Genomic DNA, 144,179 nt, shown 5'->3' with positions numbered 1-144,179 from the left:
GCGAGCGACGCGATGCGCAGAAACCACATAGCTACTTGGAAGCGGGACGTTAATGTTGGATCCTATTTTCTCTATTAATGTCATCAAATTTTCGCCCTTTGCTTCGGGAATCCCATGGATGTCTACATTGCATATTCTGCTGCGCTGCTCCATCTCATCTTGTGCATCTCGGAGTGACTGGACTTCTTGCCGGAGGTTTGAGTTTTCTTCTTGGAGAACGCTCACACATCCCAGAATTTTTGTGTATTGGTCCTTCCACTCGTTAGATAGCGCATCTAATTTTAACTGAACAGCGTCAATTGCTTTCTTGTTTTCAGTGCGCATGATTTCAAGTTTCGACTCAAAAAAATTGATTAATGAGTCAGTGTCAATGTTAATCATTGACTGATGCGCCGACGGTGAATCAATAGGGCCAGACGTGGTTGCTAAAGGTGAAGATGTATCTTTCTTTGCACTGCAAACCTTGCGAGTTTTAGACATTTTGGTTGATTTATATCTTAGTTTGTAGGTAGGTTTCTTATAGTTGTTCAGAAATACCCCTTATTGAGTTAAAATTAATTTAACTTATTTGTCTATGACAAAAAAAAACCTCTTCACAAATTCAAAAAGATTTCAAAAATTCAAAAACATAAATTGTCTGTGGTTATAGCTTACAATGACAGTGAATTCGTTATGCGTAATTTTTCAGGGCAATATGTAAAGTTGTTTCGCACTGTCAACACGAAATACACTATTATTTTGATTAATTTTTCACTAGTTTATATGTTTCAACTTTGATTACTTGCTAAATTTGCTTAAATTTCACTACTTTTGTCATTAAATATGGATCTGTCAGAATCAGCTGTTGTTTTCACTTGTCCATAGACAACCTGAATTCGGCTGAATTCAACCTGGGTTCGGCTCGGTAGTTAATTAACCTAATTAACATAAGGGAGATAAAACTATTTCTTAGAGACCTGTTGCGTTGAGCTGTTTCCAAAATCGAACAAATTAGCCTAACGGGTTAAGTAAAATAACAATGCTGATAATTAATTGATGAGTATCGACTAACAATGTAATGCACATTCGTTATTGGAATGTAATTCTATAAGTATAAGTGTGGCAATAGGGATTCAGGGATGTAGGGGTTTAGGGATGTAGGGATGTAGGGACGAAGGTATGTAGGGATGTGGGGATGCAGGGATGTGGGGATGTAGGGATGTAGGGATGTAGGGGTGTAGGGATGTAGGGACGTAAGGATGTAGGGGTGTGTGGATGTAGGGATGCAGGGATGTAGGGACGTAGGGATGTAGGTATGTAGGGACGTAGGGATGTAGGGATGTATAAGTGTAGGAATGCAGAGATGTAGGAAAGTAGCGACGTGGGGATGTAAAGATGCAGGGATGTAGGGATGTAGGGATGTAGGGACGTAAGGATGTAGGGGTGTGTGGATTTAGGGGTGTGTGGATGTAGGGGTGTGTGGATGTAGGGATGCAGGGATGTAGGGATGCAGGGATGTAGGGATGTATGGGTGTAGGGATGTAGGGATGTAGGGATGTAGGGACGTTTGGATGTAGGGGTGTGTGGATGTAGGGATGCAGGGATGTAGGGATGTAGGGATGTAGGGGTGTAGGGGTGTAGGGATGTAGGGATGTAGGGATGTAGGGACGTAAGGATGTAGGGGTGTGTGGATGTAGGGGTGCAGGGATGTAGGGATGCAGGGATGTAGGGATGTAGGGATGTAGGGATGTAGGGATTTAGGTTATTGGGACGTAGGGATGTAGGCATGTAGGGGGGTAGGGATGTATAAGTGTAGGAATGCAGAGATGTAGGAAAGTAGCGACGTAGGGATGTAGAGATGCAGGGATGTAGGGATGTAGGGGTGTAGGGATGTAGGGATGTAGGGACGTAGAGATGCAGGGATTTAGGGGTGTAGGGGTGTAGGGATGTAGGGATGTAGGGACGTAGGGATGTAAGGTTTGTGGTGATGTAGGGATGTAGGGACGCAGGGATGCAGTGATGTAGGGATGTAGGGGTGTAGGGGTGTGGGGGTGTGGGGGTGTAGGGGTGCAGGGATGTAGGAAAGTAGTGACGTAGGGATGTAGAGATGCAGGGATGTAGGTATGTATGGGTGTAGGGATGTAGAGATGTAGGAAATTAGCGACGTAGGGATGTAGAGATACAGGGATATAGGGATGTAGGGGCGTAGGGATGTAAGGTTTGTGGTGATGTAGGGATGTAGGGATGTAGGGATGCAGGGATGTAGCGATGTAGGGGTGTAGGGGTGTGGGGGTGTAGGGGTGCAGGGATGTAGGGATGTAGGGATGCAGGGATGTAGGGATGTAGGGATGCAGGGATGTAGGGATACAGGGATGTAGGGATGTAGGGATAGAGGGGTGTGGGGATGTAGGGATGCAGGGATGTGGGGATGTGGGGATGTAGGGATGTAGGGATGTAGGGATGCAGGGATGTGGGGATGTGGGGATGTAGGGATGTAGGGATGTAGGGATGTGGGGATGTAGGGATGCCCCTGTGTTATGGCATATGAAGTTTACAGATTGAAGATTTTCAAAATATGTACAATAATAGTTAGTAAATTATACAATTCCGATTCAGTTCATAGACAAATAATAAGTTAATAATTAATTAATCATTGATAAGTATTATATTTTATATGAATAGAGACAATTGGGAATGTGAGATATGTGGAGGGAGATTGGGGGGTTAGAGTGTAGAATGTATGGGTGGTGTGATTGAAATATATTGCAGATGTTAGGATCCACAGAGTTATTGTGTTTTGAAAGTATGGAGTTGAATTGAAGTTTTTAGGATATCAGGGAGAAGGTTGAAGGTTTTGGGAGCAAGGTAGGTGAATTGTCTTTGTGCTGATGTAGTATGAAGTTGAGGTACAATGTAGTGTCGGTTGGTTATATTTAATGGTGTGATTGTGTCGTAAGTGTCTTTTTTATTGTATTTGTACAAGAAACCTGTTAAATTTAGTTGACGTATATTTAAAAAATTATACTAGATAAAGAGTCGAATAGAAGAATATCTTGTCCATCGCTTGTTGATAACACGTATTACCATTTAAGCGCTTTTTGCAGAGGATTAATAATAGTTTGAGCACATCCACCTCAAATGATGATGCAGTATACTAATATGGATTGTCAATAATATAACAAGATACAGAAAAACAATCGGCCACAACTAGGAATCGAATTCAGGATCTCTTGTCTCTTACCGAGACAGGCGTCTTAAGGCGATGCACTACGTCGTGTAATATTTTGAATCGAGCCGCCATCAATAACACACCTTACGTAGATGGCGATAAGGCTTAAATTCCCGCTTAACACCATCCAGCTGTTTTGATTTAGGCGAGAAGAAAACATGGCCAAAAAGTGCCTTTTATTTTATTTTGTGAATGTTCAGGCATAAATATTTAAATGTTTTCCGATCATTTTATAAATAACTTAATTTACCATATTATACAATAAAACCATAACCAAAAATGGGTTCGTAAGTAGAAAATTTTGAACTTTAAAACAGTTTTCATAGACCTTATAAATTATTTTTTTCTGGGCTTTTACGTAGTAATGCAAAATCATGTGTTTTTGGTTTGAAAATTTGGTCGCCTAGAAATGTTTCAGATGCTTTTATTAAATACTGCGAGTAGAATATATCTTGGCCTTTGAAATAATCGAGTATTTTTTAGATAAGTCTTTTTATAAACCCAGAAAAAAATAATGTATAATGCCTATGAAAACTGCTTTAAAGTTCAAAATCTCCTACTTACGACCCCATTTTCGGTTGTGATTTTATTGTATAATGTGGCAAACTAAGTTATTTATAAAATGATCGAAAAAAAATTAAATATTTATGCCTGAACATCCACAAAATAAAATAAAAGGCACTTTTCGGCGATGTTTTTTTCCTGCATAAATCAAAACAGGCGGATGGTGTTAATCGGGAATTTTAACCTTATCTCCATATACGTAAGGGTTGCTATTGATTGGCGGCTCGATTTGAAATATTACACGACGTAGTGCAACGCCTTAAACCACTCGACCACTGGGACCTATTTATTAAGCGTCATATTAGTCGATCTCGTATTTATAATTCATAATTAATAAAACAGAACAATATCATCTTGCAACTATTTTATTCCTATATTTATTGTAGCTTAATTTTTAATATAAAATTTCTACTTAAAAGCAAGCTTGTAGTTTTATCATATTCGGATAAAATCGAATGTAAAAATTAATGAAAATAAAAAATACTATCAAAAATTTCCATTTGTAGAAAGATATGGGTGACCCATATCCCCAAGTGTGTCATAGTAACCCGGAAGTTTTTTTTCAGTTAATATTTTAATAAAATTACATCAGCTTTATTTTAGCAGCGACTTCAAGAAATACTTTAAACGTTATCATTATATATCGTTATATACCTTATACACATTTACAGAAAGTAAACAGTGATAACGTTAATTGCTTTTTTTGCTGAGAACTAATTACAGAATAACTCAAGTTATAACACTAAAATATGTAAAAGAAGTTGATTATTATTGCTTGGTGTAATCTCTTGCGCGAATTCCTCATTTTTTTATTCAAATCTTTTTAAGCTATTCTCTAATCCAGTGTTCCGCAAACTTTTTGTGTTCAAGGTACACCTATCAAATCAAGAAATTTTAGAGGTACACCCACAGACATAGGAATTAATAGACGAGAAGATAATGGCGAGGGGTAAAATCAACTGTTGAAGAACGAAGGGAGAGAAGCTGACTGTGATTCGTCAATAAATCAATCTGACAGTAAATAGGCATCTCGCATTATAATATCACCATTTACTTCTTAAAAGTAAAATCTGCTTTTGAATGAATAGACATTTTTACATGGGAGCGCAAATTACTCGCCACGTTATGAACAAATTTGCAAAGTCCAAATTCGGCAAAAAAATTCGGTTCTTTTTTCAGAGTCGAATATTTCGTTTAAGTATTTAGTTAAGACACTTTTATAAATGTTCATAATTTACTTCCCAGCAACCAACCAGCTTTGTGTTTCGCGTCCAGACGTTTCTCGATGTGATAGTAACAACTGATTCATATTATACGATGTGAATATGCTTAAAATAAAGTAAAATAATGCTTATATATGGAATGTAATACGACAATTGGGTTTATTCTCTTTTTCACATCTATTTTTACAAGTTTTCATAGTACAAGTCAACATTTTTTTCGTTTATCGTTTTCGTTTCGTTTTTCATTTATTTCGTAAAATGAACCGATGATGCCTCGACCATAGTTCGCACAAGAATGATGACGTCACGTTTTCAAATTTCACTTGAGGCCATACGCGAGCACAGCCGGCTCCAATGGAACCGGTATGGGGAGTGGGGATAATACGCTTTTAATCACTTAGGGCAGGTCTACTAATATTCATATGTCTATGGGTACACCAAAGAAAAAAGCAAATTTTCATTTAATATTTATTTATTACTAAAATCAATATACCTAATATGAAAAGATGTTAAGTGAGAAATGTGAGCCTGTTTAACTGAGCACAAGCGATAAAAATTTGGAGCAATCGTTGATAAGGCTGCTCTCATCTCTTCATTGATCGTTCCCAGGCGTTCTCTTTTTATTGATTTAATAGTACTGAGAGTTGAAAATCCCAATTCGCATAAGCAGGTTGTGGCAAATGGTAATATATTTTTTTAACAGCACGCTTTGAAAGCAGTGGATACTCATTTTTTATATGCAGCCAAAAATGTGCTAGCTCTACTTTGGAAAATTTTATTTTTAATGTCCGATCAGTTTTTAACTCTATGAATTCTTCCTGCTCGTTTATCGGTAAGTGTCCAAGGGAAATGTTATCCGAGAGTGGATTTCGTAACCAGTCCATAGGTTGTAAGTCACACTTAGGAAAATAACAGTTCATTTTTTCTGCTAATAGCTCCAAGTGTTTCACTATCAAAGCCTGCACTTTGTTTCTGAATCGGCAGCCATGACATTTGGAAACAATTCATTACTACCACTGAGAGCATGGCTGATCCATCATACCAATTTTGTCCGAAGACGTTAAAATATAAGAATTCCTGCATTGCATTTTTCTGTTGAGCCATTTAAATGAGCGAATATGTCCGCCAGATATGCAAGTTTTACTACCAATTCTTCTTTTTTTAAACACAGAAGCAAAATCTGAACCCTGGGCCTCTAAAAACGTCTGGGACTCATTTTTTAGCTCGTAAATCCGAAATAGCATTTTTCCGCGAGAAAGCCATCGTACTTCTGTATGAAACAGAAGTGACTGATGTTATCTCTCATCTGCTCCCATTTGCTTTCTTATTATCTTCACAATACCTAGAATTTTTTCCGCGGCACACCAACTGATGACCACGGTACACAAGTTTGCCGCGGCACACCAACTGATGACCATGGTACACCAGTTTGCCGCGGCACACCAACTGATGTCCATGGTACACCAGTTTACCGCGGCACACCAACTGATGACCATGGTACACCAGTTTTCCGCGGCACACGCTTTGCGGAACACTGCTCTAATCTATTATTTTTAAGCAATAATATCATACCACACTGTTACATTAAAAAATCGTCTTTAATTTGATTCCGTATGTAATTTCCTTGAAGAGATAATGCATAAAGTCTTCGTCGGGCATCCACGACTTCTGCTATCATTCAAAACAATTTATAAACACTCTATAAATACTCCTGACGCTAATAAGAACAATCTTTGAAATTTTCATTGAAATCGTTCAGTCGTTTCGAGTATAATATAAGGTACAAACAAAAAATCATTCGTTTTTATGCATGTAAAATTATGCTTTCGATAAATTGAAAATTTTCCTATCGTTTCGCTTGAGTAGAATACAAATAAAAAAATAAATTACTCATTAAAAAATATAAATGCAAACTGTAAAAAAATAATTTTTTTTCAATGGAAATGTATGAACGCGTAAAGAAAACAACTTTAAAAAAATACAGTATTATAGCTAAGATTATCTGTGACAGTTTCACTTGATTAATTTTTTTGCTTTCTTATAAAATTATTTACAAAATATTGTTTTATTTTTCTCAGTTTTTAGGTTGAAATCGAACGTTTCTTGACTCCGTTTGTCATGCGATATTAATGCCAATTACCGACGATATAAGGTATACCACGAATATACACATTTTTGGTTTGTAGCTTCCTCTTAATTTGTAAAAGTCTCATAAATTAACCGTTGTTTTGTAAATTGAATAATAATATTATTGCATTAATTAAATATATATGTGTGTTATTTGTATGTCATGTACTTACTACAAACGTGATACCTATCAAATATCAAATTCAAAAAAATATTTATTGCACAAAAGTACAGAGTACAAAGGGTAGCTTATAGGTTACATCCTATTTCTTCCAGCTAACCCAACAAATACACATTATATTACATAACACAACAATTACATGTTAACAAACATGTAATTAACAGTATGTAAATAAAAAAATAAAAACATAGGTATTTAATTTATGTAAGTTATTCATTTAAGGTGTAGTGACATTTGTTTGAAAGAAATGTTTTTAGTAATGACTTAAATTTGAGTATGTCGGTTATTTGTTTGACGCTACGTGGAAGGTTGTTATATACTTTAATGGCCATGTAGTGTGGTCCTTTTTGAAATATAGTTTTGTTTGCTTTTGGGATTAATAAGTTTTCTGTGAACCTTGTAGCGTGTTTATGTGTTGAGTTTTTTTGTGGGAACTTTTCTCGAGATCATATTATTAATTACTTATATTATAAATAACTACAGGATTTTCCAATAAGAGGTGTTATTTTGAATAGACTGCGATTTCGGTAGATGTTACTTTTGAAGCTGTCATTTTTTGACATTTGACAAGTAAAAACTACGCCATTAATAAAAATAGAACAATACACGCTTCAACAACGCATTGAAATTATTAAAATTCACTTGAGTGAATCAAATGCAAATCATCTTGAGTGATGAGGCCCATTTCCACCTCGGTGGCTTCGTCAACAAGCAAAATTGTCACATCTGGGGTCGGAAAACCCAATAGTTATTGTTAAAAAGCCTCTTTATCCTCAACGTGTGACTGTTTGGTGCGGTTTATGGTCCGGCGGAGTCATTGGACCTTACTTTTTCGAAAATGAGGCTGGAGCAACAGTTACGGTGAATGGATTGCGCTATAAAGAGATGATTAATGATTTTTCATGGCAGGAATTGGATGATATTGATCTGGATAACGTTTACTTTCAACAAGACGGCGCTACGTGCAACACAAGCAACGAAATCATTGATCTTTTACGATTGAATATCAAAATAACACCTCTTATTGGAAAACCCCGTACAATAATGAAATGTGCATTCCTCTTCAAAACACAAGTCAACGATTCTATGGAAGAGTATTATTCAAATCTCTTAATATGTTGGAACCTAATGTAAATACGATTCTTAATGTAATTATTTTTTTTTACTTATTACTTTTAATAAAAATAAATTAGCCTGAAACACCTACATGCATTTAAAACCTTCCGATAAAAAATACAGGCGGCCGGCGGGAATTGAACCCGCAGATTTCTGATTGCCGGTCAGGTGCTCTACTAATTGCGCTATGTCAACTCATTCAAAATCCGCCAAATTATTCAATATTTACTGGTATTTTTCATTCAACAATTTGGTATTGCTTTTTTTTACTAGAAAATAACCAACTTAATTTTCGTAGGAAAGGAAATCAGATTGCGCCGAGACATATTATATCATAAACATTATTAAAAATAATATTCTCTAATCGTTTATCTTTTTCAGATAGGTATTCTGTAATTAAGGGGAGATTTTGGCTCTAATAAAGAATATGGAATTGCACTTAACCTTAAAATTAACGACTATTTTGTTAACAGTGAATCCAGTTCTCTTGGAAGGCATCGAAAAAGTCGTCAATTTTAAAGTTAAGGACAATTCCTTATCCATAAATTGAACCGGAATTACCCCATTTACGAAAAACCGTTAATTTTATGGAAAGATAGTAGAAAAGGAATCACTCGTAGGTAACGACACGGTAATCGATTTTAAGGTTAAAGGAAATTTCTTATCCTTAAGTAGAATCAAAACTACCATAGTTAAAGAAGAAGTCGTTAAATTTAAGGGTAACGGCAATATAAAATAAGGTTTGACGATTCCTTATTCTTAAGTAGAACAGGAATTGTCCTAGATAAAAAGTATTTAATTTTAAGGTTAAAGCTAATTCCTTATCCGTAATTTTATGGACAATTCCCTATCCTTAAGTATAACTAGAACCACCCTATGTATCGAAAAAGTCATCGATTTTATGGTTAAGGGCAATCTTTTATCCTTAAGTAGAATCGTAATCACCATAGTTAACGAAAAAGTGGTCAAATTTAAGGTTAAGCTCAATTCCTTATCCCTAAGTAGAACCAGAATTGCCCCTAAATAACGAAAAAGTCGTTATATTTAAGGTTAAGGAAAATTCCCTATCCTTAAGTATAACCGGAACCACCATTCTGGGGTTAAAAGGGTTAATCAAAACAGGCGGATGGTGTTAAGCGGGAATTTAAGCCTTATCGCCATCTACGTAAGGTGTGCTATTGATAGCGGCTCGATTCAAAATATTACACGACGTAGTGCATCGCCATAATTAATGTCCTCGAACATTTAACATTTATTGTTTGTAATTCACAAATTTCATATTAATATTGTCAGGTTATTCGTAACCTAAAATTCTTCTAGAAGCATTATAACGGCGATAATGTTTTTTTTCTATTTATAACGAATCATTTGGAAAAATATTGACATCCTAAAGTGAACTATACACAAAACACACTATGTGTTGTGTTGCTGCTGGGTTATCGCCTTCATTAGAGTATTTTCAGTTTCATTAGCAGTTTCCCCAGGCAAAACAATAATATCATGTTTATAAATATAACTATCTGAACCGTTCCCGGCGTTGATCGGGGACTTATGAGTTTTTTTTCACTATTTACATTTTTTAACACCAAACGTGGAGGGTCACTTAATCATTTTAATACAAAATAATTATGTGATTCATGTTTTCCGCGGGCGTCCGAGATTTGTATGCCTTTCACATCATGTAGTATCACAAAATCCACATTGTTACTGTTAAAAAACTACACTATCTACATTGTTACTGTTGTGGCGTCGAGAAGAATCCAGATTGACTAATTAATAATAAACCGCTCGACCTACTTAGTAGCTACTCCCAAGTTACGTACCTGCAGCCGAAATTAAGTAAACAAACCAAAGCAACCTACTTGCTACAAGAACCTGCTTGTCTATCGGCGACAATACTATCGCGAAGTCGGTCTAGCATATTACGAGAACTCGTCAGAAGGTTCGAGTCTACCGCCTATGCATAATTGCCGCGCTGTCGAAGATTCCCAAAAGGCCCAGACTGTGCGAGTGCCTAGGATTTAGTTGCAATTCATCTACCTACTGTTGCCGTCGGCCGTGTAGTATAAATAAGCCCGACGCAGCGAGTCAGTCAGTCAGTCAACAATCTGCCGTCCGTGGACAAATCTCACGAGTGATAATTCGCGAAGGACAATACTCCCGGCTTCGCCCGTACAATCATGGACTCTATTGGGATATCATCATAGCGCTTTGGCCCAGATCGCCGTCCCTGGCCAGCGCTACACGGATTACAGCGCCCTGGTTCCAGCGTCTCTGACCAGCGCTTCATCCACGCTACCATGACCACCACGAGGACACGCAGCATCCTCACTGGTCTACGCAGCTCCCGCTCAACCGCCTACAAGGTCCGCCGCACCTTCGGCCTTCTTGTCAGCACTGGAGTATTGATTCCCCAAATCGCCAGTGCCTGACAGTCAACGAATCCCGGTCACCAGCGCCCGGCGTCGACTCACTGACCCGCGCTTGACCTGCCAACACAGCCAGCATCCGGTGAATAATAATAATAATAATAATACCTGGATGACTTTTATAGCGCCGTTTTTGTGCAAAAACACCTCAAGGGCGCTGTACAAACTTATAATACATTTCTACAGTGTTATTACTTAACTATTTATGGAGAAAATATACAATACAATACTTACCTGGTAGGTCACTTGAGATTAACACTTAATTAACATTATCTAATTGTTTATTGGCGAAATTTAGATACAGGATTTAGGACTTAATTGAATATAACTGGACTTTTTCTTAGGATTGGTATATTTAATTTAAGGGTACGACAGCTTAAAAAGGTAAGTTTTTAGTTTAGACCTGAATTCTGTTGGACTTGTTATGGATCTTAGTTCCGGAGGGAGTTTATTCCAAGCCTTCGGCCCAGATACTCCGAAAGCGCGATCACCAAACTTAGTATTTGGCTTGCGCATAGGTTCTATCAGTCTGCCTACAGCTGCTGATGTTGCTGATCTAAGCGTTGACTGCCTCAGACCAGTCATCGACCAATACATCTGTCCTACGTCAACTCTCGTTACGGCTACTCTGACTCAATAAACACTGAGACCTTCATGACACGTCTTTTATTTCGTGCCTCTCACTTGATCCCCAAACTGTTATAAAACTACACTATCTACATTGTTACTGTTCAAAAACTATATTATCCACATTATTACTGTTCATAAACTACACTATCTACATTGTTACTGTTAAAAAACTACACTATCTACATTGTTACTGTTCAAAAACTACATTATTCACATTGTTACTGTGCAAAAACTAAATTATCCACATTTTTTCCGTTCGAAAAACTATATTATCCACATTGTTACTGTTAAAAAACTACATTAATCACATTATAACTGTTCATTAACTACATTTTTTATGTTAAAAAAACTACATTATCCACATTGTTTCTGATAAAAATGACTTTAACTCGACTCCATACTCATACCAATGCATAGAATAAGTCTTAGCTAAGTCTTCCTAATAGTGCATAGATAATAAGTCTTCCTCGGGAGTCCCCGACTTTCTCCACCATTCACTACTGTATACCGCATTGTTACTATTTAAAATTACATTATATAGATATTAATACGACTACGTATCTCATTTGAAGTGATAGTTGTAGGAACGAATAAACATTTATAAACAAATAAACATTTATTTTTATACATATTAGAAGATAAAAATAGAAGTGATTGTGCTGTATTTTGTTATTGACTTAACCCTAGAAGCCGAGTCTACGTCGATTAGACGTGCACGTCGCCAAATATTCCCTTATATTTCTAACCATCTTTTTCGTCTCGAACCAACTCAGAAGATAGTGTCGTTTAAGCAAGTCCCACTAATTTCGCATTATTATGCTTATGTTCGTCGCAATAGCGTATTGTTTTTGCTATTATAGTCATTTTTTACATACTTATTTTTGAAAGTTAAAAAAAACGTTGGTTTTCATAATAAAGAATAAAAAAAATATGTATCGTTTTCTACCTTATTTCGCCACCGACTAGCCAGCTTCTGGGGCAGGACATGGAACTCAACAAACGTCGTGGACGTATCCGAGTGGATCAGCTTTCCACTTAAGAGGAAGCTACAAGCCAAAAATGTGTATATTCTTGGTATACCTTATACCGTAGGTAATAGGCACTAAAATCGCTTCACAAACGGAGTCTAGAAACGTTCGATTTCAAGCAAAAAACTAGTTTTTATTTATTTTGTAAATAATTTTATAAGAAAGCAAAAAATTTAATCAAATGAAACTGTTAAAGATAATCTTAACTACAATACTGTATTTTTTTAAATTGTTTCCTTTACGCGTTCATACATTTCTATTTAAAAAATATTTTTTTCGGTAGTTACATTTATATTTTTTATTGAGTAATTTATTATTTTATTTGTATTCTACTCAAGCGAAACGATAGGAAAATCTTCAGTTTATCTAAAACATATTTTTTGGTATTCATAATGTACACCAATTCGTTATAAAGATTAATCAAAATAGTGATTTAGCGCTAAGCTTTTAAGACGAGATTCCACTCATTGGATTAAGATGATGCGGTGACCTCCCTGATAATGAGGACGATCCTTTATTTTTAATATAAGTTTTATTTAATTTGACTTTCTTGTTTGATGTTTTAATTTTATGTTTTCATTTTGTACCTACGTATTATATGTTTTAATTTAATCATTTTTTTATTATTATTTTCTCTTTACATAATTATCATGTAATATGACAGATTAGGATTGTACTATCCTCCCAGTCGCGCTGGATTAAAGCTTAAATTAATAAAAGAGTTTTAAAAATTATTTTTCAGTTTTTGAGTATATTATTCACTTAAATTTAATAAAATGATTCTTTATTTTGGTGTTTTTATTAGAAATAATAAATCTAAACTTACCAAAAACAAAATCAACAACAGAAGACAGTTTCCTAGAGTCTTTATTAGAAATAATAAATCTAAACTTACCAAAAACAAAATCAACAACAGAAGACAGTTTCCTAGAGTCTTTATTAGAAATAATAAATCTAAACTTACCAAAAACAACACCAACAACAGAAGACAGTTTCCTAGAGTCTTTATTAAAAATAATAAATCCAAACTTACCAAAAACAAAACCAACAACAGAAGACAGTTTCCTAGAGTCTTTATTAAAAATAATAAATCCAAACTTACCAAAAACAAAACCAACAACAGAAGACAGTTTCCTAGAGTCTTTATTAGAAATAATAAATCTAAACTTACCAAAAACCAACAACAGAAGACAGTTTCCTAGAGTCTTTATTAGAAATAATAAATCTTAACTTACCAAAAACCAAACCAACAACAGAAGACAGTTTCCTAGAGTCTGTATTAGAAATAATAAATCTAAACTTACCAAAAACAAAATCAACAACAGAAGACAGTTTCCTAGAGTCTTTATTAGAAGTAATAAATCTAAACTTACCAAAAACAACACCAACAACAGAAGACAGTTTCCTAGAGTCTTTATTAGAAATAATAAATCTAAACTTACCAAAAACAAAATCAACAACAGAACACAGTTTCCTAGAGTCTTTATTAGAAATAATAAATCTAAACTTACCAAAAACAACACCAACAACAGAAGACAGTTTCCTAGAGTCTTTATTAAAAATAATAAATCTAAACTTACCAAAAACAAAACCAACAACAGAAGACAGTTTCCTAGAGTCTTTATTAGAAATAATAAATCTAAACTTACCAAAAACCAACAACAGAAGACAGTTTCCTAGAGTCTTTATTAGAAATAATAAATCTTAACTTACCAAAAACCAAACCAACAACAGAAGACAGTTTCCTAGAGTCTGTATTAGAAATAATAAATCTAAACTTACCAAAAACAAAATCAACAACAGAAGACAGTTTCCTAGAGTCTTTATTAGAAATAATAAATCTTAACTTACCAAAAACCAAACCAACAACAGAAGACAGTTTCCTAGAGTCTGTATTAGAAATAATAAATCTAAACTTACCAAAAACAAAATCAACAACAGAAGACAGTTTCCTAGAGTCTTTATTAGAAATAATAAATCTAAACTTACCAAAAACAACACCAACAACAGAAGACAGTTTCCTAGAGTCTGTATTAAAAATAATAAATCTAAACTTACCAAAAACAAAACCAACAACAGAAGACAGTTTCCTAGAGTCTTTATTAGAAATAATAAATCTAAACTTACCAAAAACCAACAACAGAAGACAGTTTCCTAGAGTCTTTATTAGAAATAATAAATCTTAACTTACCAAAAACCAAACCAACAACAGAAGACAGTTTCCTAGAGTCTGTATTAGAAATAATAAATCTAAACTTACCAAAAATAAAACCAACAACAGAAGACAGTTTCCTGGAGTCGTCCTGGAATGAGATGAGTGTTTGCGTGGCAAAAACCAATGAACGCTAACGAATTACAAATAAATCACATCCTTTCTGCACATGACAAAAGATGTGCGACTGCGCACCTTCTTTTGCTTGCAGTAATATTATAAAACAATCCAAAAACAGAGTAAAATTTATTAAAAAAAATAATAAAACCACAAAACCGATTTGTACGTCGCATCGACGTATGATTGTGCTTAGCGTAGGTATAAATATTTGATTAGTCTTATATAGTAGTCAATAATTAGGTTATTGACTACGGAGTTCCCAGCAGCTGAGAGTAAAAACGTTCTTATCCCAAACTTGACATGTATTGTTGTTGCAGGTTGTAGTACGCCGTTGATAGCTTTTGCTATAAACATAAGTGCAGCAAGAGAATATTGCCTATTGCTCATCTGACCACAAGGTTCAAAGCCTTTGATAATGTATGTCAGCGAAAGATGATGTTTTTGAATGATTCATCCTTATAATATGGGTGCATGTAGATGGAAATAATGTCAAGCGTACGTTGGTCGCTTGCTGTAATATGTAGGTGAGTTGGTGAATGAATAATTATTACAGCGCTGTAGTGCCACGCTATTTGCTAAGAACTGCATAAGACGACAATCGATCCAGCTCGTCAGTGGTACGTCGTCGGTCGACCAGCCTAAGACCCTTATCATTGTGTAAAAAACATCTCAAAAGGAACACACATGGGGTTGGGTTTGTCCAGGTCTTCGAGATGACATAGGTGACAAACTGACCGCCCGTTTATTAATGTTAAAAAAAACACTTGTAACAAAAGTTGTAAAAAGTCAAATTATGCAACGGAGGTATCAGTCAGGTATGACAAGCAACCTTAGATAAGAGAGGGCACTATACAATTAATTTGAAATATTTAAGTACGTTAAATAATATCTTTGTTTTAATTGGGCTCATCGTTATCAAATTAATTCTTTTACAGATTTAATTACTGAAAAATTTCCATCAGTAACCGGATCCTGAAATAAACAAATGATTTCCTTCTCTAATTAATTCATATTTTACTATATTTGATTATTAATGCCATTTATATATGATAATATTTTTTCAATAAACGCCTGGGTTGCCGGCTATTTAATTTTAATTTTATTTTATATATTTGACGGTCTTATCTGTAAGTTACATTAAGGAAAAACCTATAGATAAGAATAAGTTAAATTTATCATCTTTTTTTATAATTTTTTAGTTGCGAATACGGAAACATTTAGTTGTTTGCAGTGATGTCGTGATGTCCATCCCGGAATATTTCCTAGGAAATATAAATTCCCCAAAATCGGGAAATTATGTTTCATCTATATTAACCCTTTGATGGGCAATGTACTTTTACCCTTTTGGACGGGCAATGAGGCCTGGCCAGGCCATATAAGCAGTGTGGGCTATCAAATTAGTTTTAGAAAGACAGGTGTGCAAATAGTGTGTATAAAAGTATCAATAAGTTGTATATAACAGGACAAACACCCTGCTTGCGCGTACAGCATCAACGATGGCAAGTTCTTTTGTTCATCAGAATTTTTTAGTAAAACAGATATCGCAGTATACTGTTCTTCACGATCAGCATTTGGAAATTTTCCGTTATAAATCCAACACCACTCGTGCACCTTGATTCACTTCACGATCAACATCTGGAAGATTTCCGTTATAAATCCAACACCACTCGTGCACCTTGATTCACTTCACGATCAGCATCTGGAAGATTTCCGTTATAAATCCAACACCACTCGTGCACCTTGATTCACTTCACGATCAACATCTGGAAGATTTCCGGTATAAATCCAACACCACTCGTGCACCTTGATTCACTTCACGATCAGCATCTGGAAGATTTCCGTTATAAATCCAACACCACTCGTGCACCTTGATTCACTTCACGATCAACATCTGGAAGATTTCCGGTATAAATCCAACACCACTCGTGCACCTTGATTCACTTCACGATCAGCATCTGGAAGATTTCCGTTATAAATCCAACACCACTCGTGCACCTTGATTCACTTCACGATCAACATCTGGAAGATTTCCGGTATAAATCCAACACCACTCGTGCACCTTGATTCACTTCACGATCAGCATCTGGAAGATTTCCGTTATAAATCCAACACCACTCGTGCACCTTGATTCACTTCACGATCAACATCTGGAAGATTTCCGGTATAAATCCAACACCACTCGTGCACCTTGATTCACTTCACGATCAGCATCTGGAAGATTTCCGTTATAAATCCAACACCACTCGTGCACCTTGATTCACTTCACGATCAACATCTGGAAGATTTCCGGTATAAATCCAACACCACTCGTGCACCTTGATTCACTTCACGATCAGCATCTGGAAGATTTCCGTTATAAATCCAACACCACTCGTGCACCTTGATTCACTTCACGATCAACATCTGGAAGATTTCCGGTATAAATCCAACACCACTCGTGCACCTTAATTCACTTCACGATCAGCATCTGGAAGATTTCCGGTATAAATCCAACACCACTCGTGCACCTTGATTCACTTCACGATCAACATCTGGAAGATTTCCGGTATAAATCCAACACCACTCGTGCACCTTGATTCACTTCACGATCAACATCTGGAAGTTTTCCGTGTAAATTTGACCTCTCAGCGAGTAGTTGGTATCCGAATCGCAGATCCATCAGACCTTGATGTCATACGCAATAGCCTGTCTAGACCAAATGGTACAGTCCTTGAAGCTTTTGTCTTATTTTTTATTTATTCTACCAACTAAACGCAAACTCATCGGCAATAGCGCCATTCGACACAGCTCTCCGAGTTGTATAATATATATTGATACTGCTTGACAAAAGGTCAACGGAAAAATCACTTTTGAATATCAAAATGGCCCGGATAGGCCATATTTTCCATCGAAGGGTTAAGATAGTTATTTTGACTGAAGTTTAGTATTTTTTTTATTGAACTATTATATGAACTGTATGTATAATGTTTTTTTGTTGAAAATATTATAAATAGTGTCAATAACGACCCACCAACTGTGAAAGTTTCTACCACTCTTGGCTAGCAAAATCAGAAAGGAACGTTGTTGTATTTTCTTTATTCTTCTTCACGACATGGAAATCTTGACACGAAAAGATTATAAGTAATCTAAAGATTGAAGATTGTAAAGATTATGTGTGGATATGTCGTATACATATATAAGGGCGCATCCACAGAATACCCGGGACAGTTTATAAATTCTTCATCGATCGTGAATTTATACACTAGCTTTACAAAGAAGAACTCCAACATTTTGCTAATAATTTACGAGGAACGAAAAATACAAGAATGCTAATATTGAGAATTGGAGAACTGGACATTTTGCGTTTGTGATAACCTCATTTTATAAGAGAACAACGCGAAATTCGCACTCTTCAGAAAAATAACAGTAATTTTCAGGTCAAATTAATAAACGGTAATTCAGAAAAAGAAAAACGTCGTACTTAATGGCTTCGTAATCGTACGAGTGCAGTTCCGCAGAGATGTTCTAAATTTTTTTACGTTAGCTCCATACAGGAGGCCCTGAAATTAATTTCCCTCAGAGCCAATGTCATCTTTGGGGATACTGTGTGGAGGGTCTTTTTAGGGAAATGAAGGCGAATAAGTTCTGGGAAAGAAAAATGTATGATGCGTGGGTTGGAATCTGGTGGTCAATGTGTGTCAATGTGTGGTGAAAAATGATGGGTCGAGAGAGTTCAAAGATCTGGAAAAATATTATCTTATGAACACGGGCACCCCTGCTAAGTGACCAAACGTAGCGAACCACCTGTGGTGACCTATGGCAGGGGTGTTGGTTATCCAATAAATGGTTGCTGGGGCTATTGAACCCTTCCTTCCTTACAAGAACTCCACCAAACTTCTCAATGTCCTTAGCTATTCTACAAAGCAACTTTCTTTTTTTCCATCACGATAGAATACTTCATTGTCGTAATATTTCTTTCACCAGAGTGACACTGAAATGATCTTCCTATCTGGGAACTGACAATTAAGTAAACCATCTCAATAATATATGTTTTATGTTTTATCACAGTACTTGATTAATGTAACGTTGGAAGATTTGGTGACCCACTTTAGCCAGGATTGCCATCTAAATATATTTGCTAGTTTTTTTAAACTACAATATTTATATATTAGAAATTTCATAAACAAAGAAAAAAATTAGAAATATGTCCGAATTTAAGAAAAAAATAACTTAGTGATCCTTCACGCTATCGAGAAATTAGGAGTATTTTGAAATATCAGATTCAACCGAAGGTCTGAGCTATAATCCAAACTAAATCGAATATGCATCTAATGCCCTAATATGTCATACCCCTCCTACGTAAACTATGGTATCTTCAAAATCCCGATTGTTGAAGAGAGTAGTTAAAAGTTTATTTTGATCGCTACACATCCAAATATTAAACTATTTAAGTAAAAATTTCTAAAAATATTTGTATTTTCTACATCATTTTATTGTCAATTGAAACTATGTCAAAAATCTTAACGGTTTTCGAGATAATGCACATACGACTTTATACGTATGACAGAAAAATATCACAAATATCGAAAATTTAAGCTGGGGTTCATTGAATGTGTTTTATTTATTTATTTATTGAATATCAATGGTATAAATATACCATACACCATAATTCATACCACAGAATAACAATTAACTGTGGCATTTGATCATAAAATATATTTATGCTAGGGTAATTTACCCGGACTGCATTTGAAATATTTTGTTATTTACACACCACCATAACAATGTATTCACAGCTATTGCTAGAGCAATCCCGATGAGTTACAAAACTCATTGTAGGACGAGAGGATCTTACAATACATAGGTGGGAGTTAATAGGTACAATTTTACATTGGTATTTTGATATCAAAATTATAAGTTTCACATACGAAACAGTACACAAATAGAAAAAGGGAGGTTAAGTAGAACAAACAAAAAATGAAACAGACAGGGATACACACATAAGCACAGAGCTAAGGTAGGAATTTAGAAGAAGGTACTTACCCACTAATATATTGGTAAAAATAGATTATGTTCGATTACAAATATAGGGGATTGAAAAGGAGAGAGAAAGAAACCTAACTTTTAATTTTTAAATGTTTTTATACATATCTAGAAGAGAGTTATAGAGTGTGTAGGCAATATAGTTAAGAGATTATATTCCATATTTCGTAGTGTCTGTTAGAGGTTTCTTGATTATAATCATATTTGATGTACACATTGACGACAATAAGTGTAAATACCTTAAAATGATGGGATTTATTCACAGAATATGTAAACCTTTCAAAGACCCTCAATCAATTTATTCAGTGAAATGGTTATTACATTTATTAGGTATGTTTAGACCACCAAGCTAGGCACATGCCCGTCTTGTAGTGGTTGATTATATATACAGTACATTAAAATAACAAATCAAGTACAAAATATAGAAGAAATTAAAGGAAATATAAAAGAATATAATTTAAAAGAAATATAAAGTTTGAGAGAATATAAGTAGTATATAATAGTAATTGTTGATTGAAGTAACAATAATTACTCCTTATTATATTTTTTCCAGCTGTATATAATAAGCAGTAATTGTTGATTGAAGTACTAGTACATATTGAATTATTTGGCGCGTTGGAAATAAGCAGACGTGGCTCAGTGGTTTAGAGTGTCTGACCGGACATCAGAAGGCGCGGGTTCAATTCCCGTCGTTGGCATTTATTTTTACTCGGGAGTTATTTGCAATTTAAATTGATATTACATTCGACTAATTATTGCTTAAAATAATTTATTATCCTTTGTGCTATGCATAAAAACCTTGTCTTATAAACATTAGTTTATCATAAAATATATATAATAGAATTCAGTTTACGAAATCAATGTACAAAAGTTCATAAGAAAAAATTACCTGTTGATGTTTTATGTGTGCGAGTTAGTGTTTATGTAAAATACAATAAAATAATTTGAAAGAATATACATAAAAGTTTGAAATATAAAGTAATTTAAAAAGTATAGAATATAAAACATAGTAAGAAGTAAGAAATATAAGAAGTTATTAAAATTATACATATATAGAATCAAAGTATGTGCCTTAAATAGAAGTAAACCAATATATATGAAAGCACTATTTGGAATCCACATTTCTGTAAATATGAAAACATTTTTGAATTGATTAAAAATGTTGTTGTTATCTTTCAAGTATGGTCTTCGTGACCATCTTAAATTATACGACGTACGTCTTGAATACTTCAAGATGAATACGCTTACAGTCAGAAGGCAACTGACGGATCTAATATGTTTATATTAAATAATCCACGGCCATCTCGATATTCATTATGTCTTAGAATAATTGAAATAAATGTTCATAATTCCCATTGTTCTAACATGAATACATTTAATAATAATATCGCATATTTTAGACTTCTGAACCAAATGTGTCGACTATATAATAAGATAGAATGTGCTGAAGTAGACATTTTCGTCGATAAATTATACAGATTCAGAAAAAAATATGTTACGATAATTATATTAAGTATTACCTGTGTCCCTATTTGTATCTCTTGTGTCTCTTGCCCTTCTTTGTATTAGTCAGAGTGTGCAGTGGGTGGTATTTATATAATTTATTACCTGTGTCCCTATTTGTATCTCTTGTGTCTCTATTTGTGTCTTTTGCCTCTCTTTGTACTAGTCAGAGTGTGCAGCGGGTGGTATTTATATAATTTATTACCTGTGTCCCTATTTGAATCTCTTGTGTCTCTTGCCACTCTTTGTACTAGACAGAGTGTGCAGTGGTTGGTATTTATATAATTTATTACCTGTGTCTCTATTTGTATCTCTTGTGTTTCTACTTGTGTCTCTTGCCTCTCTTTGTACTAGTCAGAGTGTGCAGTGGGTGGTATTTATATAATTTATAACTTGTGTCCCTATTTGTATCTCTTGTGTTTCTACTTGTGTCTCTTGCCTCTCTTTGTACTAGTCAGAGTGTGCAGTGGGTGGTATTTATATAATTTATTACCTGTGTCCCTATTTGTATCTCTTGTGTCTCTATTTGTGTCTTTTGCCTTTCTTTGTACTAGTCAGAGTGTGCAGCGGGTGGTATTTATATAATTTATTACCTGTGTCCCTATTTGAATCTCTTGTGTCTCTATGTGTGTCTCTTGCCACTCTTTGTACTAGTCAGAGTGTGCAGTGGTTGGTATTTATATAATTTATTACCTGTGTCCCTATTTATATCTCTTGTATTTCTACTTGTGTCTGTTGCCTCTCTTTGTACTAGTCAGAGTGTGCAGTGGTTGGTATTTATAAAATTTATTACCTGTGTCCCTATTTGAATCTCTTGTGTCTCTATGTGTGTCTCTTGCCTCTCTTCGTACTAGCCAGAGTGTGCAGTGGTTGGTATTTATATAATTTATTACATGTGTCCCTATTTGTATCTCTTGTATCTCTATTTGTGTATCTTGCCTCTCTTTATACTTGTCACAGTGTGTAGTGGTTGGTATTTATATGATTTATTACCTGTGTCCCTATTTGTATCTCTTGTGTCTCTTGCCTCTTTTTGTACTAGTCAGAGTGTGCAGTGGGTGGTTTTTATGTTATTTTGTATTTTTATTTGTTTTTAAAACTTTATTTAGATGAATGCAAATTAATGCATCCTAAGTCTGAGCAGATTTTTGTAATGTTTTATACCTATTTGTGTATTAATCAGTTTAACTAGATTGTTCTCACAAAAATGAGATCATGTGTAAAAACCAATAAAAAATAAATGTGTGTTTACAAATAATATTTTTGCGGAAGCCCTGCCCCTCACCTTGCCCGTCTCCCCGCGGGTCACCCGGCGCCAGCGTGCTGTCTGCACACGTTCAATTAGTTTGCATTATTTACTCATATATATATATATCAATTTGAAGAGTTGACCAGAAGTGCTTCACCATTGCTATAATAATAATAATACTTAATATATATTTTTTAAATTAGATAAATTTTGCATTTTTCGATAAAAAAGAGCTCAAATCATTACCCGAGTAACTAAATAACTAACCACTATATGACAGCCGTTTCCCCGCAGGGGTAGGCAGAGAGGACGGACCACAAAACAACTCGGTCTTGGCACACACTCCTTGCCTCATTCTTATTCACTATCGTCTCATACATACTGTTATTCAGATTGTTCACACGGCCCGACACAAGTATCTGATTCACTTGGTCGTGCCATGTCTCCCTCGGGCGTCCCCGACTTCTGCTACCATTCACATTTTCGTCAAATATTCTTACTATACTTCTTTCTTCGCTCAATCTCTATAAATGCCCAAACTATCTAAGCGTCCCTTTCTTAATCTTACTCATTACGCTTACGTCAGCATTGCATTATTTGTGGATCTCCACATTTCTCACACGATCATACATGGTTTTACCACACATACGCTTCAGGGATCTCATTTCTACAGCATTCAGTATACTTTTATCCTTCTTCTACCAGTTCCATTCCTTACAGTCAGACATCAGGGTAGGTACAAGCACTCCATTGTGGACAGCTAGCTTCGCTTCTTTGGACAGTTTTTTGATAGCTCCAACCGCGTTCAGTCCTCCATTAATGGAGTTACCTGCATTTACCCTTCTTTCAATATCTCTGTCAGCCTTCCCATCTCTCGTTAACATACTTCTCAAAAACACAAGCTCATCCACCTGCTCCAAGTATTCCTCATTCACAACTATATTGCACACTATTTTCGTACTCTCTCTTTCAAACACCAATACTTTAGACTTACTTACGTACGTAAAGTACCTTCCTAATATACATATAATATTTTTTACCGGAGAATTATTTTAATTCTATATTTGAAATGTGTATTTTTGTTTAAATTTCTTACTTGACAGGTTGAGTAAAGTAAGAAATTGTGATTTCAAGGGTCTACGCTTTTCCATTACCTTGAAAGCAATATTTACTAACTAATAACACAATAACCCGTGATTTTTCAGGGGTCTGCGATAATAAAAATAGTTAAGTTCTTTATCGTGTGAAAGTTTAAAAAATAATGTATTTTAATTTTAAAAAAAAATCAAAGGTTTGCGTCTCTTGATTGCCACGAGGTACAAACGTGATTCATTAGTGCCAAGGGGTATATTCTCTATCTATTTTTTAAACAATAGTACTAGAATAAATAAATACGTGTTCATTAATTGCCCTCCAATGTCATGCGCCTTTTTATATAATTTCGGACACGTTCGCAGACACGATTTATATAGTAGAATAATCTTAATGATGATAAATTATATATAATATCAGCAAAAAAATTAGTCGTATTAAATAAATTAAGCCCCGTTTACACTGAATGAAATTTTATTTATTTATTTATTGGACAATTTGTATAGCGCCGCTTTTGAGAGATCTCCTCAGGGGCGCTTTACAGTTGATGCAGGTATTACAAAAAATATAAATATTTCAAAAATAAAGTGAAGTTAAGTTAAGTAAAATGAAGTACAGGAACAGGTGACACGAATATAGAAGATGGAGACTCTGCAGCAAGAATCTTGGGTGGTGAAGGAACAGGACCAGCTGCTGCAAAGAGAGTCCACCAACAGTGCCAGCACGAGGTTTGTCATCCGTCCAGGCATATGTCTGCTGCTAATAAAGCGCTGACACAATATCCTTACGTAGATAACAGACACTGGCAGCACCGCTGTGACGTTCAGCGAATCCATCATTCATCTCCATATAATTCTGTTTCCGGTGATTATGTTAGTTAGTGGTGCATTGTGTCGGGATAATAAATTACCCTGGGCTTAGCGAAACACTTGCTAGGGCCTTCAGAGTTTCCGAGAATTCCGTTGAAAACATCTGGCGTACAATTACCGATCCTCGTCCCAAGTTCATCGCGAGCGAATTTCGAATATTTTTTAGCAAAATTTTCCTTTATTCACTTTTAACACGCTGCACTCAAATCACATATTATAAATTTCTAATAACTTTTCTTGATTGAATTAATTAAATGGAATCTTGAAAGTGGAAACTAATCCACTTCCCGTCTGTCGGCAGATAGACTCGTTGTCAATGATAAGGCATTCTATCATACGTATTTTTCTGAAATTAGATGACATTATATTAAAACAGCAGTAAATAATATACTAAATAAATGTCGACACTTTCCAATTAGAGTTTGGCTTAGCAGTTAGCAGTGTTTACTCCAGTCCCTGAGGAGGAAAGTTTAATCCCCAGTAAAACCAAAGACAAAAAAAATTATAGTAATAAAATTATAATAATATTATAATTTTATTACTATAATTTTTTTTGTCTTTGGTTTTACTGGGTCTAATATTAATTATAATATAAAAAATATTATAATTAATATTTGAAGTTTAAGTATTTCACCTAAAAATGTAGACAATTTGTCTCGACGCCATCTAGTGAGAGAGTTAGCACTTACAATGCCTTTCTCATATAAAATAAAGTTGGTTGTTTTCAGGTGAAAAAATGTAACAAGCATTAATTGTTGAATGAAACACTAGTATATATTGAATCATTTCGCGGGTAAGAGATAAGCCGCCATAGCTCAGTGGTCAGAGCTGTCGACCGGAAATCGAACGGACACGGGTTCGAGTCCCGTTGGCGTCATGTATCTTTTATCAGGAGATTTTTCAATGTGGATGAGTGTTTCAGGCGAATAATTATTGCTTGTAAAATAATTGTTACAAAAAAAATTCTTTGAAATTAGCTATAGTGATAGGCTCGAGAAAGGGCGCAACTAGGTCAAAAATTGAAAATAGATTATTTAAATATATTATAGTAAAAAATGTATTCATTTTAGTTGAAAATGTATTTATTTTAGTTAAAATGTATTTATTTTAGTAAAAAATGATTTTAAGAATTAATTGTTTTCGTGTTGCGCAATCAATTCAGCCATTCGATACAATTAACATCATTCCTCAAAATATTAGTAAGGAAACAATATGAAATGATTACTGCGGTTTATAGCCAGTGAATCCACCTAGATTTCACAGTTTATTCCATATTTTTATACTCAATAAGTACTCTAGGATGTATCTAGATGTACTACTAAGATATTGCGCAATACTTGCAAAAAAATTGTCGCAAAGCGCTCCAGTGGTTAAGCAGATTAGTAATAGTAATAAAGTTTATTTCAGCTAGACAGAGCGGTGTGTGCAATGCTCTGCCTGCAATAAAAGTTTACATTAAGTTAATACATAAAAAATCAATATAGAAATAAATAAAATAGTAAATGTAATAAATAAATGTAGAGGTGCTCCCTGCCACTGGGCAACGGCCTGGACAAGAGTGTTGTCCGATCTCTGGTAGCGCTGACTCGTCCCGGCTATTCTGTGGCGCATCAAAGCAGCGAACCCATGCACCCTTCCTTCAGTGAACATCTGTGAGGCGCTGCATCGCCAGGGGAGGCCAAATAGGGCTCTGTATGCGTGGTTGTACTATGCTTGGAGTGTGTTCATGACGCCTTGTGTGTATGTTGTCCATAGCTCGCTAGTGTAGAAGCTCATACAGTATGTTTGGAAAATTTGCTTCTTCACCAGAGGACTGCATTTGTTGAATCTTCTGGCAAGCATGTTAGCTCGCACACTCTGTACTCTTCTTTGGCGTTCTATGTCATTTTTATCATTTAGGTCATCGGTGATGATATACCCCAAATATTTGATTTCGCTGCAGATTTTCAGGTTCGCCCCGCCGCGCCGAGACGTATGAGTGGAATGACAGTGGGACCAGTAATTGCTTTAAATATCAGCAGGTATGACGTTTTAGCATTGTACATCAGCCCGTGACTATCAACGTAAGCTTCGCATATTGCCAGAAGTTTTCTCATCGCTCTTACCGATGGAGCTATTATGACGATGTCGTCTGCATAGCTAATATTGACAAAAAATCTCGTTGTCACTTAGTGACTGACTTGATTCACAATCATTTGTTATTTGTCTCCTCAATCTCTTATCAAATTACAATTTATATTTTGTATTCAATTACCTGTGACATTAATACCCTTTTTTTTCTTCATATGAAGCGGTTACTTTGTGATGTGACATTATAATTTAAAATTAAACAGTAACTTTGTAAACATCACTTATGGAAAAGAATATATCCACACACGAAATTCTATATTTTACGGTGAAGTTTTTATACATTTTTGCTTTAATAGCTGTACTTGTAAGTGATGTTTACAAAGTTACTGTTTAATTTTAAATTAATACCCTTATAATAGAACCCGTGCATCCATTTGACGATGATAAGATAATGACATTCCGCGTAAAGGCGGTAAATGCGAACATAAATCTGTAATACCGACAGTTTTCTTCCATTTGCAGAGTCCATGCTAGTCGAAAATGGAAAATTTTGTGATTAATGTGAACAGTGCTTTAAATAATTTTTAATCGTAACACTGGTACATAAAAATTAACAAGCTTTGAAGCCAGCCGTTATCACATTTAATATTTTTGTTTATCGATAAGGTTTTAAAATAATTAATAATGTACTAATTAAATGCCGACATAGCAATAAATAATGACTTTAAAAAGTAAAAAAAGATAGTATTTGTGACATTTTTATTGGCCGTTACATCATAAAGTTTTACTCTGCGTAGGTTTATATATTGGATATTTATTTTTGGGTACGTTGCGTACATTTTAAAACGAATTATAATGACTTTCACTACAAACTTGAAGTACTTAGTAAATGAAGCATGAAAACTTTTTACAATGAATTTTTTTGACTCTATCCTATTTTCTATCGATTTATAAAGTTCCTTCCCTGAACAAAATAAATTTTTAAATTCTTAACAAAATATATTTTAATCATTGAAGACAATATTAGCGATTTCTAAACGAAAATCTGAAACAGAAAAATCAGAAAAGGATACGGTCACATCTAGGACTCGAACCCAGGACCCTTGTCTTGTCGGGGCACCGCTCTTTACCACTGAGCTAAAGGGGCAATAAAAATAGTTACATTGTTGTAAAAATTAAATTAATAAATTGTTGGTAATTCTTATTCGAAGTATGATACAGTTAAAAGTGACCGAAGGGGATAGGGTCCCATTAGCTCAGTGGTAAAGAGCGGTGCCCCGACAAGACAAGGGTCCTGGGTTCGAGTCCTAGATGTGACCGTATCCTTTTCTGATTTTTCTGTTTCAGATTTTCGTTTAGAAATCGCTAATATTGTCTTCAATAATAAAATATTACAATTTGAGGTTTTACTCAATAAATTTATTCCAAAAAATAAATAAAAACATATTTTATTTTTGAAATACCTTTAAAAGTAATATCATATTTTGAAATGCCCTGGATAGAAAAAAATCACAAAGTATGCCCCATAAATTATAAAAAAACTCATCTGGTTCTATTATTTAACATTTTATAGATGTGAAATTTCAGTGTTACTTTAAATGCTACTTAAGACATCTGCCGAGAGATTTTTCTCCTCTCTATTTTCTTCTTATAATTTAATGAGCAGGCAGCATTCTGCTGATGCGATCGTATCTGATTTCAACATAAGTTTAACAGTAATCGATTTAAATCAAAATAAGATAATCCTTTCTTCTTTCCAAATAAGAATCCAATCGAGCTTTGAATGGGTTTATATTAGTTCCATGCATCCACTCCTCTATTTGCAAGGAAGTGTTTCCTAGGATTGCAAGACATGTTGTGGAAGTTTGTTCCATGCATCTACTCCTCTATTTGTAATGAAGTGTTTCCTAGGATTGCAAGACATGTTGTGGAAGTTTGTTCCATGCATCTACTCCTCTATTTGTAATGAAGTGTTTCCTAGGATTGGTTGAAATGTTGTGCAGGTTTGTTCCATGCATCTACTCCTCAATTTGTAATGAAGTGTTTCCTAGGATTGGATGACATGTTGTGGAAGTTTGTTCCATGCATCCACTACTCTATATGTAATGAAGTGTTTCCTAGGATTGGATGACATGTTGTGGAAGTTTGTTCCATGCATCCACTCCTCAATTTGTAATGAAGTGTTTCCTAGGATTGGATGACATGTTGTGGAAGTTTGTTCCATGCATCCACTACTCTATATGTAATGAAGTGTTTCCTAGGATTGGATGACATGTTGTGGAAGTTTGTTCCATGCATCCACTCCTCAATTTGTAATGAAGTGTTTCCTAGGATTGGATGACATGTTGTGGAAGTTTGTTCCATGCATCCACTACTCTATATGTAATGAAGTGTTTCCTAGGATTGGATGACATGTTGTGGAAGTTTGTTCCACGCATCCACTACTCTATTTACGAGGAAGTGTTTCCTTATTTTTATTTTACTGTCTCCGGAGATTTATATATTTTTGTTGATGGTGAAGATTTCTTGGATGCCAGGACACTATAAAGTCCAGATAAAATTTTGAAAGTCTCAATCAAATCACCCCTTTCTCTTCTTTCCCTGTTCTTTTGTTCCCTGAGTTTATCTTTATATTGCTTGTCTTTTAAAGCGTTTGGTATAAGATCTAAATAAGTCATGCATAAAATATTAAATGTAAATTTATACATAATGTACGCATAAAATACTTAAGTAATTGTAACAGTTTTTAATAATAGCGCGCTCCTCTGACATTCGTATTTACATATCGATAAGGCACCTCCTGGCGTCCCTTTTCTGGGCTAATTAATTTCCTTCTCCCCGCAGGAGTCCACATAGTCCCTAGAGTTGCTTCTCCCAGCTTAATCTGCTGCAACAAACTAACCGTCTATCTTCCATCTGAAAATGCAGCCAGTCTCTCATAAAATAGTATTCAATCCTTCTAGACTCTTCCTACATAACCTGCCTCTGGATCGCTTCCACTGGAGTCATGATTCTCGGTATCCTGTCACCTGAATTTGAAAATTGTTGCTTTTAAAAAATCTGTTACCTTTTCCGATTTTTTGTATTTTGTTATATTTAATCTACGCAGTAAAACATTAAGGCCCAGTTGTTTTTTCAGAAATTCAAATGGTCATTCAGTAGTTGTAGTCATCAAATGGTCCTTTAGTTCCATTTTGTTTTTTTGGACAGCTGAAAGATTAGAACACTGAACCATAACCTGAAAGCCGAAACCCGCGTCCTTAGTGTTCGTACACTTAGACATGTGGGAATGAGTTATTTGGCGGTCCGCCCTCTCTGCCTACAACTGCGGAGAAACGGCGTGATGGTTAGTTAGTTAAATTGTTGGTAGAAGAGGAAAACAAAATATGTGCTTGCATATTTGTAGTCAATATTCATTCAGAAAACATTGAAAAGATTCAACGGAAGTTTCTAAGGTTTATAAACTAATAATTGCATATTCCTATACAAAACATTGTTTACAATTACCTCCTGGATAAAATGTCTCAATTTAAATTTTCAGAAAGAAGATTAAGCACAGATCTAATACTGTTACAAAGAATACTACATTTTAAAATTGACTGTCCCGAATTACTTCAATTTATCAATATTCATGTTCCCAAAAAAAACATGCCGACATTTCTTACCTTTTTAGATTTCGTAGCTTACCAAAATTCTCCGATTCCGAGACTTCACAGTTTCGGAAACAAATATTCTGATATGGGTGATATATTTCACCTTAAAACTAATCAGTATAAATGTTGTATATTCTATCACTTTTATTCTTCTAGACACAAATAAACCTATGTACCCATATAACTTCTCCGCTTCTACTATTTTGTTTTGTTGAATCTTTTAAATTCAATTATATGCTTTAGGATTCTTAGTTCCTGTTCACACTTTTAACTATGAATTTCGTTCTGTGTTTTGTTGCAACCTTTTTTGACATTATTCCGCTGTGTTTTTCATTGTTCAAATGTATTTTGTTATGTGTTTTTTTTGCAACCTTTTTGTCATTGTTACATTGTTCTTTATGTATTGATTTATAAGTGTTTAATTGATACAAATAGCTTGTAATATTTTTAAGAATCGCCCACTAGGGCGTTTAATAAATAAATAAATAATAATATGATGATGATAAACGCTCTAGGTTGTAAAATATGTATATCTATTATAACGAACTGACGAAGCGAATCCTAGTTGGTTGTCATTTATTAATTAATTAAAAACGCTATTACAAAGTGTGTTTAAAAAAAATTTAATATATAAAGTCACACACCATATTATTCCCGTTCTTCGAAAAAAACCTGTTGATTAGGATTAAATACGAATGCAAAAGAAATATTTTCATCAACAACAGTTGGTGTGATACATTTTGATGGGAGCGAAGTTCAGATTGTTCGTGGTCAACCTCACGTTCGATCCTATCTCGTTATGTTATTTTTAATTGGTATCATTCGGAGTTCAGATAAAAAGCATAGTTGGCAATTCCGCATCTGTTGTGGCCTTTTTTTATCCTGCAACAAACAATAAAAAAATGTAAACAACACAACTAAACATGGCACGATAACTTGTCTTCGTTTTCGAGCACGACTGCAGTTGGCTAACGTATAAACAGTTTAAATAAAATAAATTAAGAACGCTTAGTGGTTGTGAACTATTTTTTGTTTCTTTGGCGATTTGCAGTCGTGCTTGGGTGTGACCGACATTATCGATAAAACTTTTGTCGATCGATCGTGCTAGAAAACCTGGTGTCTTATTTTCTATTGAGGCGATGTCCTCTTTAAAGTTTCCCTGAAAATTAGGTGACTTGGTCCTTGATCCCCGACAGTTGGCCCCTCGATAGTTGTTCCCCCGACAATACTTTTGATCCCCCGGATAGTAGATCATCGAAACCTACGAGCACCCCCAGACCTGTTACATATCGTATGTATCTATATCTTAATCTCTGTATCATAGACAGCTATATCTCACCGCTACAAGTGCCATCTGTGAATAACACCTCAAACCAATATCATGGATACCACTCACTTCCATTCTACATAAGGTTTGCGTCTAGGCTAAATTATTATTCAATTACAAAAGATCAGGAAAAATTGAATTTCATCATCGGATGAAATTCAACGAATCAAGGAATTGGTGTACATTATGAATACCAAAAGTATGCTTTAGATAAATTGAAAGTTTTCCTATCGTTTCGCTGGAGTAGAATACAAATAAAACAATAAATTATTCAATAAAAATATAAATGTAAAATACAAAAAAAAATTTTTTCAATAGAAATGTGTGAACGCATAAAGGAAACAACTTTAAAAAATATAGTTTTATAGCTAAGATTATCTGTGACAGTTTCACTTGATTAACTTTTGCTTTCTTGTAAAATTATTTACAAAATTAGTAAAAAACAGTTTTTTGCTTGAAATCGAACGTTTCTAGACTCCGTTTGTCAAGCGATTTGAATGCCTATTACCTACAATATTAGGTATATATAACAAAGAATATACACATTTTTGTAGTATTCTTGTAGCTTCCTCTTGAGATATTTGTTGAGAGATCTTTTCTCGTAGTACGTCCCAACTCTGGTAAAATATTGACAGTATCGACAATGCTAGCCGCTAGAGGCCCTTGTGTATCATATTGAATACTCCTTTCAATAGTGGCATATTGAATTACAACTATTCAGTTCTTGGCGGCGGTGTTTCGCGCTTTCTAATTTGCATTTTGATTAATCATCAATATATGTTATAAAATTAAGTGTACAATGTGCATGTCGATAAAAGTTAGAAACGAGTCCCGGTACGATCAAGGGAGTTATATGGTGACCTCTATCTTCCATCTATGAAAATGTTCCCGTTTTTACCCGAAGGACGTGCTTTTAAACAGTCCAGAACATACGAGAGTATTGGAAAGAAATCCACAACATTCTGGAATGTCCGGGAATAGTCTGGAACATTCCGGAACATCCCAGATCATAATGAACTACAAACGAGATAAACTTTTAGTAAATTCGTAATCGTGACAATACATTAGTATCTCAAAATACAGTGTTTTCCAATAAGAGGTGTTATTTTGAATAGCCCGTTATTTCGGTAGAAGTTACTTTTGAAGCTGTCATTTTTTGACATTTGACAAGTAGAAACTATGCTATTGATAAAAATGGAACGATACACGCTTCAACAACGCATTGAAATTATTAATATTCACTTGAGTGAATCAAATGCAAATCATCTTGAGTGATGAGGCCCATTTCCACCTCGGTGGCTTCGTCAACAAGCAAAATCGTCGCATCCGGCGCTCGGAAAACCAAATAGTGATTGTTGAAAAGCCTCTCTATCCTCAATGTATGACTGTTTAGTGCGGTTTATGGTCCGGCGGAGTCATTGGACCTTACTTTTTCGAAAATGAGGCTGGAGCAACAGTTACGGTGGATGTATTGCGCTATCGAGAGATGATTAATGATTTTTTATGGCCGGAATTGGATGGTATTGATTTGGACAACGTTTACTTTCAACAAGACGGCGCTACGTGCCACACAAGCAACAAAAACATTGATATTTTACGATTGAATATCAAAATAGCACCTCTTATTGGAAAACCCTGTAGTATAAAACAAAGTCACTACCCGTGTTTGTCGGTTTGTAATTCTTCTAAACTACGCAATGGAGTTTTATAGGTTTAGATTCTGTGTGTGCAGTTTTCGAATGTAATATTTATTACACACAACAAAAACACTCATGGTTGTTTTCAGGATGCCAAAAAAAGTTGACAGGTTAGTTTAGGTGAAATATAATATGAGTTTGTTAAACCCTAGCAAATAAAACAATCTTGATTACTTAAAAGAGGATAATACCACGAAACATTCAATTTCTCACAATTTTATATGTTTTTTACTATCTTTTCAAACCATCAAAGACAGAGTTAATATATATTTTTGTATGAGCAAAAAAAGCAGTAAGCTCGTATGTAGGTTATTTTATTTTCAATACATCATTTTTCGATTTCTATAATTAAATAGGTACAATATAGAATATATTTGACATAAAATGTATAAAAGTAAATTATGGCGCAAAACTCACGGCTCTAAGAGGCGCAAGTGTAGCATGCTGCCATCAGAATGTACGGGAAATGTCAGAAGTTGGAGGTATTATTAATATTATAGGGTATTAAATTTGATAATGCTTACTTCATGTACCCCTTCTGCCCCCAGTGTTCTCCCCACCAGTTCAGTAGTAGCCAGTGATCCTTGGTGTACCCCACCACAAGCATGGCGTGGTTCACATGATCTCCGTGGCACGCGGGGTCATCATAAACTCCTGAACTAAACACATAAATACTTCCATTAGACGAAAACTTGAAACTAAACAAATAAATACTTCTAATCGCTGAAAACTTGAAATTATACACATGAATACTTCCATTAACTGAAAACTTGACAAAACACATAAATACTTCCATTAGCTGAAAACTTGAAACTAAACACATAAATACGAGTAGGTACTTCCATTACCTGAAAAAAAGATTATTTGAAAGACCGAATACAGGTCACAAAAATTAATAATCATTTTTCAAAACCAATGGAAAATAAATTAGGAGTACCACAGGGATCAGTCCTTGGACCTCTATTGTTCATTCTCTATATTAATAACATGGTGAAAATATTTTCAAAATGCAAAGTACGACTTTTTTCCGATGATACACTTATATATATAATTGAAAACTTGAAACTAAATACATGAATAATTCCATTAGCTGAAAACTTGAAACTAAACACATAAATACTTTCATTTACTGAAAACTTGAATGCAGTCTTCAATGTATCACTAAATTATGGCAATGACTCACTGGGCAAACGAATGCAACATAATATGTATGAAGATGAGGTCGACAAGATAAGGACATCAAGATCTAATAACACCCTACAATCCGCCTCGGAACAGGAATCCCCAGAGAGGAGGGTTGTGTCATTAATAGATTCAGGAGGCGGGTATATGTACCGCCGCCCCAGGAACCATTTATTGGATAACAAACACCCCTGCCTTAGATCGCCCCAAGTAGTTCGCAACGTTTGGTGATTTGGCAGGGGTGCCCGGGTTCATGTTGTGAGGTTTGTCTGGGTTTTTGTCTGGATCGGATCGGGAGCGACTTGTCGAGGGAGACCTTTTGACCTCTCTAGCCGGATTCTTTCAACCCATTGCCTGGCACCGCAGTCCGCCCACAGTTGCACCTACCCTTAAACCTTTTGCCTTCCCAGTACTTCCTCTCTTTCCTTTCCCTAAAAAGACCCTCACACAGCATCACCAAATAATTTCCCTCATGGCCTCCTGTATGAAGCTAATATAAAAAAGATAACTTACGCTACAACAAATTTATTTATTACATTTGTTTACAGACGATTATCCAATGGTAACACAGTACAAAGCATATTATTATACGTTTATGTTTATACTCACACTATCAAATACAGGCCCATTATGTCCTACCGATTTTTATCAAAAAATACGATAAAAAAGTTTCTAATAATAAACATACAACATTTTTATATGCTAAACAATACAGTTGCAGAAAAAAGTCTAACATTCTTTCTGCAACCTTATAAATAAAATTAGTTACAGCATAGATAACGGAAACTATGTCATAAAAATTCTCCAAAAAGGCTTCGATACCGTGAGTCATGAATTATGATTAAAAAATAGAATAAAACAGGGGTAATCGGTCCTGCTCTCAAACTTATCTAATTGTATTTAAACAACAGAATACAATATGTATGCATGGGAGATAAAACAATTATCTCGAGAGCATAAGCCTTGGAGTTCCTTAAGGATCATTACTGGGACCACTCTTATTCCAAATATATATAAATGATATCTATCAATTAAAAGTAAATGATGAGATGTGAACACTGAAATATGTTACTTTGTAAAAAAAAAAAAAAATTTTTAGAACAATCTCAAATCGGTCCAAACAAATGGCTGCCTAATTAAAAACATACTAACAATAAATATTAAAAAAAGGTTATTTTTATGTGTTCATATTATAAAGATTATATTTATGTAGTTAGTTCGAAGGTGAAATATTTATATTTCTTTTACTATAATAATAATAAAAAAGTTTTTTTTTGTCATTAATAAAATAAAAAGTGTATAAATAAATAAAACTCAACGTTGAGACTAGATACGCTGCAGTATGTTGCCTTCGTGGTGGAGGGGTAAGGCTCTCGACTATCAAGCGGTAGGTCGCGGGTTCAAATACCGGCGGGCACAAATTAATTTTATTTGTGTTATTTTATAAATTACTCATTTACAATAATATATAGTATATTTGCGGCACGTTCCAGAGTGGAAGATACTACCAGTATCGCCCTGGTGTAGGACCACCATTCAGAATTGAAATATTGCTTGAAATAGGTTTGGCCGTGTTTGATGACCAGATTTGAATATCAATGTATTTCTCCACCTTCCTCAACCCCATCTTCTTCCCCTCCCAACTACCTTCAGCCTTATAACATACCCCATTTAGGGATCCCATAGACTCACTGGATCTAGAGGTTTGGGAGCAGTTGAGATTGTGCGGTTTCACATTAAAAAATATATATTTAAAAAACTCCCTGGGTATGGTGACAAAACGCCTAGATAACGCAAACGTCTTACTGGTAAAGCTGAAAGGTTCTCGGAGCGGCGTTGAGAGACACGGGTATGGGGCCCACCAGCGCGACAGCCTGCTTTAGGGCTGCTTCATCCCCCCGGGGCAAGCGACCCCATGAGCTGACTTTGGCTGCCACGCGCCGGGGGTCCCAATGGCACTTCCCTTGCTAGAAAAAGGATGCTTCAAATATAATCAATTGATATTTAAGATGTTTTAAAATAGAAGACGGTTGTGTTGATGTTCACAAAAATTATAAAAGTGGAAAAAGAGTGCGTTTTTCCATTTTTTTGTGTAAACTCGTATTGTTTTTTTATGGACAAAAATGTTTTCCCGGGCGTCTTACCGGGAACTGCTATAAAAATGGTAAAAAATTGTATGGATTACATTTTCATCGACTCCTCGGCAATTCTCTCGCCAAATTGTTTTAAATATGATAAAGGAAGCAACTACAATCAAAAGAAGAGATCAGTGCATTATAATAATACTTGGATGACTTGTATAGCACCGTTTTTGTGCAAAATCATCTTAAGGGCGCTGTACAAATTTATAATACATTTCTACAGTGATTTTATGTTATTACTAACTATTTATGGAGATAATATACAGTACAATACTTACCTGGTAGGTCACTTGAGATTAACACTTAATTAACATTATCTAATTGTTTATTACCGAAATTTATATACAAGATTTAGCACATAATTGGAAAATTGGATATAACTGGACTTTCTCTTAGGAATTGTATATTTAATTGAAGGGTATGACAGCTTAAAAAGTTAAGTTTTTAGTTTAGACCTGAATTCTGTTGGACTTGTTATGGATCTTAGTTCCGGAGGTAGTTTATTCCAAGCCTTCGGCCCAGATACTCCGAAAGCGCGATCACCAAACTTAGTATTTGGTTTGCGCTTAGGTTCTACCAGTCTGCCTACAGCTGATGATGTTGCTGATCTAAGAGTTGACTGCCTCAGACCAGTGTTTTCCGGTGCATTGCAGATAGACATTGTCGTGAAATTAAATTCAACCAAATGATTATGTGTTACATATGTTTATTATTAAAAAATTATAAAACCTGCAGAGAAACTGCTTTCTGGCCGCTTTATGTGACTAATTAAAAAAAATTCTACAATTAACAATGTTTTATAATAAAAATCTATATAAATAAAACTGTAAATGTTCGTTTGTTAAAAATCTTAAATCTCTGATAGTTCTTCATCGATTGCTTTGAAATTTTGACACAACGTTGCATTGGAATACGCGTGTGTTTTTATATACCTATATTATATAGAAGTCACCTGTGACATGTTAAAACATGCATTTGTTAAATCTCGCCATCTGTAGGACGTAAAAGCAACTACGCTATTATTTCTCTATCTGCAAAGATAGACTGAGCCACAGTAACGCGTGGCGGGGTACAGCTAGTAATAAATAAATAATACCTGTCAGAAGAACATAATCTGCATAAGGTGTGATAGAATCTTATGCTACGTATACATACGCGAGCCGAACTGCCGAACTGAACCTCAACTTATGGGGAAGAAACTATAAGGGATCCCTCGGGAAAATAACTAATTCATTGTCTAGAAAAATAAAATCTGGTGCTTACCGCTAATCTGTTGCTTACAATTGAAAAACGTTTTATAAAATTTATACATTTTATAAATAAATAACTTACATCCGTAGGCATCCCTCTAGAAACATTTGAGATTTTAGTAATACGTTCATCAGAAATAATTACAATGTGAACGTCGATCAAGCCCCCGCTATTAGTCTTATGTCGCCTTAACTTGGCCGGTTTTGAAGAATCCGCGATGAAAAGAGGAGAAAAAGGAGATTTCCCGTAGATCATTCCATTTCCAGAGACTTTCCAATCTCAATACAACTCATTGTTGTGCTGCCAACATCTTCCACAAAGAAGTATTCCAGTTGCCTAGAAGTAGATAAGCATATTCACCTTGGCACTGTACGGATAGTCTCTGTAAGTCATGGCTCCATGCTTCTCCAGGTAGGAAAGTGCAGCTCGCAGAGAACCACCGCCGCAGCCGTAGTTACCTGACTTGGCGCTGCAGTCTACCAATTGCTGCTCGCTATGGAACAAAGTAAAGTATTGAAACAGTTGAACAATTGAATGCGGTGCCAGCTGTGGTTGACAGTAAGTTAAGACTCAAGCAAAACGAGAGCTTTCTGAAGGACATAATAATGATAGTGAAAATCGGACGCTCCTGCTATTTGCTATGTATTTAGATTTCTAACATACATTCCATAAACCTTCAGGCCTCATTCGTGCATCAAATACGTAAAGCGACTGCCTTCTTCTGTCTGTAAGGTGAAAGACCAGTTGACGGCATTGAAAGTAACTTGGTTCAGCATCAGATGTGCCTCCAGAAAACTGATGAAAGGGATGCATTATTCTACGATGTGTTTTGTTCTTTGTATGCATCCATATTCACACAATTCAGAATCCTTAAGGCCCCATTTTTGCATCATGAACCTACGTACAGCAACTGTGACTGAAAAAGATACGGTTTAGTAAGGCCCACGTCTTCTGCCAGTTTTGTAGCTAAGACCACAACAAATTGTGATGCGTACCGAATCGATTGGTACTCAACGAATGGACTTTAATTTTAACAAGAAAATAAGAATGAACAATTGTGTTCATCACATGGAAAAATAGGTGTGGGAAGGATGAAGTGATGATAAATTATACTGTTTTCCGATAATCATTAAGAGGGGCAAAAAATATGCAATGAAGTTCAACGACGAAAAGAACATCCATTAACAAAAGACACTTGCTTTTGACCTTCTATTATTCAAATATTCTTGCTTCTTTTTTCGAAGTTAAAGGGCAATTTAGGTAGAAACCGGATTGTTGGAATAATCATAAAAGTGTTTTAATATTAAACAAGTTGATTGTTTTTGTTCTGTCATTGAATTTTCCACGACTCTTCAGAATCTGACCCACCACACGCCACCAACATTCCAAACGGGTTACCTACACGTAATTTAGGAATCCTGACATACCTCTAATACCAGATGGTGCTATTTGATTGCGGTAATGTCGATACGAGATTGAACCATGAATGTGAGGCACTAAGGAGGGTCGCCTGGATAACCGAATATCGGGACCCAATGCATTTGGATTTCGGAGCTTGGTACCATGTCTGGTGTTTGAAGATGTCGCTAATGAAGGCTGGTAGTGTCGAGAATAACTACCGTATCTTATCAGAAACTAGGAAGTGATGTTACCTGAGAGGCGTTCGTGTGCCTGTAGTCTGCATTCGTTGCGCTTCCAGAGCGTGGGTAACGCTAAAGGCGTAGCAAGCCCCACAGTGCAACTGTCTCGGGGCTATCGGATAAAATCCTCGTTTTGTCCAGTCCACCTGAAATTCATTCAATATCTATTTAGGATTACCTCTACACGGCGTTTTTTTAACTGCCAGTGAAATATTACACTACTTTGAAAGATTAAACTACTTAACATTTCAAATTAAAAGATTTACGATTTTCCGAACTGTAAAGCAAAATTTGTAAGATCCATAAATTCCGTATAGGGAGGCGGGTATGATAACGAACACCTCTGCTATAGGTCTCCCTAAGTGGTTGGCTACGTTTGGTAATTTAGCAGGGGTGACCGGGTTTAAGAGGTGAGGGTTGTCTGGGTCTGCTCACCAACTGGTACACAACAGTCTGTAGCGGGCCTGGTCGGGAGAGACTGGTTGAGGGAAACCTTTTGTCCTCTTCAGCAGAAGTGGGAGGGACGGATTTCTACGTCCGTTAGTCCTGAATACAATCCTGACCACTCGATTCATACACATCCCTCCTACCCATTTCCTTCCCAGAACTACTTCTCCTTCCTTTCCTGAAAAAACCCACCATACAACATCCCCGAAGTTAACATAGGTCTCAGGACCTCCTGTGTGGAACTAATTACAAAAAAGACTATGCAGCACCCTTGTCGATAGCTTTAAGTTCATAAAGCTTAGATGTTGTATATCCATAAACTAAAACCAAGTCATTCGAAATAAAAGATGTTACGTGTACATTCGTTTCTCCTGATTCAAAAACCTTCTGACTTGACTTGAATTTCTGAATTTGATTGAATATTATCTTTGAAATGGTGTGATTTAAAAATTCCATTTGTATGTATATAAAAACATATAATTTTTTTTGGTTTTTCTTTTAAATATTAAAAAATATTATTATTACATTTACAAATTGATAAACAAGTTATGCTGTGTAATTATTACTATGCGTGATAGCTGTTTCGCCCTCTGAAGGCATTATCAAACTGTCTTGTTTATACACATGAAAATTTCGGTTCATCACCATCCAGTTCTTAACTAATTTTTGCCAAAAATTTAAGATACAATATATTGGCTTTATTGTTTTATTATGGATATACAAAATCTTGACTTTAATGTTTTATTATGGATATACAACATCTTGGCTTTATTGTATATTCAAGGAAATACAAAATCTTGGCTGTACTGTATATTAATGGGGATACAACAAATTGGCTTTATTGTATATTTAAGGAGGTACAAAATCTTGGCTATATTGTATATTTAAGGAGATACAACATCTTGGCTTTATTGTATATTTAAGGAAATACAACATCTTAACTTTGTTGTATATTTATCGAAATGACATTCGATAGCAGCAATGTACGCCGGCAATAATGAAAACAATACAATTTTTTTTCTTACTTCATCAGGAATATGTTCACTTGACTTTGAATGGGGTGCATGTGGGTAATCTTCCTTGTCAGCTACCAGCTTCACCACTTTTCTCAAGTATTGCTTGGACGTCTGCAAAGTGCAACACAGAGTAAATTTATTGCCGAATTAAATCAACATCACCTGAATTGCGGAATTTGGCGAAACTATGGTTTTTGTGTACCTAATCAATATTTGGCAATTCAAAGAGTGATTGATTGTTTTGTTAATATTTAGCAAATTCTATTTGCAGCCAATCTGTGATGATATGTTATGAAAATATCAGGATACAAATTGGTTAGGGTGGATGACACTTCATAATCACTGGGCAACAACCCTTGAAACGTGTTAAGTCGATGCACTACGTAGTAATAAAAAATCATATTGTTTTGGTTTGAAAATTTGGTCACCTAGAAATGTTTCAGATATTTTAATTAAATACTGCGAGTAGAATACATCTTGGCCTTTAAAACAATCGAGTATTTTTCAGATAAGTCTTTATATAAGCCCAGAAAAAAATAATGTAAAGGCCTATGAAAACTGCTTTAAAGTTCAAAATATCCTACTTACAAACCCATTTTTGGTTATGATTTTATTGTATAATGTGGCAAATTAAGTTATTTATAAAATGATCGGAAAAAAATCTATATTTATGCCTGAACATCCACAAAATAAAATAAAAGGCACTTTTTGGCCATGTTTTTTTCTTACATAAATCAAAAAGGCGGATGGTGTTAAGCAGGAATTTAAACCTTATCGCCATCTACATAAGGGGTGTTATTGATAACGGTTCGATTTAAAATATTACACGACGTAGTGCATCGCCTTAACTCTTGTCGTTTTGAATCTACACCATCCATCATCCATAGTTTAAGAAGAAAGAAAGAGAAAGCAAAATTGTTGGTCGACTATTTTTTATTCATGCCGTCTGTATTGCAACCGTTCCAGTTTTGTTAATGATACCAGAGAAAATGTTTCTTTTCAATGTAATGTAGATATCGACCACTGGTATGTTTGGGATGGCTCTGGTTCCAGATGGTTGGGAGCAGTTGGCACTCTTGAAGGCAGAGGCGGATTTGCCCTTAGGCCTATGTAGGCCCGGGCCTAGGGCGGCCAGATATTAGGGGCGGCCAATCGTGACAAAAAAGTCACAGATGATAACAAGAAATTACTTCCTAAGTACCTAAATTTTCTACGTACGAAATAGCGATATGCAAGAGCGTGTTCACACACAGCACACAGCGCGCCCCACGCCCCGCAGTCGCCCTTGCCACACCTATCATGCTCCGTCGCTCGCCCGCTCGCGTATTTCCAATCCATTCAGTTGCGCTAGTGACTGAACCGCGTTAGGTATTGTTATGCATAATAGCGTGTTCACACACAGAGCTATAATATGCGTGGGATGGCGTATTTCAGCAAAACTTTTAGAATGGTTTGCTAGCTATCTAACTCAAGGCTGCCCAACCCCAGGCCCGCGGGCCACAATGTGGCCCGCGAACGAATTATAAGTGGCCCGCGTGAACCATTTTAAAAAAACCCGCCAATCCGCCAATTTGAAAAAGTGTCGCGGGCTCGCGGTAACACAAACAATGCACCCCCCCCCCATGGAATCCGAAAAATTGTTGTGGGGAATCACATATGATGTTTTTGGGTGCGCGAAATTTTTTCTCAGCGAAGTTCCGTAACAACCCCCCCCCCATGGATTTCAAATATTGTGGGGAATTATGTTTTATAGAAATTCTCTAACAACCCCCCCCCCCCCATAGAAATAGGAACCGTCAGGTATTCAGTGGCCCGCCAGTGATTCAAAATCGTCAATTTCGCCCAACTGTTAAAAAGGTTGGGCAGCCTTGATCTAACTGATAGAGTTTTACTTGTAAAAATCAATTTGTTCATTTCCAATCAATTTATAGCTAGCTACCAGTGGTGTACCACAGGGGTCTCATTTAGGCCCAATATTATTTTTACTGTTTATAAATGATATTGTAAATATATTTGATGAAGATATTAATGCGTTACTTGTCGCAGATGATTTAAAAATATTTAAAATAATCAAAAGCGCTGAAGATTGTATCTGTCTACAAAATAATTTGAACAGGTTAATTAATTGGTGTTCTCTTAACAAACTTCATCTGAACATAAATAAGTGTTATTCAATAATATTTTACAGAATAAATCAACCAATTATTCATTCATATAAACTCAATAACTCAATCCTTACCTCTGTCGAAGAAATTAATGACCTGGGGATAACTTTCGACTCTAAATTAAACTTTATATCGCATATAAATAATATTAATAATAAAGGAATGAAAATGCTAGGCTTCATTCTTCGAAATTTCAGAGGTTTCAAGAATATTTCAACATTAAAAATTTTGTATACATCCCTGGTTCGTAGTCAAGTCGAATATAACTCCTCGATCTGGTCCCCCCACTACAAATTACATTCAGATTCAATCGAAAAAATTCAACATAAATTCCTAAGACACATTAATTTTAAACTAGGTATTCCCATTGAAAATATAAACTATAATTACTTGATGAAAAATCTCAATTTATTAAAACTCTCAGATCGAAGAATTATATCCGACTTAATATTTATGTTCAAAATTGTAAATGGTAGTATAGACAGTCCTGATTTAATTAACCTCATTGAATTTCATATACCCACGAGAGCTACTCGTTCTAAAATTTTGTTTAAATGCAACAATATCAGGACTGAGTATTTCAAACACTCGCTTGTACCTAGGTTGCATGAAGTTGGTAATAGATACGCAGATGTTGCAGATCTATTTAACTGCACGCAAGGTAGGTACAAGAGGGCTATGCTATCAAATCTTTTCAATCAATATTAATTTAATCTAATTCTACCTTATTTGCACTATAGAAACTTATGTACTTGTATCTCTTGTTTACTTACTTACTTACTCTCTAATGTCATTTCACAATCAAATGCCACATATATTTGTAATTCTTTTTTTAAAATATTTCTACGATTTTAACTGTGACATGTTATTATTGTTTATGGTATATTTATACCGTTGATATTAAATAAATAAATTTAAAAAAAATAAAATAAATATCGCTCGCATTACTTTCCAGGCTTTGAGGAAAATATTTTCCCTCGCGACCTATATCATCTTAGGTGATGCTGTGTGGAGGGTCTTTTTAAGGAAGGGAAGGATAGGAAGTTCTGAAAAGGAAAATGTATGAGGGGTGGGTAGGAATCTGGGGATTAGTGTGTCCAGGAGTGACATACGTATGAATACATCCCTCCAACTGCGGTTCAAGGCGATGGGTCAAGATAGTCCGGCTGGAAAGGTCAAAAGGCCTCCCTCACCCAGTCTCTCTCGATCCGGCCCGCCACGCAGCAGGTGGGCAGACGTATCCGCCGCCAAGACCTGGACAAATCTCACCCCATGAACCATGAATGATAATGGCAGGAAAATTAAAACGGTTTTGACCCTAGGAACTTACTGAAAAGTTTGGATACTCCTGGTCAATATGATGGGTACTGAGAAAGGGGCGGCTACATGGTCTGGGGCCTAGGGCGGCCAAGACTGCAAATCCGCCTCTGCTTGAAGGGCAAGAAAGCGCATAGAAAAATGTTAAATCAACTCAGACATATATCAAGGAATAGAAGATTATTGGAGCTGGGAATAGACTGGAGACAGGAAGCTAATAGTGAAGGACCGCAGCCATTGGATAACACTTGTGAGGAGGCCATATCCATATCCCTGTGATGCAGCGCCGAGATGATGATGATAAAGTCTTCTACTAACCATGTCGCTGAGGTGATTGTCCAGCAGGGTAAAGGAATGATGTCCTGCAGCGTTATGTGCTGTAACATGGAGAAGGTTATCCTCCCAGGCTGCTCGAGCTGCATCTTCCCGATCAGGACTCAGGTAGCTCTTGCTGTAGCGACTCTGCAACATCAAACACTAGCCGTTAGCCGAATATTGACTTTTTTGACTTTTTCATAATAAAATGATGTTTGTTCTAAATTAATGTTAAAAACTGTTTCGTTGTGAATTTCACACGAAATAAAAATATCATTATCAATGAATATAATCTGAACGGCTCAATATTAATCAACAAAACAGAAATCAAAGATTTGGGAGTGACATTGGACTCTAAGCTTATTTTTGATATTCATATAGACTCAGTCACATCAAAAGCCTCTAAAATGTTAGGATTCATTCTTAGGATATGAAAAAATTCAATAACTTTAGAACAATGAAAATCCTATATTTTGCTTATGTCCGCAGCTTACTAGAATACGCGTCACAAGTTTGGAACCCGCAATACATATCATATGTGGAAATTCTAGAACGTGTTCAAAATCGTTTTCTACGATACTTGGATTTCCGCAGCTACCGCCCACATCTAAGTCAGCAAGATTCAGCAGCGTACTTCAATATACTATCATTAGAAGTTCGAAGAAGCTCGGCCGATGTACTCTTTCTTCAAAAAATAGCCAGGTCCGTTGTTGATTGCCCAGAACTCCTAGAACGAATACAGATACGAGTTCCTAACAGACGAACCAGATCAGACATGATTTTTAGCCTCCCTCGATGCAACACTAATTCTAAGCAGAATTCTTTCATCTATCGTTCGTCCAACACTTTTAACACACACTATTCACAATTTGACATATTTAATTCTGCACCACACTCCTTAAAATCCCACAGACACTCTCTCCGATACCTTACAATAACAATAACTACAGATACCATCCAATACAACCACTTTTTTGTTACGCATATTTTTATTACTATACCTCAACCTAACCGATCCCCCCCCAACCTACCCCCTCCCTATTCCCCCCTAAATAACTTGTCTCTTGAAATGTAATTTTCCTTAGTAAATATCTCGGAATCACTACACTTGTATGCAATATCTATGTGGAAACCTGTAAATGGTTTAATTATTATAACTCAATTATTATTATGCTTTTTTTAATGTTAACTGTTGGTATCCCAAATAAAATAAAATATAACTAAAAAAAATATCCATAATCCACATAATCCATAATCCATAATAATATCTACATCCACAATAATTGAAAACAGTACGGCATTTTATGGAAATAGCACACAAAATAACGCAATAGACTCAAAACGGTGCACAACGCGTTGGCAGAAATTCAGAAAATCAAGTGTTCACTATATTGAAGAAATATAATGGTTTTAAACTTCATTGAATTTTCCATAATTCCTCAAAAGCGTGTCTCCTCTGACGCGATATTGACAGAAAGATATTAGTTTGAACTTAAGCTTCGTGCGGGTTTTTCTGCCAGATTTAACCTCCCAAGAGTTCAGATCCAATAAATATGAGTATAATATCTGGTGGTATGTATATTATTACACTTAATTATTGGTAACCTCAATGATATGGGATATATTAAAGTAAAAACAAACACTGATTTGAATGAAATAGTTTTATCTCTGTCATATTTCAACATTTTTTTGTAGTTCAATATCTTTGCTACTAGATAGACTCAATTGGAAAAAAATGTTTTTCACCATTTCCTTAATTTCAGTGCATGAAATTTAGGACTGTCAGTTTTCATTAAAGACGATTCTAGTCACTGACGTCAGATACTCTGTGGCATGGACCACAAAAGATTTTTTAGGTCTAAGCTCTGTGGACGTGTGTTGAGACAATATTTTGCGTTGAATCCACATTAACCGTACCTTATACAATTTCCATTGGGTGTCTCTAGTACTCGAAACATGCTTTCGATGTAACGCAATGTTTCCCGTATCACAAATTGACACAAATAATAACAACACAACAACACATATCACTGCCAAAAACATAGTTTATAAAACAACAACTTATAAACTTATAAATAATTTAAACAATTAACATAGATACAAGTTAACAACTAAATAGAAAAATTAATAAACGATGAAGACTTGAAGCGTCTGAGAAAGAAATGAACCCACCTGCACAATATTTTACTGGGAAAATGAAGCTGTCGATCATTTTGCTGACAAAAATTCCCAGAAATACCGTCCATTACTAAAATTACATGCAATCCAAAAATGCGCACAAAGGAATACAAGGTTCGCCATTTAAATGTTTGATTAGCAATAAAAAAACATCAAATCATTTGGACATCAAGTGAAAAAAGATCAGAACCAAAATGTGGTCTGATTTGGTTAGGTTAGGTGTTGACATTATTTACTGATCAATCTTGTTCTGCTTGCTGATCACAAGTGGCTGATCAACGTACTATATTTGCCGACAGAAAATGTTTTATATCTGACTAGCGGTGGTTAGTAACCTTCTCAGTCGGTGTTCAATCTGATATTAAGAAGGGTAAAAAATTCTCCCCGATTGGATAAAAAGATTATTTTATTTATTTATCCCAGTTCAAGTATAATGTGTTCAAGGTGAACCTACAAGGCATGTCTCATTGCTTGGTTCTGTTCAGATTTACATACCTTGTATGTTCACCTCGTAATGTGTTCAAGGTGAACCTACAAGCAGAGATGTGCAAAATGGGTACCCAAAATCATTTGAAATGCAAAATGGAAATGGGTCAAAACTTTTCCATTTGAAAATGCAAAATGCAAAATGGTTTTTAGAAAAGCATTTCAAATGCAAAATGCAAAATACCTATTTTCGAAATGCATTGAAAATGCAAAATGGTATCTCAGGTCAAACAATCAAAATAATTATAGAATTTTAAAACAATTTTGTCATTTAATAATGGACACAAACATATTACATGATGGTAAATCCAAAACACCACGACTACGGATTATGAAACCACAAAAAAATTGCGCAGGACTAATGTTGCCAACGTAAAAACATAGAAACTGCTATCTAACATTTAATATTACAGCGTCATGGCCCCCATGTTCAGTATTTTTTGTAATGGTATCACTCAATTGCCAGGGCTCCAACTAGGGAGCAACTTGACAAATGTAAATTATCTCTCGTAGCGAGGTTGAGGACCGACCGATATTTGGGGCTTATGAAAAAAAGATGAGTGGAGATAATAGGAAGAATGTTGCAAAAAAGCATTTAAAATGGAAAATGCATTGAGAAAAGCATTTAAAATGCAAAATGGTTTTTAGAAAAGCATTTAAAATGCAAAATGAAAAATACCCATTTTGCATTTCCATTTGAAATGGATTTATTTGAAATAAAGCACATCTCTGCCTACAAGGCATGTCTCGTTGGTTGGTTCTGTTCAGATTTCCATACCTTGTAGGTTCACCTTGTAGTGTGTTCAAGATGAACCTACAAGGCATGTCTCGTTGCTTGGTTCTGTTCAGATTTCCATACCTTGTAGATTCACCTCGTAATGTGTTCAAAGTGAACCTACAAGACATGTCTCATTGCTTGGTTCTGTTCAGATTTCGATACCTTGTAGGTTCACCTCGTAATGTGTTCAAGGTGAACCTACAAGGCATGTCTCGTTGCTTGGTTCTGTTCAGATTTCCATACCTTGTAGATTCACCTCGTAATGTGTTCAAAGTGAACCTACAAGACATGTCTCATTGCTTGGTTCTGTTCAGATTTCGATACCTTGTAGGTTCACCTCGTAATGTGTTCAAGGTGAACCTACAAGGCATGTCTCATTGCTTGGTTCTGTTCAGATTTCCATACCTTGTAGGTTCACCTCGTAATGTGTTCAAGGTGAACCTACAAGGCATGTCTCATTGCTTGGTTCTGTTCAGATTTCCATACCTTGTAGGTTCACCTCGTAATGTGTTCAAGGTGAACCTACAAGGCATGTCTCATTGCTTGGTTCTGTCCATATTTCCATACCTTGTAGATTCACCTCGTAATGTGTTCAAGGTGAACCTACAAGGCATGTCTCATTGCTTGGTTCTGTCCATATTTCCATACCTCGTAGATTCACCTCGTAATGTGTTCAAGGTGAACCTACAACGCATGTCTCATTGCTTGGTTCTGTCCATATTTCCATACCTCGTAGATTCACCTCGTTATGTGTTCAAGGTGAACCTACAAGGCATGTCTCATTGCTTGGTTCTGTTCAGATTTCGATACCTTGTAGGTTCACCTCGTAATGTGTTCAAGGTGAACCTACAAGGCATGTCTCATTGCTTGGTTCTGTTCAGATTTCCATACCTTGTAGGTTCACCTCGTAATGTGTTCAAGGTGAACCTACAAGGCATGTCTCATTGCTTGGTTCTGTCCATATTTCCATACCTTGTAGATTCACCTCGTAATGTGTTCAAGGTGAACCTACAAGGCATGTCTCATTGCTTGGTTCTGTCCATATTTCCATACCTCGTAGATTCACCTCGTAATGTGTTCAAGGTGAACCTACAAGGCATGTCTCATTGCTTGGTTCTGTCCATATTTCCATACCTCGTAGATTCACCTCGTTATGTGTTCAAGGTGAACCTACAAGGCATGTCTCATTGCTTGGTTCTGTTCAGATTTCCATACCTTGTAGGTTCACCTCGTAATGTGTTCAAGGTGAACCTACAAGGCATGTCTCATTGCTTGGTTCTGTCCATATTTCCATACCTTGTAGATTCACCTCGTAATGTGTTCAAGGTGAACCTACAAGGCATGTCTCATTGCTTGGTTCTGTCCATATTTCCATACCTCGTAGATTCACCTCGTTATGTGTTCAAGGTGAACCTACAAGGCATGTCTCATTGCTTGGTTCTATCCAGATTTCCATACCTCGTAGATTCACCTCGTAATGTGTTCAAAGTGAACCTACAAGACATGTCTCATTGCTTGGTTCTGTTCAGATTTCGATACCTTGTAGGTTCACCTCGTAATGTGTTCAAGGTGAACCTACAAGGCATGTCTCATTGCTTGGTTCTGTTCAGATTTCCATACCTTGTAGGTTCACCTCGTAATGTGTTCAAGGTGAACCTACAAGGCATGTCTCATTGCTTGGTTCTGTCCATATTTCCATACCTTGTAGATTCACCTCGTTATGTGTTCAAGGTGAACCTACAAGGCATGTCTCATTGCTTGGTTCTGTCCAGATTTACATACCTTGTAGGTTCTCCTCGTAATGTGTTCAAGGTGAACCTACAAGGCATGTCTCATTGCTTGGTTCTGTCCATATTTCCATACCTCGTAGATTCACCTCGTTATGTGTTCAAGGTGAACCTACAAGGCATGTCTCATTGCTTGGTTCTGTTCAGATTTCCATACCTTGTAGGTTCACCTCGTAATGTGTTCAAGGTGAACCTACAAGGCATGTCTCATTGCTTGGTTCTGTCCATATTTCCATACCTTGTAGATTCACCTCGTAATGTGTTCAAGGTGAACCTACAAGGCATGTCTCATTGCTTGGTTCTGTCCATATTTCCATACCTCGTAGATTCACCTCGTAATGTGTTCAAGGTGAACCTACAAGGCATGTCTCATTGCTTGGTTCTGTCCATATTTCCATACCTCGTAGATTCACCTCGTTATGTGTTCAAGGTGAACCTACAAGGCATGTCTCATTGCTTGGTTCTGTTCAGATTTCCATACCTTGTAGGTTCACCTCGTAATGTATTCAAGGTGAACCTACAAGGCATGTCTCATTGCTTGGTTCTGTCCATATTTCCATACCTTGTAGATTCACCTCGTAATGTGTTCAAGGTGAACCTACAAGGCATGTTTCATTGCTTGGTTCTGTCCATATTTCCATACCTCGTAGATTCACCTCGTTATGTGTTCAAGGTGAACCTACAAGGCATGTCTCATTGCTTGGTTCTATCCAGATTTCCATACCTCGTAGATTCACCTCGTTATGTGTTCAAGGTGAAACTACAAGGCATGTCTCATTGCTTGGTTCTGTCCATATTTCCATACCTCGTAGATTCACCTCGATATGTGTTCAAGGTGAACCACCAAGGCATGTCTCATTGCTTGGTTCTATCCAGATTTCCATACCTCGTAGATTCACCTCGTAATGTGTTCAAGATGAACCTACAAGGCATGTCTCATTGCTTGGTTCTGTCCATATTTCCATACCTCGTAGATTCACCTCGATATGTGTTCAAGGTGAACCTACAAGGCATGTCTCATTGCTTGGTTCTATCCAGATTTCCATACCTCGTAGATTCACCTCGTAATGTGTTCAAGATGAACCTACAAGGCATGTCTCATTGCTTGGTTCTATCCAGATTTCCATACCTCGTAGATTCACCTCGTTATGTGTTCAAGGTGAACCTACAAGGCATGTCTCATTGCTTGGTTCTGTCCAGATTTACATACCTTGTAGGTTCTCCTCGTAATGTGTTCAAGGTGAACCTACAAGGCATGTCTCGTTGCTTGGTTCTGTCCATATTTCCATACCTCGTAGATTCACCTCGATATGTGTTCAAGGTGAACCTACAAGGCATGTCTCATTGCTTGGTTCTATCCAGATTTCCATACCTCGTAGATTCACCTCGTAATGTGTTCAAGATGAACCTACAAGGCATGTCTCATTGCTTGGTTCTATCCAGATTTCCACACCTCGTAGATTCACCTCGTTATGTGTTCAAGGTGAACCTACAAGGCATGTCTCGTTGTTTGGTTCTGTTCAGATTTCCATACCTTGTAGATTCACCTCGTAATGTGTTCAAGGTGAACCTACAAGACATGTCTCATTGCTTGGTTCTGTTCAGATTTCCATACCTTGTAGGTTCACCTCGTAATGCGTTCAAGGTGAACCTACAAGGCATGTCTCATTGCTTGGTTCTGTCCATATTTCCATACCTTGTAGGCTCACATCGTAATGTGTTCAAGTTATTAGGAATATTTTTGTAAAATTCGTAATACGTGAATAATGACATCTATTTTTGAGCAAATAAACAAATTTACACAATACCAGCATTCTGGCATTTTATTCTTGGACTCTCTGTGTTTTATTTTCATTTGAGTAATCTTTTTGAAATGTTAATCGGTAGATGTCACCCTACTACATGTCTCCTGTAAACATATCCAAAACATAGATGATAATAATAATAGTTGGATGATTTGTATAGCGCCGCTTTTGTGAGAAATCACCTCAAGGGCGCTGTACAAATCTATTATCAACTTATGGCTAACAGATTACATCCACCGGTTCGTCGATCACTAATAACTAAACGTACAATGTATTCGATCAACAAAAGTGATGCTGCTAATGGACATGTATTACATTTTATTTACATTCTGTACAGGCAGATAATATAGATACTGGAACATGCAAAAGGGAAGGGAAAAAACACTTTTACTTACACAGCTCACAGCTGAAGTAAGGTTTAGCCAGCGTTCAAATATTTGAAAAAGACTTGATTACAAAACATCGACTTTTCACTATTTTCTATGAATATAATTTGCATTATATTCATAAAAAACTTCTAAATGATATTGAAAACCCTTTTAAAATCCGTAGCGTAGTTTAGAAGAACTAAGCGCACAAACAGACAGACGCTGATAGCATCTTTATTTTACACTAATTAGAGAAGAAAAATTTCTGGAAACCGTAATTGCCCGTTTTTCGTGTAAATGGAAATTTTGTGTCTGCCTTTCCTATCATATATTAATAAATATCCACAAAAATGACTGTTTACATTTTTTTCAGAACAAATTTATTACTTACTGGAATATATAATAGAATATCGCAATACTTTTCCAATCGTCTTTACATATAATAGGTTTTTTTTTTTTTTTTTGTATTAGGCAATTCACCCTAAAGAGAGTGCTTTGTGCCGATTGGGTTAAGATATATGGTTAAACTGATGTGAATTATCTATAAGGGGACTGGACATATCATATATTAAAGTCATTCAAATCTATAAACTTATAAAGAATAGAATATACGCGAGAGTTGTTGAGAGACAGCAAATATGGAATACTAAGGGGAGACTGGTGGGTGATTTTAATAAGCAATCGATACATGCCTTTGAAAGAAGAATGGTTTTTACAATTGAAGAAGACATGGTCAAGAGTCTCATCCTCCACACCACACTGGCATAATGAACTTTCGAGCACCCGAATTTTAAACAAATGAGTTGCAATAGAGCAGTGGCCAATTCTCATTCTCGAGATACAGGAAATAAATCTTTTGGACTTTTTTTTGCCGTGGAACCAGGGTTTACTTGGAATATGATTTTGTATTCCAGCATAGAAAGATCCAGTTTGAGTTTTCGTGATTGTCCAATTTTCTTCCCAGGAACGAGACATGTTGGATTTAAGAATAGAGAAGACGTCAGAGACAGGAATTTTAAAATCTAAAGGAATAGAACCAGATACAGTTCCAAGTTTAGCGAGAGAATCAGCTTTCTCGTTACCCTCAATTCCTAGATGGCCAGGCACCCAAACCAGTATTGTCTCAAACATAGATTCGTTTAAAGAATCGAGGATTTTTTTAATATTACAAATAACATAGTCTTCTGGACATCGAACGATATTAGAGGAAATTTTTAATACTGCACTTAGAGAGTCAGTACACACTAAGGCTCGACGAATATTGAGGAGTTGGATTTGAATTAAAGCTTGTTCAATTGCGAAGCATTCTGCAGTAAATATGGAAATTTCTTTAGGCAATTTATAAGACAGATTAACATTGAATTCAGGAATATATACCGATGCGCCACATTCTTTGTGGTCGGATTTGGAACCATCTGTGTATATGAGGGAAAATCCAGGAAACTTTGAAAATATAAAGTTTTTAAAATGTTCTTCAACATTTTGAAAGTTATTAGCTGATGATAAAATGTTCGTCCGGAAGTCAGAAATTATTACGTTTGGGATAAAATTAATAGCATTAAACGGGGTACTGTAAATAGGAAGGATTGGATCATCTTGTAGATTTTGAAGGTAAGAAGACAGATATTTAAATGATAGAAAACTTTTTAATAAGAGAGGGAATCGATCTCTATCTATTACCCTCCTTCTGCTATTTAAATTACTTAACAAACGATCGAGACTCTGTTCCAATGGGTGACGCGATAAAGATAACGCTTTGAAGATATATCTATCCGCGAGGTATTGTCTTCTCAAAAACAAGGGAGGATCTACACATTCTATCTGAAGAGCATTAATTGGAGAAGATTTCATTGCCCCAATAATCATTCTAAGCCCTTTTGATTGGATTCTTTCAAGTTTTTTATCCAGATATTTAGGAAGTGGGTCGAAAAGAAATGTGCCATAATCCAAGTGACTTCGAACGAGGGAATTATACATTAGTTTAAGAGTAGTAGGATGGGATCCCCACCATACTCTGGAAACAGCTCGCATCATATTAAGCCCCTTTTCACACTTAGCAGAAACGTTCTGAATATGCGGGAGCCAGGAAAGCTTATGGTCCAAAAGCAGGCCAAGAAATTTTATTTGCTTAACGATTTGAAGGGGGAAATTATCAAAAGAGACTGTAAAGTTAGGCAGTTTTCTTTTGCGAGTAAAAGCCACTACCTTGGTTTTAGAGGTAGCTAAATTCATTCCATTTGTCAACATCCAAACTTTAATATTATGTAAAGCCAAATTTAATTCCTTCGCAGCATGCGATAAATTTTTGTGAAATAAATATATGAGAAAATCGTCCGCAAAATAAAGTCGCTTAATAGACGAAGGGATTACAATGTCTAAATCACTCATATAAATATTAAATAATAATGGACTGATTACAGACCCCTGGGGTAGCCCTTTCCAAAGTTTGCGCTTCAATATGTTTGAGGAAGAGTGGATAATAATGGTTCTGTCTGTTAGCAAGTTGATAATAAATTGAACTAATTTTATGGGGATTTTTATTTTAATTAATTTTTCCTTCAAAACATCAATTAATACATCGTCGTAAGCTGAAGAAAGATCTAGAAATGTGGCCAATGTACAAGAGTTAAGGGATTGAGAAATACGGATATCTGTTGTTAACAAACTTAAATTATCCATAGTAGATTTCTTTTTACGAAAGCCGTATTGATTAGGAGGGATAATACTGTGATTTTCAACAAACCATTCTAATCTGTTCTTTATCAAATGTTCCACTACTTTAATTAAACACGACGAAAGAGCAATAGGACGATAGGATGAAACTTCGGACGGATTTTTCCCTGGTTTTAAAACCGGGAGGATTTTTTGAACTTTCCAGACATCCGGAATAAATCCTGTTTCAAACATGTTATTAATTAAGGATAAGAAATATTCAACCGACATGTCGGAGAATACTTTAAAGAAGCTATATAATATTCCATCAGGACCCGGAGAAGAGTCAGAAAGAGATTTGATTACTCGTTTTAGTTCACTAACTAAGAAAGGAGAGTCTAGCCAGTTAGAGTGAGATGGATATGAAATAAAAGAGGGCATTTCTTCACATCTGGCAACTGAAGGAGGGGCAATCTTATCAGCAAAACCCATAATAATTTCCTCCGGAATATGTTTGGTACGCTCCGGAGCATATGACGAACCGAATTTTTTTAAATTAGTCCAAACAGATGACTGGGGAGTTTCAGGAGACAAGTTTTCACAAAATTTTCGCCATCCAGACCGCTTTTTATTTTTCAAAATACGTTTAGTTTCCGATTGGACGCGTTTCACTGATAAGAAATTTTCAAAAGACATGCATTTGCGGTAAATGGAAACTGCTTCTTTTCTAGAGTTAACAGCACGAGTGCATTCTTCGTCCCACCACGGAGTCGAATGTTTAGTTTTAATGTTAACTTTACGCTTTGGAATGGATTTTTCTGCTGCTTTTATAACTATACTAGGAAATAATTCACATTGTGTTCTGATGTTCCCAAGAGAAGATTTTACAGAGTGAACAAGAGAGTCTAATACAGAAGAAAAAAATCTCCAGTTCGCATCTTTCGTTTTAAATTTAAAATTATTGTTAATTGTAAAGGAATGCGAGGTGGTTAGATAGTGAAAGAGGATTATAATAGGGAAATGATCACTGGAAAGGGGGTCTTTAAGTATGTTCCAAGAACATTTACGTATCACCGAAGATGAACAGAGAGATAAATCAACAACACTTTTCCTTTGTTGAGGGGGGGTGAATCGGGTTGGAGATCCGTCGTTTAAAATACATAAATTATGGGAATCAATAAAATCTAAAAGATTACGGCCAGAACGATTCGTTAATTCACTACCCCAAGAGGTAGAATGAGCGTTAAAGTCGCCCAGTAACATATACGGGGGACGGATCTGAGACATAAATGATGACCATTCGTTTTCATCAAAAATAGTGGAGGGAGGGACATATATTGATAGTATTGTAATATCACATACAACAGCTGCTACTATCTGAAAATTGTTGGAGAGAGTATGAAACATGATTGGTTTGAAAGGGATAGAGTCATGGATGATTAAGGCAGCGCCACCTTTACCATCCAGTCTATCATGTCTAAGACAATTATATCCAGAAATCTTAAATAGATACGAGGGTTTAAACCACGTTTCAGAAATAGCGGCAACTGAAATTTCATGTTCATCGAGTAATTTTACAAGTTCAAATTTATTACAGATTAGACTTCTGATATTCCACTGAAGAATTCTGTTCAGTTTCTGAGACATTAGGAAGACAGGATAATAATGATTTAATGCAATCGGCAGCGTTGGACGGTATATTATTGTTGTTTGAAAGAATAGAAATTAAGAGGGTAATTAAAGTCTGAATGAAAGCAGAATTTTCATTCACCACTTTCCCTAAATTAGTGGAAGATTGGGAACTATTTAAAGCACTCCCATTGAGTGTCTGAGATTTATAATTCCCATTTGGGTTAAACAAAATATCATTATGTTGATTTTTATCAATAGAAGCAATAAATTTTGGTTTTGGTTTTTGTGGTATAAAAATTGTTTCCCTGTGAGAAGATGATGGAGGAGATTTAGAGTAAGATAGATTGCTAGGAATTGAGGTAGATGTTACCTCTGCAAACGATTTTATTGCAGGTGGGAATAATTTTGATGCCTGGAAATATGAAATGTTATCTGAAGCCATTGATTGTTTAATATTCCTTTGTCTGGTCAATTCTGGACAGGCCACACTAACCGCTGTATGATTTCCCTTGCAGTTAATGCAACGTGGATCATTCGATGATTTTTGGCAAAGATCAAAGGGGTGGTCTTCTCCGCAATGAAAACAACGTGGAGGGGAACGACATATGGGTTTTGAGTGTCCGAAACGGCAGCAGTTAAAACACTGGATCGTCGGGAATTTATATACTTCCACAGGGAGTGCGTTGTAATAAATAAATACCCGAGATGGCAAAGTTTGGCCTTCAAAAGTAATAACAACCGATTGTGAGGGTTTCCATGTAGTGGTTCCATTAGATGTATCTTTGTAATTTAATCTACGTGCTTTTAAAACCTTGGGGGTCACTTGAGAATCATTAAGTGCATCAACAATTTCAGATTCTGAGAGATCGGTTGGTATACCTCTCACTCGGCCCATTCTAGTAAGGTTGTAAGTTGGAATATAAGATTTAAATTTGTGGTGTGAAAGCGTATCTATTTTTTGGACAAATTCATTTGCAAAGTTTGCGGATTTAAATTCTAGGGATAACTTATAGCGGCCTTCCGGCTTAATAGATCCGTTAACTATGCCAAGGTTACTGTTTTTTGAACTAAAAATGAATTTCCCGAAATCCAGAGGATGAATGATTTTTCCTTGTTCAGTACTTTGGACATTGACAATGAATGGAGCCGAGGAAGATGGGGAATAACTTAGATCAGTATTTTTAGATTCTGATAATATGGTATCCTTACGACTTTCCTTAGGGTTTGAGGTTTCATCGGATTGCGAAGGTTTAATTTTGGGTGGTACATTAAGACAGAGCGATGGTCTTCGTTTTCTGGAAGGGAGTATTATAGAAACATCCGATTCATACTCATCTCCAATATTAAATATGGACTCGGGGTCAGGAGGGCGATTTTCATCTTCCTCCATATTTATAATTAATTAATTAACAAAAAAAAAAAATAATACAGTCTATTTGATTGACTGTACACACTAATTTATCAAAACCTAAATATAACAAACAAATAATAGAAAACAAAAATGTAACAATAATTTCTTATCTGTACGAAGTCCGCGACAGCAGGTAGGCAATTCGTCAAACACAGAGCACGACTATCCACTACCGTAGTTCGATGACTAATCATATAATAGGTTAACTTTATTATATTATTACCATTTAATGTTTTGTTAGCAGCGCATTCAAATACTGCCGCCACAGTGTTTAGTTCAGTAATTGCCGCCAGAGGCATCTCTCTCATCACTGTAGGCCAATCAGGGATCTACACTTCGCGAGTGGTTCGCGGTACGGCCGGCAGAGGCGCTGCTGGTTTAAGGCGGGAGCGACTCCTCCCCCCACCTACCGGCCACCCTCGGGACGAGCAAGGATTGCAAGCGATCAACACATTAGCACAGCCACGCTGAGTGAATACGATGGAAACAATGTTATTGATTGCAATGCCGTGGAGACAAGGCCAATATATTTCATCTTAAACATCTATTAGCGTTTTATTATTGCTTACAGTATAGTGATTTATGCCTTTTCTAAAAATGAGATACATTTTAATTCCTTCGCCCCCCCAATCCGATATCTTAATGACTGTACGGATTAAAATTGTTGTAAACAGAAGTGGTGTCCTCTTTTATTTTCGAAAGGAACTATTGAAGTTATCAAACAAACAAAACTACAAAACGGAAAAATATCCAAACTTCACATATCACAATCTCCCACTATCAGCACAGCAAGCGGAAAAAAATGCTTGTGTTGTAATGGAGGACTTAACAGCCGAGGAATTGAACACACTACGCCTGGGTGGGACCCAAACGCGATGTCAACTCAGCCACCGAGCGGTCTAATTTTTTATGTCAAAATACATAATTTCGGAGACGTTCTTTAATTTGTCGAGTTCTGATTGGCAGATAATTTCCATTCACAAATGATTTTATTCAGATAGAAAAATGAACCCGAGTGATAAGTAAATTTTTGCACATATTCTATTAATTGCTGCTATACATACAAAGAGGCAAAACTCTACTAAATTGGGCGAAAAACGCGGTAGCGCGTTTTTATCTGCTAGTAATTTATTATTTTACTACCACGCTATTTCCCCGCAGGGATAGGTAGAGAGAATGTGCCTCCAAACAACTCTGTAGTGGTACGCCACTACTGGTGTCGGACGGTATCAAGTACTACTTAGTACACAGTGCCAAGTGCTAAGGTACCTAGGCCGTCATAGAACATACTGGAATTTTCGGCTGTTGCTCAGCGTTACGGGGGGCAATGTTTGTAGCCATAACAACTAGAAGGTTCGAGAACGTAGCGTACCACTACAACTCCTTTGCATACGCTTCCTTGCTTCAGTCACATTCATACATTGTCTCACATATACTCTTCTATTAGTCTGGCTCTTAACCACTCGAGTGCTCGCGTCAACAACTCGAATATGAGTTGAGTGGTTGGCGTTCGAGTTACAATTTTCTCGCTCTCATTTAAAAAAAATCATATCTCTGAATTTTAATACGGAGATATATAAACTAATTTTAGTGCTATATATTTTATAATATTATATTTTTATGATTTTTAAAAAAAAAATATGAAAAAATCCGCGAATTCTGCGAGTAAAAATGGCATATTGTGACGTGCGATTACTCAAGACGTTTTGCAAACTCGGCATTATATGCCGAAAATCACTCGAGTGGTTATCATGGCCTGACTCAAGTATTCGAAACACTCGATCGTGCCATATCTTTTTTGGGCGTCTATGACTTCTTCTGAAAGTTCTGAAAATATTGGATGGACAATTTAAAAAATAATTAAAAGACTTGCAAATAATGTTTATATAAAATATAATATTTCAAATGTATAAATTACAATTTTTATGCTTTGAAAGCGGAAAATATTTACACAAAACTTTATTAATAATAAAAAATATTTCCTCTCAAAACAAGCTATCTTGTAGAAAGGGAAAAATAGAGCTACATTTTTTAGAAAGCAGCATTTTTTTATAATATTTAATTAATATTGTTAATATCTCTTACATCGTACAAAAATATCACTTTCATAAAATCGTTTCTAAAACTTTAAACAATCATATGAACAAAGTAGATAACCACGTTACATTTTATGGAAATACTTAATAAGGTTAAACAAGACTCTCGTTATATTATAGGTGTTTATAGATATCGTTAATTGGATTAAATCATCATCGGTACAATATTCTATTGAATCACCGGTATAATATTGGATCCAATCGTCCGTACACTATTGGATTGAATCATCGGTACAATATTGGATTGAATCACCGGTATAATATTGGATCCAATAGTCCGTACACTATTGTATTGAATCATCGGTACAATATTGGATTGAATCATCAGTACAATATTGGATTGAATCATCGGTACAATATTGGATTGAATCGTCAGTACAATATTGGATTGAATCATCGGTACAATATTGGATTGAATCATCGGTACAATATTGGATTGAATCATCGGTACAATATTGGATTGAATCATCGGTGCAATATTGGATTGAATCATCGGTACAATATTGGATTGAATCATCGGTACAATATTAGATTGAATCATCGGTGCAATATTGGATTGAATCATCGGTACAATATTGGATTGAATCATCGGTAAAATATTGTATTTGTATGCCTTTCTCGAAAGAATTGAATTTTTAAACGCACACAACTGTTTATTCATGTTTATATTGCGTATGTACGGGGGCAAACAAATAATTTGTCTTAATATTGTAAAGCAATATCTTGCAAAAAGCGTATTTAAATAAATTTATTAATTAACGACATCTATGAACACGTAAAATATAACGAATATCGCGTTTGACCTTAAGTAAGGTTTTTTTAAATATGTTTTAAAAAAAACGATTTTTAGCACCGTTTTTTGTCACAGCGTTTAAATATGGCACAAACATTCATCTTAAGGTTAAACGTAATGTATGTTATTATCTACGCATTAATTTAATTAATTTTTTATACATTCTTTACAATATTAAGAAGAATTATTTGTTTGCGCCTTTACAATATGAATAAATAGTTCTGTCCGTATACAAACTCAATTCTTTCAAGAGAGGCATAAAAATATAATATTGGATTGAATTGAGATTGTATACCGACCAACTATTTATTCATATTGCGTATGTACGGGCGTAAGCAAATAATTCGTCGTAATATTTAAAAGCGTTACTTGCAAAAAGTTAATACAATGATTAATTAATGCACGCGTAGAATATGATGTACGTTGCGCTTACCCTTAAGTATAGAAAAACATTTTATCATCGTACCTATTAATATTGTACTTACAATAATTTATCTTAAGAGTTTTGTAAAACTAAATAAAATTACGTTCTATTTGTGTTTTTCACTAAAGATTACATTAAGTGTGAGTTAAATTAAATATAGTATCATATAAATGAATTACAGAATAAATTTAAGGTAATAATAATTGACCTGCAATTAATTACCATAAATTATTAATTATTTTAAATTGTGCAAACTTTATATAACTTAGTGGCTAACAATATAATATCATATTATATTTGTCCTAAGAATATTTTTTAACAAACTTATAACAAAAAATAAACTTAACAATAATATAATATATTAATTAGTGGCAATATAGTTGACTACGTTGATTAGCACAAAATTCTGGTGTTTTTTTTCCATCCATGAATAGCCAGGGTAAACGTTATTAAATTAATTTATTCAAATCCGATTTTCGCAAGTTATGCTTTACAATAAACACTATTTGGTCGGGCATTTTACCGTCAAAATGGGGGCGAAGTGCGTGTTTTTTTTTTAAATTTTAGCGCTAAAATTAGACTTTCCGCAAAATATTCATATCTTATGATCTATTTGATATTTTTCGATGAAACTTTCAGTGTTTTACTTTAAAAAGATGCTTCTATTTATTTATTTAGCAATGTATGGGTAATTCTTTTTTTTTATGAACAAAAACTTTTTACTTTCTTGGGAATCATAGAAAAAACAGTATTTCACAAACAAAATAATGTATCGAAATTTATTCATACAAAATTAAAAGATTATTTAGAAATTTTCAATACATATTAAAAAAACTATAACCTAATAGTGCTTCAATGTGTGATAGCGTTCGAAACACTTTCCTTTATGCAGGGGCACATTGCAAAACTTGCACATGTACCGCGTTTCACTGCGTACTTTGTGAGCGGAACATAAGCGACAACGATTTTATTATTTTGTTGTGTTTCAAACTCATTGTATTGACAGGTAGATATATCGCGTAAAACACATGACCCGCACCCATTTAGAAACCCCTTGTTTATTGGTTTCCCGCTCCTTACCGTTTTGCGAAACAAAACGAGTAAACTCGTCTCCCGCGTCTTACTATAAAAAGCCGTATGACGAGTTTTCTCGTTTCCCGCAAACAATGTGTCAAAATGAATCATTTGTTTGCGCACGGCCATACGCAATATGAATATGAAGCAATAGTGTAGTCCGCATAAAAACTCAAATCTTTCTAGAAAGGCATACAAATACAATATTGTATAGTTGATTCAATTGAATATTTCGTATTTGTATGCCATTCTTGAAAGAATAGTGTTTGAATATGGAAAAAAAACTATTTATTCATATTAATAATTCGTATTTACGAGCGCGAACAAATAATTCATTTTAATATTTTAAAGTATAACTTGCGAAAAGTGTCTTTTCCTAAAATAATTAAAATAACACCACATATGAACACGTAGATTACGTTTGACCTTGTAACAACATTGAGCATTTTAAAGATAATTGACATAGGTATTTGATATTTATTTCTGAAGCAGTGAAATTGATTAATATTATATTTTTGTAAAAAATCTGCAACCTTTTTGCCTCAAAATCAATTGCACAGAGCTCAGGATCATACTTACAATTACGGCACAGAATTTATTAAAAAATAACATTTCGATGTACCCACAAAATGTTGAGGTATTATGCTATTTTAAAATTTTTCAGTAATGAATGAATGTAAATCTTGAAAACGGATATTAACCGACTTTCCGATTTCCGATCGAGCTGAAACTCGGCTGATAGACTCGTTGTAGATGACGATGCATTCTATTAACCTTTGGTGGTAATCACATATACACATTTCTATTAAAAGGGGATTACATCACAACAGTTATTAAACGAAGTTAATGCCGAATTAAGTTATAAAAGATATTTTAAAATGTACATATTTTTTAATTTTACTTTCTTAAATTATGAATATAGTGAAACGTTAATTTTGTGTAACTCTTTCTTTGAAGGCTATTTTCAAAAAGGCATTATTACATGATTTCAATTTTCTTGGAAAAACGAGTTATTGTTTACAAACAAGCAATCTAATTTGAGTTGTTTGTTTTTGGGGTGTTATGCCGTGTTGCGCTAACTCCTTCTTTAGCCGACGTTTTCCTTCTTTAGCCACATCTTCGGATCTACCGGATCTGCCCTGATGATGGACACTGCAACGCTGTCCGAAACGTCGGCTAAAGAAGGAGTTAGCGCAACATGGCATAACACCCCAAAAACAAACAACAAAAATGCTTTTGTCCGTGAGAATCTAAAAACTTACCAAGCAATCTAATATTCAGTTTTAGAAATGTATACCTTTACAAATATCAAGTGGGGAATATTCAAAAGAAATAACTTAGTACTATACTAAGGAAACTTTTTGATATTGTTTTCAAACACAAGATTAAATAAGTTTAGTAAAATATTCTGCAATTTGAATCAACTGTTGAATAGTATCATCTAATATTGAACTTAATTACAAAAATTACCGAAATGTGTTCATTATTACAATACGTGTCTATTACGCATAGTAATACTACTTCTTCTATTTATATTGATGTTTTTTGCATATATATAAACAACAGTTTACGTGTAGGTTTTAAGATAAAGGATTATTAAGTAGAGTAAAAAATCCACTACCCATATTAATGAAAGTAGTAAGTGATTTCATGTAAAATAGTATTTTGCACAAAATTTTCTGTTTTATTACAACCATCATCAAAAAGTCAATCGTTAGATAAACAGAGAATGATTTTTTTGAGGTTAGGAGAGGAAATCGAAAAAGGTATACTTTTAAAGTAGGTAATATGGCAGTTTTTAAAAAATACTCTCGTTCAACCAGTCTACGGTACACTTTCAAAAATACAAATTAATTTTCTTATTCGGACAACAAACTGAATTGATTTCAGAATATTTTGAAAATACCCGACTTTTTAAGATGGTATAACTTCGTTAAAACCCGTGACAGACCACGCTATATAGGAACCCACAAAACTGTATTATGGAGTATTATTATGACCGTTTAAATTTTCCATTATGTATTGAAAATGATAATATTACTAAGCTTTCGTATTATAACAGTGTGATGATATTAATATAATATCAATATTTAAATAAGGCAATTAGTAATTCCTAAAAAAATATAATTTTCAGCAAGCAAAAACATTAACTTGCTAGTTTGTCAAAAAAGCGTCGAGGCGACATGTCAATTAGTCAGGCATGGCATCGACAGGGTTAACTGTCAAAATTCATTGAATTTTTTTAAACTTTTTGTTATTCTTTAAGGAAAAATAATAAAAATAATTATTGATTTGCACTAGATATTGCATAGCCCATTTGATTTTTACAAGTAACCTTGCAGATGTCTTAAAAAATAGTTTTAACCTTACAGTAACTAAGAGTCAAGTGTTATTTACAATATTTGAGTTCATGACACAATATTACAACATTCGAGTTCCTTCAGACTTGTATCTGGTATAAGCAGCTCAGTAGAATCTTCATTCTCAGTCTTGTTAAGTTTATTTTATATTAACGGAGTTGCAGGTCTTACTTCAGGGATTGTCTGGAAAGAAAAATAAACATAAATAATTTATTTAAGTTTATGCAACACTGAAAAAATAACAATTTGCCACTTTGAATGGTGTAGAAAATATCTAGCTATATTGTAAGGCGAAGCTTAATGCCAAATCACTATTTTGATTAATCTTTATAACGAATTGGTGCACATAATGAATACCAAAAAATATGCTTTAGATAAATTGAAGATTTTTCTATCGTTTCGCTTGAGTAGAATAACAATAAAAAATAAAAATTACTCAATAAAAAATATAAATACAAACTACTCAAAAAATATTTTTTTAATAGAAATGTATGAACGCATAAAGGCAATAACTTTTAAAAAATCCTTAGTATTTGTAAGGTGATTTAAACTTTAATTTTAGGTAATTGTGTGGCTTTCTATATTTTTTCCAGGCACTATTAATAACAATTCTTTAAAGAATTTCTAAAGAATTCCTAAAACTATTTAAAAAAATTAATTTAAAAAAATGCATATTGTAGGTTCACCTTTATTTTTTCCGACTTTAAATGATCATCTAGTCAATCCACATTATGCAAGTGCATTATATAAGCATAATAAATACAAAAACAACACGTCAAATCACCAGAGATCAAATGGAAAAATAAATCACCTACTCCAGATATTTTCATATCAGAGGGTTCGGCTCGGTAGAACTTCTAATTGGACCAATAAATCATACTGATCCCTCAATATAAATATTTAAAAAATCTTTCGTAATCCTACATGTATTTAAAATGATAAATTCTTTGAAAGATCTAATACTCCTAAATGTTGAATGAGAGAGCTAGGTATAATGCCAGTAGCCGAAATAACAAATGGTAAATAAATAAATAAAAAAATTTAACACTTTTATTATTTTATTATTATTATTATTTATTTTTTCACGTTGTATAATTTGAATGACTACCATAACACGGGCATTAGCCTAGTATGGTAGTTGAAAATTGTAATGTTCAAAAATCTATAAAATGAAAGTTTTTTTTTATACAGGGTGTATCGGCACGTACCCGACAAACTTTAACCAGCTATTCCTTGGCACATTTGGAGTAAAAAGTGTTATTGGCACTTTTTTTTTTAATAAAAAATTTACTATTCATATTTTCACCACATGTCACCAATGTTTTATCCTTTGTCAAAGTTTGAAAACCCGTCTGACAATATTTTGTTCGAGTTTCGTTGAATAATGTACTTACGTACCTACATTGGCGCGCTTTTACAATCACAACGAAATGGCACGGTACCATTCGTCTCATTTTTAACTATTATTATTTAGTGTGTACGAAAGAGCGAGGACACTTTTTGACACACTTGCTAATAACAGCTGTTGAACACGAGATTCAATGCAAATGACAGTGACGGAGTGTGGATTTTTTATTTATTTTTTGTTTTTAATGGAAAAAAAATGTTACCGGACAGCAAAGCGCCCATAACATTTTTTACTCCAAATGTGCTGAGGAATAGCTGGTTAAAGTTTGTCGGGTACTTGCCGATACACCCTGTATATACCTAGATTTTTGGTTTCGGCAGTCGTTAAAAATACGGTATATTTACCTGCGGGTAGCGAGACGTGCAGCCACGGCTGCTGTTAGTCCAGCTCCCTTTCCACTGCCATCCTCAGCCAATAACAAACTGAACTGTAATACAAAAAAACACGGATTAGTCAAGTCATCAAAGGTTAGCATTACTAGAGATTAAAGGTTTAGGACACTGACGAATTTACTGATAAACTAAGACCCAGTCGTTTTGGTACGGACCTAAAATCAGCGTTTAATGGGGACCATTCAAATGCGCTGAACGACCATTTGATGACAATGTTACATTTGATTTTTTTCGAAACAACTAGGCCTAAATAAGTTAATAGTGACTAATATTAAAGGCTTTAGTATGTTAGGGCACTTTCACACAGCTATTGGAAGTATGGAAGACCAAATATTTGAGAAAACATTCGATTTTACGAAGAGTCATATTTGTTGTATTTCCCGTGCTCAAATATATTCATTTGAGAAAATTTACAAGTGCTATCATTAGGTATTAGACCATGCCTCCTAGTTCCACAGCAGGGAGATCTTATAGGCTCATCAAGGAATGACATAGGAACAATAGAGTTAGATACATCTAGATAGCGATAGTTTCTTAAATCAATAGAACTGGTTACGCCAATATACATTAATTTACACATTCATCTCATGCACACATATATACATACTGGCGACCACTGTACTGAGATAGTATTGTTGTTCCTTTATCCTAGCTATGTTCCTTTGACGGCCGGTATAGTCCAGTGGTAACGCATTGGACTGCCATTCCGAAGGTCGCGGGTTCGAACCCGGCGTGCGCAAATAAATTTTATTTGATTAATTTGTGTTATTTCACAATTAATTAATTAAAATAATATATAGTATATTTGCGGCACGTTCCAGAGTGAAAGATACTACCAGTATCGCCCTGGTGTAAGACCACCATTCAGAATTGAAACGTTGCTCCAAATGGCTTTAGCCGTGTTTAGTGACTAGATCTGAATAGCCAGGTACTTCCCCACCTTCCTCTTTCCCTTCCCTACTTACCTTCAGCCTCACAACATCCCCCAATTGGGGATGCCATAGTCTCACTGGCTCCAGACGGGAGCAGTTGGGACTCTTGTGAGGTATTCACTATAAAAATTTAAAAAAAAGCTACTTCGATTCCTACACCTTTTCTGTGCACATTGTGTCGTCAGTCTGTTACAATAACACGAGAAGTCTGTTACAATAACTCGAAAAGTCTGTTACAATATCTCGATCCGCACAGCCCACTATAATAATCGCATCCGCGCGAATCTTACCTAGCTTCACATTATCATATCTTTACATCAGCGCCAATATCGTGCAGTTACGTGTTCAGTGCCATTGCTGTGAGAAGAACAAAACAGCAAGAAAGGAGTGCCAACGTTCCTAATGGTGAGTCCTTCCTTTCATTCAACAAATTATTGTCTCATGTGCAGTGGTAATTACCCTAAATTCAATGTCCTTCCAGAAACATTTTTTACACTCATGAAGCAACTTAACATAACACCTTTTACTCACCAAGAAGTCTTCAATCATTTGTAATAGAAGAAAGGCTAGATGTCACTAACAGAAAGCGTTTCCACGGCTGAGCGATATTTTTACAGATAGCTTTCTGATGATTGAGATAATTGAGGTTAGGTTATGTTAGGTTACCTGGTGGTCTGGGGCCAGAAGCGTGGTGAACTTGGAGAACAGATGCCTCAACCTGGGGTGGTGCTTGTAAAGGGACCCATCAACTGCGACTGTCACGTGTTCCCAGCACATACGCTCTAAAAGTGCGGCCATACCTGATCAAGGAAAAATCACTGATTAACATCACATTAAAGGACTGCATAATACTCGTAAAAAAGAAAAAAACCTTTTCTGTTTATGCTGCAATAATGGCAACATTAAAAAGGCAGTTAGTTGCATTCGAGGAACTTTTTTGTGTTTTAGTAATTGAGTTCAGAATATTGATCACCAGATAAATAGTTTGGTAGCAGAATTGGTTTAAAAAACTCTTGACTTGGTATCTCCTTTCGCTGAAAACTCCTTTGTAACCTAATCTTTCTGTTACATACGTACAAAGAAACTACAACTACATATTAGCAGTATGCCAAAAAACTTTGATGAAGTGTAAATCTTCTATGATGATAGAATTATCTATGTAGACAGTTAATAGTAATATATAGTAGGAATATTTAAAATCTATATTTATGTTGGTAAGAGACAAAAAATGATATATTTAAAGGTATAATAGTACTTACAGGCTGACAGAAGCTGAGCAGCCCTGTGGGACACCAGGGTGCAGACATGTTGCACAATAGCCACCTCCTCTCCGGTTGCAGAAGCTCCTAAACGAGCCATCAGCTGCTCCGTACGCCAAGTCTCTCCCTCCAGACTATCACTATAATGAGGAAGGGATAAGAGATATAGAAGCAATCATCAAAAAAGATATTAATGAGAGACCAGGCATGGAGCAGATTACTCCAATTGCGCCTGTACAGGGCAGGCCCTGAACTGGCCTCAAGGAAGACCTGCTCTCGGTTAGAAATATCTTATTATGTGGTGCTGTGTATGGACAGTCAGGGTCAGCCATGACGTGAAGTTACAATTACAACTGTTATAAATTTAATTAACTTCAAAACTGTCTTATTGTCCACTCGAGCCTACAAGTTTCAACTGACTGTAGACTATGGCATCCCTTTTGGGGAATGTTATGAGGCAGAACGAAGTTAAAGAGAGTCGCATATTCGTATTTAAAGTATATATTTTTGGTTTCTACTTACAGTTCAACTTCAGAGACGCAAGACGTAGAAAAAGAAGCCGGGTGCAACAGTGCTCCTGCCCTCCCACCTCCCAGAATAAGACCTCCTCTTATGAGACCCTCCAGGACGCAGCGAGCCACCTCTCCTAGATACTTGCCGCTGATGTACTTCTCAAACCTGGAAACAAACCAAAAACATCTTAATACTTCTTCAAACACTCGTCGTGTATGCCGATTGTGTAACGTAATGTGTAGGAGAATGAATGACGAGCTGTAGTGCCACGTGATTTGCTACGCGCTGCATACGAGGATCGTCGATCCAGCTCGTCAGTGGTGCGTCGTCTGTTGACACACTGTACGCGTGTGACTATTTCCAGCCTAAGGCTTATCAAATTAGGTTCGAATGGTAAACACATATTATTCTCTATTCAAATGCTTGTGCAGATTTAACGGAGTATAATAAATGAAGTTTTACATGATTTTGCGTTTAAGAGAGATGAGTTTAAGACCGGCGCTTGAGCAAACCTGTAATTGACGTGTTTATATTGGATCAAAGTGGTCCAAATTAATTTGTATGAAGTGAGTTCTCCATACTTATCTTACGTTTGAGTATCAACAAACTTTCGAAACAATATAGAAACAAAACAAAGCGTCTTGTCAAATATAATATAGTGGTTTTTGACGAGGACAATCAATACTAAGTGAAGCTTTCATTCTGGAAATTATGGAAAGGAACCAAAAAACTTACATGAAACTATTGGACAGCAGAGACAAGCTGTCGACCTGACGATCAAACGGCGTCTTGATGAAGTCAATGACTCCATTATCTCCAAAGGCCCCCCACTCTATATCGATGACAACTTGCTGGGCGGCGAGAGAGGCAGCCGACTGGCCGCCCTCCCAGTGCAGCACGCGGTCCGCACGCTCTACGAAGCATGCGTTGGAGCCAGTACCAAGGATCATGGCGATGCCAGTACGGTGGTCGATACGGGCGCCGGCCACCAGTGTGCCAGTGGTGTCATTGAGCAGGGCCACTACGTTGACGTTGTGAGTTCCTGAATAAAATGATAAACACGCATTAGCTAGATAAAAAGAAAGTGAAGAGACAAAATCCATGTTATGTAACAGAATCACATAAAGGTGGGGATGTAATTGGGAGACACTAAAAACTGCCATTTACAGAACAGAGAACACCTCTAAATCATGTAGAAAATAAAAAAAAGTGGGTGTGTCAAGCCTACGCAAGACAGAAGTGAAACTTCTAGTATTCCTCTCTCTCTATTTTCAAATTTAATTTATTCCTCTCTCTCTATTTTCAAATTAACCGTATGAACCACAATCAATTACGTATTTCACTCGTATTACACTCACGACGCAGTATACTAACCAAGCAGCTGATGCTTGGCGTGGCGCAGTTCGCTGGTGTCTGAGAGAGAGGAAAGAAGAGAAGAGAGAGAACGTTCGTGAGCGGCTCCCCCACCTCAACAAGCGCATATGGTGAGAGAGGGACAGTGAACGGTGAGCGGTGGTGGGGGTACCCGCATTTTCGTGTCGATCCTGACTCGGTTTTACTCCGTCCCCGAATCCATTACGCGCCTAAAGAAGTTTCACTTCAAAAAAATATATATATTTTTGCTTTATTGAAAAATGCACTTTATTTTAATATTATAAAATATTTGTAAGCTAGTCTGTCTCGGCACAGAATTTCTAGTGAGACAGGCAAAGCCAAAAAAAATATATAAACCTTTTTATATAGATGCACATAATAAATAAAAATATCACCTGAAATAATCAAAACACAAATTAAATAAAACAGTATCTCAGAAAATTGACCAAAAATAATTTCCGGTACCGGGAATCGAACCCGAGCCTCCTGGGTGAGAGCCAGGTATCCACTATGAGAGCCAGCTAGCCACTAGACCATACTGGACTTGCGAAATTGTGCGAAAATACGTTATTTAACTTGTTTAATAATTACAACGAATTTTGTACACCATTTTTCTGAACGGTGAGCGGTGGTGGGGGTATATGAATATAATATGAAATAAAAATTTATTTCATACTACTGGAGCTAAAATACAATATCAAAAATATCCTTCCTTTGAAAAATAATGATTCTCCATAAAAAAGGAGTGCACTGCCCGGGAATCGAACCCGGGTCGCAAGAATGGGAATCTTGCATGATGTGCTTCCGCATTCCTAAAATAATTGTGAAATTATAAATACATCCCGGCTGCCAAAAGTCCATATTGAAAAATTAACAATTTTATGATTTTTTTCAAGTCACTGCTTGTATTTAATAAAATGAATTCTTAAAAATATCACCTGAAATAATCAAAACACAAATTAAATAAAACAGTATCTCAGAAAATTGACCAAAAATAATTTCCGGTACCGGGAATCGAACCCGAGCCTCCTGGGTGAGAGCCAGGTATCCTAGCCACTAGACCATACTGGACTTGCGAAATTGTGCGAAAATACGTTATTTAACTTGTTTAATAATTACAACGAATTTTGTACACCATTTTTCTGAACGGTGAGCGGTGGTGGGGGTATATGAATATAATATGAAATAAAAATTTATTTCATACTACTGGAGCTAAAATACAATATCAAAAATATCCTTCCTTTGAAAAATAATGATTCTCCATAAAAAAGGAGTGCACTGCCCGGGAATCGAACCCGGGTCGCAAGAATGGGAATCTTGCATGATGTGCTTCCGCATTCCTAAAATAATTGTGAAATTATAAATACATCCCGGCTGCCAAAAGTCCATATTGAAAAATTAACAATTTTATGATTTTTTTCAAGTCACTGCTTGTATTTAATAAAATGAATTCTTAAAAATATCACCTGAAATAATCAAAACACAAATTAAATAAAACAGTATCTCAGAAAATTGACCAAAAATAATTTCCGGTACCGGGAATCGAACCCGAGCCTCCTGGGTGAGAGCCAGGTATCCTAGCCACTAGACCATACTGGACTTGCGAAATTGTGCGAAAATACGTTATTTAACTTGTTTAATAATTACAACGAATTTTGTACACCATTTTTCTGAACGGTGAGCGGTGGTGGGGGTACCCGCTTTTTCGTTTCGATCTTGACTCGGTTTTACTACGTTCCCGAAAATTCATTACGCGGCTAAAGAAGTTTCACTTCAAAAAAATTGCAAAAATCGAACATTTAAAACCATTGGTTGACACCGACTTTTTATGTAATTACTGCACAAGAGTTCCAACAGTCCGAATTAAGTGGGAGCATGATATTTATGTTGTTAGGCTAGGGTTGAATGAAGTCTGAGACTTTAGATCTGGTTATAAAATTCGGCTAACTTTCGTAATTTCACGCAACTTTTGTATTCTGAATGATGTTATTTTACTAGGATGATACTGATAGCCTTTATTATTATGAATGGTTGTTCCCGGCTGTTGATATTTGGTATATCAAGTCAAGTGTACTCACCACACTTGTCCAAAGACTCTCTCAGCATCTGGACCATGTCTCTTTCCATTCCACTGCATTTGAATGACTTGGTCCATGTCAGAAGGGATCCGGAACTAAGTGAGTGTTGTACCATCGGGAAGGAGAATGTGAAACCTGCAGAATAAAATTAACTATTTAGACATCGAACTTGAAAGAGTTCTCGCTGATCTGGGGTAATTCCGTCAATTTCCTCTCTCTTTTAAATATTTTCCCACTAAACTGGTCTTTCCCGTCTAACAATATTGTAATTCCCAATTCTGAAAAACACCACCCACTCTTACCCCTCCCCACTTCTTAGACTGTTCAATTGTAATCTATATTTAATTTTTGACTTTATTATATACTTGCTCCTGATGAGGTGAACTTTGTTCATGAAACATGTAGAGGTTATATATATATTAAAGTGATGTAAACAAAGTTATTTGTGTTTTATTATAATTTCCTCTCCTTGTATTTCAATAGCAGACATTTATGTTTTTTGTAGGCCCCAAGGAAATGATTTACCTCGGGGTCTAGGCTATCTTTGGTGATGTTGTAGGGAGGATTCGTCTAGTCTGGTGAAATTGGCGCAAGCGTTAGTTTTTAAATTTAACTAAAGATTAGTATTAGCTTACCAAGAGGCAGAGGCACTTCCTGAAGACCTTGAGATTTAATGAAGTCTCCAACACACTCTGCAAGATAGTCGAACAGCTTTACTCCGCAGCCAATCCTCTGTTCATCACTGAAATTAAATGATACCAAGATCAGATGGTGTGACAAGTTAACATCAATCAATAATAATTAACGAGAAACTGTGGAGATTTTAGACTTCTAAAAACAAATTTGTCGGGAACTCAAAATAATCTCTATTTTAAAGGATTTAAGATTTTTAATGAATTACCGACAGATGTTAAAGAAGCTAAAAGCCTTGCTGCTTTTCTTAGGTTATGACTAAATACTATAAAGAATAAGTTTTAGATGTCTTGTAAAGTGTCCTTAATGTAATAGAAATATGTTAAAAGGTTTATACTAGATATAAAAATGTAAAATTTTTAAAAACTAAAAAAAAAATCATTACAATACCAACAAAAAGTGGAATCCTCGATTCAACAAGAACAGAAGATCTTAAAATTCTCCATAAAACGGTTATGCACTACATTACGGAAAATATCACAAATTTGAGGTAAAGTTAAGTATAAAAGGTCACAGTGGCAGTTTTTATCATTTCGTGACATATGTCAAAATATAGTTGCTGAACTGTCTGTAAGTGACTTTGAAAATGTCGATGGTCAATGCAGAATCGTTAAGTAGTTGCTCTGTTGATTGGCGCGTTCTGTTAGGCAGAAGTCATTGCTTTCGGGTATGGAAAATTGCAGCTGATCTTCCACTAGTTTACTTAAAGTATAGTTTAGTTTGCCTACACATATTTTTGCTTCTACGGTTTTGAAATCGAGCATTCCAGATAAGAACAAGGATGGATATAGGAATGGATAGTACGTATATTCTCTTGTTTATAGATAACGCATTTTTCTAGAATTTGATTTTGTTCAGAAGAATTTATTTTATATCATACTCTCACAAAGTGAGTACACTGCTATACTGCCATGATTTCAATATATCGAGTTATATATTTGATAAGCTTGGGGCTATTTTCCCATATCTTGAACTGGCTCATTGTAGTAGGACAATGACAGGAAATTTGTCTTAATAACTAGTTAACGACCGATTAATATTAACGTTTCTACCACGATAAAATCAATTCCCCGTATTTCATACACGGATCGGCAAGAAACGATTTAAATTTATTGCAATATTAAATATTTTCCGAGCTCACGACAGAAATGAAAAATTATTTGTTATTGACATCAAAACGTTTGGAAACCATCTCATAAACAAAGCGCCATGCTTGGTGAAAGGTCACATGATACAAAGGTTGATGATAATGAACTTTTTAGGAAAGACCTCTTGACATCAGCAGCGATAAGCAAATTTCGAATCCGCAAAAACAATAAACAACGTTGATTAGAGTTTAACACATAATGGATCTAATAAACGAACAAATACTTTCTTAAAAACGTGACTTGAAATGATACAACAACTTGTTACGATAATGTAATAGCGTAAGCATTCTTTTGGATTCCTGGACACACTGACATCTTGGCAAGTGAAAAACTGTTAAATCCCGACTAAGGCAAGCTAATTCTAAATTTCTCACATTCATTAACTCACGGATTAAGCGATTACCACTAAACAATTCGTTTAAATAAAAACCAAGACCTTTACTTTTATGGGCTGACTAAATGACAAAAATAACAGCGTAGTGGAGGATAATGAATCCAGATCAATATAAGTTTAAGGGGCCATCTTTTACACTAATATACTAAAATATTTAGAAATTAGACGCATGGAAAAAGACAAACCTGATGTGGTAATGCTTGACAGCCTCCCTGACGACATTTCCCTGAGCAAGCTCCAGTAGCAAAACCCTGAAGTTGGTTCCTCCGAGGTCAAGAGCCAGGAAACGACCGCCCTCTGTGAACAAAATACTCAACATTACTCATTGACGTAATCAACATTCCTCTTCAGAATTTGTTCTGCAAATTATTTGCACACAATTCAGCTGCTTTTGTCATGTAGTCACAGCTAAATCCACAATCTTTTAAAGTCAAAAATGATTATCCTCTGTGCGCAGTTTCATTAAACATAAATTATTATAGTTTTCAGATTAAGATAAAAAACCAGACATGGCTATGTTCTCTCTTCTTCATCGTTGGTACATTTTAATAAAGCGGAGGAGGCGCCAAGCGGCTCTATATGGCAGCAAAAATCTTTGCGAAATTACGTCTTTAAAATATGGCTATTTTATAATGAAGTCGTGATCTTTTAACCAAATTAAGTCCGGTTGGTACTTGCCTGAACCATCGGGCAGCTCTGGAAGGTATGTGTTCTCCATCTGGAGAGAAGAGGGCTTCTGCAGAAGCCCTCGCTGCATCTCATCTGTGAAGATCTTCTGGACCCTTCTCAGGGCGGCTCCAGTCACTCGAAGACCACGCGTGGCCTCTTCCACCTGCGAACAAATATGATATAATAATTAATAAACTTGAACTGTGCAAAATTGACTCTGCAACTTCAGAAGACGGCATACAGTTGGCCATCCCGGAGTTAGCAGAGGAAAGCAACTACAGAGACTGTTCCAGGATGTGCTGATACAGCGATGGATAGAGGCTACTAAGATTACTTAATATAGCAATGCTTGTATTCAGATATAACCAGGAAAGGTGCATATAAATTATGATGTTAAATTGTACACTAATTAATGTGGATGAGGTGATCCCAGAATAATGATAGGTGCAAAGCCCAGCTCAGCCCAGCAAAACAAAGAAGATGAGTTGTTGCATCATAATCACCACAACGGATTGAAGGATGAAAAGGTTTCTGACATTCAGCTTTTGTCGATAAACTTAACTAAGGCCTTTTAAAGCCAAGTTTCAATTCTGCACAATAGTATTTTACCACTTAAAAGATCATGTTTGTTTTTGGTGTTACTGAATCCGCGAAATCTTGAATCAAACCGTCTTCTGATCACATTTTAAGCTATTATAGAGTTGCCATGGCATCGAAATCACCGTGGTTTTATTTTGTATCTAACTATACACATTTTAATTAAATTAACGTCTTGCCCGGACAATAATTTGTAATCTCTGAATATTGAGAGAAACAGCAGCAGGTCAAGACTTGCGTGATCTTTGTGAAAGAGTGCTAAAAGATAACATGGAAATATCTGGTTGTATGTTTATATATTGAAATTCCACAGATCACGAGAATATCTAGAGTCAATTATTTGTTGAATTGCATCATTTAACAATGGGCATCGCGTGGGTGTGTCCAAACAGCAGTCTTTAGATGTATTGGCAATGATTGGATATTTTTCAAGTCACTTGCTCTTCGCAATAAACATATAAATCAATTAATTGACTTTGAATGTGATCTTCAGTGTTGAGAGAATTCTCGTGGCGCCATTTTGATGTCAACAATTCGCTTACGCATTAGGTATACTTAATAATGATTCAAGATTGGCTAGCCCGAATGGTTAGGTTAGGTTAAAAATTAGATAATAAAATAATAGGTAAGGTTAGATTGAAATATGATTTGGGATGACAGAATAATAGTCACATCAAAATCACCTATTATAAATAATAAGAGAAATTGGAAAACCGTTCATACTATTTTACAGTGCTTTCTTTTCCCTCCCTCGTGCCATTTCTTTCGCGACATGCCTTCCATTGATATGCTTGGAGTAACTCTAAGTTACCAGTTCAGGCACGGGGATTCATCCAAGCCAGAGTTGAGCTTGACAGACACCTCTGGTCTGGAGTCCCAAAATACCTGAAAAAAGCCTTAACTCTCTGCGGAAACGGGCGGTTCGTTTAATAGATTCCATAAAGCACAGATGTCCGGTAGGCATGCTGTCCTTATTCTACCGGCATTACAATGGAAGATGCTCCTAGGAAATAGCGTCGTTGATCCTTTCAGCACCAGTGCATAGTCAGGAAACTCACCAAACGTGCGGCCAACATATGCACACGGTTAACATGTGTCAAACGATAACGGGTCGCATCTACGACTTGTTCTTGAGTTCAGTAGCTCGGCTGTGGAACGATTTGTCGGCCTCTGTGTTTCCTCTCTCCTACAACATGGGTTTCTTCAAGATCTAAGTTCACTCCTTCCTATCCTCAAAAAGACCCACCACACAGAATCGATCCCCAAAGATGACGTAGGTCCTAAGAAATGTTTTTTTTCCAATAAAAATGCTAGACCTCAGTCGCAGAGTCGTTACACTAAATAATAACGTTAGACGTTACTGAATTTGATGGGAATACGAATTCTTTTATAAATAAACATTACGATAATGTATTCAGCACAGAAAAACAATTCTTCAATGGGACCGTAAGCAAGTTTAGATTCATATCTCTTGAGTGATTGACAATAATTCCAACAATTCTGGACTACGTAGCAATTTCTTCACAAGCAATCTGATGCAATGTAAGAAATTATTACGACATGTACATGTATGGAAAATATATCTACCATGTGACAAGTACAGGATTTTCCAATAAGAGGTGTTATTTCGATATTCAAAAACACTTTGTTAATATGACCAGGATTACTTAGGACGGGTTGTTTCGGAGAATTTGAACAATTCTTCAAATTTCAAAGTTAATTTTCGAGTCCTGTCAACGATTTTTTCAAGTTCTGTTATGATTTCAGATTTGTCAAGCAACTTTCCTATAATGAAATAATAACAGAACTTGAATATGACTTTCACAGAACCCTAAAATGAACGTTGAAATTTGATGAATTGTTCAAATTCTCCGAAACAACCCGTCCTTAGTATCCACGCCTCAATTTGTTACAGAGATAATTTCATTTGATTACAAAAGACACAGAGAAAGTAAACAAGAAGGAGAGACGTAATTTTGAATAATCGAATCGCCATAAAATGATCAAAGAGCAGAAGGTCTTCTAGAGGTCATTTAACTATTGACCTGAAAGCGTGATGCAATAGGTCAAGTTATAAATAACAAGTCTAACTTACAAGAGTCAGTAATCCAGACAGTTGTGAATTCTTGACCGTATAAAATAGTCTGGCTGATAAGGAAATACGACCAATGATCATTTTGACCAGAATTCACCTAATAACATGCAATATAAAATATATATATTTATATATTACTGTTACTAACATTTTGCTTCCGTTAAAAGCAATGCACAGAGCAATTAACAACTTAAATGACAGTACTGCCATAATTGTCGCTATTAAATTCCATATGCCGACTAGGAATACTATACAAAATATAACATTCTTCTGCAATACATACACAACTATCAGACACACTCATTAAAGAATAGGATGCATGATCTGGGCACCAAATTTGGGGATACTATTGATATATATTTATTAATTCCACTATGTACTTGTACTCTCTATGGAATGTGTGGGATTGCATTTACCTCCCCACATTCTGGATAAAGAATTTTATTATTATTACTTATATTATACTTAAGCGTAATCTATACCAGCACTTTGTTGAATCCTACAAATTAAACTATCGTTGGGAATGTAGTTTTAGTGATTTTTTTATATGTAGTATTGCTCTAGTTTCTATATTATTTTATGGTACTGTTACAAGTTTTACTAATTTTGTTTTATATTCAGTTTATTAGTTTACTGTTGTATCATGTTTTTTTTTATAACTTTCGATAGCTTATTAGGTATATTTTGTTTTTACAATGTTTTATCCGCAAAGAGACTTTTGTCTTTTGATTGCGTCTTAAGTTTTAAATTACTTGATCGCGACTTTCCTTTCCTGGATGTCCCCATCTTGATTCATTAACTTGCGTGTCAAATATTCTCAATACAATCCTTTATTTGTTCATGAAGCTCGTTGTCCAAATCATTGAGCAAACCTTTCTTTATATTGTTTGATACACATTAACACAATGCAGAATCCTCCTATCTCAATCTTAGCACCATGTACGTAAGCCCGGCAACATTAACTGCATGCACGTGTCCATTAATAATGCTTTTCAAGAATGAGAGAGAAAATTGTAACATTAGCAGGAGATCCACATTCAAAATTCGAAGAGTTTTTACCTTGTGATAATATCACAGGGTTCTCCATCGGGTCTTGTGCTAATTCTTTTCATAATTCCACTAAAGCACAGATAAATTTCTGATTTAATTTTAAAATTATTTTGTGATGCCAATAATTTGACAAATATCGTATAAGCGCTAGACTCTATACTATTACTCACTGATGACTCAAAAGTAGGATTTACAATTTGATATTTTTTTACGTGGGAAGTCTCCCACAAGGTTCACTACTAGGTCCTGTGCTAATGTTAATCATGTAAAGCACAGAGTAATTTCTGATTGTTTCACAAAACTTGATTCCAATTACTTGCCAAACGATTGAATACGCTATGAATTCAACACCGTTAGAGTCACACCTCTTTGTAGTTCGCAATGTGCCTTTGTCAATCACTCCGGTGAGGGGTATGTTCCACGTACTTACTACACGTTGTTTGATCAGCAATTATGCGAACCGACAATTGCCAATTTAAATCCATCGGCCATCGCACGACACATCCACCGCAATAATAAACATGGTCAGTTTCATGTCATCCGACGATTTATGACCCTTCAATTGAACGGAGCGGATTTGAACACCATTCCTCTTCAACTAGGGATGTCACTTAATGATATAAGAAAATAATAATACTAAAGTAAGCGTGCTTTGTGAACATCTTCTTAAACTGTACTTGTAACCAAATGACAAATTATACAACAAATATTCAAATTTGCGAATTAGGTACGACCGGTCAGTGGTTGAGTGGGCATAGCGCTTGGGTCTCACCCGAGCGTCGCGTGTTCGATTCCTCGGCTGGCTAAGTCCTCCATCACAACACAAGCAACATTTTCGGCTTTCTGTGGTGGTAGTAGGAGATTTTCAAACATTGTTGGGTTATTCGTAACCTGGGAATGTTTGTCTTTCTTTAAAAAAAAAAAAAAAAAAAAAAAAAAAAAAAAAAAAAAAAAAAAAAAAAAAAAAAAAAAAAAAAAAAGGTACGTGTCAAGGTTTAATTTATTTATTAATTATTTATTTATTTTTTCATGTTCTCCATAAAACGGTTATACACCAATATATCATGGAGAAGATTACAAATTAAAAAGTTTACAGAGGCATTTTACTATTTTGTGACATGTGTTAAAAGATAGTTACTGAATTGTCTGTAGGTGACATTGAAAATGTCGATGGCTAATGCAGAATCGAGCAGTTGAGTCGCTCTATTTATTGGTGCGTTCTGATAGGCAGAAGTCCTCGCTTTCGGAGCATATAAGAGTGCATGGGATCTCCCTCGAGTATAATTGTTAGGAACATAAAAGTTGACCTCAGAATATTCTTAGACCATGTAGAATGTCGGTATTATGAATTTATTGATAAAAAGGGTAATTTGTTTGAAATCTTTTAAAATTATTCACTTTATTTTGATTTTATTGCAATGCGAAAATTCTCAGATCTTCTGACAGAATATGCCAGGTCTGAGGGGTTAAGTATAAATGATTTTTTTAGATCATTTACCATATATGAATTAATGGCGGAAGATGGGATAAGTAGATAAAAGATATAATCAAAAACACGAGATTGTAAATCATGATTTATTTTTTATATTAACTCCACACAGGAGGCCCTGAAGAAAATAATTTCCCTCAGGGCCTATGTCATCTTTGGGGATGCTGTGTGGATGGTCTTTTTGTGGAGAGGAAGGAGTGAACATGGGTCTTGAAGAGTCCCATGTTGTAGGAGGGAGGAAACACAGAGGCCGGATGATGATGATCTGAACACTACATCATTTATCCGATGTTATCACGAGAAATTATCTAACCTTTTAAAGCATTATATAGATAATATTTCAACCTTTCTACGTTTTATGTAGAGTTCAAATAGAAGAAAAATATGGTTTAAATGGGAGAAATGTACATTCGAATGTTAAAGGGGAGCATTAATAACAAAAGGCGATTATAATTTACTTGCGTAAGCGATAATATTTAATAACGAATAACTTATATTAAATAGAGCAAATATCTGTCAACAAATATCTTAAGCGGCATTTAAAGAAACGTAAGATATAGACGTAATTTTCGGTCATAATTATAAACCGTAATCTAATCTTAAGAATGTTAACAATTCAGCGAATTTAAAATATGATATTTAAATTCTGTGAAGGTCCTATTCAAGTTCGGTTAATATCAAAATTATGTGAAATAACCATCCTAAGTTTAAATTTTTCACAATTAATTTTACATTTCTATTTCTCAATATTTTTTTAAACTCCTTGGTAGTCCAATCAATCACCAATTTGCCAACCTTAAAAATGAAATGAATTTAAACAGGTATTGCAAAGGACCACCGACAACACTAGTGACATTAGATTTCCAAATTACCCACTATCGTTGGTCGAAGTTTTATTGCTATAAGCCCTAAGTAACTAAATTTAAGTGGAGGGCTTTGGTACCGCCGCCCCGCTAATCATTTATTGGATAACCAACACCCTTGCCATAGGTCAGCACAAGTGGTGAAAATATCATTTGTTGGTTTAGCAGAGGTTCAGGATGGTTTGGGGGTACCCTTTGACTTCTCCACTGGTTTCTCGACCCATCGCCTTGCGGCACAGTGGGAGAGATATATATTCATACGTCCGTGACTCCTGGACACGTGTTCGACCTTCCCAGACCTTCCTCTTCTTCCTCTCCCTAAAAAAGACATCTGGGGAGACGGACACGCCCATAACACATTTCCATCGGTTAAGCAGTTCAGTGGGGATACCATGATAGCAAGGAAGGCCACAACTGTAGCAAGGTGTGAGATAATGATGCGTACGTGTTGGAAGGAATTGAATCACCTGCTACATCACGATACTCTGATAAGGAACAATGACGCGTGGGGTTATGCTTCAAATCTGTCCTTATCTTGGTTCTCAAATATTAATTATAAAACAACAACCTGTCTAGATCTGATATCAATTTGAACCAACCCACAAAAAACTGCTTAAATCTTACTACATAACAAGGAACTCCAGTTTCCTTTTTCATTTATTTTTATCAATAATAACCTTCTTACTTAAACAGAATTTTTATTGTAATAGTTAGTTTTAATAGTTAAAATAAAATTCAATTTTTGGGTTTCTCAAAATAGCAGCAAATCTATGGAGTACGTCACCAGTCTCAAAAAGCCTCCGTGTTTTTTCAACCGGCGCTGTATTTTGTATGGGATCTCTAAATGTTAATATCGTTACTAATGTTATTGTATTGAACCAAAGTGCAAAAATACATCCATAACCGCATCTGATAAATAATTTACCGGTTTTTTAAAACCTGCATTACCACGAAAGAAAAAGACATTGTAGATCATCGATATATTACTTACGTATACTGGTTGTGATGTCAGAACGTGTAAAAATCAGCAGATTCACTCGTACCAACCAAACGATGTGTTTTAATGTGATGGTGTTTAATTAGTTTTTTAATTACGATTTATAAATTCTATTAATATATAACAAAACTTATATATTCCGAATCAGCGTTTATTGATCTAAAACAGAGGTCTCAAAGTGGTCTATATAGACCCCCAGGGGTCGATATCGGCATGCTGGGGGTCTATGTAAGCGAGAAAATAATTTGGGGGTCCACGAGATTCAAATGGGGGTACATACGAGCGGACCCCCATTTACCTCAAGTCAACATTTAGGAGTTCCGTAAATGACACAATAGACCTAACACAAATATAATAGACTGAGAAATTACTTATTTGATATTTGTAGTTTTATATTTCGTAAAGTTGTTAATTGAGGTATATAAATAGAGTCTACGTTCCTTTTCTCGTCAGAATTAATATATTCAAGCAAAACATTGCATATTCGAAGCCGCGAATTTTCCTAGTTTCCCAACTTGTTTTTGAAAAACGTCCAGGGTAATAATGACGTTCAACATTTAAATGCACTTCACACAGACTTCAAAACTAAGTTTGAGGACATTGTGACTATGGAAATGCAACGTTGAAGAATCGGATATCATGTGACAAGAAGAACTGACAGGAATAAGCACTGACAAAGAACCAAAGGGGCAGTTCTGTAGGGCCAGCCACAGAAAGAAATTCCCGTTGCTTATCCTGCTTCATTTTCATTTGGTGTAATACCTCACAAGGGTGCCCCTGCCTACACAATGTAAAGTCTATACCGCCACCCGGTTGTTGGGCAGGCAAGGGAAGGGAATATTTTTACTAAAAAAATAAATGATTATCACATGGGACGTTAATAGTTTTAGGAAAATTCAATATTCGGCAGGCAGGGAACAACCTATTGGTCTATGGAAAAAAAATTTGGCAAGTGGTCTACGGGGCAAAAAAGTTTGACAACCTCTGATCCAAATGAATATATGTTTTACGCCGTAATATTTTAGAGTTTAGAATATTTTTATATTTTTCAGAGTTCTTTATTGACTATTATCACACATTTTCATAAATCGAAATTCTTCTTCAAACAAATATTCAATTTTACTGGCTTGTCTGGGGCCTAGGAGGCAAAAATCCTAATGTAATTTGGCGACGTCTGTTCGCATTCATCGAGACGTCCTTGAGAAAGCCTTGATCTCTCAACAGATAGATTCAGACAGGTGATTATGATAGTACGATAACCCCTTATCGTAATTCGATAAGTAGGTAGGTACCGAGAATGATAAATAAATTAAAAATTGTTACATAAAATGATGAAATTTAACAAAAAAATTGTACATACTTAGGCATATAATCTACTACAACGGAATTTCACGTTTTTTTAACATTAATTACATATTAGTTTCATGTTCTGGCTCAGTCTGTCTGTGCACATAGATAAATAATAGCGCGTGTTGTGTTTCCGTCCAACAGATGGCGCTGTTTTTCTTTAGTTTTTTTTTTAATAAAAGCATGTTTTTACCTATCGCAGGTCACCTATATAATAAGGGTAAATAAAAACACACGCGTATTCGAATGCAACGTTTTGTCAATTTAAGTTGTTTTAAGATTTTGAACAAATGAATATTAACATTTTTATACATATAGAACATACTTCAAGTAAGACTGAGGATGGAACTTTAATTTTTTTTGGAAAATACCGAATATATAAGCTAAATTAAATTACCGAAACGAAGATATGAGATAAATACTTATACTAAATAATTTAAAGCCCAACTTGCTTACAAAAAGTGTACTTTATTAAATTACTTAAAACGCTCAGATTATAACGTACGTTACAAAGCTAGAATTTGAACGCTTGATTGTATAATTAATACAATCAAGAGATTATTATTGTTTTACAAGTCATCTAAATTCAAAATGGATTATTATATTATCTTATGGGTAATTTGGCCAACATGATTTGGATGGTTATTCTCATTTAATCACGAAATTATTCTATCTCTTTGATGGAAAGGGACTTAGATTCAGAACTTATCTGTCTACCGTATTATATAAATTGGTAGTGATAAGAGATACGCATAATCGAATATTCTTTTGATTATGAAACAAACGCAGCATCTACTTGACCACTTAAGGCGAAGCCAAATCACTAACGAATTGGTGTTCATTATGAATACCAAAAAATATGCTTTAGATAAATTGAAGGTTTTCCTATCGTTTCGCTTGAGTAGAATACAAATAAAAAATAAATTACTCAATAAAAAATGTAAATGATAACTACTAAAAAAATATATTTTCAATATAAATGTATGTACGCGTAAAGGAAACAACTTTTAAAAAATACAGTATTATAGCTAAGATTATCTGTGACAGTTTCACTTGATTAACTTTTTTTGCGTTCTTATAAAATTATTTAGAAAATAAATAAAAACCAGTTTTGTGCTTGAAATCGAACGTTTCTAGACTCCGTTTGTCAAGCGATTTTAATGCCTATTACCTACAATATAAGGTACACCAAGAATATACCTACACATTTTTGGCTTGTAGCTTCCTTTTAAATATGGTTAAAAGCGACGCTCTTTATATTCTACGTGTTAGTAAATGGCGTTAATTAATTTATTTGATTAAAATATGCTTTTTGCAAGTTATTGCTTTACAATATTACGACAAATTATTTGTTTGCGCCCGAACTTACGCAATATGAATACGAATAAACAGTTTTTTCCCTAAAAAAACTCAATTCTTTCAAAAAAGACATAAAAATACAATGTAGGATTGAATCATCTGTACAATATTGTATTTACTCGTATATGCCTTTCTTGAAAGAATTGAGTTTAATATGCATGTATAAGGCTGGCCGCATACATACGTTTTCCGTATTCGATTTTCGAATTCGTTTTCCGTATTCGGACATCCGAATGCACGGAATCAGTAGAAAATACATTAACTGCCGCACACGTTCGTTTTAGTTCCGAACGGGAGTAGCCTAAATGGCGATATATCGCCCTTGTTGGCAACACTGGTACTGACGTTTATACATTCCGAATGAAGAAAAACGAACGTTTGCGCTAGTCTCACGGAATTTCGAATACGGAAAACGAATTCGGAAATTGAATACGGAAAACGTATGTATGCGGCCAGCCTTATACACATAAACCCTCCGGAAGAAATATCAGAGTCATTTAGATTTCGCTTGCACCTAGATTGCAGGCAATATAGTTAGAAGAAGACTATAATAACAAAAATAATAATAATACTAATAAATATTTATGTTGAGGGATCAGTAGGATTTAAAGGCCCTGTTAGGAGTTCTACCGAGCCGAACCCTCTGATATGAAAATATCTGGAGTCGGTGAATTATTTTCCCATTTGATCTCTGGTGAGTTGACGTGTTTTTCTTGTATTATTTTATATTTATTTTGCTTATATAACGCACTTGCATAATGTTGATTGACTAGATGATTATTTGTGGAAAAGTGTGTGGAAGGGTTTAGTTTTTCCTATGGGGAAGATTTAACCCGGACATAAAGTCGGAAATAATAATATGTTCGCATAATACTCTACTGCATGGGTTCTATATAATTTAGAGAAAATTTTACTTCACAATTACCGTTCCACTAAATTAAAAATCCGTATGAGTGTATAATATCAATTGTTTGTTTGTTCAAAATCTTAAATCTCCTAAATTTATTCACCGATTGCTTTGAAATTTTAACACAACATTGCATTCCAATACGCGTATGTTTTTACCTGTATTATATAGATGACATCTGTGACAGGTAATTACATTTTTTTTCTTTTTAAAGTGCCATCTGTTAGACTTTTTACCTGCACAAACAGACTGAGCCAAAGAAAAGCGTGGCAGGCGACAGCTAGTAAATAAATAAATAATTTATAACATTACCAGTGCGGCTTTGGTCCTGTCTTGTAGAATGAGAGGCGGAGCCAAAAATTGGGCTTCGAAAATCTGTTCTTGACAATCAGACATTTTGGTTATCTGCAACAATACAAAAAACATAAATTAATTAAGGCTCGATCATAAATCTAGGAAGGTTTAAATCCCTACATAAAGATGGATTTAAAAAAATGTTTGCACGATCGTTCCTCCATTGGCAGCAAATTTTAATTTTGTTTTCGTGAAAGAATGAATGAAATTTTGAAGTTGAAATTAACCCACTTCCCGATTTACGATCGAGCTGAAATTCGACAGATAGACTCGTCGTTGATGACAATGCATTCTATCAATTTTTTGTGGCAATCGTGCATTAATACGCAGAAAATTAAGCATTTTTCTGAAATTGGGTGACATTATAAAATTCACTGCAGTTAATATACGAAAAAAATTCTGTACCACAGGGAGAAAAATAATCATTTTTTTCCGTTTCCTAATAAACTGTTGGGAAAATACGAATCACGATGTCGGAAGATGTGTTCATAAAAATCATAATATTTCCGCATTTCGTCAATGTATATTATCAAGGCAAATTCAGGTGCTTGAACATATGTTCCGATATGTTAGAAATTTACTAAAAGTTTATTAGAAAACGGACTGCAATCCAGTTTGTAACCGTATTACCAATAATTTGAATAGATTTTTAATAATTTAGCAATGCTCATTTTTATTCGTGCATCTAATTAGGATTTGGCTTAAGTTAGAGCGCGGTTCACTCATTTTAGTCAGTCCCTGGGGAGGAAGATTCAATCATCAGTTATATCAAAAAATAAATTAATGTTAAAGACATTTTACAAGTTCATAGCAGTTAAGAGCCAGTCTCTGGGGAGGAAGGTATAATCCTCAGTCAAACAAAAAAATATATATGTTAATAATTTTGTTTTAGTAAAAAAACTTTTACGCGTTAATTTTTTATATAAATTATAATATATGAACTTTACTAATATTAAATATTTTTTCCTTGAACTAATCTAATATGTTATGTCTGCTCTCAACAAGTATATTGTTCTTGGATTGGTTCACGTTATGATTTTTTTTAAATAATACAAACGTAATTGAATATAGTTTATAGATAAAATTGCCTGTCAGAATTATAATCCTCAACGTATTAATGTAAAAGATAACAACGAACAGGTCATCGACACCAATACAGCGAAGGCAACCTTTTAATTTCATTTGTTATCTTGTCTTACAAAAACACGTGAGTGGCTTCGCCCATGTTTTTTTAATTTATTTTTTTAGATTAACCCTACACAAGAGGCCCTGAGGAAATTAATTTCTGTGATGTATGGTAATAAGTTGGGTATTCAAGCGATAGATGACACTAGTCATAAAGCTTACTCCAGAGTCCGACAGATGTCGCTAGAGTGTAGCAATTGCCTGTGGGATATTATTGTCAGACAACAAGCTTTTAGAAACAGAGAATTACCAACCCTCGGTCAGTAATAAATAGTGTAGCTAAAACCAGACTTATTGATTGTTACGTGAATAAACACAATTATAGTAAAAGAACCTTTTACTTTATCAAAGAGTTCCCAACACAGAAATCTGCAAGTAAAGCAGGGGCATAACAATTATCCTCAAGGCTTATGTCATCTTTTGGGGACTATTAAATTCTAGGTAGGTAATATGTGTGAGGGGTAGGTGGGAATCTAGGGATCAGTTTGTCCAGGAGTGACGAAGATATGAATATATCCCTTCCAATGCAGTGCAAGGCGATGGGTCGAGAGTACAGTTGGAGAGGTTGAAAGGGTCTCCACAAAGCAGCCTTTCCCGATCTGGCACGCCACGCATCTAGTGGCCAGGAGCATCCAGAACACACCTCACCCGGTGAACGCGGGCACCCCTACTAAATCACCAAACGGATCGAACCACTAGGGGTGACTAATGGCAGTGGTGTTGCTATCCAATAAATGGTTCCCGTGGCGTTTTTTGGCAATTTTTTATGACGAATTAAATTGATTTATTTTGTGAGTACCGCACAAGAGTCCCAACGGCTCTTAACCGCCTGGAGCCAGTGAGCCTATGACATCCCCAATTGGTGGGTTATGTTGTGAGGCTGAAAGTCGTGGAGAGAGGAGATCTGAAAGAGGAAGATAGAGAAGTATGACTATTCAGATCTGGTCACCAAATCTCATCTCCTTCCCCTCCCCATTACTGTCAGCTTTACATCATACCCCAAGTGGGGATGCCTTAGTTTCACTGACTCCACACGGTTGGGAGCAGTTAAGACTCTTGTGCGGTATTCACATAAAAAAATTAAAAAGGGTCCAGGAAGGACGAATGTGTGAATCCATCCCTCTCATTGGGTTGCAAGGCGAGAGATTGTTGCTGGAGAGGTCAAAGGGTCTACCTCGAACAGTCTTTCAATATATGATATTATATATTGTGAAAAATTAAATTTGTTATCGTGTTCCTACTAGTGTATATTATTACATCAATGGAACTCCTACCAGTGTATATTATTATATCAATGGAACTTCTACCAGTGTATATTATTAAATCAATGGAACTCCTTCCAGTGTATATTATTAAATCAATGGAACTCCTACCAGTGTATATTATTATATCAATGGAACTTCTACCACTGTATATTATTATATCAATGGTACTAGACCATATTTACGTAGATGAAACCTTTGAAGTGAAAGCCTCATTTGGTCAATTGCAAATGGAGAATAAAAGCCTTCCAACTACAGTTGGTGATTGTTTCCAGTATTACTCTCAATTACTTTCCTTTTCACCCCTCTTCTCACCCTCTCCCCTACCTAACATTGACGTCATATATTCATATTCCCTAATAATGTGCTTTTCCAATTCATCTGTGAAAAAATACTGTGTATTATTGATACAAACAGCGAACTGATCTACCGAAGATAGCAGTCCACATTGGGGTGTTGGTACCTACCCTGATCAACTGCAGTGAGGCATGGAACCGGCAGAGGAAGAATGAAAGTAGACTGAATGCTGTAGGAATGAGATTTCTGAGGCGCAGGAGTGTAAAACCATGTATGATCGTGCGAGAAATGTGTAGATTCTTAGATGGTTTGCGCATTTAGACTAATTATATGTGGCTTATAACTCGAATGTTAATGGTAGGAGAAGTCGGTGACGCTGGAGGAAAACATGGCACAATCAAGAGAACCAAATACTTGAGCGGACTATGTGAAGGGTCAGAATTATCACAGGATATGTTTGAAGTTGTTTGGGCATTCCGATTTTTCTGCCTACCCCTGTATGTGTGATTTACCGATTTAAAAGAAAACAGATGTCGCCAATATTACGACTCCTAGGCCCAAGACAGGGCAACAGTGGAGGTGCAGTGAACACCCAAAAAATAGATAAGTAAATAAACCTGTAGTTTAACTTTACTTCACTTTAAATAGAGCGCCAATCAAATTCCGTGTTAAAAAATCCATCGGTTCGGATTATACTGGCCAATAGCCAGTCCGAAATGAATCCCATTTGTGCGTTATAAATATCAGCGACTATGGAACTTCTACTGTGAGAAATAGTTCACTGCAATTGACATTATTTAACACCAAATTTGCACGCAAGAATCAACAGATTTTTTTCAACGCTTATCGCGTTTTATGTAATTATTAAAATGAGTTATTTACTGAAGATGTTACTTTTTATGTAAAAAAATAACAGTTTCTTTTGCAAATTGTGATTCTCGTATTTAAAATTATTTTTGTTAGGACGTATTGAAGTAATGAAATTTCTTCAGATTTAAGGCGAAGCCATACGTAGTAATGCAAAATCATGTGTTTTTGGTTTGAAAATTTGGTCGCCTAGAAATGTTTCAGATGCTTTAATTAAATACTGCGAGTAGAATACATCTCGACCTTTGAAATAATCGAGTATTTTTTAGATTAGTCTTTTTATAAGCCCAGAAAAAAATAATGTATAAGGCCTATGAAAACTGCTTTAAAATTCAAAATCTCCTACTTACGAAACCATTTTCGGTTATAATTTTATTGTTTAATGTAACAAATTAAGTTATTTATAAAATGATCGAAAAAAAATTAAATATTTATGCCTGAACATCCACAAAATAAAATAAAAGACACTTTTTGGCCATGTTTTTTTCTTGCATAAATCAAAACAGGCGGATGGTGTTAAGCGGGAATTTAAACCTTATCACCATCTACGTAAGGGTTGTTATTGATAGCGGCTCTTGAACTCCCAATGAGATAAGCTACGATTTGCCACTGTGTTCAAGAAAGAATTCTAGATTTCAAAATATTGGATAATTTTATTCATAACGCACTTTCATCGCTTCATAATATATTCGGTGCTTTTATAATGTATGTGAGAAAGTAATTTACGAAATGGTTTATAAAAATAGTTTATCGGAGAGAACATTATTATAACTTATGGCTTTTAATAGTTAATAGTGTACGTCAGAGGTTTTCTCGTGATCGCTGTTCTATTTTCAAACGGGAGCTTGCTGGCGCCGCCGCAACAAACTCATGGCGCTAATTGTCACATTCATGAAATAATATGATTATTTTTCAACTGAGGAAATAATAATACTTTTTGTTGTTTGGCGAATTTTAATGCTAAATCACTATTATGATACATATGTGTACATTATGAATACCAAAAAATATGCTTTAGATAAATTGAAGGTTTTCCTATCGTTTCGCTTGAGTAGAATACAAATAAAATAATAAATTTCTCAATAAAAAATATAAATGTAAACTACTAAAAAAAATTTTTTTTCAATAGAAATGTACAAACGCGTGGAGGAAACAACTTTAAAAAAATACAGTATTATAGCTAAGATTATCTGTGACTGTTTCACTTGATTAACTTTTTTGCTTTCATATAAAATTATTTACAAATAAATAAAAACCAGTTTTGTGCTTGAAATCGAACGTTTCTAGACTCCGTTTGTCAAGCGATTTGAACGCCTATTACCTACAATATAAGGTATACCAAGAATGCTTATTGCTACAATATTACGTCAAATTATTTGTTTGCGTCCGTACATACACAATATAAATATGAATAAATAGTTCCAACTAGTTAACTATTTATTCATATTCATTTTATAGATGTACTGGCGCAATCAAATTAATCGTAATATATTTTAAAGTATTACTTGCAAAGTGTGTTTTAATAAATAAATTTAATTTACACCATCTGTGAACGCGTAGATTATAACAAACGTTACGTTTACCCTGAAACAACACAAATAAATATCATATATGAATTTGGCCCCGCCTCCGCGTCTTCTAAGTTTGTAGTCGATTTGCACCAATACACATAGAAATATAAAATAAACATTCACTGTTTTTTTATTTTGTTATTTTTACATTAATCCCACACATATTATGGAGACGATGTTACAAAGTTAGTTAGTTAGGAAAGAAAAAAGGTGTGAGGGGTGGGTGAGAATCTAGCGATCAGTGGTGTACAAGAGTGACGTATAAATATATCTCTCTCTCAACGGCGCAAAATGATGTGTCGAGAGACCATCATTCGTTGGAGAGTTTAAGGGTCTCAAAACCAACCTCTCCCGATCTGGCATGCCACGCAGGTTGTGGACAGGCGCATTATGAACACACCTACCCCGATGAACCTGGGCAACCCTGCTAAATAACCAAACATAGTGAATTGGGAAAATGTTGGCTATCCAATAAATGGTTCCCGGGGCTGCGCTACTCAAACCCGCCTCCCAAATTACAAACAAACAGACCATATTTGAAAAACTACAAACTTAAGTTGCCGAATTGCACGCACGACATCAATTCTCAATTCAGTAACGAACAGGTCAATTCTTATTGCACGTCCTATTATAATTATTGCTTGGGGAGGAGCAACAAACTCGGCTATCAATTACATATAAACCGCACAGAAAACGATCTTAAGGCGATGCCATACGTAGTAACGCAAAATCATGTGTTTTTGGTTTGAAAATTTGGTCGCCTAGAAATGTTTCAGATGCTTTAATTAAATACTGCGAGTAGAATACATCTTGGCCTTTGAAATAATCGAGTATTTTTTAGATAAGTCTTTTTATATATGCCCAGAAAAAAATAATGTACAAGGCTTATGAAAACTGCTTTAAAGTTCAAAATCTCCTACTTACGAACCCATTTTCAGTTATGATTTTGTTGTATAATGTGGCAAATTAAATCATCTATAAAATAATCTAAAAAAAATGAAATATTTATGCCTGAACATCCACAAAATAAAATAAAAGGCACTTTTTGGCCATGTTTTTTTCTTGCATAAATCAAAACAGGCTGATGGTGTCAAGCGGGAATTTAAACCTTATCGCCATCTACGTAAAGGTTGTTATTGATAGCGGCTCAATTTAAAATATTACACGACGTATTGCATCGCCTTAAAGGTAATACTAAAAAAACATAAACTGACTGATACAGACCAAATATTCAACAGCTGTGACTTACTAGATATACGCCAATTATACGTTAAAACACTACTAAACTACATTTTTGATAAAAAAAATAATTTTCAACATACATAAAATAACACTAACAGACTAGTTAGACAAGCGTACAAAGAAAACTTAAAAACTCCGACAGTAAATTCAAGCTTTGGACAAAGACACTACCAATACCATGCTATAAAAGCTTTCAACAGTCTAAAAATTGAAATTAAAATAAATTCACACACAAAATGGATTAAAGAACAAAAAAGACAATATTACCAAAATGTCATAGCATAAAATAAAACTAAAACCTACACGTAACACACAAAACCAATCAAACATCACTCACAAACACACAAGATTATTTTCAATGTTATTATTTTTTAATTTTAAATATATTATTATGTATTTTTAATTTTAAATGTATTATTTTCTCTTTAAATGTATTATGTACATTATATTTTCATATTATAAAATGAAGGACTCAGCACGGGCAAGCCACCCCCTTCATTACTGGAAAACTTATAATGTAAAAAATATTGTACAAAATAAAAAAAATAATAATCAATCTACTTTGCAGTGTAAATAAAATATTTTTAATGACGTTATTTGTTCAGTTTCTTTTATCGATGTTCAATGAAAACGTTATTTATGCGACATCACTATCGGAATCTTTTCCAACAAGGGAAACTGTAGTTGGTTCTATTCTTGGATCAATTTAATGATGACAACACATTGTACATCATTCCGGACAATGGACAACCCTTACACGTTGTTCAAAGGCGTTCTCCAATTCAATTCTAGAAAATAATTGGATTGTCTTGTCAATTTACTTTCATTTTTATAAGCATTAAAACTATTGATAATTATGGGTTTGTCTCACTATCTTTAAGAGGAAGCTACAAGCCAAAAATGTATGTATTCTTGGTATACCTTATATTGTAGGTAATAGGCATTACAATCGCTTGACAAACGGAATCTGGAAACGTTTGATATTAAGCACAAAACTGGCTTTTATTTATTTTGTAAAAAATTTTATAAGAAAGCAAAAAAGTTAATCAAGTGAAACTGTTTAAGATAATCTTAGCTATAATATTGTATTTTTAAAAAGTTGTTACTTTTACGCGTTCATACATTTCTATTAAAAAAATATTTTTTTTAGCAGTTTAAATTTATATTTTTTATTGAGTAATTTATTATTTTATTTCTATTCTACTCAAGCGAAACGATAGGAAAACCTTCAATTTATTTAAAGCATATTTTTTGGTATTCGTAATGTACACCAATTCGTTATAAAGATTAATCAAAATAGTGATTTAGCATTAAGCTTCGCCTTAAATAAAAAAACTCCGGTGTCTACAATACTCTTTGATAACAATGAGCTCTGGAGGTCTAGCACGGACGATCGATAAAGCACCATATGATATTGATGAAATCCGTCATCTATGGTCAGTTGGCGATATTTGCGAACACGGTCAGAATATGATTCCGACAGTCGGTTGACAAAAGCCGCTACTTTTAGCTCCGCCTCTAAGGTGTCAGATAAGCTGTCAATATGCACAATTTTTTGGATAATTTGGGGTTAAAACTAATTAAGCTCTTAGAATTGAAAGAAATTGTTTTTACAATCCATAGACTTAATTAATTAATTTAAGACGCGATCAATTGATTCCGTTCCAACTTGTAAGTCATTACTAAAGACCTCATGAACAAATTATCTCCCTTTTTATTGCCAAAAATTAGGTGCCGACTGCCAACAACACACAGTAGATTGTCAAGGAAAGTATTTTTTTCTGATTTAGTCTCCTAAAAGTAGTACTATAGGTGACAAATTATCAAAGCTATTTTCTTCTGATGTGGCATTTAAGTCTAAATATATTTGTTTGTTAATTTAGTGGCATTTAAGACTGATCACTGGCTTAGACTGTTCGATGAAACCAGTTGTTCTTTAGTGTAACACAATCCTAACTGACATTGTCACGTTTGGGATTGTTTTACACGCGCAATCGAGCGAAAATCGAATGCGATTTTGAAAGTAAAACTATACCAATATCTGCACATGATAGCTTTACACTTTAAAAAAAACAAGGTAGAGATACGGTGGTTGAGCATATGAATGTAAAAAGTACTTAGCACAGTGTTAAACTTATTGTCATTTAATATTAATATATGTTGTCAATTTAAACCTAAAAATATATTCGAGTATAGGGAAATATCGGTATGATCCTGCTGAACCCGACCATGGAACTATTAACTAATTAAATTCTCTGCATTTACTCTTTTGTCAATATCTTCATTAGCCTTCGCATATCTCTAATTTATTTTATCTACCCTCGTGTAAAACAAACATTCGAAAAAATTCCCCAATTCCTCGTATATGTGCACAATATAATACAAAATTTTACAGCATTGACATTTTTGGTAATAACCTAAAGAAATATCGATACGAAGTAATGCGTACGATCGATTATTAATATGAGCGTGTGGAATGTATCGGGAGCATCTCCTATCCTCTTCCTAAACACCAAATCAATTTTAAGATATTATAACTTCATTTCCAATGAACTGTAACATAAGAAACTTCTGTGGCTTGACTTCAGTTAACTTGCATATTTACATCTATCATTGCATATTATGTAAAAGCTGTTTGTTTCTTACAAATAAATAAATCTCATAAACAAACTTTCCGAAACTCAAACTCACTCTCTCGCACTAGTTTACAGTTTTTCTACATCATCTTTTTCAAATACGGAGATTTTATTTTTACCATTAAATTCATACTTCGTTCATATAAACGAGATAGATGCAACTTGCTATGCAATTCTGTTTAATATTAATTAACACTGCATCATCAGTAAACAAAACAAGCTAAGTAAACATACAACACTGAGAATAAACCAATATGAACATAAGTAAATGGGTTTGGCTCCGTCGAGATGTAAAATTTTCCAGCTTTAGCTAAGCCACCGCCATCTTTATCTCACAAGCCGCGCTGTAGGAAATGCACTGACAGTTCAAAAGATAACTGTTTTCTTGTTGGAAGTGGTTTTTAGTATGTCGGTAGTGATGTAGAAACATCAGGGCAAGATATTTAGAATATATTTACGATTATAACATAGTTTAAGAGGAAGCTACAAGCCAAAAATGTGTTTAATCTTGGTATACCTTATATTGTAGGTAATAGGCATTCAAATCGCTTGACAAACGGAGTCTAGAAACGTTCGATTTCAAGCACAAAACTGGTTTTTATTTATTTTGTAAATAATTTTATAAGAAAGCAAAAAAGTTAATCAAGTGAAACTGTCACAGATAATCTTAGCTATAATACTGTATTTTTTTTAAATACTTTTATTTGAATACTACTCTTCCATAGAATCGTTAGCTTGTGTTTGGAAGAGGAGTGCACATTTCATTATTGTACAGGGTTTTCCAAAAAGAGGTGTTATTTTGATATTCAATGGTAAAAGATCAATGGTTTCGTTGTTTTTGTGGCACGTAGCTCCGTCTTGTTGAAAGTAAACCTTCTCCAGATCAATACCATCCAATTCCAGCCATAAAAAATCATTAATCATTTATCGATAGCGCAATCCATTCACCGTAACTGTTGCTCCAGCCTCATTTTCGAAAAAGTAAGGTCCAATGACTCCGCCGGACCATAAACCGCACCAAACAGTCACACGTTGAGGATAGAGAGGCTTTTCAACAATAACTCTTGGGTTTTTCGAGCCCCAGATGCGACAATTTTGCTTGTTGACGAAGCGACCGAGGTGAAAATGGGCCTCATCACTCAAGATGATTTGCATTTGATTTACTCAAGTGAATTTTAATAATTTCAATGCGTTGTTGAAGCGTGTATCGTTCCATTTTTATTTATTGCGTAGTTTCTACTTGTCATATGTTAAAAAAACGACCGACAGCTTCAAAAGTAACATCTACTGAAATAGCGGGCTATTCAAAATAACACATCTTATTGGAAAACCTGTATATAGATTGGAAATAAATTAGTTATGTATATTTACTGCCTAAACAGTTAAATTCACCAATATTTCACATTGAAACCTTTAAAATCGAGGATGTAATTTGGTTTTATTGCTTGCCTTCTTTGGTAAATAGATATCATTCCTTTGACTTTTTTGTTCTCGTCTACAGCACGGCCTGAAAAATATACATGGCGGTGGACAACACAAGCACACGCTAAATATTTAATAAAATAGACGATAAGTCAACAATTATTACGATTTGCCATTTTGTCATCAGTCTGAAGCATTTCTAGAGATTATCAGTCTAACCTCTGTAACCTATTTGCATTATCAATAAAAAGTATTATCTGGTATTAGCTAAGAAATTATTTATTTTAAAAGAGATAATTATATGTTTTATACTCGTGTATTATTAATCTGATATTAATATTAAATAACAATGTCTTATATAATCTCATTACTTGTGTATGTCTTATATAATTTAATTACTTGTATATTTGTATAGCTGCAAAGTTTATAATAATTATAAATTATATTCTTGGTATACATTACATCGTAGGTAATAGGCATTAAAATCGCTTGAAAAACGGAGTCTAGAAACGTTCGATTTCAAGAAAAAATCTGGTTTTTATTTATTTTGTAAATAATTTTATAAGCCAGCAAAAAAGTTAATTAAGTGAAACTGTCACAGATAATTTTAGCTATAATACTGTATTTTTTTAAAGTTTTTTTCTTTTATGCGTTCATACATTTCTATTGAAAAAATGTATTTTTTAGTATGTTACATTTCTATTTTTTACTGAGTAATTTTTTATTTATTTGTATTCTACTCAAGCGAAACAATAGGAAAACCTTCAATTTATCTAAAGCATATTTTTTGGTATTCATAATGTTCACCAATTCGCTATAAAGATTAAATAAATAGTGATTTGGCAGCTTCGCCTCAAAAATGTTATAATATCTCCCTGTTAAAAATGGGACTGTAAGCCGCTTCCTGATAAAGATACCAGAACACGTGTTAACCCATCTGCTTTAATAATAATAATAATATTTGGATGATTTATATAGCGCCGTTTTTGTGCAACATCACCTCAAATATAAAATGCTTTGGTCTTAATAACATATCAGGAAAAATGCAAATATGCTTGGACTTTTATGAACACGTGTTCTGATATCGTGACAAAAAATTGGTATTATTTTACTTAAAATTTAGGATATCAATTCATTCGTTAATAGCCTACAATCCCGTTTTTAACAGGAATAGGAATAATTTGAAGAAATTTTGAATAAATTAGCAATATTTTTTATCAGGAAGTTTTCTCCGTGCATCAATTTTTTTATTATAATATCTTAAATGTTATGAATGCAGTCAAGTCTAAATAATTCTTCCATTATTAATTTCTAAGATATATTAACTATAAAAAGTATAAATTACAACTATTTCATAAAGTGGTAAAAACTGTCAGACAGAAGATTTGTTTATTTTTTTAAATTATTAATGGAATTATAGGTAGCCCTGATTTACTGAGCCTTATCACCTTCAACATACCAACTAGAACTACTGGATCGAAATTCTTAATTGCAACAACAATATCAGGACAGCCATTTAGATACTCGCTTGTACCTAGATTGAATGCAGTTGGCAATACTTTCGCAGAAATAGTAGATGTGTTCAACTGAATGGAATATAATTACAAGAAGGCTGTAATTACATACCCTAATAATAATAATAATAAATAAAGTTAACATGTTTATCACATGCTTGCTAAAGCCCGTATAGGTGAATGATACAAATATTTTTTATTTATTTATTGAAGACAATATTAGAGATTCCTAAATGGAAAATTTTCTCACATTTTTACTGGCAGCTATCTTTATGTGCGGTGAGAAAAATGAAAACAATGTTGGTAGTTTTTATTCGAAGTATGATACAGTTAAATATGACCGAATGAGATAGGGTCCCATTAGCTCAGTTGGTAGAGCGGTGCCCCGGCAAGGCAAGGGTTCTGGGTTCGAGTCCTTGATGTGACCGTATCTTTTTCTGATTTTTAGGTTTCAAATATTCGTTTAGGAATCGCTAATAAAGTCTTCAATAATTAAATATTATAATTTGAGGTTTTACTCACTAAGTTTGAGATTAACTAAAACACTTTTGATTAATTTTAGTCATAATTGGACACGATTGAATCTATAAAATATAAAATTGGACAAGACATTAACTAAAACACTTATTATCATTGTTGGAAGTTTTAGAAATTGCACATTATTCGAGTAATATTTAAGGTGGGGTTTGCTTCGATCCCCTGGGGTACTCCTTATAGTAATTTCTCAGGCGGTTTGAAATGTTCTTTGAACGTCAGAAGATCGACTTCCACATAAGATAATAGTGGCAACTCCTGAGTAAAGACGTCCGAACGCCTTGTCGAAGTGATTGGTCTCTGCCCCGACAAGAAACGTGATATCCGAAAGCCGAAACTGAGTTGAATATCTGCATTTTTTGGCATTTCATAAAATATGGCTTAAGCAGTTGTTGGCAGTTAATGAAACTGTAATATGTGAGGAATGGATTTTACAGTCAAACTTATTGAACCTTTTTGATTTGTGATATATCCACGAACCGTAAAAACTAACTACAACACATAGTTGTCAGATAGACTATAGCGAAACCTAATAAACATTCAGTTTGATTATATTTTTTATTCGTGTGATTGCTTTTAACAACCGTGATTTATGAACACATTCGTTGAAGTTTTGATAAAACAAGAAACGATAAGCATACTTCTGATTTTATTTTTCTCATACATGAAACTATCTACTGTTAAAATTGTAAAGGCAATATTGGATAAAATCTATAGGTACCTCTTCCCCATCTACCTCCCACTACCTTCAGCCTAACAACACACCCCGATTGGGGATGCCATAGTCTCACTGGCTCCAGAGGGTTAGGAACAGTTAGGACTCGTTTTTAAATAAAAAAATAAAAAAATGATTGTTACAAACTACGTCCAAAACATTTCAAAGATAATATGGGAGCATTTCAAATGATTGAATTATAATTTTTTGTTTTTGTCGAATACTAAGAATTTCTGATTTCGCGGGTTAAAAGATCATTTTTCTTCAATATTTAAACAATTTCCTATCTATCACACGTTTGTTATCTTAATTTTGAGTGATATAATGAAAAATTTCACGAAAAAATGTATGAATTTAAGATAAATGTAATTTAAAACAAAGTAATCATCTTAGGTTATTCTGATTAGAGATTTTCTATATTTTTTTATAGACAGAGATAACATTTCGGCCTGTCTTTAATAGAAAATTAAGAGAAATGAATGAAAATTTTGGCATTTTTAATTTACATAGCTTAAATTATTGTAACGTTTTAGAATATTTGATCTCCAAGGCGAGACTGTGGTGGATTTGGGCCGGTTACTTCCCAACCTTCGTCTTTCGCATCTCCTTCCATTCGTACCTTAAATCAGAATGACGTAGTCTCAATTCTCAGCACATGGGCATAAGAAGGAAGAAAGAAACAGAAAGTGTGTAAATAACTAACTAACCATCACGCTATTTCCCCGCATGAGTAAGCAGAGAGGACGGACCGCCAAACAACTCAGTCTTGGCACACACTTCTTGCCTCATTCACATTCGTCTCATACATACTCATCTATTATTCTGACTCTTGACATGGCCCGACTCGAGATCTGATTCACTTCATCGTGCCATGTCGTCATTCGCATTTGTATCATATATTCTTCTTACACTCCTTTCTTCGCTCATTCGCTCTACATGCCAAAACAATCTAAGCGTCCCTTTCTTAATATTACTCATTACGCTTACATCAGCCTTGCACTCTTTGCTTATATCCACATTTCTCACACGATCATACATAGTTTTACCATACATAAGCCTCAGGGATCTCATTTCAACAGCATTCAGTCTACTTTCATCCTTTCTCTGCCAGTTCCATACCTCATGTAGGTACCAGCACTCCATTGTGGACTGCTAACTTCGCTTCTTTGGACAATTTTTTGTTAGCGCCAACTGCGTTCAGTCCTCCATTAATGGAGTTACCTGCATTTACCCTTCTTTCAATATCTCTGTCAGCCTTCCCATGTCTCTAGAACATACTTCATAAATACACAAACTCATCCACCTGCTCCAAGTATTCCTCAGTCACAGCTATATTGCACACTGTTTTCGAACACTCTCTTTCAAACACCATTACTTAGGTACTTACATTCATCATTAACTCATTCTTCATGCATACTTCGTTCATCCTAGACACGAGAGACTGCAGATCAGTTTTTAACAGATTTATATACAGTAGAACCCCGTTAATTCGAACCCCGATAATTCGAAAAAACGCGTAATCTCTCGTAAACATACTTCCTAAATGCACAAACTCATCCACCTGCTCCAAGTATTCCTCTTTCAAACACCATGACATCAGACTTACTTACACTCATCATTAACTCATTCTTCATACATACTTCATTCATCCTAGACACGAGAGACTGTAGATCTTCCATACTGTTAGCAAACAGCACCGCATCATCAGCATACAACAGGTAACATACTTTCAGATTACTCAAATTCGCGCCCAATCCCACCTCTTTCAATTCTTGCATACAACGATCCATGTATAGATTGACTTGAACTTGAACTTCGCTCTTCACCCTTCGTTCAATATCTCTATTGAAAGAAAGGTCTCTTGAAAGTAGAATCTCTACTCGAGATAAAAAGATACAGAGTATGACAGAAGGGTACGGAGAGAGACGTGAGAAGATAGAAGGAGACAAAATCAGAGAGACGGAGACAAGGAGAAACAGAACGAGACAGTTCAAAGTTCACATCAATTGAGTCTATTTTGCGGTATTAATTAGAATCAAGACGAAGCTATCAGCGAAATCACTTATTTAGATTAATCTTTACCACAAATCGGTTTTCATTATCAATATCAAAAATATATTTTAGATAAATTGAAAATTTTCCTATTGTTTCGCTTGAGTAGATTTAAAATAAAATTGTCAATTACTTTACAAAAAATATAAGCCTAAACTACTAAAAAATGTATTTTTCAGTAGAAAATTATAAACGCTAATAAAAAACAAACGAAAAAAACTCTTCTATGACTAAAATTCTTTTGACAGTTTCCATTGATTAACTTTCTTCTTTCTTATAAAATTATTCACATAGCAAATAAGAACCATTTTGGGCTAAAATCTGCCATTTCTAGACTCAGTTCAAGCGATTTTTATGCCTATTACCTGCTATATCCGTGGGGATAAAACACACAATAAGAATAAGCATATTTTTGGCTTGTTTTTTCCTCTTAAGAGGAAGCTACAAGCCAAAAATGTGTATATTCTTGGTATACCTTATATCGTAGGTAATAGGCATTAAAATCGCTTGACTAACGGAGTCTAGAAACGTTCGATTTCAAGCAAAAAAATGTTTTTTATTTATTTTGTAAGTAATTTTATTAGAAAGCAAAAAAGTTAATCAAGTGAAACTGTCACAGATAATCTTAGCTATGATACTGTATTTTTAAAAGTTGTTTCCTTTATGTGTTCATTCATTACTATTGAAAATATATTTTTTTAGTAGTTTGCATTTATATTTTTTATTGAGTTATTTATACATTTATTTGTATTCTACTCAAGCGAAACGATAGAAAAACTTTCAATTTATCTAAAGCATATTTTTTGGTATTCATAATGTACACCAATGCGTTTTAAAGATTAATCAAAATAGTGATTTGGCATTAAGCTTCGCCTTATCGACCATTTCTAGACTCAGTTCAAAAGATTTTTATCCCTATTACCAGCTATATTCGTGGGGATAAAACACATATGCATATTTTTGCCTTGTTCTTTCCTCTTAACAAGAAAAAAAACCATCTCCAAAAGCTAGCTTCAGTCTGAAATACTGAAATTATCTCAATTGGGTTTGCTTATGCAATCACAATAAAGATGATTCAATCACACGTTTCGTAAAAAATGTTAAAGAAAGAACTACGCTTAATTTTTATAAAAAGACTCTGCTGTAAGACCGATTTGCAAAGATTTATGTGGACTCGTGACGTTAGTATATTTTTTTTATATTACAAGTATATTATCAAATCCGTGCCAATTTTGGCATCCAAAATAGATACAGTAGGTGTAAAAATTTTTAAAATAAAAATATTTGAAATTTTTTTGCAACGATATTTTGTTTACTTTGTAGCCGAAATGTGTTCCTTACTGAATTTAATTAAATAATTTAGATTTTTTTAACGTGAATACCGCACAAAATTAAAAAAAAAACCATCCCCAATTGGGTACTTTTACTGTTTTTTTTATTCTTTAGAAAAATTACGACAGTGAAGATATTCATTTTTTGAAAAAAAATTTTTTTTTTTTTATTTAGACAATGATTTAAAATGTGTCATTTTTGATTTGCCAGCAAAACGAAAATTTCGCCGGGCAACGTTGATGACAGCCGTTTTAACAGATATTAGCGTCATAATTACGTTGTAGTCAGTTGGAACCATTTCGGAATGTGCGGTTTTAAAATCAATAATTATGAATTAAAATATTAAAATAACACATATTTAGTACAATGATAAGAATCAGTAAAATCAACCTAAAATCTTACACGCATTTTTAACGCCACTGGAGCGATTTTTGACATACTATGCCAAGTTTGCGAAAACGGTTGAGCGATCGTTTGTCATAATTTTCCATATTGATAGAACTTAAAAATATGAGAGAAATCGAAATCTATACGGATTTATTGACTTTAAACCGCAGTAAACAGTTCATATATTTCTACATTAATATTTTAAATAATATGGTATATTTATATCTCTAAATAATATAAAATAAAGTTACTGTCCGCGTCTGTCTGTTTGTGCGCTCACTTCTTCTAAGCTACCCAACGGATTTTGATAGGGTTTTCACTATCGTTTAGGGAATTTCTTCCGGAAGGTTTATTTATATAATCCATGCATATTATATTCATAGAAAGTAGAGAAAAGTCGATGTTTTGTAATCAAGTCGTAAAAAAAATATTTTCGGACGTTTACATTGCTAACACTGGCTAAACCTTATGAGATACCTTAAAATGAAGTACTACGAAATTGTATAAAAGGGTCTACAGAAAGGTCCACGGTGGTATATGTCTAAAGTATTGTAGTGATTTATTATTTCTCAAGGATAAAATATATTACCTACAAATTCAACAATAACTTTGAGTGTACATTTGAAACTTTGCAGCAAAGACGAGCAGTAGCTGACTCAATATTTATAGACAGATTTTATATGGTGTTGATGTTTTATGCGGTGTTGATTGCTAACAGTGTGGAAGATCTACAATCTCTCGTGTCTAGGATGAACGAAGTATGTATGATTTTAAACAATGACATTGACTGTACCGAACTTCTGTCCCTTATTAACTTTAACATACCTTTGTCGTACACGACATACAGTTCTATTCCACACGCTTAATTATAAAACAAATGCAGCATCTAATTCGCCAATTAACCGAGTTCTTCATACTCTAAATAATATTTGTCTTAACTCTAACATTGACATTTTTTTCGGATTCACTGGCCAAATTCAAACGTGGCATCATGTCAATAATTTAAACTGTTCAATGCGCATACATACAGACACACACAAACAAACACTTACACGTACATTACACACGTCACATACACACCTATATACTACACACGTCACCTGGTAATTAAGAAATAAACATACCACTTAGCAGACATTACAAGGAAACATATCATAGGTACACAAAGGGAAGGGAAGGATATTAGAAATAGGTGAGAAGTACCTAAACACGGCTAAAGCTAGTCAGCTTCCATTTTCCATTCCACTTTGAAATATATTCAGTTTGTATTGAGTGTACGCGTTGTGTAAACGCTGTGTAAGATTGCACATGACAAAAGCGAATTGACATTATCTAAAGTTTACATAAAGACTTACTTACTTATTGAACTTCGTGGTCAACCGTGACTTTGAATTCACCTTGGAGAGATCAATATCAAACAGATACATGTTATAATAATATATTATTATATAATTATTATGAATAAGTCTGGAAACATCTGATAGCTTACAGATTAATATTATTTTGATATTGTTAAGAGGAAGCTACAAGCCAAAAATGTGTATATTCTTGGTATACCTTATATTGTAGGTAAAAGGCATTAAAATCGCTTGACAAACGGAGTCTAGAAACGTTCGATTTCAAGCACAAAACTGGTTTTTATTTATTTTGCAAATAATTTTATAAGAAAGCAAAAAGTTAATCAAGTGTCACAGATAATCTTAGCTATAATACTGAATTATTTAAAGTTGTTTCCTTTACGCGTCCATACATTTCTATTGAAAAAATATTTATTTTAGTAATTAACATTTATATTTTTTATTGAGTAATTTTTTGTTTTATTTGTATTCTACTCAAGAAAAACCTTCAATTTATCTAAAGCATATTTTTGGTATTCATAATGTACACCAATTCGTTATAAAGATTAATCAAAATAGTGATTTGACAAAAAGCTTCGCCTCTGTTTGGCGTGGATTTGATTTGTATACAAATCTACAGTTTTATTACGGTTTTGATGAAATTTTACACATTTGACCTTTGAAACAAGTTACTGTTTAATTTTTTTTTTAATATCATTTTTATAATGTTAAAACCGTCAAACTGCAGTGAGACTATGGCATCATGTAGTGAGGGAGGGGGAGGAGATGGGAAGACGAAGATGGGGGAGTACCTGGCTATTCAGATCTAGTCACTAAATAAGGCTAAAGCCATTTAAAGCAACGTTTCAATTCTGAATGGTGGTCTTACACCGGGGCCGCAAGTATACTACATGGTATTTTTAATTAATAAATAAATTATGAAATAACAAAATTCATCAAATAAAATTTACTTGCGCACGCCGGGATTTGAACCCGCGACCTTCGATTGACTAGTTTTTAGAGCCTTACCCCTCAATCGCTTGACCTTCAAAACAAGAAGAGAAAGTCTACATTAGGTTTCGAAAAACTCTGTGTAGCCTTACAAGATATGTACCCCCATTGGGATGTCATATTTCCAAAGGATCCGTTTAGTTGGGACTTTTGCGCGTTATTCACATCAAAAATAAATAATAATCATTCTGTTGAATTGATATCGTCGGATATACCGCGTGACTTTTAAACATTATACCACGTGATATGCTGGCCCGCGCCAGACAGCCAATCAGCGAGCGCCATTGAAACCAGCCCACGATTTTAATACCCTATTAATAACACAAGAAGACTATACCGCGCATGCGTAAGGGCGTGTGACGTCACTTGGCGCCCAAGTAACAAATTCTTATTTAAGAATTCATCGGCTGGTTCAAGGTAGGTACAACTGTATGACGTATATAGCCACTTGATCATGCTACGTATTGAAGTATTTATAACCAAGATATATATTTTATGTCGTAAACATATTTTGTGTATTTATTCACATAAAACTTATTTTTATCAATGAAATGTCATGTATAATCTTGTCAGAAACTATTTTCAGCTGAAACCTGTTTTTATTTAAATAATTGTTTACGGAATTGCGAACCTTTATTATAAAACCAAATAGCGATCCAGTGGAATTAGAAATTTTAGAAAACAGTTTGTTTTCTGTAAAATGTTGCATTAAAGATAAAAGCAAGCAGTAGGTACAAAAAGATTAGAATCTAATCTAAAAAAGAAATGGAATAGATAATGCCAACTATTGTTACAAAAAATCGAATTTAGTCCCCTCTCGAGTAAAATCAAATCGAATCTACACCAAATACTCTTCTGATCGATTGTAGCTATGTTTCATCGAGTTGAACCCTCACAAATAATAGTAGAAGTTATTGGAAATTTTAAATGGATCTTTACAAAATCTTTGGGGGTATACAACCAAAATTATTCGCAATGTAGATACAACCACGAACCATACCAACTGTCGAAGAGACTTCTTTGTAAATAATAAGCGTGCATGATGAAGGACTGTTGGAAGGTAGAAATAAACATAGGTGGCTGGATGGCGTAGAGGCAATACAGCAGCGTGGGCATAAGGGATAAGAAGCCAAAATGTGGCAGAATAAGAGAATTAAGACAGAAGGGTACGGAAGGAGACAGGAGGATACAGAAAGAGATATAAGAAGACAGAATAAGATATAAGATAAGGGTATAATAAAATAAAGGAAACATGAGGAGATAGAAGGATAGAAGACAGAAAAAGACAAAAGAAGATAGAAGGTTACGGAAGAAGACAGAAGGAGACAGAGACAAAAGGGGAAAAAATGAGACAGAAGGAGACAGAAAGAGACAAAAGGAGACAAAATGAGCCCGAACAAGACTAAAAGAGACAAAAGGTGGCTAAAAGAGACAGACAAGAAAAAAGGCGTTTCCCATAGGCGGCCAGGTTCTCTAATGATAACATCATACTAACTCCGATGATTTTGATGTCATGTTTGAACGTAGGCAGGTACACAACCACTGAAAGTGACTACCAAAAGTTAAAGATAGATAATCAACAAGTCTAGGCTAGACCAGAAAACGACGCAAAAATAATAATTGGTTTGCACAGAGCATCATTAAACTTGGCACAAAAGAAAAAAGAAAAAAGAAAAAAAATGGAATGTCAACATTGAAATGTCAACATATGACATATAACAAGTGTGTTAGTATTAATAGAAATGCCCACCTGCCCGGCCCCACGACATGTATATTATATATGTACATGTAAACCAAACACAACAGGGCGACTTTTTTATTTGCAATGACGATTTCACGTTGCCGCCGAAAAATAAAAACACGAAATAGGAGCTTCTCTGCTAGTACCGTGTTATGTTATTTTAACACCAGATAAATACATATTTGAGTAGTATGCACATTTTTTTTTATTTGTTTATCTTTTCCAAAAACTGGAAAATAAGATCAACATCATAATATGCATTTTTGCCATGTCCCCTGTCGGTGTCAGATTCATTTAACAATTTTTTGAAGACTAGCTTGGCTATTTATAAATTTTTGAAAAGATCGCAACATCCAAGGATGCGCGAAATAGAATGATTGCATAACAGAAGGATGTGGAAGGAAGCAGAAGGAGACAGAAAAAGATAGAATGATACAGAATAAGACAGAAGGATACGGAAGGGGATAGAGAAGATATAAGAAGACACAAGGAGACGTTTGAAGAGACATTTTTGTATTATCCACTTTGTTGTGGATAGCCATTACATTTAAAAAATAATTTTATGCTAAATCTGAATTCACAGTTGTGTGTTTGTTTGCGACCTGCCTCGGGAACAGTGACAAATAATTTTTTCTACCGACATTGTCGATAAAACATTTATTGTGCTTTTTTACGTATACCCATATAAAGCATATATCAATTCCTTATAAAGTATAAATAATATATTCTTATTCCTTATAAAGTATATTTAATTTATTTTTATTCCATATAAATTATATATAATATATTTTTACTCCTTATAAAGTATATATCATATATTTCTATTCCTTATAAAGTATATATATAATATATTTCAATTCCCTATAAAGTATATTTCAATTTTACCCTCCAATACTGTTTATTATAACTTGCTGATTTTGTAAACATATATTCTCATCCTAGCAAATTATATTATTTGTTTTCTGCCACAATTTCTACTTTTAATTCTTCTATCTATGTTAAATACCATTTTTTATAGATGTATTTTCCTATAATCGCCCACCAAGTGGACAACTCCATTCCGGTTTGTCGACTTCATTAGTAGAAATGATTTCCAGAAATAAATATTCAAAGCCCATGTGACTCCAATCGGGCAATGGCTCCACTTTACCATATTTACGTAATTATACAGACAGATATTCATTTAGATGTGTATATATAATCGATCAGTATACTTGTACGCTAAATGCTAAATATACCTTGTGTACCAACGATTCAATATAAAAAAATTATAACAGGGTTGGCAAAAGATTGCAGTTTATAACAGCACAAAATGGAGTAAGACACCTCTAAATACATAGCCCATATATGAAAATTATTCTTAAAGTCCCTGTAAGAACTAGCACTGACGAAATCTTCAACAAACATTCATAAATACAAAACACAGATCTCAAGGTCGAAAACATATCCAACAAGCAACTACAACATACAACATTTGGCCAACAATGTTTTCTATGATACCAAACTCTACAACAAAATCCCACTCTCATTCAAAACTCACAACAAGATTATAACATATATAAAGAAATATATGAAATAAAAAGCTGGATGCAAAACATAGGGAGATCAGAATTAGATAATACACTGACACCAAATACAGACTGAAACCAAAACCTCTCAACTGAACAAAAAACACAATATATTTCAAAATAAAACTTCATAATGAATTTATAATTGGTTCATATTATGCATACTACAATTTTTTATTGATATGTTAATAAATTAAATCCTCGGCATGGGAGATCCCATTAGGTTACAAAAAAAAATGGAAGATAATATAACACTAATGGACCAGAAATAAATTAATAAATTTTTTAATAGATTTAAAAAAAGTTTTTTATTAAATTTAGAAAGCAACATTTCCGGGTTACAAATAATCTTAGAACGTTGAAAAGCCACCCACTTCCACTATTATAAGTGGAAAATGTGGCTTGTACAATGGTGGAGGACTAAACTAGTAGAAAATCGAACCTGCAATACCTGAGTTGGAAGCACGCTACCAACCAATTTTCGCTTTTAAAAAAATTCGGTTACAACGCTTTTTCCGTATATCAAGCTTTTTGTAATGAGGTGGGGACGATGGACGGGAAGTGGGCGGTGATCAAGATAAGGTTGGGAACTTCTGGTTTAGAAAAATATGTTATGCTGCACTTCCTTTTTCAGACAATAACAACAACAACGTTTTCTTACATTCATCTGCCTTGATGATAGACACTATAAGGCTGTCTGAAAAATTGGCTTAAGAAAGATGAAGAAGCGCAGTATGCACTGTCAATCGATAACAGTTCAAGGTGTTATTGCTCGGATAAATTTTTCAATATATATTTTTGAGTATCATCAAGTGACGGAGAACCAACCTTCGAGATAAATTGGCACTAGAAGAAGAAATGGTGACATGGTGGTGGTGAAAGAACCTGACAATAAGTGGACGATCATTTCTGGCCTGCTAAAAGACACACCTGTTTGAAATTCAAACCTTTTCCCTCTTTCCTTTCAGCTCCTACCATTCCCTAATATAGTTTGCTGTAATGCCACTGACTCTGGGGCAACGACACACTTTCTGGCTAGCATAAAAAAGAAAATTTACACTGCGAATACATTTAGAAAGATTATAAAACTGTCTGTTACCGATAAAACCATCTGAAATTACCTACGTAATACAAAATTATAGATATATTACTGAGAAAGTTATTTTGAATGTCTTTGACGCAGAACACTTGAATTCCAGAACCAAAGTGTTTGCCAATGAAGTTCGCCTGCAATTAGATTAGTTCTATCTCCTATGATCTAGCAATACCATCAACTTTTACAGTTCTCTTCATTTAACAACACTCCCGTATTTGACCATCCCCTTTTCATGTCCAATCCAACTTCATATACCTTTCTTAATCGTTTTCATTCGCTAACCAAATGTCTTATTTTCAACATTTTAAAGACATTGATTTCTTTAAAATACAAATACTATTAAAGATTACGTTGTGGGTATATTTTCATTAGATTTCGTCCATTATTGTAAGGGCTATACTTTATTATCGTGTCCTTCCATTTATGATGCTGGGTGTAAACATAAATATATAAAATATTGAAGCTCTTGCATTTTTTATTGCATCAGAAATTATATCTGAGAGTGTGAAAACTAAATTCTAATGGCCCAATGAAGTCGTTTGGATAATCGACAGTAAACCAAACAGATAAAACACATCTTCGGATCTACCGGATCTGCCCTGATGATGGACACTGCAACGCTGTCCGAAACGTCGGCTAAAGAAGGAGTTAGCGCAACACGGCATAACACCCCAAAAACAAACAACAAAAATGCTTTTGGCCGTGAGAATCTAAAAAACTTACCAAACAGATAAAAGTTTTAAAAGAAATGTACGCACGTTACTATCATGATTACTAAAATAGAAAATGTCACGGCTACATTCAAGATGTGAAAAATGGTATAGCTAATGGAATTCTGGCTGGTGAAGCGATTGCGTATGTACAATATTGTAAAAATGATTGCTATTCTGAAAAAAATCTATTGAGTTTTGCCAAGTGCGTAGTTTTACAAATTTTTGACGCTCGAGTAGTAGAATTTATTTTTAATTTTTTGGATTTTATTGGACTGTTATGCTGTTATCGGTCTGGCTTAGAATCTTGAAATTTAAAAATAATATCAATAAAGTGAACATTGTCCAATGTTCGTAGAGAAAAGAACATGGTTGGAGTTACTATTTTAGATCACTTATTAGTACTTATTACAAACAAATTATTGGGTTATGGCCTGTTTATATAAACAGTAAAACTCTTGCCTCTTTTCCCAGACAATTAGGGCTTCAAAAATAGCATTGGTTAAACGTCAGAGATCATGCAAAAACAGGGTGGCAATATTGCATTTTCTTCTTCCAACATCAACAACAAACATTTTGTTGTATCTTTGTTGGAAAATAGAAGTAGATTAGATTGGCAGTAGATCAGGGTATCTAGCAAGTCCGATCGATAAAAGTTTTGTCGATAATCACGGTAACTTGTCGTTGTTCTGAAGTACGACTACAGATCGCGAACGAACAAACAATGGTTTTCAACGACTAAGTGTTCTTAATTTATTCGACGTTAACTGTTGTTTGTATGTTGGCGATTTGCAGTCGTGCTCGGAATCGAAGACAAGTTATTGACATTATCGATAAATTATTTATCAATCATCCGTGGTAGGTACCCTGGTAGCTAGGAAAATAGATATTTTTTTCAATCTCGTGCTTAATAGGATACCAGAAGGTGAAAAACCACCTGGAAAACGATTGCAAAGTTTGACCAATGGTCTCAAAGGAAAAGACTGCGAACAAATAATTCGCATTGGAAAGACAGAAAAGAAGCTTTGAAAATGGGAAATAGGCTTCCAAACAATATACAATTCTCAGCTACAATTAAGATGAAACACAACCAGAATTTCATATCAGAGATGGAGGGATGGTGTAAAAAGAAGTACTCGTAGTTATCTGAAATAATTGATCGCCCTGCCCCCAAAATACAGATCATTGGAAAAACAAAAAGGATTATTTTTGCCAATTAGTTAGTACACAACAGCTTTCATGTCAAGTACTAAATCAACTTACAATTTGATAATAGTGTTTCTGTATATTTTATGACTCCACGTATCTATATTAGTGTTTCTGACGCTTGGTGTATTTTTTTTATCTTTCCATAGCTATCACAAATGGTAAACAAGGTCATTAAATAACGTTTCCAAGAATCGATACATCCTGCATGTTTGTTAACGACAGCAAATATGCTTATTTAAATATTTGTAACACGATTTTTACCTTATTTGTTTGAGTTAGGTCAGTTTAGTTAAATCAGTGTCACAATCAATTACTGCGAGACCCACAATTTAGGATCTAAAATTAAGCCCAGGATGTACATTACTAGTCACAAACATCATATTCCGTTAGAGCTTTAAAAGGGCAGATGATTTGACCGGGGCGACCATAGAGTGTATAAGATTTTTTTCTATAATGGATAGGGATGTGATATTTTATATACATATATGTTACAGTCATAGTGATTAAATAGCTACTATGCATAATGACTGGTCATTATATATAATAACAAAATTGTTTAGACACTTTAATTAATCACTTTATCTGGATATTATTAATAATATCGGGTTAAAGTTAGCCAAATTAATAAATACGGTCCAGCTGACTTGTTACCCCCCTATCCTAAAATAACCTATTATAACCCAACCTAACCTAACCTATCATAACCCAACCTAACCTAACCTAACCTATAATAACCCAACCTAACCTAACCTAACCTAACCTAACCTCTAATAACCCAACCTAACCTAATCTAACCTATCATAACCCAATTTAACCTAACCTAAGCTATAATAACCCAACCTAACCTAACCTAACCTCTAATAACTCAACCTAACCTAACCTAACATATAATAACCCAACCTAACTTAATCTAACCTATCATAACCCAACCTAACCTAAGCTATAATAACCCAAGCTAACCTAAGCTATAATAACCCAAGCTAACCTTAACCTTAACCTTAACCTATCCTAATCTAATCTATAATAACCCCACCCAACCTAACCTCTAATAACCCTTTATTTACCTACACCTTCTTGTTTTATTACATTATCCAAGTCTTCGAAGATATTATATAAAATTGCTAGTTAATGTGATTAGTTCTGTGTCAATTATCACTTTTTCTAAATTGGGTAGACATTAAAAATAATGGCTGGATAGTATATATAATATCCGGATTTATTTCTTTGGCTGAAACATATATACTATTTTTCTCAGCTTGTCTCAAATATCCATACTTGATTCGATGTCAAAGTGCATGATTACAAATTGGCAGCATTTTTCGTTGAAAGATTTATAAACGAATGTGATCAAAATCATGGACGTTTTGAGTCAAAATGCTTCGGTAAGTCTTTTTGTTGACATTTTCAATAATATCACTTTTAGTTCATCCCTAAGTCACTTATTACACAGGTAGTTTCGACACAAGTCAGTATTGAGTTCAGTGTTCACTGTAGGCAGTAAGCAGCTTATGCTAATGGAATGGAAAGTAGTTATGTTTGTGCTACAGAGGCGCCATATTACCTGATACATGTGGCTACTGGTGTTACAGTAGTCCAGGTACAATCAACAATTTATAAACAAGATCATGTTCATTCAATCGATCGACCACAGGAATGTTATTATTGAATTGCAATGAATTATGACACTTTGGAATGTGGGACTCGTTGGTTATTATGCATTGAGAAATAATATAAGTACAGGGTTTTCCAATAAGAGGTGTTATTTTGATATTCAAAGAAAAATGCCATTTATTAATATAAATGATTGAATATTTATTTTATTATAAAGAAGAAGATATGCCGTTAATAGTGAAAAATAACATCAGTCAAATGACCACCACGACCACGCCTACAGGACCATATCCTTTTCATGAAATTTTCCATAACCAAATCGCTGCGTGGCTGCCTTATGTCCTCGATAGCCTCACGAATTCCATATTTGAGGTCTTGAATCGACGCTGGGCTGTTGGCGTAGACCTTCTCTTTCACGTGGCTTCAAAGGAAGAAGTCGCAAGATGTTAAATCACAAGATCTCGATGGCTAATTGTGATCACCTCTTCAAGAGATAATACGGTCCGGAAACTTTTCCCGTAAAAGATCAATGGTTTCGTTGCTTGTGTGGCACGTAGCGCCGTTTTGTTGAAATTAAACGTTGTCTGGATCAATACCATCCAATTCTGGCCATAAAAAATCATTTTATGGCCGGAATTAAATACACATAACACCTCTTATTGGAAAACCCTATATAAGTTACACTTTGGCGTGTGGTCTTTTTAGATCACCTTACTTTCAGGGTCAAACAGCGTACACTAACTCAAAATCGTTATAATGAATTCGAAAACAAAAACATGAGCCTTTACAAACATTTTTTATGAGGTAATATAGTAATGGATACGTAGGTCTAGTGTCTAGACAGGTATAAGAAATCTACATTGCTGTTAGCTTTTTATATAAACAGGGCTGAACCTGCACCATTTGAACCGTCTGACCTACAATCGATTTAAATTTTGATTTGCCAATGTAGTCTCTTTTGATCTCAGATCTCTTTTTGTGTCCACATACGGAGAAAAATTATCCTGTTAAAAAGGTGATAGCATGCTACTTTCCTGATAAAATATTAGACATTCAGAATATAGCGAGAACATGCGTTCTTTTCCTGATAAATATCATGGAGGAATGCGACAATATCAGTATGTCAATATAAATACCAATATTTCGATGGACACGTGATCCGAATTCCTAATAAAAGTCGCTTTTCACTGATATTTTGTTACGAACTCTGTCAATTTATTCGTTGAAGGCCTGAAGTCCCAGTTTTTACAGAAAAATCAATAACTTGACCGGATCTCTAATCTTTAAATAATATAAAATAAAGTCGCTATCCGCGTCTGACTGTCTGTGCGCTTAGTTCTTCTAAATTACGCAACGGAATTCGATACGGTTTTCACTATTAATTACTAATTTCATCCGGAAGGTTTATATACATAATACATGCATATTATATTTATAGAAATTAGAGAAAATCGATGTTTTATAATCAAGTGGTGAAAATATTTTTTAGGGCGCTTACATTATTAACGCTGGCTAAACCTTATGAGATACACCAAAATAATGTACCACTGAATTGTATAGGGTTTTCCAATAAGAGGTATTATTTTTAATAGCCCTCTATTTCGGTAGATGTTACTTTTGAAGCTCTCATTTTTTGACATTTGACAAGTTAAAATTCACTTGAGTGAATCAAATGCAAATCATCTTGAGTGATGAGGCCCATTTCCACCTCGGTGGCTTCGTCAACAAGCAAAATTGTCGCATGTGGGGCTCGAAAAACCCAAGAATTATTGTTGAAAAACCTCTATCCCCAATGTGTGACTATTTGGTGCGGTTTATGGTCCGGCGGAGTCATTGGACATTAATTTTTTGAAAATGTGGCTGGAGCAACAGTTACGGTGAATGGATCGCGCTATCGAGAGATGATTAATGATTTTTTATGGCCGGAATTGGATGGTATTGATCTGGACAACGTTTACTTTCAACAAGATGGCGCTACGTGCCACACAAGCAACGAAACCATTAATCTTTTACGATTTAATATTAAAATAACACCTCTTATTGGAAAACTTAAAAAGGTCTACGGAAAAATCCGCGATGTTATATGTTTATCTTTTAAGGATAACCCCCAGAAATGCCGGATACATGTCAACTAGTTTTTTAATAATTAACAGCATTTCATATCAGAAAGTTTTCACCGTGCACGCACCCTGTTTATGCAATTGTTATTTAGACGATGTTAGTAGATATAACTAATATCAGAAATTTCATATTATTTTGATGTTCTAGTGGCCTAGTAGTCCACCCAGACAAGTATTTCTAAAGGGAATAATGTTTTTCTATGTTTTTCCCACCACATTTGGTAAAAAAATATATTAAGCTATTCTTAGTCCCTCCTCTGTTGTTATAGAAGATACGAACCAACACACAGACAGCGTTCAAGGAACCATTAAGACTTGTATCAACAGATTCTTGCGTAAATTTAGCTCTGTTGGACATATCTTGGCATACACCGTCTGCCGCCTTGGTCAAGATGGGTGTGTCTCGTTCACATGTGTTGGTGCTTGTTCTACACAGGTGTGTGTATGTGTGTTACCTGTGCTTAAACAGTGGACGTATCGGTCTAGCTTTTTAAAAAGAATCAGGTACATCGAATCGTTTTTTCTAGTTAACCTTGCAACCTCCTTGTTGTAAAAGGATTGTGATAAATGTTTTTTGTTGAATAATGTTAATAATTATACATACAGTTTTGTTTTATAATTTATTTTTAAAAGCACCAAAAATATTGGTAGATTTATAAAGCATTACAATAAATGTAATTATTTTTCCGTATTAGATATTTCTTTCAGAGTCAATCGTGAAAAAAAGATAATTTTCTTTCAACATCTCACATCAGTCGAAATTTCAAATAATTGGGGTATTTAGTGAGATTGTGGGGAAGGAGATAGATAATGATAGTATTTTGATGATTTGTAAAGCGCTGTTTTTGATAACAAATTTACCTCAAGCGTGCTGCACAAATGCATACTAAATTTCTGCAATGATTTATGTTATTATTAAATATATATGGTGATAATATACAGAACCATACATACCTGGTAGGTCACTTGAGATTAAAACTGTTAATTGTTTATTTGAGGAATTCAGATACGGTTCGCACGCACAGGACATCATTTGAAAATTAGACATAATTGGACTTTACGGTATTTATTTTAATAATATATATTTAAGTTCTTTAATGAGCGTGTTTAGTAAAGGAAAAGCAAATTTTATGCTGGGCGGTACAACAGTACAAGTTTTTGACCAGAATTCACTTTCCTAAATGTGATTCGTCCCTCGATATAAGACGAATTTACAATTTACGAACAGTACAATACTTACCTGGTAGGTCACTTGAGATTAATAACACAAGAAAAATTTTCAGCTTACTGTGGTGGTAGTAGGAGATTTTCAAATATTGTCTGGTTATTCGTAAACCGAGAATGTTTGTCTTTCTTTAAAAAAAAATACTTAAAACATTATCTAATTGTTTATTAGTGAAATTTAGACACAAGATTTAGGACATAATTGGAAAATTTAATATAACTGGACTTTCTCTTAGGAATTTAATTTAATTGAATTGAATTTTAATTTAATTTAATTTAATGGTATGATAGCTTAAAAAGGCAAGTTTTTAGTTTAGACCTGAATTCTGTTGGACTTGTTATGGATCTTAGTTCCGGAGGGAGTTTATTCCAAGCCTTCGGCCCAGAACTCCGAAAGCGCGATCACCAAACTTAGTATTTGGCTTGCGCTTAGGTTCCACCAGTCTGCCTACAGCTGCTGGTGTTGCTGATCTAAGAGTTGACTGCCTCAGACCAGTGTTTTCCGGGACGCATAGTTCAGAGATGTAGGTGGTTAGTTCCGGAGGGAGGTTATTCCAAGCCTTCGGCCCAGATACTCCGAAAGCGCGATCACCAAACTAAGTATTTGGCTTGCGCTTAGGTTCTATCAGTCTGCCTACAGCTGATGATGTTGCTGATCTAAGAGTTGACTGCCTCAGACCAGTGTTTTCCGGGACGCATAGTTCAGAGATATAGGTGGTTAGTTCCGGAGGGAGTTTATTCCAAGCTTTCGGCCCAGTTGGACAGGGGATGTTCGGAAGGCAGTGTCCCAATGGTCTAATCGTGTATATTATGAGGCGGAAGGAAGTGGAGATGGAAGAGAAAGGTTGGGAAGTACCTGACTGGTAGTCTTTCAATTAATAACAATTACGAATTTAACCATAGAATAATTATTGCATATTAGTAACTGAAATCTTTGGCACATTGCTAGTCAATCCAAGGAAGCCAAAAAAAATTCCTTACTTATTCGAATGAGAATTCATTGTTCCGTTCCTTCTCATATTTTAAAAATTCACGTGTTTGACTCCTCAGATTGCACAAATCTGTGATCACATATTTTTTGGCTGTCCCTCTCTAAACAAATATCTCTTCTATCAAGCCTTATCTGAAATTGCTTCCCCTCTGTTCAACATCTCATCTCTAAGTTTGACTCGACTCCAATTCTGCATATAGTTAGAATATTTTCCCATTTTATTTAAATTAATATATAAATTCACCTATCCATAATTTGAGATGATCATCTAGAACACCCTTGAAGAGTGAAAGCCAGAAAAAATAGAATAAATATAGTAAAAATCAATTTAAAAAAAAATACGATTACAAAGATAATAATTAAATTTAATATTGTTTTAGAGTCAAACAGGAATGCACAATTTGACAGCTGATAAAACATTATAATGTTTTTCGTGACGCAACATTATAGACTTGATAATTTTAACGTGGACTCAACATTAAATTTTGAGGAACGCCGTACAAAATGAAAATTTTGGACAAAATTGTAGTAAGTAAAATAGAGATTTTTTTTTTTTTGATTAATAAATTTATGTTAAAAACTACACCTACTTTATCGTATTAAGGCGATTCACTGCGTCGTGTAATATTTTAAATTGAGCCGCTATCAATAACAACCCTTACGTAAATGGTGATACTGATAAGGTTTAAATTCCCGCTTAACACCATCCGCCCGTTTTGATTTATGCAAGAAAAAAACATGGCCAAAAAGTGCCTTTTATTTTATTTTGTGGATGTTCAGGCATAAATATCCTTTTAATTTTTTTCGATCATTTTATAAATAACTTAATTTGCCACATTATACAATAAAATCATAACCGAAAATGGGTTCGTAAGTAGGAAAATTTGAATTTTATAACAGTTTTCATAGGCCTTTACATTATTTTTTTCTGGGCTTATAAAAAGACTTATCTAAAAAATACTCGATTATTTATAATATAAGGCCAAGATGTATTCTACTCGCAGTATTTAATTAAAGCATCTGAAACATTTCTAGGCGACCAAATTTTCAAACCAAAAACACATGATTTTGCATTACTACGTATGGCATCGCCTTAATGAAATATGTTATTTAATAATAGACAAGAGTTTTTTTGCTTTTGTAAAGGAAGAAAAAACCTGTCTCTATATTATTTCTTGTTTCTAACACCAAGTGAATTAGTCTTGGAATAATGCCAATAATTTTTTCATGTAATTTCTGGGATGTATAACGAATCGATTGAGAATTCCGACCTCGAAAGAGACCTCAGAGAAGGGACGAGTTGCGTCAGTTGTTCTAATTTTTTCAAATTGTTTGTCACTGCTGGTTTAAGGACGTACCTATTTGATATTTATCACTGTTTTAAAATTGTGTGTTTCCTAATTTCTATTGTTTTAATTTAATCAGCAAAGATTTTGGTATTACTTTCTTATTTGTCTTATTCTACAGCTCTATATAAGCGGAGGTTGGCTATCATCTATATCATCAGGACAATCTACTATTTTTACCAACGTTAGAACTAGTATATACTGGGTTGTTTCAGAAAATTTGAACAATTCATCAAATTTAAAACTTAATTTTCAAGTTCTGTTATTATTTCAATTCTCTCAAGTATTTGGCCTATAGTGATATAATAACATAACTTGAATAGGACTTTCACAGAACTCAAAAATGAACATTGCAAATAGATGAATTGTTCAAATTATATGATATAACCCACCCTAAAGACCATTTGTTTCACAAAATTCGAATTTGTAGTTATTTTAGTATTTAAACAACTGGTCAATGATGATATAAGAAAAGAACTTGAAGAGAACCTTTACAGAACTTCTAAAAATAACTTTCATATAAATTATTCTGATTCTGTAAAACAACCCATTGTTAGTATATGAAATAATTGTTTTTAGTGACTAGATCTGAATGAGATACTTGCCAAATTTTCTCTTTCCCATCTCCTTCCCCTCCCCACTTTCTTCGACCTCATAAAGTTCTGTCAAAAGTTACCCGACATTATCAGTAAATTTCCTTAATATTACAAAAAATACTTAGTGCTTGTACTGTATTCTTAAAGTTATAATAGTAATATAATACAACCCAAAGTATTGTAATCGATGGCGGCAAAAACTTAAAAAATGGCGCGTTCCAATAGACCAGAGATAAACAACAGCAACGACAAATGCAACCATAGATAAAGCGATAATACCAATGGAACAATATTTACAAATTAATTAATTCTATTTCATAATAAGCATTCTGTGCACATGCACAAGGAAAAATGCCGCGCCTCCAGCAAGGTAGGTAGGTACCTTACCCACACCTAATTAATGTAAACACCGATAGGTAAAATAAATACACCCCATAAAAGGGGTAAAATCATTGTTATGAAAACGAAAATTTACATCATAATGCAAACAGAAAGAAATACCTTTTAGATGAGGTGGCGCATTGCTTTATAATATTGTGGTTGAATGCAGACGACCTTTCTTTCACTTGCACAAATAAATACTTTTGGAATCGCAACAAGCAAAATACAGCCACAGAAAAAGGGTCAAAGTATTTCAATGCTGTTTTAACTGATTCAGTTGTATTAAGCAATATTTTTTTCCTTTCAGTGAGGTGTTTCTTACTTTTTATAAATTTGGGTGGGTACAGACGACCTTTGCTTTTTAACTCTGTTGGGTATACTGGTTTAACAAGATAATAAATTTAGTATGGAGGATGGAGGTATTTAAATATGAGAGAGGCAAGGCAGAGGTGAGGTTGAGGGGTAATGGAACACGTGACAGCCGAGCCCACGCCACGCCTCCACGCTTTCCCGCCAGCATTTAAATTTCAAACTTCATTCGTTCTTTTGATCTGAATGGAATGTTTTTGATTTTAATCTGAAGAAAAGCACGACGAAAAAATAACTTCCTGATGGATTCCTCTAGAAACATTTGAGATTTTAGTAATACGTTCATCAGAAATAATGAAAATTTGCAAACCCCCGTTATTAGAGTCTTATGTCGCCTTATACTAATAAAAAGAAAAACAAAATGGCGCTTAATGTCCATTTGATGACAACCTTTGAACATTTGAATAAACTCTAAACAACTGACAACGTATTTCAATGTTTTATTTCATATTACCTTTTTAAAATAAATGTATAATGTTTTAAAATACATTATATTATTGTAATCAATTCAATATATATTTTTTAAATGTTGTTCTCTGAAGTTCGTTATAATTTTTATGATGCTGCGTCTGTTCACTTCATAGTAATCCTAGCAAATAATTTGCTTTTACAATATCAATTATATGCAATAATTATTATCTTAATTATGTAGTGTTATTATTGTGTTTTCAGTGCATAATAATAATTAATATATATGACGTGAAGTGATAAGTATTTAATATCCATAATTGGGGTCGGATCAACTCTTTATAGCCAGGAGTTATTATTTATCATTTTGCAAACATGCAAATGAATGCAAGCAATAATTTATGCCACAATAATACATTCTGAAGTTGCTGTCAGTCTACAGTCAATAGAAGAATAATTATGTATGCATTATGTTGTCGTTATTTTGTTTTGTTAGTTTGCTATCTGTATAAAAATTGTTGGAAGTTAATAATGCGACTTAATCCAGTACTGCGTAGGATAAAATGATACAGTGGAATGAATTGATAATCCAATAGCCAGTTAATCCAAAACTTCGCTTGTAGGGTTCCCACCCAGTAGTTGCGAGTTCAATTCTTTGATAACTAATTCCTAATATTGAACAAGTTTTGTACCAATCGCATTACGCTGTAGTAGGAGGTATGTAATTACATACTGATCCCTAGATTCCTACACAACCCTCATACCCTTTACCTTCCCAAAACTTCCTCTTCTTATTTTCCCTAATAAAGAGCCTCCCCACAGCATCTCAAAAGATGACATGGTTGGTTTTAAAAAATAATGGTGATAAGTATAAAATTCTATTAAACAATCAGTGGTAGATATTTACAGCCCTTGTGAATTCAATATTCCGAATCGACCGGTCAGTGGCTGAGTGGGCATCGCGTTTGGATCCCACCCAGGCGTCGTGCGTTCAATTCCTCCGCTAGCTAAATCCTTCATCATGATATAAGCAGAGATGTGCTTTATTTCAAATAAATCCATTTCAAATGGAAATGCAAAATGCAAAATGGGTATTTTCCATTTTGCATTTTAAATGTTTTTCTAAAAACCATTTTGCATTTTACATTTTAAATGCTTTTCTCAATCCATTTTCCATTTTAAATGCTTTTTTGCAACATTCTTCCTACTATCTCCACTCATCTTTTTTTCATAAGCCCCAAATATCAGCCGGTCCTCAACCTCGCTATGAGAGATAATTTTCATTTGTCAAGTTGCTCCCTGGTAGGAGCCCTGGCAATTGAGTGATATCATGACAAAAAATATTGATTCAAATACTGTACATGGGGCCATGACGCTGTAATATTAAATGTTAGATAGCAGTTTCTATGTTTTTACGTTGGCAACATTAGTCCCGCGCAAATTTTTTGTGGTTTCATAATCTGTAGTCGTCGTGTTTTTGGATTTACCATCATGTAATATGTTTGTTCTACATTGATTTCCATTATTAAATGACAAAATTGTTTAAAAATTCTATAATTATTTTAATTGTTTGACCTGAAAACCATTTTGCATTTTCAATGCATTTTGAAAATAGGTATTTTGCATTTTGCATTTGAAATGCTTTTCTAAAAACCATTTTGGATTTTGCATTTTCAAATGGAAAAGTTTTAACCCATTTCCATTTTGCATTTCAAATGGTTTTGGGTACCCATTTTGCACATCTCTGGATATAAGCAACATTTTTCGCTTACTCCAGTGGTAGTAGGAGATATTCAAATATTGTCTGGTTATTCGTAACCCTAGACTATTTGTCTTTCTTTATAAAAAAAGGCTTTGACTGTTATAGTGATTTATTTTGGGGGTATTAAGTGGTGTTGCACTACCTCTTTCTTTAGCCAACGTTTCGTACAGCTGTACAGACTCCATCATAATGTTACACATCTGCTTTGAAACATAAATTAAAATGTAATTTTTTTTTAAATGGTACCCACAAAGTTGGTAAAATTCACTAAGGTTGGGAACGATGCCATTTTTCAACCACCATCACGAATCTATCATTAAGCTCTGAATAAAAAAATACTCTAAAAAGGAATATAATGACCCATGTCTTCTCTGGGAATGCTGTGTAGTGGGTCTTTTTAAGGAAATACAGGAGAGGAAGTTCTGGAAAGGAAACAGGTACTCACCTTATGAACTCGGGCACCCCTGCAAAGTCACCAAACGTAGCGAACCACTTGGGGTGACATTTGGCAGAGGTGTTGTTTATCTGATCAATGGTTCCCGGGACGGCGGTACGCACACCATTCGAATAAGCGAGTGTGTTTATATTCTTATATCATATAGATGTTACATGTGACCGGTAAAAACATGCTTTTTTTTCACCTGCGGCAGTGAAAAACTGTAGGGTATAAAAACAACACGCGCTATTGTTTCTCTATCTGCACAGACAGACTGAGTCACAGCAACGCGTGGCGGGGTACAGCTAGTTATTAATAAGTATTAAAGGAAAACAATGTTTAATTGACATCAAGGACAACAGATTAGAAATTGAAGGACAACCAGATCTATAATAAATCCGTTTATACACATGAGGAAGATGGAAGTATATTGAACAATTTTTTTATTACGACGTATTATAAATCTCACTTCCTAGTTGCAATTCCAGCACGAGGAAGCAGATAAATTGGACTTAATTCTTTGCAACCTGTAACTATGTAGATATAATAGCTGTCATATTGATGAAATGTATATTCAAGGTTATGGTACATGAAGAAAATAGAACGCCATAGACAATTGTAGACACGTTAGGGTGCATGGAAAAAATTGTTAATTCAAAAGTTCAAGTACAGGGTTTTCCAATAAGAGGTGTTATTTTGATATTCAATCGTAAAAGATCAATGGTTTCGTTGCTTGTGTGGCACGTAGAGCCGTCTTGTTGAAAGTAAACGCTATCCAGATCAATACCATACAATTCCGGCAGTAAAAAATCATTAATCATCTCTCAATAGCGCAATCCATTCACCGTAACTGTTGCTCCAGCCTCATTTTCGAAAAAGTAAGGTCCAATGACTCCGCCGGACCATAAACCGCAATAAACAGTCACACGTTGAGGATAGAGAGGCTTTTCAACAATAATTCTTAAGTTTTTCGAGCCCCAGATGCGAAAATTTTGCTTGTTGACGAAGCCACCGAGGTGGAAATGGGCCTCATCACTCAAGATGATTTGCATTTGATTCACTCAAGTGAATTTTAATAATTTTAATGCGTTGTTGAAGCTTGTATCGTTCCATTTTAATTAATGGCGTAGTTTCTACTTATCAAATGTTAAAAAATGACAGCTTCAAAAGTAACATCTACCGAAATAGCGGGCTATTCAAAATAACACCTCTTATTGGAAAACCCTGTAGATGAAAAGTTGTGTCTTATGGGTCTATATACACCACAGTAAAATTGGCCCAATTGAGAAACATTTAGGTATCCCGCTGTCGCTTGAAGTTTATGATTTTGATAGATTTGTCGTTTCCAGCACCATTGACAATCTTTAATTTATAAAAATTCAACCGCAATATCTCTGCTCCGGGATGAGATATGAAGTGGAATTACGGTTGATGTAATGTAGTTTTTTTAACAGTTACATTGTGTTATACAGTAATGAATGGTGGAGGAAGTCGGTGACGCCTTAGAGAGACTTTAGCAATAGCGAAGCATAGCGGGATCTTCTAGTAATTTATGTAAATAAGAAAATTTGTAGAAATCAAAAGCAGCCAAAACATGCATAAAGAAGATTAAGAAGATGTTGGTAGTTCTTGGTTGAAGTACGATACATAGGATAGGGTCGAGTTAGTTCAGTATTCAGAGCAAAGCCTCGGCAAGGATGAGGTCCTGGGTTCAATTCACACATGCGAGCGAAACTTTTTTCTGATTTTTTTCTGCATCACATTTTTCGTCTGAGAGTTGTCAATATTAGTATTTGAAGTTTTACTCAATAAGCTCATCCATTAAAAAAATATTGAAAATATTATCATTTGTGCAGTAATTTCGGACAGAAAGGCTGTTGAAAATGACACGTACATATTTTCTGCTTTCGATAAAACAATTTTCAAAATAGTGCTTAATTTTAAAAATCAATTCTTCTTCATCCTGATGATCACTTTGTATGCCTTATTCGAGAGATGATAGCCTCCATTCAAAGCTCTGGTAAAACTGTAACTCTGATTTGGATTCCTGGACGTGTTGGTGTCATGGGTAATGATATTGCGGATGCCTTGGCAAAACAAGGAGCGTCCAACCCTGTTGTTACCCTCGTAAACCACATTCCCCTATCTGACATTTTTTCCATCATCAAAGATAGATCCCGCAATGTTTGGTCGGAGTATTGGCACATTAGTCAATCCAAGGGAGCCTGCTATGCCTCAATACAAAGGACTATTCCATCAAAACCGTGGTTTCAGCAATTATTCCTCTAACGTAAAATGTCAATTGTGCAATAATCGCTAGAAATGATTAGAATGGGAACTAAGAACCGGACGCATTTATCCACTCGGCTTCTAACCGGTATAATCCTTGATTTTCTTTTTCAAGACGTCGATAGGCACATCAATTAATAATCTTGTAGATGGCACGTGCCATGTCCAACGTAGAAGTTGCACTGAATCTGCTTAGGATGTCACGTGGTAGTAAAAGCAAGCCAAAACAATTTATAACATTCATTGAATTGGCAATGAACTATTCTTGTACAACTTCTTCTTGAATACATAAAAGATACGTCAACACTCACTACAGCACATATGGTAATTAGGAATGATCGTATTTATAGCAGTAGTAAGCAAATCAAGAATACTTACAAGAAAAACATAAAATCTGTAGTTACTGATGTATTTATATTATTAAAATAAATGCTGTAAGCGCTGGAGATTTTCGGACATTCAAAAAAACGTGCTCAACGGTGGTTTTAAAGACGAAAAATGATATAAATCAAGCGAAAATGGTGAAAATATGTAATAAAACACGACTAGATACAATGTCATTTGTTCATGCCTACAACATATTAAATAACGTTTCGTACAGCTTTACAGACTCCATCATAATGTTACACATCTGCTTTGAAACATATTAAAATGTTTTTTTTTTTCAGTAGTACTGACAATGTTGGTAAAATTCACTAAGGTTGGGAACGATGCCATTTTTCAACCACCACCACGAATTTATCACTAGGCTCTGCATAAAAAAATACTCTAGAGTAAAAATCTCTCAACAAATGCTTTAGTTACATTTTAAGATACACTGTGATTTTTTTCATGCCTACAACATATTAAATAACGGAAAAAACGCGTTTTTAATAATTTTAGGAATTTTGCAATTTTTTTCTATCGAGGGAATTTCATATAATTAACGTTTCAGCATACAACAAATGTATAGATATTATCATCTACAAAAACAAGACAAATATATTATAAATCGCTAGAGATTGGAAATGCGGAAACAATTGATCACTGTGGTTTTTTTCACATATATTTCCGCCTATATTTCTTCGTTTGTCCCATAATTGAACTCTGTGGGAATTTCTAAATAAATTCTAACAAAATGCAATCTATAAAAAAATATATTCTGACGATAAACGTTGCATCAAGCTCCTCTTAACCGACTCTAAATTGATATTGTAGTAAAATTATAATTGCAAAATAATGTTTGTGCATTTTTGAATTGCATAATAAAATGCACTGTAATAATGTTACAATCCCTTCCTGACCTGTCATTGAAATCTACGCTATAATTTATCTGATAAAACGTGTAAAAAAAAATGTTTTTTTTTGTATTAGACTAACTTTTTAATAACTTTAGTAGGTCATTATACCCATCGATGATTTATAAATATTATCTTCTTCTTCAATGATTAAAACAAAGTATTATTTTTACGATGTTAGACTTCTAGAAATTTTAGTACTAGCGTTAAGGCGAAGCTTAATGCCAAATCACTATTTTGATTAATCTTTATAACGAATTAGTGTACATTATGAATACCAAAAAATATGTTTTAGATAAATTAAAGATTTTCCTATAGTTTCGCTTGAGTAGAATACGAATAAAAAAATAAATTACTCAATAAAAAATATAAATGCAAAGTACTAACACAAATATTTTTTCAATATAAATGTTAGAACGCGTGAAGGAAACAACTTAAAAAAATACAGTATTATAGCTAACATTATTTGTGACAGTTTCACTTAATTAACTTTTTTGCTTTCTTATAAAATTATTTACAAAATAAATAAAAACCATTTTTCTGTTTGAAATCGAACGTTTCTAGACTCCGTTTGTCAAGCGATTTTAATGCCTATTACCTCCTACAATATAAGGTATACTATGAATGTACACATTTTTGGCTTGTAGCTTAGGTGTTTGAATCATAATTATTATTCTGAATTTGTCAACCACATTTTGGAAACAAATCATTCTTTTGATATTAATAAAAGACTAAAAAATTACAAACAAATACAATGGATTTAAAATTAGAAACATTAAAATATTAGAAATTAGATATTTAATTGTCTTTTAAATATAACTGTTAACCAAATGTATTTAAAAATAGCTCATAAATTAATTTTCACGTTAATACCTATGGTGATAATAGTTCATTTTTTTGTTATTTATATATGTTAGTTACTCCTTGATTTGATATATACATAAATGCAATAATTACCTATTGTTTAATAATTTTAATAAGTTTTTAACAATACCCGGCGTTGCTAGGGGTTATCCTTATGAGATAGACATATACCATTGCGGACTTTTCTGTAGGCCTTTTTAAGATATACAATTCCGTAGTACATTATTTTGATGTATCTCATAAGGTTTAGCCAGCGTTAGTAATGTAAGCGCCCTAAAATATTTTTTCGACTTGATTTACAAAACATCGATATTTCTCTACTTTCTGTAAATATAATATCCATGTATTATATATATAAAACTTCCGGAAGAAAATCTCTAAGTGATAATGAAAACCCTATAAAAATTGTTGCGAAGTTGAGAAGAACTTAGCGCACAAACAGACAAACGCGGATAGCGACTTTATTTTATATTATTTAGAGACTATTTTTGTTATTTGTTTTTGGGGTGTTATGCCGTGTTGCGCTAACTCCTCCTTTAGCCAACGTTTCGGACAACGTTATAGTGTCCATCCTCAGGGCAAATGTGACATCATAGCGGAACACGGCATAACACCCCAAAAACAAATAACAAAAATAATTTTGGCCGTGAAAATCTTAAATCATATTTTATTTAGAGACTAATTTATCATTGCTTGTTATAATAATTTGTCTATTTGTACTTATTTGTCCATAATAGTTTGTCTATTATTTATAATTTCATTCTATTTCAACAAAGAATCCATTGCTTTCGAAACATGTTGATTATTTTCATTAAATAGTGATGCAAAATTTTTTATTTATTTTCATTACTATATTGTGTGTGAATGGAAGCATGTTTGAGATGCAAGAAATATGTGATAAGATAGACGTGTGTAGCGGTCCATCCTTTCTGCCTACCCCCGCGGCGAGATGGCCAAATCGTTGCGTAGATAGAAACTTTGACTTCCGAAACAACTAACTTAAGGCGATGCACTACGTCGTGTAATATTTTAAATTGAGCCGCTATCAATAACAACCCTTACGTAGATGGCGATAAGGTTTAAATTCCCGCTTAACACCATCCACCTGTTTTGATTTATGCAAGAAAAAAACATAGCCAAAAAGTGCCTTTTATTTTATTTTGTGGATGTTCAGGCATAAATATTTAATTTTTTTCGATCATTTTATAAATAACTTAATTTGCCACATTATACAATAAAATCATAATGGAAAATTGGTTCGTAAGTAGGATATTTTGAACTTTAAAGCAGTTTTCATAGGCCTTTACATTATTTTTTTCTGGGCTTATAAAAAGACTTATACATATAAAAATACTCGATTATTTCAAAGGCCAAGATGTATTCTACTCGCAGTATTTAATTAAAGCATCTGAAACATTTCTAGGCGACCAAATTTTCAAACAAAAAACACATGAATTTGCATTACTACGTATTGGATCGCCTTAATCTACTTCAAAAAAGTTGTAATTTATTTTTAATAAGTGCACCTGTATACCCATTTTAATTTGATTTTCGGGTAACTTGATTTTCACTGCTTATTTATACGTTGACATCTTTCCATTTAAATTGATCAATGTTTATGTTTTGCGAAGCGTCGATCAAATAACTTGCATCAAATAACTTCGCATATTAATATTCATCTAATTCTATTTATAAGCTTTTTGGATAGCGTAATGCGAATACTCAAGTGGTAACGTTACGCTATGTGCAATACATTTATTGTCTTCAATTGATATAATAATGATTATTGCTGCAGACATAAATAATACTGATCCGCAATAGTTAATACCCTAATGATGTGTAATTTTACGTGTAATCGAAGATCCGTCGATTGTAAAATTCGTGTATCAATGACAACTGCAGAAAAAAAAATACGTTGCAAGAACAAGAAGAAGGAATCACCACATAATTTTAAAACTTAAGAAGAAGCTACAAATCAAAAATGTGTATACTCTTGGGACTCTTGGTATACCTTATATTGTAGGTAAAAGGCATTAATATCGCTTGACAAACGGAGTCTAGAAGCGTTCGATTTCAAGCACAAAAGTCGTTTTTATTTATTTTGTAAATAATTTTATTTGAAAGCGTAAAAGTTAATCAAGGGAAACGGCCACAAATAATCTTTGCAATAATACTGTATTTTTTAAATTAGTTTACATTTATATTTTTTATTGAGTTATTTATTTCTTTATTTGTATTCTACTCAAGGGAAACGATAGAAAAGCCTTCAATTTATCTAGAGCATATTTTTTGGTATTCATAATGTACACCAATTCGTTATAAAGATTAATCAAAATAGTGATTTAGCATTAAACTTCGCCATAACATCATCTCACTTAAACAAGTCTATTCTAAAACAATACTCCTTTATATTCATAAATACAAAACACAAGATATAACAATCAACACATATATTAGAAACGATAGATCTCAAGGTCAAAAACATAGCCCACAAGCAACTACAACATACAACATTTAGGCAAAAAAAACTTCATTTTAAAATTTAAATATCAAATAAAAAAGATGGATACAAAACATAGGGAGATCAGAAATAGATTATATTTCACCAAATACAGACTGAAACTTAAACCACTAAACTGAAAAAAAACACCATGATAGTTTTTGGGGTATTATGCCGTGTTGCGCTACCTCGTTATTTAGCCAACGTTTCGGATAGCATCGCAGTGTCCAAATTACTATGATACTTTTGGCCGTGAAAAACTCAAATCATATCTGAGAGTTGTATTGTGTGAATTGCATAAACACTTCAAAATAAATAGATACGCGTAAATGTGTTCAATTGGATTCAACAACAAAAAGCATGTTGGGGGAAAGGTGAAAAGTGAAAGAAAACCTAACCTAACCTAAACATACGTTACCTAACCTAAGTAACGTAAGTGCAGTAACCTAACCCAATCTATTATTTTCTCACGTTCTGTTTTATCTGGTTACTGAATTGGCCAGACCGAAACGTCTTGTAGGTATTCTGAATTAAATATTTGATTCACTTGATCGTGCCATATGATATATGTTATTTAAATTTTCAAAATTGAACATTGACCAAACAAATTTATAAAGTTGTACTATTTGCACTTATTAAATGATTTAATCAAATAGTACTGAACTGAGAGATGGTAGAATGGTAATTTGATTAACATCTACAACTAGGTTCTAAAGTAAATATTGCTAGTACCAAACTAAAATTATCAATTATGGTTGGGATGTTTTATCTTCAGTCATATTTGATTTACGACTGTTCAAATTTAGATTTTTTGCATTTTTGGTCTTCGGTCCTAGTTAAATACAGATCCTTGGCCCATTTCAGCTTTTGATCAGCCGACAAGCATAACAACATTGACCGTTAAGTCGAATGCTGATCAAATTTTGATCAAACGCTTAAACCGGCCGAGAAATGTCAATAATACAAAACAATATAAGCTGTCCTCGACTAAAATATCTTCTTTTGAAAAATAATCTTCCTATAAATAAGATTATGAAAATACCAAATTTGACGACTTTTTCAATTCTTTTAAAATAGAATTTTACTTTATATAAGGTTTTTACATGAATAATATATTTTTTTGCAATTTTGAGCCATTTTTCGAATTTTATTGATTTTTTTGAAATTATTTAAATTTCTGCAATGTTCGAATTTTTGGAAAATTTTGAAATTTTCTAAAAGTTTTGAAATTTTAGAAATTTCTGAATTTTTTATTTTTTTAAATTCTGTTAACCTTCTTTCATCCTTCAACGTGTGTGTTTTAGACACTTTTAAATTTAGCTTGTCAACCATCCGACAAAATCCGGTCAAAACTGGAAATTTGATAATGGGGAATATTTAAAATACCAACATATTATTGTTGGCGCTCAATATACATCCATGTGCATTCATTAATAAACAGGTTTTTCAAGAAACACATTCAAACAATAATAAAACGGAGAAAAACATCAAACGCATTCAATTCAGTCTGTCAAAAATACAAGGCTATCGTCGAAAAATAATATGTATGACTTAGTAATTTTTGGTTGTCGTAATATCCAAGTTTTGTTGGTTACTTTCGGCTTAGAAAAATGGTATTTGCGCTTAAAAGTCGCACTCTATTAAATAAATAACAAAGTTTATTCATTTAGACGCCCAGTAAGCTTTTACGTACTTATTTTCATTACGTCAAATGTGTCATTAAAAATGTGTAGTATATTCTTGGTATACCTTATATTGTAGGTAATAGGCATTAAAATCGCTTGACAAACGTAGTCTAGAATCGTTCGATTTCAAGCACAAAACTGTTTTTTTTATTTATTTTGTAAATAATTTTATAAGAAAGCAAAAAAGTTAATCAAGTGAAACTGTCACAGATAATCTAAGCTATAATACTGTATTTTTTTAAGTTGTTTCCTTTATGCGTGCATACATTTCTATTGAAAAAAAATTTTTTTAGTAGTTTACATTTATATTTTTTATTGAGTAATATTGTTTGGTATTTATAATGTACACCGATTTGTTATAAAGATTAATCAAAATAGTGATTTAGCATTAAGCTTCGCCTAAACATTCAAGTTTGAATTTCCGTTATTTTTATAATTGGCTCCATTTAAATCGTTCAAATGTGCAAATACTTTACTAGATATAACAAAATAAATACAAAATTAATTTTCTGCTAAAACATATATATATGTAGTGGTTTTAGGTGTTATAAGTAATTGTTCCAGGTAGGTACACCTTATCGCTAGGCTGAATTCTTGACACGTCAGTTCTAATTTTGACAAAGACAATTATATATTTTTAACATTATTTTATGTAAAACAAGTCATTAACATCGACAAGAAAAACTTACATAAATTTAATTTACGTTACCTATTTAACGTAGTTTTGATTCATCTTTTCATGGCTACAATTCACTTTTAAAATTTCCATTTTGATCACCATGTAATAACTATCATTATTTACATTGATTATTTATTTTTTGTAATTACTCTCAGATGTTTTTCACAAATAAAGAACAATTATTATTTTAACTAAAATTACGCAGCTAACTGTATTAATTAAATAGACAGTTAATGTATAACAGACAAGTTATTAAAATATGTTATATTGTTCGTTATCGCATAGCAAAGGTTACCTGGAGATAACGTTGTGAAACGAGCATTATTTTTTTGAGGTTAAGGAGAAATTATTACAAAATAAATAACATTGGTATATTTATTTGGTACACTGTTAAAAAATGATACTTTGGCATGGTGTTTAAAATAGCGAAGTTTGAAAACGTGTTATTTTGCTAATATTTTTTTAAATATAATACGAATAACCGGATATTGTTTGAATTTCTAATGCTTCTATCATTATAGTGCTTGGCTTGTGCAATGATGAAGGCATTATATATGTGGAAACCAATTCCTTTGGAATACTCCAACGAACCAATCAAATTTACTATATAACTGAGCAGAAACAACGTAAAGAAATACAATTTATACGAAAGAGTTCAATCAAAAACTTGCCAATTCAATGAAATCTTTTATATCTAGTTGAAAATAAGAATATTAATTATTTATTCCTCTCAAATTAAACGAAATATCAATTAATTATATTTTTGTCTGAGCGTAGCGAAGTCCTGTTTTAAATCGACCGGTTTTTTTTCGTGTTTTTTTGGACGTGCCTGCAGGAATTTTGAAAAATAATTGTCATTAAGCTAGTGGTGTTTTGTTTTAGCAAATTGTATAATTCCTTGTCGTATTACCCTTACTATCACTCAGAATCTCGATACAGCTTGTTCCAGAGAATGGGAAATGATTATAACTTTTGTTTATAAATTCACATAAACAAAATATATGTTTTGTTTATTTAATCATAATGATTATGTTAATAATTGTTTATGCAATTATTTACGATGATTTCGCGAATTTCGCAAAATAAATAATCGACCTTGTAAAATATTTTGAATGTCAATGTTTCGAAAGAAATTTATTGAATAGGTTAATGATTTAAATACAAGCATCTGGGATTTTTTTACACACTAAAAAGTTGATAAAATAAATAGTTTTCATAGCGACATAATAAAATAACATGAAAAATAAAATAAAATTACCTTTAAATATCTTCCTCACGTGTAATAATTTTCACCTTTTTTCAGCTTAAGCCAAATTAACTATTCAATTCAAAAAATGTTAAAAAAATAATCACTGGTGAATTTATTTTTTTTAATAATTTCCCGTATCTATCGCTATTACGAATTCCGCGTGAATTGACGAGTAATTCAATGTAAACGAATTAATTGATTGTATTTTATAAGTGGGAGCCTCGCGAATATATCTACGATCTCGTTTCCAAAGAGAAACTGAACACTGGAGCGATTTTAATTCTGGGGGCTCGACTATCTGAGTAGTGGGGACATTTCACTCTTCTTCCCCTCTCAAACCTCCCCGCTGTAATCACTCCCATCCACTCCCATCAGGGTCAAGCAAATACTCTAGCAGACCCGATAACACAAATAACCACCACATCAAAAAGTAATCAACACAAAATAACATCAAAACAATCAGATGATGTTAAAGAAAAATCATTTTTGTGAGTGTTCGCATATAAACTGTCACATATTGTTTAGTTTAGGCCGATGTCGCTAGGAGGCGCGGTGGCGCTTTATTCCCGCGGAGAAACGCGGAACTAAATAAATTTTCTTAAAGCGCGCGAAAACTGAAATTGTTTTTTCTACGTCGTTGTTTTTATATCTCACAAGCTTCGTTCGCGCCAATTTTCATTTGTTGTAAATAGCCCTATACTGTATTAGATTAATTTATAAATTATTAAACATTATAGTAGTTCTGTTTTTCTGTTTTTGTGAGGTGGCGCACTATGAAATTCCAAACACGTAATGTTATGATAAAATATCTAGTACAGGCCGGTAAAATAATGTAGACATTATATGAGGGCTCTGTGCACATTTAAAATGTTTTATTTATTTATTAATTTTCAGGAAATTGACAGCTTATATTTATTTCAGTTTATACATAAGTATTATATAGCTAAAATAAAACCAATTATGGATTTCCTCCTTGTGACTTTACCTCTAATGAGACAGTATAATGTTGAATAAGTAAATTAAATTTGTAGGAAAGGAATATGAATTCAAAATTTTATACAAAACAAAAGATTATATAAAACGAAAAATTTACAAAACAATACATTTATAGCCATGGAGAGAGGATGTAGATATAAATCAAATTATAATAGAAATATAAACAATAGAGACATAACATTATTAACAAACCATCAGAGAAATAATCTGTTATGGACCTCTTGTATTCGGTAAGTTCGCAACTGAAAATATCCACCTTGGATAATTTGCTATTGTAATTATTGCATAGTCTGTTCCGGCAAGAATTCTGCTTAGAGTTCGTTTTGCATTGATCCACTTTAAATGACATTACCAATATGGCTCATAGGAAAATGAATGTAAGTCTAAAGAAAACAATGGTCAAATTGCATATTTTGTTCAGAAATTATTAGTGGTACGTTGCAAAAGGAGATGATTCTCGTTCACATTCTAAGACAAATTATATTAAAACTTTTTAATATTTTATAACGCTTTGCAAAAAAGATAATTATAAATGTCATTTATTAAATTTTAAATAAAAATAAAACACAATCGTTTTCATAGAATTAAAGAATGTAAATAAATAAAAATGTTCGCATTTGTTCAAAATCTTAAATCTACGAAAATTCTTCACCGATTGGTTTAAAATTTCGACATAATGTTGCATTCGAATACAAGTGTGATTTTATACCTACAGACATGCTTTTTTTTAAAAAACAGCGCCATTTGTTGGACGTAAAACAGCACGAGCTATTGTTTCTCTATCTGCACAGATAGACTGAGCTACAGCAACAGGGTACAGCTAGTATGAAATAAAATCGTATGATGAAAACATAAAATATATCTGCTGTTGAAAATATCTGAAAAAACCTTGACTCCTTATCTTAACAAACAGATTGCAATCTTTATACTACAGGCGTAAGGTAGGTATACTATCTGTTCTACCAGTATTACAATGGAACATGCTCCGAGGAACCAGCGTCATTTATCTCTTCGGCACCGGTGCATAGTCGAGAAACAACTCAAACACGCACCAATCACATGTACATGGTTGTGTCACATGAGAACGGGTCGCTTCTACGATACGCTCTTGAGTTCAATAGCTTGGATGTGGAACGATTTGTGTTTCCTCCCTCCTAAAACTCTTTTACTCCATCCTCTTCTCAAAAAGATCCTTCAAACACCTTCACGAAGATAACACGACCCTGAGAGAAATTATTTTCTTCGGGACCACTTATAAGTCCTATATGGATTACTAAATTAACCATACCATGTTGTCGAAATTCCCGCTTCTACATTGTGAATTAATGATATCTTTAATCTTCCATGTTTTAATCAATCTTTTAATTGTTAATTTTTAAAAATGATTTATACCATATTCACTTTATTTATTTTCTGTTTTGTTAGAGTTGAAGAAATTTTGTTCCAATAAAAATTGAATATTATTTTAGACTTTTAGAAATAGTCAATAGGTGTGCCATATAAATAAAAATCTGATTTGTTTACCCCAGACACTATCTAGGTTACAAAGCAATTCTTAAAAATTATTTTAAAACTTTTTGGTCATTCAAAAAGATTTAATTTTGAATTTCAAAAATGAGATCGACAAATATGACATAGGTCCCAATGGTCGAGTAGATAAAGACGTTTTCCCGGTGAGATAGAGATCCTGGTTTCGATTCCCGGTTGAAACTGTTATATATACATTTTTTTTTGTGTTTCAGTCTAATAATTATTGCTTATAATATATTTTTAAAATACTTTTATACCAAACGAACGAAACGAAGTGATAAAAACTTTTGTTTATACCTTTGTCTAATTAAATATGTTATTTAGTTTCGTATAAACATGACCATTGTTTTTGCGTTAAATTTTTTTTATATTTTTAATTGCCTGTGTCGATTTGTAATAATAAAATTTCAGAGAGACTTTCGTCTGCTTTCAAGAATTTTATTGGAATCAAATTTAACCCTCCTCACAACGCTGCCCAACCGGGTGGTGACATAGCTCCCCTTTAAGAGGAAGCTACAAGCCAAAAATGTGTATATTCTTGGTATACCTTATATTGTAGGTAATCGGCATTCAAATCGCTTGACAAACGGAGTCTAGAAACGTTCGATTTCAAGCACAAAACTGGTTTATATTTATTTTGTAAATAATTTTATAACACAGCAAAAAAGTTAATCAAGTGAAACTGTCACTGATAATCTTAGCTATAAAACTGTATTTTTTTTAATTGTTTCATTTACGCGTTCATACATTTCTATTGAAAAAATATTTTTTTTAGTAGTGTACATTTATATTTTTTATTGAGTAATTTATTTTTTATCTCTATTCTACTCAAACGAAACGATAGGAAAACCTTCAATTTATCTAAAACATATTTTTTGGTATTCATAATGTTAACCAATTCGTTATAAAGATTAATCAAAATAGTGATTTGGCATTAAGCTTCACCTAAACAGTGTATAGACAGATGCGCTCTTGTGAAGTGTCACACGAAAAAAATTAGGTTCCATGATAACTCAACACATTGACAATTCAACACACCTTTAAAAAGTGATATAAAGCCATTAGAAACGATGATAAAAAAATTAAACCTAACCTAACCTAACCTAACCTAACCTACTTAACCCAGTTAATAAAGTTTTTGTTTCGTCACTTTCCATGACTTTATATAACTTTTTAAAAATGTGATGAATTATCATTTTGATCTGGTCACCAAAAAATTATATTTATTTATTTAACGCCCAGAGGGCTTTTACATGGTTGGTAGTATAATTTTAATTTGACAAATACTTTGAAACATAAAAATAAGAATAAAATTACATTTGATAAAAGCTATGCAACAAGTCATACAAACACAAGAAACAAAAACAGAAAATTACAGCTATTTGTTGGTTTACATGATGTGTTTAGGAGTATTGTTGAAATAAATGTTTTAAATGATCCACAAAACTTGCCAAGTTGGTATTGAATATGTCAACATCACCCAAGTAATGATTTCCCATGGTGTGAAGTCGTTGTATCGGAGAGTGGGCAATGTAGTTACGCTTATGTGTGCTGCTGTAGAATATTGTATTTTGTCGTGTTGTTACTGAGGGTGTATGTATGTTTATAAGTTGCAGGAGTTCACAACAGTCGAATTTAGAGTTAAGTATATGACATCATTGTAACCTGTTAATTAATTTATAAGACCTGCAACCCCGTTTTTAACCGGATTAACTAATCAATTCTACTTCTTTCTACACTTATTTCTTCTTTCATAGGTTTAGTTCATTTGTCGCCATAAAGCCTGAAAATTTCACTTTCAAAGTTTGAACCCAAGTTTTGCATTTGTGCCCGTAAGAATGGAGATTTTTCCTAAAATGACTTTCATTTGATTTTGTTTTTGATTCCGCTTCAGACCATAATTCTTACTACGATTTCAAAATTTCAGACCGTTCAGTGCCATAGATCCTGATAAATTGGCTTTCAAAGTTCAAACCCAAACCTTGCATTTGTGCCCGTAAGAATGTAAATGTTTCCAAAAAAGACTTTCTCTTAAATTTTGTTTTTGATTTCGCTTATGACCATAATTCTTATTACGATTCCAAAAGTTTAGTCCGTTCGGCGCCATAGATTCTGATAAATTGGCTTTCAAAGTTCAAACCTAAGTCTTACATTTGTGCTCGTGAGAATGTAAACTATAGCTAACTTTCCCTGTCGCCACCAGAATTAACATCCTGGCATTTATCCAATCCTGGATGCAATATATATAAAACACACGTACCTACAGACACGAGACGGAGAGCGTGCATACTGCATGGTGCATATAACACTGTACACTGTACGCCGACTGATTCCAGATCGCTATTAATTCCTGTCACAGATTCCTGTAAACAATAGGAGATTATAGAATCTCTTCTTTAGTAATGTGACTTAACTTAACCTAACCTAACTAATATGAAATTTATTTGGCACACACTAAGTTATTTATATTTAAGATTAATAAAAACAATTACCATTAAGGCGATGCACTACGTCGTGTAATATTTTAAATTGAGCCGCTATCAATAACAATCCTTAAGATGGCGATAAGGTTTAAATTCCCGCTTAACACCATCCAGCTATTTTGATTTATGCAAGAAAAAAACATGGCCAAAAAGTGCCTTTTAATTTATTTTGTGGATGTTCAGGCATAAATATTAAAAAAAATTTCGATCATTTTATTGATAACTTAATTTTCCACATTATACAATAAAATCATAACCGAAAACGGGTTCGTAAGTACGAGATTTTGAACTTTAAAGCAGTTTTCATAGGTCTTATACATTATTTTTTTCTGGGCTTATAAAAAGACTTATTTAAAAAATACTCGATTATTTCAAAGGCCAAGATGTATTATACTCGCGGTATTTAATTAAAGCATCTGAAACATTTCTAGGTGACCAAATTTTCAAACCAAAAACACATGATTTTGCATTACGATTATTATATTACGAATATTACACGACGTAGTGCATCGCCTTGCGTTAATCTTTGTTAGGGTTGCAATATTGTATCTACGAGTATTTTATTTCTTCTCGTGTCGATAATCCATATCTTAATCCTTCTTGTATTGTGTCCTGTGCTATGAGGACTGGTTTTATAGTGAAATCGCATGTACGCATTTACAATATAATCGCAAATATGAAATGTAGCATTGAGATTATGTATTAGAGTCATTTTAAAAATTGGCATCATTCTTCTGATAAAAATATCAGCGCCCCGGCGCCGGGAGAATCGGGTGAACGTCCAGAGATAAACATAATAATATTATTACGGTAGATAAATACGCACTAACAGAATCTTCTTCAAATGATCACGAGACCTGATCAAAATAACAGAGAGCAGAGGACGCGAGAGGACGCACGCCCGTTTGTAAAACAGCAACGGGAGACGGGCCCCCAATTGGCCAATAATAAATTAACTATTCAATAACAATTCATTTTGTGGTACTCTCATAGCCAATGTTCAAATTTTCACTAGGTTAAAACCCTTTCTGAGAGTCTAGCACAGTGAAATTAATAACTTTACTATATCGAATAGATATTTATTTATTTTATATAGGGTTTTCCAATAAGAGGTGTTATTTTGATATTCAAAGAAAAATGCCATTTTTTAATATAAATGATCGAATGTTTATTTCATTATAAAGAGGAAGGTATGCCGTTAATAGTGAAAAATAACATCAGTCAAATGACCACCACGACCACGCCTACAGGACCATATCCTTTTCATGAAATTTTCCATAACCAAATCGCAAAGTGGCTGCCTTATGTCCTCGATAGCCTCACGAATTCCATTTTTGAGGTCTTGAATCGAAGCTGGGCTATTGGCGTAGACCTTCTCTTTCACGTGGCCCCAAAGGAAGAAGTCGCAAGGTGTTAAATCACAAGATCTCGGTGGCCAATTGTGATCACCTCTTCGAGAGATAACACGGTCCGGAAACTTTTCCCGTAAAAGATCAATGGTTTCGTTGCTTGTGTGTCACGTAGCGCCGTCTTGTTGAAAGTAAACGTTGTCCAGATCAATACCATCCAATTCCGGCCATAAAAATCATTGTATGGCCAGAATTAAATACACATAACACCTCTTATTGGAAAACCCTATACTTAACCAATGTCTTTCTTGGTCGTCTCCAACTTCTTCCACTGTTCACTACTGTATACCACAATGTTTCTGTTAAAAACTACATTACATCAAAATTAATTCGATTCCTTATCTCATCACGGTGCAGAGATATTTCGTTAAGTATTCCTCGGGCGTCCCCGATTTCTTCTACCATTCAAACCACTCTCTAGACACTCCCGGCACTAATAAGAACAAAATTTCCAGCCATATCGGTCGACTACTTTTCGAGTTTTGCGAGAATTTGTATATATTAAGACTCCCCGGTGTGGTTATTCAATGAATACATGGATAGTTGTATGCAACAATTGAAAGAGTTGGGATTGGGCGCGAATTTGAGTAATCTGAAAGTATGTTGCCTGTTGTATGCTGATGATGCGGTGCTGATTGCTAATAGTATGGAAGATCTACAGTCTCTCGTGTCTAGGATGAACGAGGTATGTATGAAGAATGAGTTAATGATGAATGTAAGTAAGTCTTATGTCATGGTGTTTGAAAGAGGAATACTTGAAGCAGGTGGATGAGTTTGTGCATTTAGGAAGTTTTTTTACGAGTGTTGGAAAGGCTGACAGAGATATTGAAAGAAGGGTAAATGCAGGTAACTCCGTTAATGGAGGATTGAACGCAGTTAGCGCTAACAAAAAATTGTCCAAAGAAGCGAAGTTAGCAGTCCACAATGGAGTGCTGGTACCTTCCCTGATGTATGGAAGAGAGGCATGGAACTGGTAGAGAAAGGATGAAAGTAGATTGAATGCTGTTGAAATGAGATCCCTGAGGCGTATGTGTGCTAAAACCATGTGTGACCGGGTGAGAAAGAGTGCAAGGCTGATGTAAGCGTAATGAGTAAGATTAAGGAAGGGACGCTTAGATGGTTTGGGCATGTAGAGCGAATGAGCGAAGAAAGGAGTGTAAGGAGGATATATGATGCAAATGCGAATGGTAGTAGAAGTCGGGGACACCCGAGGAAGATATGGCACGATCAAGTGAATGAGATACTCGAGTCAGGCCATGTCAAGAGTCAGAATAATAGAAGAGTATGAGACGATGTATGAATGTGAATGAGGCAAGGAGTGTGTGCCAAGACCGAGTTGTTTGGCGGTCCGTACCCTCTGCCTACCCCTGCAGGGAAACGGCGTGATGGTTAGTTAGTTTTAGTTAGTTAGTTAAGACTCCCTGACATGTGCCCAGCGTTGCCCGACTTTTCTCTACTTTCAATAAATATTATATGCACGTATTATATATATATATAAACCTTCCGGAAGAAATTCTCTAAATGATAGTGAAAACTTTATCAAAATCCGTTGCGACCTCCATCGTGAGCTCGCGCATGGTGAAATTTGTGAATTGTTGTGAACCAGCGCAAAGAAGAATTGAAAACCGTGGAAGAATAGAAAAGGGTAAGTCGGCATTCCGAACTTTTTCCAATCCTATGATTCCGCGTTGCGACGGTGCTATATCCGTCCCCAACATTGGTCCTTCGAGCCGGATAATTTATATTAATTGAAAAAATTGTGGTTAATTTAATTATTTCAAGGTTAAATTGTTCATAAAAGTTGATCTATGTGTAAAATTCGCGTCAGCCGTGCTGTTCGCGAAAATTGCCTGTAGGTAGTAAAAAATACTTAACTGGTGACAAATTTGTTAATATTTAAAATAAATTGTTGTATTCACTCGGCATTTTTGTGCAGATTAATTTCTCAATACAATGGCTGAGAAAAAAGTACTTTTGTTGCAATCCCGACGTGAGCGAATAGTATCTCGTATTCGTATTACGCAAGAGCTCATAGCGAGCACTTATGATGATAGTAAGAAAAAAGATACGTTTCTTGCTAGATGTGAAAAGTTAAAAGATTGGTTACAAGAATTTGAATCAGTTCAAAACGAGATTGAGGAACAATTACTGTCATTAGACAAGATTACAGAAATGTCAGAACTAGGAAACATTGCGAATAATGTTGATTCAATGTATTTCGAGATCATGCAAATGAAAAGCGTTATCACTAGTAATAATGAAAATTCAATTCCTAAAACGGCAAGTAATTCGGTGATTCGTGCACCAGTGATAAAGCTGCCCACTTTTGATAGTAACATTAAAAGTTGGTGCTCATTTCATTCATTATTTAAAAGTCTTATACATGACAGCAATGCATATACTAATGTAGAAAAATACCATTATCTTTTATCGGTAATTACAGGGCCGGCACTGGCACTTATACAATCATTGCCTCTTATCGAAGAGAATTATGACATTGCCTGGAATATTCTGGTAAATCAATACCAAAATTCTAGAATTCTTTTCACGCATTATGTTGATGAAATTCTTAATTTCAAAATATTACAAAACGAGTCTGCGTCAGGTATAGCGCGGTTACTCAGTACGTTTCAAGAGAATTGCGCCGCTATAAAGGCGATGAAGATAGAAAATATCTTTGATAAATTTGTTGGTCATATTATGATACGATCGATGGATCTGACAACTAAACGTCAATTTGAATCCAAATTGCCCGGTGAAGAGATTCCAGAATTGGATTCAATTTTCGAGTTTCTGAGAAATCAAACGCGTATTTTAGAAATGTTATCTCCACATACTACAAAAGAGAAAAAAGGTTCGTTTAAAACGTTGTTATCTGCCAATAAGAATGATAATAACCTTCATTGTCCATTATGTAAAGGTGCACATTTTCTTTACAAATGTGCATCTTTTACATCTTTAAGTCCCCATCAAAGGAGGGACAAAATTAAAACATTGAACCGTTGTTTCAATTGTTTGAAACAACACCATGTAAAAGATTGTGTATCAAAATTCACATGCCAGGTTTGTAATAAAAAACACCATTCAATGTTGCACATTGCCGCCGAACCATCGGGCGAAAATGAATTTAATAATTCAAGTGCAACCCTGGCCGCAACAACGATTCCGAGCGTTTCTACCGTTTTGTTAGGAACTGTACAACTTGAGGTCCGAAATCAATATAATGATTATATACCTATCCGCGCCGTCGTAGATTGTGGGAGTCAAGTCTCTCTGATTACGGAAAGATGTGCTCAGCTTTTGGGTTTGTCAATTAAAAAACATCGTATTTCACTGAACGGTTTAGGAAATTCTAGTATAAATTCTTGTCATGGAAAAACAAAATGTTTTATAAAACCTCGAAATAAAAAAGGGCCTATTCTTCAATGTCAAACTGTCGTGATTACAGAAATCACTTCTAATCATCCGTCATATGATTTACCATCGAGTGGAACGTCACAATTTAAAAATTTAAAATTAGCTGATGAATCATATTACAAGTCGGACAAAATAGACCTTTTGTTAGGAGCTGACGTATACTTGGATATATTTAATAGTGGCCATGAAATAATTCACGGCTCTCCATGTGCTGTAAACAGTGTATTCGGTTACATTATAATGGGGAAGATGGAAAATTCGTCATTTCAAACGCCTTCGTCTTTATTTGTTGAAACAAATTCGTTAAGCAATA

At 34.3% G+C, this 144,179-nt stretch overlaps 2 protein-coding genes and 2 non-coding genes across 4 annotated transcripts; all 4 read right to left on the bottom strand.

The window, feature by feature from the left end:
- Positions 1-31,114: 31,114 nt before the first annotated feature.
- Positions 31,115-57,375, bottom strand: CtsL4 (Cathepsin L4). Its single transcript, XM_089649082.1, has 8 exons — positions 57,292-57,375; positions 44,798-44,941; positions 41,007-41,108; positions 39,547-39,680; positions 38,255-38,387; positions 36,309-36,469; positions 33,845-33,979; positions 31,115-31,178 (listed from the first exon to the last, which is right to left on the bottom strand). The coding sequence occupies exons 1-8, from the start codon at positions 57,373-57,375 to the stop codon at positions 31,115-31,117; spliced, it is 957 nt and encodes a 318-aa protein (XP_089505208.1).
- Positions 57,376-59,557: 2,182 nt separating this feature from the next.
- Positions 59,558-134,371, bottom strand: LOC149409819 (hexokinase-2-like). The gene is made up of 12 exons (XM_089649367.1): positions 134,041-134,371; positions 86,515-86,607; positions 75,508-75,661; positions 75,015-75,126; positions 73,230-73,336; positions 72,595-72,729; positions 69,878-70,184; positions 69,152-69,307; positions 68,630-68,769; positions 68,037-68,170; positions 66,391-66,473; positions 59,558-64,821 (listed from the first exon to the last, which is right to left on the bottom strand). The coding sequence occupies exons 2-12, from the start codon at positions 86,596-86,598 to the stop codon at positions 64,806-64,808; spliced, it is 1,428 nt and encodes a 475-aa protein (XP_089505493.1). The 5' UTR covers positions 86,599-86,607; positions 134,041-134,371; the 3' UTR covers positions 59,558-64,805.
- TRNAE-CUC (transfer RNA glutamic acid (anticodon CUC)) lies at positions 71,516-71,587 on the bottom strand. The gene has a single exon. It is a non-coding gene; the product is annotated as a tRNA-Glu (tRNA).
- Positions 72,044-72,115, bottom strand: TRNAE-CUC (transfer RNA glutamic acid (anticodon CUC)). The gene has a single exon. It is a non-coding gene; the product is annotated as a tRNA-Glu (tRNA).
- Positions 134,372-144,179: the final 9,808 nt, after the last annotated feature.

This window comes from Hesperophylax consimilis, chromosome 29 (genome assembly GCF_061612785.1).
Source record: "Hesperophylax consimilis isolate HC1 chromosome 29, BYU_Hcon_1.0, whole genome shotgun sequence".
Lineage (NCBI taxonomy): Eukaryota > Metazoa > Arthropoda > Insecta > Trichoptera > Limnephilidae > Hesperophylax > Hesperophylax consimilis.
Note: the sequence above shows the minus strand (reverse complement) of the source record. Positions and strands in the feature narration are given on the sequence as shown.

Coding starts and splice junctions, on each gene's coding strand:
- CtsL4 (XM_089649082.1), bottom strand. CDS start 57,375: ATGGGCCGAGTGAGAGGTATACCAACCGATCTCTCAGAATCTGAAATT. Junction 39,681..41,006: donor GTGAACATATTCCTGATGAA/GTAAGAAAAAAA, acceptor AATGAATTTCAG/GTGGACTGGACAAAACGAGG. Junction 36,470..38,254: donor ACTATCCGTACAGTGCCAAG/GTGAATATGCTT, acceptor TCCTTTTTCTAG/CAAGGGAAGTGCCATTGGGA.
- LOC149409819 (XM_089649367.1), bottom strand. CDS start 86,598: ATGTCTGATTGTCAAGAACAGATTTTCGAAGCCCAATTTTTGGCTCCG. Junction 75,127..75,507: donor AGAGCTGCCCGATGGTTCAG/GCAAGTACCAAC, acceptor TTTTGTTCACAG/AGGGCGGTCGTTTCCTGGCT. Junction 72,730..73,229: donor GGAAGTGCCTCTGCCTCTTG/GTAAGCTAATAC, acceptor TTTATTCTGCAG/GTTTCACATTCTCCTTCCCG.